General features: G+C 49.7%; 3 protein-coding genes and 1 non-coding gene across 5 annotated transcripts; 1 reads left to right on the forward strand and 3 right to left on the reverse strand.

Moving 5' to 3' along the window:
- Nucleotides 1-3,650: 3,650 nt before the first annotated feature.
- EEF2K (eukaryotic elongation factor 2 kinase) lies at nucleotides 3,651-43,789 on the reverse strand. The gene is made up of 18 exons (XM_040973219.1): nucleotides 43,498-43,789; nucleotides 36,999-37,320; nucleotides 25,531-25,631; nucleotides 22,095-22,155; nucleotides 20,985-21,022; nucleotides 20,423-20,594; nucleotides 17,206-17,355; nucleotides 16,673-16,805; nucleotides 16,282-16,409; nucleotides 15,531-15,732; nucleotides 12,955-13,022; nucleotides 11,670-11,747; nucleotides 10,902-10,964; nucleotides 9,538-9,672; nucleotides 9,204-9,392; nucleotides 8,272-8,396; nucleotides 6,316-6,494; nucleotides 3,651-5,053 (listed from the first exon to the last, which is right to left on the reverse strand). Exons 2-18 carry the CDS (start codon nucleotides 37,242-37,244, stop codon nucleotides 4,944-4,946), a joined length of 2,178 nt encoding a protein of 725 aa, XP_040829153.1. The 5' UTR covers nucleotides 37,245-37,320; nucleotides 43,498-43,789; the 3' UTR covers nucleotides 3,651-4,943.
- Nucleotides 43,790-49,050: 5,261 nt separating this feature from the next.
- TRNAL-UAG lies at nucleotides 49,051-49,132 on the forward strand. Its single transcript has one exon. It is a non-coding gene; the product is annotated as a tRNA-Leu (tRNA).
- A 3,937-nt stretch (nucleotides 49,133-53,069) lies between these two features.
- Nucleotides 53,070-69,156, reverse strand: SDR42E2 (short chain dehydrogenase/reductase family 42E, member 2). The gene is made up of 12 exons (XM_040973719.1): nucleotides 69,006-69,156; nucleotides 68,486-68,726; nucleotides 67,978-68,073; nucleotides 66,492-66,549; nucleotides 65,735-65,853; nucleotides 65,173-65,248; nucleotides 60,654-60,736; nucleotides 59,296-59,433; nucleotides 58,770-58,835; nucleotides 57,202-57,265; nucleotides 55,591-55,664; nucleotides 53,070-53,324 (listed from the first exon to the last, which is right to left on the reverse strand). The coding sequence occupies exons 1-12, from the start codon at nucleotides 69,110-69,112 to the stop codon at nucleotides 53,070-53,072; spliced, it is 1,377 nt and encodes a 458-aa protein (XP_040829653.1). The 5' UTR covers nucleotides 69,113-69,156.
- A 3,513-nt stretch (nucleotides 69,157-72,669) lies between these two features.
- On the reverse strand, nucleotides 72,670-118,183 carry VWA3A (von Willebrand factor A domain containing 3A). 2 transcript variants are annotated; one of them, XM_040973221.1, is made up of 32 exons: nucleotides 118,017-118,183; nucleotides 112,384-112,507; nucleotides 109,926-110,050; nucleotides 109,749-109,826; nucleotides 107,587-107,641; nucleotides 103,253-103,351; nucleotides 101,916-102,022; nucleotides 100,937-101,062; nucleotides 100,565-100,673; nucleotides 100,284-100,349; nucleotides 98,886-99,011; nucleotides 98,236-98,371; nucleotides 98,000-98,103; nucleotides 96,565-96,645; nucleotides 96,068-96,162; nucleotides 94,633-94,752; nucleotides 92,357-92,431; nucleotides 92,033-92,177; nucleotides 91,449-91,644; nucleotides 89,331-89,401; nucleotides 86,761-86,913; nucleotides 84,960-85,050; nucleotides 83,465-83,569; nucleotides 82,850-82,950; nucleotides 82,073-82,216; nucleotides 80,492-80,600; nucleotides 78,841-78,985; nucleotides 76,847-76,991; nucleotides 76,370-76,521; nucleotides 75,426-75,549; nucleotides 72,845-72,942; nucleotides 72,670-72,721 (listed from the first exon to the last, which is right to left on the reverse strand). In XM_040973221.1, the coding sequence occupies exons 1-32, from the start codon at nucleotides 118,034-118,036 to the stop codon at nucleotides 72,670-72,672; spliced, it is 3,477 nt and encodes a 1,158-aa protein (XP_040829155.1). In that variant the 5' UTR covers nucleotides 118,037-118,183. The 2 variants fall into 2 exon arrangements, with proteins under 2 accessions (XP_040829155.1, XP_040829154.1); XM_040973220.1 differs by lacking the exon at nucleotides 118,017-118,183 and adding an exon at nucleotides 112,807-113,616 and having other exon boundaries at nucleotides 83,465-83,590.
- Between the last annotated feature and the right edge of the window lie 10,355 nt (nucleotides 118,184-128,538).

Here is a 128,538-nt window from a genome sequence, read left to right on the forward strand (position 1 = left end):
GAGAGAGAGAGAGAAAGATCTTCCGTCCGATGATTCACTCCCCAAGTGGCCACAACATTTGGAAGCTGAGCCAATCTGAAGCCAGGAGCCTGGAGCTTCCTCCAGGTTTCCAACACGAATGCAGGGTCCCAAGGCTTTGGGCCATTGGACTGCTTTCCCAGGCCACAAGCAGGGAGCTGGATGGAATGCAGGGCCGCCGGGATTAGAACTGGCACCCATATGGAATCCTGGCACATGCAAGGCAAGGAACTTTAGCCACTAGGCTATTGTGCCGGGCCTTTCAACATGTTTAAATTCATATCATGAGCAAAGGCTTCATGGCTCCACTAAATTAAAAAAAAAAAAAAAAGAGTTCAATAAAAAGTGAAACTATCATAGTTCAGGAGCATTATGACAACTCACGTAATGGTTCAGTCAGTTACAGCGTTGCCTGTAATTCTAGCATCCCACAGAAGCACAGTTCCAGTCCCTGCAGCTCTACTTCAATCCACTTCCCTAATAACATATCTGAGAAACACAAGGAAATAGGGCCAAAGTGCTCTGCCACACATCTGGGAGACCCTGGATGGAGTTGCAGTCTCCTGGGCTCCAGATGGCCTTTGCTGACTACTGTGGCCATTTGGGGAGTGACCCAGCAGAAGACAGATTTGTCTCACCTCCCTCTCTTGACAGGACTGTCTTTCAAACTAAACAAAATACACACCTTAAAAGAGAAAAAAAAATCATAGTCCAGAAAAACAAGCAAAGTCTATCGACAATAATAATGATCAACCTCGCTTGTAAGTTTTAAAAGTCACAAAACCATTAAAACTATCATAACATATAATTCCCATCAGTTAGACAAGATCGAAAACAAAGAGTGACAAAACACTGTACAGGTGGTCAGTTTCATTTGGTGACAGCACCCCCAAAGCCTCCCATCTAGAACTAGCCAGATGCCCTAGAATTTTCTCCAGTCTGGCTTCTGCTAATGCTGTTTGAGCCAGGCTGCTGGGAACACTGAAGGAAAGGGCTGGGGGACCCTCGGCATTCAATCCAGAAACTTCCATTTAGCCGTGCAGCCCCCATTCTTCTGCGCCTAATGTTCCCAGCTTGGGCAGCAGGCCGGAGGAGCAGCTGGCCAGCTAACGAAGGAGGTGAGAGGCTCCAACAGTCTCCCACTGATCCTCCAGTCTCAGCCCAGGCTGCTCTGCGTTCCAGAAGGTCTTCGGTCTTGTGGGATTTCCTCCACCACAAAAACTGGGTTGTTTCCCAGCCTTCTCTATTATTGGCCTAGGATCCAGGCCCCTGGGGTCCTCCAATTCATCTGCTTTCCAGCATCTGACACGTTTTTACTGACTCCACTTCCTCTTCATCCTTGTTGGTTTATGCTATTAAAAACCTACCAACCAACCCACCCCTTCCTGTTACTGTGTTGGGGACTGACTTAGAAGCAATCAGACCTAAACATGTGTGCTGAACCTACCATGCATGATGAACGCCAATGTTCAAACTTCTCACAACTATGAGACGATTTGCTGAGAATGAGATGATCACAGTGGTAGCCAAGATGCTGAGTCTGGACCAAAAGGCAGATCACGGGGGCCTATCTCATGAGAAGTTGGTGACAACCCTGCAGTGGTAAAGATGACTGTCTCTTACAGATGCAGAAACCAAGAAACACGGAAGGCTTTATTAGAATGTATTACAAATGTTAATAATCAAGGCATGGAACATTAAAAAAATTTTTTTAAATCCTGATTTTCAGCAGATCTTGAAACATCAGACAACAGGGTACCCCTGGGTCTGCACCTGCCATGGTGACAATCCTCTGGAGATGAGTTGCAGCTCTCGCTGTCAGAGGGGGCAGGAGTCCTCCAGTGAGCCTCTGCCTCCAGCCAGCAACTTCTTAAAAAAAAAAAAAATGGAACTTGAGACAGGAAAGCAAGAAGTCTCTTTATTTGGAAAGACCAAATGAACTGCAGAACATGGGCAAAAACCCATCAGTTCAGAGAGCTGGATGTGCTCAGGGTTTGTCTTAAGTGGGCTGAGCAGTTCCTCCAGGACCAGGAGGGGACACAGAGCCACACGAGAATGGACACAGCTCGAGGCCTCCTCCCCAGACCCCGTCATGCTGCGTACCTGCGCCGGCCAGCACTGGTAGGACGCGTTCAACAGTGGACGGGTGGGCTCGGATGACAGGCAAGCCAGTCACTAAAACACCAACAAGGGCACGGTACGTGGTTTGGTTTGTCAAAGTCGAATCTGATCATCGACTCTCATGTCCCAGGTGAAGGCAGTAGGGACAGGATGTTCAGAGATTTACAAGTTTTTTTTTTTCTTCTTTCTAACATCCAAAGAGCCTTCCTTCATTCATTTTCCCTTTCCTCAAGTCAAACTGAGGGTTTCACTTCAAGTGGTAGTCCCAGGATCTTGTAACAAGCAGCAGTTCTTTAATCCCAGGAGCGCCGTAGCTTTCATCCGCTGGGTCACTGCGAGAGAAGCTACTTCTAGCCTTGGTTTTGCCAGCTACAAACACAAAGGCATCCGATGGGACAATATGGCTCTCTGTTCATCTCCTTGCTCCTTGCGTCTCTGAGGTCTTCCACGTAAGCTGCAATATCCCAACTGCTTTTCTCTGGTGCATGCACATTATGCTCTCTTGACATGCCCAGGATTTATAGCGAAAGATAACAGTAGAAGGCACGGAACTGGGTTCCCAAGGTGGAGTAAATTCTTCTGCTGGCTCAACAGGATTTCAACATCTTTCAAGTTACTTTTATTTTCCAGGGTTCTCCAAAAAGCATCTGCTTAGCTGCACAGCTGTGTCGCTCCAGCCATCTCGCGATATGAAGGCCATGGATTACAGGGTGGTGGCCTAAGCCCACCCAGGCAACAAGGCAGGTACTGGCTGGAGGCACCAGAACCTCAAAGAGTAAGTGCTATGACTAGGGCTGGTGCTGCTTTGGTGCCCAGGTCAGTGCATGCTCTGTGCCCAGGCACTGTGCCTGTGGGCTCTGGAGCACCCCCAGTGGAATCACTTTGCACCCTAAGGACATAATAAAGTAGCACTCAGGCAAGGGATGGTGGAGGGGGCTGACAAACTATGGCCCAAGGGGGCTGTCCCTTGTTTTTCTTTTGTAAATAAAGTTTTATTGGAACACCAGCCATACTCATTCATCTACATCTTGTCCACATCTGCTTTTTGTGCTCAGCAACAGGGTGGAGTGGACACAGCAGGGTGGAGTGGACGCAGGAGTCCACCACTCTGCACATGGTTGGCAAAGCCTGAAACCTTGACTACCTGGCCCTGGGCACCACGGGCTACCAATTCCTGCTAGAGACAAGATCGCAGAGAATGAGGAAATTCAGATGAATGGTCAGGGAACACAGATATATTACATGCATATACAATCTGTGTGTGAGAAAGAAGAATGCTTAAAGTAACTGCAACAAAAAAAACACAAACAACATGAGCTGGGGCGCTCTGAAGATACATACACAACTTAAGTATAGGCTTTGGTTTAACACACACACACACACACACACACACACACACACGGCAAGCCAGTTATTGATCTGGTATAAAAGAGGGTGATACATTCCAACTTCTAAGGGAATTTTTGGGTGGTTGAAGAAGTTTTTCAAGGGGAATTTTGACTTGTCTTTTTCTTTTCTCTCTCTCTCTCTCTTTTTTTTTTTCTCTCTTTACGGTCCACTGCAGACTTTGGAACCCAATGCTTGCACAAGTTCATGACACCATAGCACTCAAAACAGAAGTGCTGAAAGACCTCTTTCAATGAACAGGTAAGAACGGCTTTGTGTGTTATACTCTGCTTTTTTGGGGTGTTGAATTCAAACAAAAGAAAGAGGCTGCTCTAGCTTTGGGGCTTGATTAAAGCCGTCTGTTTTGTTCGTTGAAACCCAAGTAGTACCGACATTCCGTCTGAACTCCCTTTGAACGGGGAAAGCACATTCAATGAAGACAACTGTAGCCTGCACCCTGGGGAAATGGACTGGAATTAATGAGTGTTTATAGTTCTTGCCCTTTCACTCTCAAACATCTCCGTGAAACCTCAGGGGGCTGTTGCTGAAAGCGTCCAGCTGCAAATTACAAGAAAAATCAACAGGGCCTCAAGCAGAAAATCAGAAGACAGGAGTTGGGGAGCAGGGTCCATGCAAAACCCAGGCTGCTACGAGAGCTCCGAGGGATGCCTGGCCGAACTGTGAGTGGCATGGCACCTGAGTGACACTGCACATCTGCCGCCAAGATGCACCACACAGGTCCACGTGGCGTCAAGGCGTCCATGTTGCAAACCCCCTGTTCTTGCATGGCAAAAAATGTGGAGCCATGCCAGCTGCTGTGGGAGTCAGAGGTAGTCATTGTGTGCCTACAAACAGCACGTGTGTTTTGTGAAGCCCAAAGGACAAAGCAGGCTTAGAAACAGTCCATGGTGTCTGAAAAGCAGATGTGTCAACGGGAGGAACTTAAAAGGTCAGAAGGCTCTCAAAGGAAGCCTGGGTATTAAAAGACAAACAAAACTTCACTCAAAAACGCCAGGCATGCCCCCAAATGCTTTGAGAAAGAAGGCTTTACTGGAGGGGGGTGGAGGGGCCTGGAGATTTTAATCCAGCCTGAAATGGCTGGGGAGCAAAGCCCTCATATTGTCTATCCAAGGGAGGAAAAATACTTAAAAAAAAAAAAAAGAAAAAGGAAATAAAAACCACAGAATCTCAAAAACAACAGGTAAGTTCATTAGGTTGCCCTTTCAAAGCCCACTTCCCCAAAACACTGCCTAGGGGACAGCTGCGGTGTCTCTGCCAGAAGCAAAGACAATTTTAAAAGGAAACAAAACAACACTGAAATATAAAAGCTGATTGACCGCATGGTAAAAGAACCACCCTTCCTGCAGTAAGCCTTTTGTTTTCCCTCCTGGGCCTCCTGCTCAGGGACACGGTGCGAGTCATTCCTCCATCTGCGCCCAGGCCTCCTCCGCCTTCTGGTAGTACTGGTTGGCTAGGCGGCCCTTCATGGCTTCCATCGCTGCTTCGGCGGCCTGGGTGTACAGGTCCCCTGAAAGAGAGCCAAGTGAGATGCCAAGAGGTGAGCCAGCGACGGTCTCGGCCAGCCCAGAGGCCCCAACTCCTCCGGGAAGAACAGCCTGAGGTTCCGTTAGCAACTCAAACTACAGCTTTGGTTTTCTTCCTCCACCTGACGCCTGCGACACCAGCAGGTGGGTATGTGCTCCCAGCTGGCCAGTCCGAGCTCTCCACCGCACTGTTAGGCCCAGCTAATCGGGGCAGCCATCTTGATGACCATGATGACTGATTTCAACATGGGCACGTGCTGCAAGCAGTTCTGCGGAACAGACCCGCACCTTACGAAAGTAGAAGACATAAAAGTGCAGTTTCATCCAGAGAATAGGTTTTGTCCCCAAATGAAGGTGCGCCAAAGTCATTCTGGTTTTCAGAACATTTTGGATTTGGAAATTTCAAATAATTAGAGATTCTAGATTTAAAGGATTATTTGGTAGTTCCCAATATACAACCTGAAAACTTTTTAAACTTTGCTTCATCATGTACCTGTGAAATCAGGACTTGAGTATGTTTGTCACACAGCATGGACTAGACATCTGCTTCCCCCGGTCTGCACCCACAAGGTGCTTCTCCTTGAGGACAGGTCCGTGAGGAGGGAGGACAGCGAGATCCTAAGATCTAGAGTGGGGCCCTCAGTGCCCAGGGCCACCGGCTGTACCCTTCTTTTGTTTCTTGTAGGGTGGGGCTCATTGGATGATTTTTATTTATTTTGATGGAGGAGATTTCTTTCCCTGTTTTTTTATATCAGCACATACTACTTTATATTTCCCATTAAAAAAACAAAAACAAAAACAAGACAGAGGGGAGACACAGAGAGAGGAAGACACACAGAGAGATCTCCTGGCTCCTGGTTTCAGATTGGCTCAGCTTTGACTGTTGCAGCCTGGGGAGTGAACCAGCAGAGGGAAGACCTCTCTTGGTGACACCAGAGCCAGCCCTGCCTCCCTCCAGGATGAGCAGAAGCTGGATCGGGAGCCAGACGGCACCAGTTCTAGGTACTCTGATGTGGAGTGTGGCCTCGTAACAGCAGTTAGCAGTGGGAACTGCAGTTAGGAGCTGCAGGCAGGGGGTCAGGAGCCAATCCTGTGACGGTTAAAATCAGAATGTTCATCTGCAGACCAGGTTGTCCACAGAGGTCTCTCCTGGGCAAAGAGACACACCCTGAGGTCCTGACCTAATTACTTCTTGTGGAGTAGGGGCTGCATCCTGCCCCGCCCAGCCCCATCCCACCAGCCCCACCTGATTTCTGAGGGTCCTTGGCCAGGCCGCAGCCTCCGGCAAACAGCATCTCAGCCTCCCTGGCCAGCAGCGCATGGCGGGGCTCATCCTGCACGCCATCATACTCCCCGCCTTCGTCGCAGTCTGTCATCTCCAGCGCGGAGTTGTACCAGTGCAGGGCCTCCTGCCAGTCTCGGCACCTAGCCGGGAGAGGCAGAGGGAAGGAGAGATGTTAGGGTGAGTGGGGTGGAAAGGTGGAGCGCCATCTAGTGGAGAGGGCAAGTACAGGATCCCAGTAGGGCCACGGCCTCTGGTTCGTGATCCAGAGCACCCAAGGCCACCTCGTTGAAGGGTCACCTGTGTTCTGTGAGTTTACATACTTAAGACAACAGGCATATCGCTTCCTGGTCTAACCCAATTTTCCAAAAGGTAGATGCAGAGCATCTCGAGGAAGGGCCATTTTTCTAGACTGCATGAAAGCACCCCATGGGTGGGCATCAAGGTGACCAGGTGAAGTTGCCCTGTCACTTGGGTTTGAGATGGGTCTTGTCCCTTGGGCCCCTGCAGGAGTCTCCCACCTGTACCCATCTGGCCCCATCGCACACTTGGCTTGCACTGTCCACTGTGCCTGTTCCTCAGCCCAGCGCAGGGCTCACCCTTCCTCTGGCTCAGCCCTTCTATCTCCAGCTTTTCCTCCTGACACAGCTGATGTCTGGCCAAACCATCCTGAGTGCAGGTAGGTGCCAGGCAAAGCCACACAACCCAGAATAGAGGGCCAGCAGGGCAGAGGGCTCACTCCCTCTGGGCGAACGTGGAATGAACAATGATGAAGAGAACGGGCGGGGGGAGTGACACACATCACAGCTCACAGGCCTCCCAAGCCCTGGCAGGACTCACTGACCCTTCCCTGCGGTCACGCCTCCCCTGACTTCCGTCTGACCAACAAACCCTTACAGCCCCAGCTTTTAGGAGTTTTCATTCCAGTCCCTGGCCTCCAGTCCCAGCCCCCGCCAGTCTCCTCAGAGCTGGGTCTGCTGTGCCGCCCAGATACGCTGGCTCCTGCCTGCCCTTGGCTTTGCACCTGCCATCTCCAAGCTTTGGAATACTCTTCAGTCATTCCACACAGGCTCCTCACCACTCCAGTCTCTACCCAGATGTCACCTCATCAGAGACACCGTCCTCAAACAGCCTCTTTCTCACTATCACCACAATCTTCAATTCTCCCTGTCTACTGGGATCTCCCTCAGTTAGACCTGATGCCCCAAGACGATGGGCTTGGTCTATTTTATTTATTGCTGCAAACAAAGCAAGTTTCAGAAGTGTCTGTTGAATGAATCAACATAAACAAGCAAGGGTCCAGTGTTGCAGCACAGCCTGATAAACTGATGCCTGGGATGCCAGCATCTTATATGAGCACTGGTGTAAGTTCCAGCTGCTCCCCTTCTGATCCAGCTCCCTGCAAATGCACTGGGAAAGCAGCAGAAGATGGCCAAAATGCTTGGCCCCTGCACCTGCATGGGAAATCCAGATGGAGTTTAAGGGTCCTGGCTTCTGCCTGGCTCAGTTCTGGCTACTACAACAATTTGGGAAGTAAACCAGTGGATGGGGGATCTTTCTCTCACCTTACCCCACTGTCCACCTCCATCCTCCATCACTCTGCCTTTCAAATAAATAAAATCAATTTTCAACAAAAAGTGTGTGGTGTGTGGAAAATTGAACTAAAATATAAGTTCATTCTGGCTCAAACAAATTTTGAAGCCCATGCACAGAGTTTCCTCAATACCCACTTCCCATGAGCTTTTTGTAGATGCTGTACACTCCCATTTTACATCAGGAGCCAATGCAAATGAGGGCCCGTGGCTACTGGACTGGTACTGGGAGTCGGGTGGTTGCAGGCCGGAGCCCAAGGTCTGTCGTGACACCCCACCCCCAGAACCCAGGTTCCCACTGGCTCCACCTGAGTGACAGCCACAGTACCTTTCTGGGCTGAGGTTCTGGCCAGTGTCAAAAGCCCGAGCCACCAGGATCATGGACTGTCTGTCGCCAGCTTCTGCAGCCTTCAGTAAGTAGTCAAAGCCTTTTGTTTTATTCTCTTCCGTCTCCTGGCAATTCAAACCATGGGATGGGGTAGAAAAGGATGAAACTCCAGCGAGAGCACTCCGCTAACCTTATACCTATTAATGGGGGAACCAATGAAGCCCCTGGCTCCTGGCTTTGTCCTGGCCCAACCCTGACTCTTCTGGGAATCCAGGAAGAGCTAGTAAAGGGAAGAACTCTCTTCTCTCTCTGCCTTTCAAATACATAAAAACAAATTGACTTTAATAACTAAAAAACACTCTCTGGGGCGAGCATTGTGACACTGTTGGTAAAGCCACCACCTGCAAGGCCATCACCTCACACATGTGCCAGTTTGAGTCCTGGGCACTCCACTTCAGACCCAGCTGCCTGCGGACAGCTGGGAAAAAGAGGAGGAGGGCTCAAGTCTTTTGGCCCCTGCATCCATCCGTGTGGAAGAACTAGCAGAAGCTCCTAGCTTCAGCTTCAGACCAGCCCAGTTCTGGCCGTTGTGACCATTCAGAGAGTGAACCAGAGGATGGAAGATGTTCTTTTCTTCTGTCTCTATAACTCTTCAATAAATAAATAAATAAATAAATTTAAAAACGAGATTTCTAAATGTCACCAGGGGAAGGTGGGGTGGAGCCCCAGGTTGGGAACAGCCTGGCTTGTGCTGGCTTCGGTAGCACACACACTAAACCTGGAGGTACACAGATGAGCATGGCCCCTGTGCAAATGTGCAATGTGGGTGGGGGGAAGGGAGGCAGGTGAATGACCTTCAGGGAAGGCAGACGAAGGATCGTGGAGCCCTCAACTATGGCCTGGTTCCTGCGGGGTGCACACTGCTCCCTCACCTCCAGGGACACCTCGGCCAGAATGTGGTGGGGCAGCTGCGAGTACATGAGGCCCAGGCCCACAATGGCCTCCAGTTCGCCCAGGTCGGCTGCGTGCTCCAGATGGAAAACAGCTGACTCACGGTCCCACTCCTCGTCCCTGTCGCAGAATCGCCCACCTTCGTGGTAGCGCACCATGGCTAGATGGACCTGCCACACAGACAATGCTGTTGGTCTTGGCTGTCGGGGAGGCCAAAGCCATCTGCCTCCCCAGCCCGAGCTGCAGGAGGAAGCGAGGGCATCAGGGAGGGCAGCGGGCTAGTGCACAGGCCTCAGAAATGGGCAGCACCGATACCTTTCCCAGAACAGACTTCCCAATCTTCTTCTCCAGGTCCAGGGCGTTGAGCCTTTGCACTTCCAGGGCCACGGCTGAAGGCCTCGGCAAGTGGAGGCGGGAAGGGTTGAGTAGATTCCACTTCTCCACGCAGACCTGCCGGGAGAGGATGGGGCCAGGGATAGATGCGTCCACACGCTGTCAGTAGTCCCTGTACTCCACAGGAGCCTGGCCAGCAAGAGGGAGGGCAGCAAACCCTTACAGTGTCAGCTTTTATGAATTCTCACCATTCCAATTCTGCTGGCTCGCACCTGCTAAGAGATTGCTGCAAGAGGATGTGTGGAAGCAGTTAGGGGCTAGCTCAACTCAAACGAGCACCCATTTATCCACCGGCTCCAGTTATGTGGTTTCACCCTCCACCACTTCCTTTGCCTACTTCCCCATGCCAAACACATGCAGAGGGTGACTTGAGACTGCCCAGTAAGTCCACTTTGTCACCCTCTAGGAATGCCCACAGCGGCACGGGCGGCATTGACAGGTGTCTGCGGGAAATGGGCTGAGAATACACACACCGTCCGCAGAGTCCAGCGGCTGTGTGCACCCACGTGTACACCAACTACTCAACCATGCACACCGCGGCCCACACAGCACAGCAAGCAGCCCCCAATGCCCATGCTGCTGCCACTCAGCATGCCCACTCCACCCTGAGCTGAAAAGACCCTGACCCAGCTGGGCGATCATCCATGTTCCGAGACACTAAAGCCAGAGGTGGCCATGGAAGGCTCCTGTAGAGAGGGAGTGTGGAGGTCCAGGCTTGGACAGCAGGTAGAATTTTGGGAGGAATGCCTGGCTGGGAGACCTTGCTGGTACACATAGTGGTCAGTCAGAGGGCGTGCAGGGTACAGGGCTAGCCCTGTCTGGACTTGCCCAGTAAGAACCATCACCTAACATGTTGGTTGGGCACAGCTTTTGCAACTCCCCTGGAGCTTTCTGAAGTCCCTTGATATAAGATACATGTGAAACAGAAGTCAATTTCCTGTTTAAAGCTGAGTTCCCACTCCAAGACCTCACACAAGTAGAATGGGGATGAAGATGGCTGGTCTTCATCGGCAGCTGGGAGATGTGAGTTACGCAGTGACAGCACCCGGGGCCAGCACCTCAGCAGGTGAACTGCAGTAGGGTTCACCTCGCTCCAGGACATGGAGCCCCATCCACCAACCACGATCCCAACTCCTGCCTAGGACAGGCCTCTAGAATTGGCCCAGGGGATTCCACCTTGCAAAACCTTCCTTGTGTATGTGTACGGAGCAGAGCTGTATGGAGGGGCACAGGAGCAGAGTGTGGGAAAGGGAAGCGGCCGGGGTGCCGGGCAGGGGGGGCATTACCCGTCCGGTGCTGCCCAGGCTGTCTTCATCAGACTCATACCTCCGGTTCCCGTTGGAGTGGCCCTGCAGGGAGGCAGAGATGGAGTGATCTCAACAGGGCCCTTCCCAGGATCTGGCTCGGCCCACCCACATGACCCTTGGGCCTTCCTGGGGAGCTGCCCCAGCTCTCCTCCTGGTTCGTCACTTATCTGCCAAGCAGCAGGGAGGCTGGCTGACAGGCAGGAGGAAAGGGCTCGGGTGCGGGTCCTCTGGCCTTCCTTCCCTCGCCCTGGGTCAATAGCAGGAACTGACTCATGGGCACGGGCTCTGGGCACATAGTCACCGGGGCAGTGGGCCAGGCCCTTTCTCTGGCACGTACTCCCCCAAGTGTGTTTACTCCCAGTCACCAGACTGAGAGCAGAGGCCGCCCAGTGACACTGGTCTGTGCACGGGCTTGACTTTGGCACATGGTGACACATGCATACAGGTCGAGGCCATTGTCAGAGAGAGGCTGTGGGAGGGCTGGGCCAGTCGGTAACCCCGCGTGCTCTGCTCAGCAACCCAAGACCCAGGCTCAATACAGCGTCTCTCTGCCACTTTGTAACTTATACCCCAGCCCCCTTGCTGGTCCCATCACGCCATCTGCTGCCCTGCACTGATTAGTGTTGGGGTAATCTGGTCTATTAACTGACCCGTTGTGTTCTCGGGCCCCCCTCTAGTTTTTGATCCTTCTGGATTCACAAGGGATTCTACTTTTACATCTCAGTGTTTGGAGAGGCGAGTCCTTACGTGGTCTCGGGGCTCAGGGTCGTCCAGTTCGCTCCGCTTCTCACTGGGGTAGCCACTGTCGCCACTGTTCTCTGAGTCCTGTAGGGGAGAAGACGGTCAGAGCATCAGTGATCTTCTGAGTAGCTCATGGCAGTGCTGCATTTGGACACCCTGACCATTTTGTGTCCCTTCTGTCCCATCATGTCACTGCACACCTGTTTCCTCCTGCCCCTAGATGGTCAGAGGCTCAAAGAGCAGCACAAATACCAGCAAGGAGCCTGGGCTGTGAAGCCAGCCTCCCTGGGCCTGATGCTGGCCCTGCAACGTGCCAGTTAGGACATACCATGGATAGCTGTGGGCCTCTCCAGGCCTCCGCCCCTTGCTATGGGGACTCAAGACAGCACTGACTCAAAGCAGCCTGAAGATAAAGTGAGGTTACACCCTGAGTCTGTGGTGTATAGTTTATAATGAGCTTGTCCTGGGGTTGATGAGCTGCTGCAATAAGTAAAACCTGCCACCTGTGATGTCGGCATCCCATATGAATGCTGGTTCAAGTCCTGGCTGCTCCACTTCCAATCTAGGTTCCTGCTATGCACCTGGGAAGGCAGAAGACGGCCCAAGTGCTTGGGCCCCTGCTATCTATGAGGAAGACCTGGGTGCAGTTCCAGGCTCCTGACTTTGGCCTGGACCCACCCTGGCCATTGTGGCCATTTGGGGAACCAGAAGATTGGAGATCTCTCTGTCTCTCCTTCTCTCAGTGTAACTGCTTTTCAGATAAACATATAGCTTAGGCTCTGAGCAAATGAGACATTTCTGTGAAGTCTGTTTCACCAGAGTCTTCTGAAGTTTTCATTTGCCCCCACAGCAGACGCTGTGTGACTGCAACTCTGATGTCTTCCATTTCTTAGCAATTAATCAATATGGGGCCGCAGAAAATGAACAGTTAATGCAACCCCGGCGTGCCATGGCTGCTCCACATCTGTGACCCAGCCAGGGGTTCCACACACAAGTGTCCCCAGCCAAGCCAGGACTGAGCCTGGCATTCGCCAGAAAGTTGTACTTGAAGCTGGTGATTGAAGTTCCTCTCATCACTTCTGGGGCTGTGGGGACCCAGCTCCACCTGAAGAAAGCTCTGCCTTGGACCAGAAGTTGGGGTTCACCTGCACCCTCCTGACCAGTGCCACCCAGCAACCTCCTGGCGGTGCCCAGGGCAGACCTGGCTGGATCAAAGACTCAGCCTGGGTTCCCACTCGTCTCACCCCACCCCTTTGGGTTACAGCCACCCCTGCTCCCCCTCCCCACTCACCCGGTGGTTGTCCAGATGGTCCTGGTCTCTGGGTGCCATGTTATCTAGGTCACCGAACACCGGCCAATCTGCACAGATGGAAACAGAGAGAATGTCCTGGCTCTACTTCTGGAACAGTCGCAAGACCAACCTGTGGTCTGCATGAATTACACCTGCCAATAAGCCTCTATTGTTTATCATTATCATTATTACCACTATTATTTTTGAGAGGCCTGTGGAGAAGGGAACAAACAGCTCTCACCTTTTGGCTCATTCCCTAAACACCCGTGATGGATTAGGCTACGGCTGAGGCAGAGGCCCAGAAATTCCAGCCAGCCTCCTCACGCAGCTGATGGGAATCCAGTTACTGGGATCATCACCCACACTCTCCTGAAGTCTGCATTAAGATGAAGCTGAAGCTGAGAGACAGAACCAGCACCTGAACCCGGGTACCCCAGTATGGGATGTGGGAATCCCAAGCAGTGGTTTAATCTCTGCTCTTAAATCTAATTGTTAAATGGACAAAATGAAAGAGCAAAGCTTTTGGTGCTGGGACCACGGTTTCTCATGGAAAACTTATTGCAAATCTGCCAGCCAAGTGAGCTGTGAGGTGCAACTAGGCTTTAAAGACATTATTTTTATTTATTTGAATACCAAAGTGACAGAGGGGAAGGGAGAGACAGATCCTCAGAGAGGGAGAGACAGAAAGAAATTTTCTAACTGCTGATTCACTTCCCAAATGGCTGCAATGGCCAGGACTGGGCCAGGCCAGTCAGGAGCCTAGAGCTCCAGCTGGGTCTTCCATGTGGGTGGTAGGGGCCCATGGACTTGGTCCATTTCTGCTGCTTTCCCACCTAAATGCATTAGCATGGTGCTGGATTAGAAATAAAATAGCCAGGGGCCAGCCAGCATGGTGGCATAGCAAGCTAATCCTCTGCCTGGATGTCAGCTTCCCATATGGGCACCAGTACTTGTCCCACCTACTATACTTCCCATCCAGCTCCTGCTTGTGGCGTGGAAAAGCAGAGGAACATGGCCCAAAGCCCTAGGACCCAACATCTGGGAGACCTGGAAGAAGCTCTGGGTTCTTGGCTTCTGATCAGCTTAGCTCTGTATATCTGCCTTTCAAATAGATATAAATAAATTAAAAAAAAAAAAAAGGTGGAACATCCAGAACTCAAACCTGCATTCATACAGGATGCTGGCATTCACAGGCAGCATCTTAACCCACTGCACCACAATGGCGGCCCCGTACTGCACTTCTTCTTATGGTGCGCTAGCTAGCCCGTGTGTCAGCCCAAGTGGACAAGGCGCATTCATGAATGGAGGAGAACACCGCACATCTGGCCCAAGCAGCAGGTCAAGGCCGGGAGTCGCCCCGGCCACCCCTCTTTTCTGTGACCTAGCGTTCACATCATGCCAGGGTCAGAAACAACAACTCCATTTCCATCCTCGGATCTGTCCAGTGACGAGAGCAGGTTTCCCGGTGATGATCACCCTTCAGATTCCTGCGAACACCCTGCGACTTTCAAAAAAGCTGTTGAAAAATCAAAAATGCTCCAAAAAGAAATCTAAAATTTTGGCTTTAAGTTTCAGGTTTCAGGTGTTCATATTAGGGATGCTTAACCAGGAACTTCAATCCAAATATGCTGAAATCTAGAAAAATCTGAAATCTGAGATGCTTCTGGTCCAAACACTTTGCAGAAAAGGACACTCACTCGACCTATACCAGTTCTTTGTTAGTAATTTATTTGAGATTTATACACTATTGGAGCCAGTGCAGTGGCATAACGGGTAATACCGCCACTTGTGATGTCTGCTTCCCGTACGAGCACTGGTTCGTGTCCCGGCTGCTCTACTTCTGATCCACTCCCTGCTCACAGCCTGGGAAAAGCAAGGGAGGACGGCCCAAGCATCTAGATCCCTGTCACCCATGTGGGAGACCCAGAGCAAGCTCCTGTCTGATCTGACCCAGCACTGGTCATTGCAGCCATTGTGAGAATGAACCAGCAAGCAGAATATATTTCTCCTGCCTCTTCCATCGAGTTGGTACACCCCTGGCATTAGGGTTTTGTTAGTTTCAACAACAACAACAAAAACTGAAAGGGGTCTGGCACAATAGCCTAGTAGCTAAATCCTCACCTTACACATGCAAGCATCCTACATGGGTACCAGTTCGTGTCCTAGCTGCTCCACCTCCCATCCACCTCCCTGCTTGTGCTCCTGGAAAGTAGTCAAGGATGGCTCAAAACCTTGGGACCCTGCACCTGCGTGGGAGACCCTGAAGAAGCTCCTGGCTCTTGCCTTTAGATTGGCTAAGCTCTAGCTATTGGGGCCACTTGGAGAGTGACCCAGCAGATACGAGATCTTCCTCTCTGTCTCTCCTTCTTTCTGTATATCTGCCTTTCCAATAAAAATAAATAAATCTTAAAAAAAATTAAAAAGTTAATTCAGAGAAGTTCTCTATAAAACCATCTAGGCCACGAGCCTTTGTGGTTAGCATGACTGATTTTCTAACATAAAAGAAAGCCAGTTTATCTCTGCTCTGCCTGGTGCCTGCGCCCTCCCTGGCCAGCACCCAGGGCCCTCACACTCACGGAGGTGCTCCAGCTTCTGGCTGTGCGGCGTGGCGGAGGACGGGGAGGAAGGGAGCGAGTCGGAGGTCACATCACTCATGTTCTCATCCCCAGAGTTCTCGGAGAGGCGAAGGAGCAGAGGAGGCCGGCTCCCAGACAGGGTCCTGACCCGGGGGCTCCCACACTTTTCCTCTGTGCCCCTTAAGATGGTCTTGGCTGATTGCTGTGGACCGTAATAGGAACACTTGTGTCACACTGGTACCCCCTGAGTGGAACCTCCCTCCAGTCCTGAGGCCCCTTCATCATGGCTCCTGATTCAGGGCAGACCCAAACCTAGGAAGACGTTGGCAGGGAGTATACCCAAGGCTTCCAAGGAGAGGCAGATGGGATGAAGCTCAAAGGGTCCGACAGTCAGCGTTGCCAAACACACTGACCACTCTATAGCTCTGAGCTGGCATCTCATAAAGTTCAGATCCCAAGCTGGTCCCTGCCAACACTGTTTTGTCCAGGGAGTGGACGCAGGCTGGGCATGGCAGGAGGCTGGGAGAGCCAGGTCTGAGCCCAGTCACTCATCACTTCACACACAGACACAGCATGCACCTCCTCTCATTGTCTCTTCCTGCCCGTTGTCCTCACTAATGGTCTATCACAGGGACCCTCAGTGTGTTGGGGCACAGTGGGAACGGATGCCACTGCAGGGCTTGGCTCCCATCACACAGCACAGAAGGGCTTGCTGGCTACTCGGGTGACAGAAGGGGCTGCCAGCACCCACCAGCAGCTTGGTGTTCTGGTTCACCGCATCCTGCTCCCGTGGCGAGAGGTCAAAGGGCGCGAGGCCCATGCTCTTACAAATCCGGTTGCAGGCGTGAGAGTGGAAGAAGAGGGCCATGCCCCGCACACCTGTGGGCAGAAAGGGGTGTCTGGAGTGTTTGCAGAGAAGGTGGCGCTACTGGGCTTCAGGGAGCTGCCCAGAGCAGGCACAATGCATGCTAGGCTAGAAGGGTCAGAAAACCCCAGCTCCAACCTCAGTCACCTTGGTGTCACCTCAGCTGTTGCCTTGGTGTCCAAAGAGCCCTGAGACTTTGGGGGCAGGAAATGGGGGAAGGGGTACAGGGCAGGGAGCACCTCGGTCTTCATACAAACAGGGTGGTTTCCCCACCCACCTAGGTTGCCATCTCCAAAGTCAGTGCCCGTTTCCGTGTGGATCTGTGGGTCAGTGTAGAGGTCGCCAACACCCTGGATGTCCACTACAATCAGCTGATGGCCGGAGCGCTCGAACGTGAAGTGGCTGAAGGCCTGTGAAGTGCACGGGGGGGGGAGGGGAGAGCAGGGAAGAACAAGGTGCTTGTGAGACTGTGGACTGTGGGCGGATGTTGGCCAGCCACCGGGTTGGGGACCAGCCCCCCAACTATGCCCACACCAGGGTTGGGGCGCTGGCTTTCTCCCAAGGAGCAGCTGTGAGGAGATGATAAAGGAGACCTACTGACAGGATGGGACCTTGGCTCTGCTAACAGAAGCTGGCCCAGGGGGACAGAGGTTCTGATGCAGGCATCCCCTTGGATGGCCCTCAAAGGGTCTGAGGGTCCTCTAATGGATATGAGACCCCATACTCACAGGGACCCTCCTCCTTAGCTGAACTCCCACCAAGGAAAGCCCAGGTGGGTGGAGGGTGCAGTGTGGACACCCAGGGCCTCACCTGCGGGGTCAGGCGGATGTTGTCATCGCGGACGAAGCCAGAGTTGGAGTTGTACTTGATGTACTTCCCCTCGATGTAGTGCTCCAGGTGGAAGAGGGGCTGGCCTGGCCGCTCCTTCAACTCAATGATGCACATCTGCATGATGTCCACCTGGGGAGAAGGGGAGTGGGGTCATGTAGGAGGACATCGTGACCCTAGAAGGTCAGCGAGCTCAGGGTTACAGTTGATTGGATAATATTTGTATGAGAACAACTGAATGAATGCCTTTTGTATGACTGGATATCCTTTGCATGAGAACTGAATGGATACCTTTTGTGTACCTGATTGGATATTTTTGTATAAGAACAGTTGAGTGGATAGCATGGTATGAGAACACTTGGTTGAATATACAAGACAAAAGGAGTTCTAAACCAAAGTACAGATGGTGTTGTTTTTTTTTTAAGATTTATTTATTTTTATTGGAAAGGTGGATATACAGAGAGGAGGAGAGACAAAGAGGAAGATCTTCCATCGGATGGTTCACTCCCTAAGTGTACGCAACAGCTGGAGCTGAGCCAATCTGAAGCCAGGAGCCAGGAACTTCTTCCAGGTCTCCCATGTGGGTGCAGAGTCCCAAAGCTTTGGGCCGTCCTTGACTGCTTTCCCAGGCCACAAGCAGGGAGGTGGATGGGAAGCAGGGCTGCCAGGATTAGAACAAGCATTCATATGGGATCCCGGCCGGGATGGGTTTTATTGATAAGCTTAATACCTCCACCCTTATCCTATATGACCCTCAGTACATAAAGTCTGATGCCCCTAATAAATTTTGACTTTTGACCATCCGTCAGAGTCTACGCATGTTATTATTGGCTCCGTGCACCAACTCCATCGCTGCAGGACAGTGACAGAGTCAAATGGAAGGGCAGAGCCTAGGAGATTCCTATCTTTGCCTGGGCTCAGAGCCTAGCTCCCACACTTACTAGCTCCCTCAGCCAGGCGCTGCCGATGGCCCCCAGAATCCATGCTCTCCTCTTTCCTTTTAGAATAAAAACCCCATCCCTGAATTTGAACAAAATCTACAGCCTGCTAGCATGGCCTATAAGGTGGACTACCTGTAAGCCACACCTGGTCCCAGGATCCATGGCAAATATGGAAGGCCGCAGAGCAACAAGAAGGAACCACGCCTCTGGCTAACTTCAAGGGGACGTGGCTCCAGCCCATTTCATAATGTGGGTCTGGACTTGAGCCAGAAAAAAAACCACCTCACACCAGCGTGTGTGTGTGTGTGTGTGTGTGTGTGTGTGTGTGTGTGTGTGTTTGCCTGCTAGGCAGGCCAGTCTCTGCCTTATACTAACAAACACTGGGAAACTGGACAATTTACTGCAGTTCTGTGTCTCAGTTTCCCTAACTATGAAAAATGGATTCCAGAATTAAGTACTGGAAATAAAAACTAAAAAAAAAAAAAAAAGAAAAAAAGAAAAATGGAGTCAAAGTGCAAAGGATAAATCTGCTGATCGCAGAAGTTGGCCAGCGCTTGGTGATGTTACAATCAGTAGTTCCAGGCTTCTGGCTTTGATCTGACCCCGCCCTAGCCATTTCAGCCATTTGGGGAGTAACAGGGATGCAAGATTCCTCTCTCTCTTCCTCTCTCTCTTCCTCTCTATCATTTTGTCTTTCAAATCTTTTTTTTTTTTTAAAGGTCTTGAGACAGGAACAAGGTCAGGGAGGAAAAGAAAGAAGAGGCCAGAGTGTAGCCAATTACTAAGACGGACACAGCTCCTCGTGTCCACCCCAAGGGGGTTTAATCAAGGGTCCTAAACAGCAGGACCTCAATACATCCTGCTGGCTCCCGGGAAATACGGTTTTCCTGAGGCGCCCAGGAACCAGCACCTGGCAGCAGCTGGTGGGCACTCCAACAGCAGGAAGCTAAGCTGTGAAGTCAGGTAGGACAGAAGTGTGGGGCACTGGAGAAATTCTACCCAACAGTCTTGGGCTCGCAGGCAGCCTGGAAAGCCTGGAGCCCTGGCTCCAGCCCTGCTGGGTTACATAGGTCACTGAACCTCTCTGAGCCCTAGGTCCCCCAGGGAGTGGACACAGCAGCCATTCCCCACTTCTTAGAAAGCCATCTAAGCCATGCACATGCGTGAGATGTGCATGGAATGCCTACATTCCTGGCTTTAAAAGGTAGGCTGCGGGCCCGGCGCGGTGGCGCAAGTGGTTAAGTCCTCGCCTTGCACGCCCGGGATCCCATATGGGCGCCGGTTCTAATCCCGGCAGCCCCGCTTCCCTTCCAGCTCCCTGCCTGTGGCCTGGGAAAGCAGTTGAGGACGGCCCAAAGCTTTGGGACCCTGCACCCGCGTGGGAGACCCGGAAGAGGCTCCTGGCTTCGGATCGGCATAGTATCGGCCCGTTGCGGCTCACTAAAGCTTTGGGACCCTGCACCCGCGTGGGAGACCCGGAAGAGGCTCCTGGCTTCGGATCGGCATAGTATCGGCCCGTTGCGGCTCACTTGGGGAGTGAATCATCGGATGGAAGATCTTCCTCTCTGTCTCTCCTCTCTGTATATCCGCCTTTCCAATAAAAAATAATAAAAAATAAATCTTTAAAAAGGTAGGCTGCGACCTATGCCTGGCAAATTTGCATATTCTTACTCCCCTGGCCGTTGTGATTAGCTCCGGCAATAGGCATCTGGCCCAGTCCAAGCCCATGAAACCTAGTTCTAACACTCTTAAGGGAACTTCGGGGAAAACAGGTGTTGTCCTTGCAACCAACCAAGTTGCTGAGAAGACGAGCAGGGAGCCTGTCCAGGGACTGACATGTCTCCACAAGAGTGGAGAGTGACGCCAACACAGAACATCCGAGCTAGGGCTGGAGGAAGATTTCCGGCAACCTCAGGTGGGTTCTGGATTCAGCCATGCCTGCAAGCAGCACGGTTTTCTGGTTGCATGAAACAATGATTTCTCTTTCTAGGTTAAGTCAGTGTGACTGGATTTCTGTCATCTGCCCCACCACCCCCCCCAAAAAAAACCCGAATGGATTCCATCTACAAATAGGGATTAAAAAAACACCATGAGCTCAGAGCTCTGCTTTAGAGAATGAATGACTCTCCCTAGAGAGATCATGTGGCCTGCCACACTCAATAAGTCAGGGAATGGCACCAGCTGGAGGAAGTTGGTGACTGGCACGGCTGTGCCCTGCTGTCCTGGCGTGGCAGGTTCTGGGTAGGGGAGCCACGCACCTGCTTGGGGGGCTTGTGCCGGTTATATTCCTCCCCCCACAGCTTGGCCTCCATCTGCAGACGCACATCTTCAAAGTACACGTCCCTGTCCACAGGCTCGATGTAGCGTTTGGCCACGTAGTTGGAAGCCCCCTTCCACTGCTGGGTGTGCAGGAAGTTGGAGAGCTTCTTCCTGGGGAGAGAACGGGCAGCGGTTTCTGCCTGGGAACCCAATCCCAGCCCGACTAGGCAGAGTCAGGGAAAAGATGGCAGGAGGTAGGAGGGCCTTTCTTGCTCCATTGATTCTTTAAACAGCTGGGAGGGGCCAGCAGAGGGTCACTGCTAAACGTGTCCTTGCCCCATTTCTCTTGACCTCCAAACATCAAGAGTAGAGGCTACTGGCATATCTTCTTCTTCCTGAGCCCCAGGATACAGTCCAAGGGAATCCGGGTGGAGAATGAACTTGAACTACAAGAAGACCCCCATCTCCAAACCTTGACCCCAAATGTTCCAAAGCCCCTGCTCCTCAGTGACTGGGGGAGTCTGGGCAGGGCTCCCCCAAGTGCGAGGCAGAGTCACTTACGTCCTGAAGCACTCCCTCATCGCTCCACGGCCGAAGGGCTGAAAGACAAGGCACAGACACCGGTGGGCCCCACTGGGTGGAGCGGTTCCCCTCCAACCACCAAATCGTTGTCCCAGACCTCATGTCAGTCTTAAAACTTCCGGGGCATCCTTCCCCCTCTGCAGCCCAGCACCAAAGCTGGATGGGTACTACAACCTAAAGCTCCGGGACACTGGGGTGTGGAGGGCAGGGACTGTGCATGTTGGGAGGTGTTTCTGTAGCCTTGTCTGCAACAGACAAAAAGTGGAAACTACCCCAAGAGTCCATGGACAACAAACTCACTCAATCAACCTAGTCTATACACTCTGTGAAATACTACATAGCAATGAGAGGGAATGCAAACCACAGAGCAAAGAGGATGGATCCAAAAAACAACGAACTGGGGCAAACGTTCAGCCAAGGATGAAGACGTCCACCTCCCACTCTGGGGGACCTGGGTGTGAGCAGCGGCCCCAGCTCCTGACGCCAGCTTCCTGCTAATGCACACCATGGGAGGTGGTGCTGACAGCTCAAGAAATTGGCTCCTTGACACCTACATGGGACACCTGGATTGAGTCCCCAGCTCCTGGCTTTGGTCTCAGTCCTGGCTACTGCAGGCATTTGGCAGCTACTACCCTGTGTGGTCTGTCTCTGTAGCTTTCAAATAAAATTAAAATAAATATATAAAAGTTTAAAAAATAAAGAACAGTGTCCCAGGCCTGGGGAGCTGAGGGAATGGTAGAGTGATTATAACAGACAAAGGATTCATCTGGGGAGGAGCAAAATGTTCTTAAATAGGGTTCGGACTGGCCTGACCCCTCAGTTATGGGCACCAGCTGCCCTGGTGCAACATGGCAAGGGCCCCACTGCTCTGTGAATATACTGAAAACCACTGAATTGAACATTTCAAGTAGGTGAGCTGTATGGTATGTGAATTAGAACTCAATACACTGGTCATAAAAATGCAATAAGGAAGTAAAATGGATCCCCAAAGTTCAAATAATAAACGGGAAGGGAGGGTACGCACACTAGAATCAGCCTGAGGTCTGCCTCCTACCTTCAGAGCCCCCGGAGCCCCAGGGCCCTGCTCACCTGACACGCCATCTTGATGAAAACTTCATCTTGGAGCCACTCCCCAGTGACAGCGTTGTACCTGCAAGGACGACAGCCCACCCCGGGGAACAGCCTTGTGATGCGGTGCTGTCCCCGACCTAGGCTCCCAGGGGAAAGTGGGATATGGCCCGTCTCTGCCCCACCCCCATTTACTGGGCTGTGAACACACCCGCCAGCCCCGTTCAGCTCCTCTCCACCCTCCCTTCCCGATTTGTAGCACAGCCCTGGTGCTTGGTGCACTGCCCTCTGCAGGCTCTTCTGCATCCAGCTCCCCCCAGGCCTGTGACATGGTGAATGCAGACCCAGATCTGTCTTGCCAATGACCAGGCCTGGCAATGGGCAGAGGTTTAATACACAAATCTGGGTGAACAAATGAATGCCCAACATCCTCATGCTAACTGGTCTACGTCACAAATGGTGCACCCCAGAGAGGCAATGGGGCCCTCAAAACCTCACTAAATATCCAGGAAGTAACAGCTGCCCTGGTGCAAGCCAGGGTGGGGAAGGCCTGCCTGTGTGTCAACCAGGATGGTGCTGCTGGGTGCACACCCAAGGCAGACAGGGGTGGGAAAGTTCTGGAACATTTCCATCTCTCCTCTCCCTCAGAAAAAAAAAAAAACCTGTCCCCGGTCCTGCTGGGGCCTCTAACAAGTTTTCCCAGTGGGAAAGTTCTTTAGCCTGGTGAACCCTCAAAGCCTAGAACTCTCCCCAGGGCTGAGGTGTTCTTAGCTCTCTTCCCTGGCCCACTCTCAGCTGGGAAAAATTCCAGAACATTTCCAGCCCCGGGTGTCAATGGAGATGAGGTTCCTGGGCGCAGAGGGAGAAGGTTCTTTGGGGTGCACACCTGCCTGCAGCCAGTCCACGGCAAGCTCTGTGCCCAGGAAATAACAGCAAGGACTGCTACTATTATCACATAGAGACCAAGGTAAAGCAAATCATGCTGCCTCCCCTCCAAACCGAGAGGGTCCTAAAAGTTGAGGCAGGCAGCAGGGGACAGATACACAACACCACAAGCACCCTGCTTGGCATGCACAGCCACCAAACAGTAAGAGCAGGAGGTACTCAGAGCCCACCCAGCTCACTTCACTCCACCTTCCCCTGAGCAGCTGCTGTGGTTACTGTCCTCATGTTCCAGACAGGCAACGTGAGGCTTAGTGAGGTAAGGCAGCCTGCCCAAGGGGCACCAACACAGGTTGCTTCAAACAAGTGCCATAGTCATCAGCCTGGGTCCGACCCGCGGGCACATAAAACCTGTCCCCAGCAAGGGCCAGCTTGTACCAGAAATCTCTAAAAGCCGATCATGGAAATGAAAATAGGTAGGCACCTGTTAGGGAATCTCAGGAGATCTTAAGCTAGAGATGCCCGGTCTCCACCACTGGCAGCCAGGGCAAGAGGAGTCGGCCACCTTGGGCAACAGAGGGGCCAGCCGTCCTGGTTTGAGTTCCCAGCTGAGCCTGGGGACACATAGAGCCAGTCTGCCATATGGATCCTATTTTCCCAGCCTGACGGTCCCTAGGGGCTGGCTGTTGGCCGGGTGACCTCAGCCTGGTAGCCGTGTGTCAACAGCTAGCTGTCACCCAACTCTGGCAGTGGAGAGAACAGAGCTCCGAACGCCCCCTGGGGGACTCCCACAGGCTGACCCTGGCTGTGGGGAACAGACCAAAGATCTAGGAGTGGGGCAGGAGCAGTAATGTAGGGGGCAGTTGTATGGCACAGCAGTTTAAATGTTGCTTAGGGGGCTGGTGTTGCAGCGCAGTAGGTGAGTCTGCACCTGCAGCACCAGCCTCCCGTAAAGGTTCAAGTGCTGGCTTATCCACTTCCGATCCAGGTCCCTCCTAATGCACCTGGGAAAGCAGCCAAAGATGCCGTCCCCCACACCCACATGGGCCATTGCCACCCACATGGAAGGCTTGGATGAAGCTCTAGGCTCCCGGCTTTGGCCTGGCCGAGCTGGGGCTTGGCAGCGGCTTTAGGAGTGAACTTGAGGATAGAGGATCTCTCTTGTTTCTTCCTCTCTTCCTGTGTCACTAACTTTTTTATCCCCCAAGATTTGTTTGTTTTTTCACTTAGATGGCAGATTCACAAGAGAGAGAAGGTCTTCGATTCATGGGTTCACTCCCCAAAAGGCTGCAATAGCTGGAACTTTGCTGATCTGAATCCAGGAGCCAGGAGATTCTTCCAGGTCTCCCACATGGGTGCAAGGCTTTGGGCGATGGTTTTGCTGATTTCCCAGGCCATAAACAGAGAGCTGGATGGGAAATGGAGCAGTTGGGACATAAACCAGTGCCTATATGGGATGCCAACATCACAGGGTGGAGGACTAGCCTGCTGTGCCCTTTGCTGGCCCCAAACAAATCTTAAAACAAAAAACAAAACCCAAGATGCTGCTCAGAGCATATGAGGGCGCACAGGTTCAAGTCCCGACTCAGCTTTGGATCCCAGCTTCCTTCTAATGTGTACCCTGGAGGAGGCAGCCATCATAGTTAGGTCCCTATTGCCCTCAAAGGAGACCCAACTGAGGTCCAGGCTTCCCGCCCCTCCCAATTACAGACATTTGGGGAGTGAAGTAGCAGATGGAAGAGATCTCTCTGTCTTTCAAACAAACAACAACAACAAAAAGTCCTCCACAGAGGGAGGGGTAAGTAACTAGGTCTCACTAGTGAAATACATACAAAAGTGATGCTGTTTCCTGGGCCACAAGCTCCTGGGAGCGGAGCAGGGATCGTGTGCTGAGGCCCTGCAGCCCCAGGACAGGAGCAGAGCAGGGATCGTGTGCTGAGACCCTGCAGCCCCAGGACAGCAGTGGAGCAGGGGCCATGTGCTGAGGCCCTGCAGCCCCAGGACAGGAGCAGAGCAGGGGCCGTGTGCTGAGGACCTGCAGCCCCAGGACAGGAGCGGAGCAGGGGCCATGTGCTGAGGCCCTGCAGCCCCAGGACAGAAGCGGCCTGGATTCCCAAGCTGCCCCTGCACGGAGCCCCAGAGGAGGCTGCTCCTGTGGCACCGCTCAGCCCTGCCTGGCTGCTGTGCACCCTGGAGGGACCCTGAGATGAGACTTAATGCCTTCCACATTCACGGACACGCAGGCAGCAGCTGCTGTGCCACCAAACTGAGTATCCATATCCCAAATGCTGGAAACTGGATTTTAGAATATCTGCATAGAATCCACTGTTTCAGCATCCCTAATGCAAGAATCTGAAATCTGAAATGTCTCCATATCTGAACTGTGCCGAGTGTCATGTGTGTAATCTGAAAGTTCCAGATTTGGGAGCATTTCTGACAAGGGGCTTAGGGATGCTCAAACTGTAGCTCTCCTTCCTCCTTGTCCCCCAGAGGACACTTGAGCCTTGCTGACTGTAGGCGGGAGCAGCACCCATGCGGCCAGGGGCTCCTCGAGGCCCCCAGCTAGGCTGCTGACCTGTGGCGAGTGGCACGCTCGGTGGCGATGTCTTCCAGGTGGAACTCGGCCCAGGGGTCCGGCATGTGCTTGGCCTTCTCGATCGCATGCTTCCAGGCTTCCTGCAGAAGCAAAAGGGAGTGTGAGGTCCAGCCCAGACGCAGCCCGGCCTGTTCCCACAGTGGCTCTTTCCGCTGGAGAAGTAGACGGCAGCGTTGAACAAGAGACACTTTCAGGAATGCAGCTCCCCAAAGACCCTCCTTGCCCTTGGGGACACTGACTTCATTTGGGCAGAAGTGACGCAGCTTTACTACACCCCACTTCGCCTGTGATCCCAGTAAGCATGAGCACCAAGGACCACTCTCCCTGCCCCTGCACCCTGCGCTCGGATTGCAGACACCTTCCCAAGTTTGGACCTCTCCCAGCAAGTGCGGTTGGGATGAGGGGTAGCAGGCAACCACGCGTACCATCAGTTGCACACCACCCTCTCCCATGAGGCAATCCGGCAAGGCACTAGAATGACCAAAGAAGTGAGTGTTGGGATGCCACACGCTATGGAATACTCACCCATACTCCCTACCAGATTGCCAGGGTTCCAGTCCTGCCTCCACTTCCAGCGGCACGGAAGGGGATGGAGGGTGGACTGGACATTGACTGGATGCAGCAGGCCCACGGCAGTAGCTTTAAGACAGCAGGGAGCTCAAGGGACAACGATGTCGTATCTCCTTGCACCCCCACAGGCACCCCTCAGGCAGCCCAACTGCACAGCTCATCCCAGGCCCAGCCAGCATCTACCCACCAGGGGTCCTGCTCAAGGCAGAGAAGGCCCAGGCAGAGGAGCTGGGTCTTACAGGATACTTGCAAGGTCTGAGGCTCCCTGCTGAGGCACTTTGCTTTCTGCAAAACTCAGGGAGATGAAGCCCATTTTGTCTTCTTCTAATGTGGCAGCTGGTTTAGGCTCAATGAAACAAACTCAAAGATATCAAAGACAAAGCAGAGTCAGATCCACCACGTGCCATCTACCCAGACTGCATTTTTACTGTAGGATCAGAACCATATTAGAAGAGCAAGGGGAGTTAAAAACTTTCCTAGAGGGTGACTACTGGCATGGTGGTTAAGCCTCCATTTGGAAAGCTCACAATTAAATACATTTTAAAATGTAATCTTTGAAGCTGTGGCTTGATGCCTGCAGTGCTGGCAGGAAGCTGGGGTCCCAGGCTGCAGCAGGCAGACAAACCCAGACACTCCGGCGTGGGACACAGGAAGCTTAGCCACAAGGCTAAACACTGCCAGCCCCACAGACACGCACTCAAGTGCAGCGAGACTGTGTCACAAATTCTGCCCTGCAGCTTCTTCCACTCAACTTACTATGGGTTTGGGGTGCCTTCCCACGCCACTGTACAGACTGCCTGCTAGCCTCACTTCCTTTCTGGGGTTGCACATACATAACGCCTAAGTGTTCCTGCATGTACAGGTGCCCGACCTGCGGCCGATGTGAACCGGGTAGTCACCAACATTTCTGAGCACAAGCTGTGTCCCAGACACATCCTCATGTCAGTAGCTTTGCACATTTCTTCAAGATCAGACTTATTCTGCAGAAATGTGATTGACTCTGAACTCTGGTGCTCCTGAGTCACAAGCAGCAGCAAGTCACAGACGTTTTGTAACTCAGCCATTACATCAAGTCATTGTAAAACCTGCAAGTTAGTTCCAACCTGCCTTAACGCTTGCCTAATACTCCAGCGCCACAAGCTTGTCATCGCTGGTGTAAGCCTCTGAACTTGTCACTGATTAATCCCACGGCAGACAGACTGACAGCCCAGACACTCCCTGTATTTCCAGCCTGGCACTTCAGTGCCAGCCTCCTCTTGTATATGAGCTGCTGGGAATGATAAGGATGGTGCTAGAACCTGCAGAGGAGGGAGGGGTAACAGCGGCTCCTCTGAGCTTGTCCACACAGGTATTCAGACCCCCCATCTGGGAGGCCTGTCTCCACACTGCCTGAGCCACCCAGCCCCGGAGGCCGTGTGCACACAGAGGATTATCAGCAGAAGTCAGTTCTTGGCTGCATGCCCTGGCACTGGACCAGGAAACAGCCAAGAAAGAAAGTACTCGAATTTCAGAATTAGGTGGTGTGTGCTTCACAGAGCTAAGATTACACTGGTTCCAAAGTCAGAAAAGACTCGTGTCAGACTAGCAATAAGTCGGTTTAATGCTTTTTAATTAGTTAATTATTTAATTTATTTGAGAGAGAGAGAGAGACAAAAGGAGAGAGAGAGCATAACCATCCCCTGGTTGAACCGTTATTGCCATCACCTACCCAACTGGGGTTTGGATAACACTTGCTGCTCTTCCCCAGAGGGTCAAAGCTTGGTCCTCAGTGTTGGCTGAGACAGGGGCACACTTTTAGGGGTACAGTCAAGTAGAAAGGGATCAGCTCATGGGGGCACCACTCTTATAGATGGAACAAGGCTGTCTGGACAAACTCAGATCTGAGCTTGGAGCAGGCCTGTGCCAATGAGCTGGGGCTCCTGAGACGGGATAAGTCATGAGAGAGCTAGTTAGGAAGCAGGTTAGTTTCCTTCCCATCTGTCAGATACTTGTCTTCCTGCCTTCCTTTCCTCTTTCCCTCCATAAGATTCATTTATTTGAATGGTAAAGTTATAGAGAGAAAGAGCCACACAGATCATCCACCTGCTGATTCACTCCCCAAGTGACTATAATGGCTGGGGCTGGGCCACGATGAAGCCAGGAACCCTGGATGGAGATATGGGTGACAGGAACCCAAGCATTTAGGCCATCTTGTACTGCCTTTCAAAGGAGTTGGGTTGGAAGAAGAAGAGCAGCCAAAGTCTTAAACTGGCACCCATATGGGTTGCTAGTGACGCAGGTGGCAGCAGAACCTGCTGAGGCCCAACGCTGCCCTGGACACACACTCTTCTGCACACGATGGCTTCCCTTCGGCTTTTCCAGCATGAGCTGACACAGAGTAAGTTCCACACCAGAAGCCACACCATTCCATTACACCTCCTGAACTGTAAGGGAAATAAACTTCTTTTCTTCATAAACCACTCCGTCTCTCATATGTCATTATAGCAGCAAAAAAACAGCCGAATGGCGGCAAAGCACTGCATACAGCAGCTTAGGCCACCTCTTGGGATGTCTACATCCTGTATTGGAGTGCTGGGTCGAGACCCAGCTGCTCTGCTTCCAATCCAGCTCTGTTAGTGCACCTGGGAAAGCAGTGGAAGTTGGCCCAAGTGTTTGGGCCCTTCTCACCCACACGGGGGACCTAAGAGTCCAGCTTGGCCCAGCCTTGGCTGTTGCAGTTATTTAGGGAACTAGCAGATGAACGCTCTCTTGCTGCCTGCCTTTCAAATAAATCAATCCTGAAAGAAGAAAAGGCAAACAGATTAATATACCAGGGGCACCTGGGCAAGGTGAACCAGACATTTAGTACATAAATGCTCCCATGGTCAAGCAGCACAAACCACCTGCCACACGCAGGGGATGGTTAGAGACACATGGTCTACTTGGATGCAGGCACTAGAGAGGATGAAGTCCCGAGCAGATCATTTCTAGATCTACGGTCTAGGATGAAAAAAGCAAGCTATACAAGAAAACAGCTTCTGGGTACTGCTTACTGGAGGAGTAAAAGAGCAATGCCATGTATTTTCTAAGGATGCGTGTGTGGGGGAAGACACAGCATGGCATACTTACATGCAAATGCATCAGGGAGAGAAAGAGAATGAGAGAGGGCACTGGAAAGTGGTTTACACCAACCTGACATTGTGGTTACTCAGGGGAGAGATGGGGTTAGGAGCCAGACCTGGAACACTTCGGCTTTATGTAAACCAGGGGCAGGGAATGTTTGGCCCGCAGGCGATTTAAAGCCAGTGAAAATCATGTGGGCTGGTCCTGCCAAGTCAGCTGCAGGTGGCACTCGAAACTAAATAAATTCATAGCAGGCTGATTTGTTCAAGTTGATAATTCTGCATGGCCTGCGAATGACCCCTGGCAGAATAAAGGTTCCCCACCCCTGAAACACCTGCTTATATAGATTTTTAAACAGTGAGCATGCATTCAGTTATTGCAAGTGTAAATCAGAGTTAAGAAACCAAACGATCAGTGGGTTAGATGATGCTGAAGGCCCCGCCAGCTCTAATACTCTCTGGTTCTAAAACTCAGCTGTGAAGTGGGAGAAGTTATCTTGCACACCACAGGAGCCAAGGAAAACACAACCCATCTAGTGAACATAAAGGTATTGGTTCTTCAAAACTCCAGAGTGCAAAACAAAAGTAAATAAAAACAAATGTGATAGCAATCATCATCCTCAGCATCGCAGGCTTCCAGAAACACTCCAGTTGGGCAGGTGGTAGCTGTGCAACTCCTGTAGCCTAGGGGCTGTGGCTGGGATTTTTAGCTAACCGTCAGCACTGGCAATTGCCACTCTGGCAGCAGCCCAGGCCCCAGGAAGACCCAGTTTCTCACTCAGGCCTCCCTTTTGAAACACGAGCTGTTAGGCTCACAGGGTGGAGACTATAAATATGCTGTTCCCCTCATATTGTTCTCACTCCTACAGACTTTGAGAAACTTCAACTCTGGGTCAGCCTAACTCTCCCCGCCTGGGGGGCAGAAAAGGGCTGATATTAAATGTGGCAGCAAGTAAAGGCAGCGCCTGTGAGCCAAACAGGGCTGGGTGGCTGTCTTACTGTACCCATGAACTTAGAGGTTTTGTACAACTGTTGGCAGAATCCAATAAGGGAGACAGTAGCAAAAGACCTAGAAATTTCTCAAGCATTCCCCAAGAGGAAATGCCTACAGCAACGGTTATAGAGCCAAACAAACAAACAAACAAACCATGGACCAGATAGATCCTTAAGAACTCCAATGACCTGTTGAATCTCTAGCATGACCCAAGAACAATAGGATGACACCTATAGTTCTTTCTTTGTTTCTGTACATACACTAAAAAAGTGAGGGAGGGGTCCTGGGCTTCTTTTGGGGATGAGAAAAATGGTCTGACACTGGATATAGACTGTCAAAATGATACTCAAAACTACTGAATAGGACCTTGTAAATGGGTAAATGGTACACTCCAGTGTATGATATACATTCCAGTAAGGCTGAAAACACTCTTGTAAATTAAATGAGATTCTTTTTGTTTATTTATGTACATATTTCACATGAAAGGCAGAGGGACAGAAACAGAGATCACCCATCCGCTGGTTCACGCTCCATACGCCTGCAGCAGTTAGGGTTGAGTGCCCAGAATTCCACCCAGGTCTCCTGGGTGGGTGGAGGGACCCAGTACTTGAACCATCAGCTGCTGCCTCCAGGTATGTAATAGCAGGAAGCCAGAACTGCAAGCAGAGCTAGGGCCAGAGTCCAGGGACTCCAAATCGGGACCTGGGAGACCAAGCAGCACCCTCAGTGCCACACCCAACACCCCATCCTCACATACAGATTCCTTTAGTAAGGGGATGCCCTGCAGCCTGGCTCAGCCCCCTTAGCTGTCACCTGTTCTCCAGATGGCAGGTCACAGGGCGTCCCCATGCCAGTGTTACTCCGATTTCTCCATCGTCTGGGCTTTTGTCTTGTTGGAGTGCAGGAGGACCAAGCCCTCCCATCCCCCGCCCATGCTGCATTCCAGAGCACAGGCAAACGTGAACTCCAAGTTACTTCCTCTGGTCCCTAGGCCTCAGTAGGCTGAGCCTGCCAGAGTGGGGCCTCTGGCCTTGAGTGGGCAGGGAACACCAACCCTCTGATGAGTCATCCCAAGCCAGCTTCCTGGCCTCTGTCTGGGATGTCTACTGTCTTGGATCAAGCTGTCAGAGTTGCCCTCAGAGAGCTAATAGTACAAGTACAATCAAGGTTGGCCATCAAGGGCGTGGGATGCAGGTGTGCCCACGCACAGTGGGGGCACCCACACGGTTGTAACCTCTCTGAAGGGCAAGTTGAAGCATGCAAATGTCTTGTCCCAGCCAGCTCACCGCTGGGGAGCTCTTCAGCAGAGCACCCATACCTGGCACAGACACACATGCACAAGGAAGCCGGCAGCAGGAAAAGGCAGAAGACCCTGCATAGGCCTCCTGGCAGCGCCGCTTCCCATCTAGCTTCCTGCTTGTGGCTTGGGGAAGTAGCCGAGGATGGCCCAAACCCTTGGGACCCTGCACCTGCAGGGAAGACTTGGAGGAGGCTCTGAGCTCCTGGCTTCGGATTGGCTCAGTTCCAGCTGTTGCAGCTACTTGGGGAGTGAACTAGCTAATGGAAGATCTACCTCTCTGTCTCCCCCTCAGTATATCTGACTTTTCAATAATGATAAAATAAATCTTTAAAAAAGTTCTGACTTCATTTTAAAAATGAAAAATGTCTACCTGTCACATATGTTTGTTCTAGAAATTAAAGAAAAAATTGTGTGTGTGTGTGTGTGTGTGTTTGGCACAGCCATGGCACACCCTATTTCTACTTTCATATTTAACTCAGCAGCAGGAGCATGCTCCCACGTTATAATTAACATCCTTCGCCCGAGAGTCTGTTGAGAGGGCAAAGCTCCCCAATGATCCTGACACGTCCCCAGGGCTGCACCTTGACAGTGATAGGATCTTCACAACACACACCCAACAGCTGCACGGTCGGTATTCCCTGGAGAACACCAGTGGCCATCCCAGTTCGACAACCCTGCCAGTGGTAAAAAGACAGTCAAGGCTGCGGGGCACCGAGAACGCGATTTGGAAAAATTAGACTGTTCCCCCAACCCCAACCCCAGAAAGTGGTCACGAGCAACAGTGGCCCTGCAGAGCCTGCCCTTGATGACCTTGGATGGTGGGCCATTAAAGCCCCATCTCGTCCACACATGGGCAGGCATCTCACCCAGAGTCCACCATGCACAAGTCAGGGAGCAACTCACAAATAAGGGACAGGCCCTGGAGGGTGATAGGTACACTCAGAGCTGCCCAAAGCCTGGGCGATGAGTTAGAGAGAGCTGGGGGTTTGGAAATCAGGCGGGGAAGGAGCCAGGACCACCATGTTAACAGGCTGAGCCATCTGCTAAAAGAAGTTTCAGACTGAGGTGGGAAAAGGAGAGAATGAAGTCTTTCACAGGAGCTATGAGATGGCGGAGGGGAGGAGACGGGGGACAGAGCCAGCTCCAAAGACCATGGCCATGTCCTCAAGAGGAGTGTGAACTCTGCCTTGCAGAAGCGAGGGGTTTGAACAAGGGTTATTTATTGATTAGTGTGTTGGGCGGTGGAAAGGGATCGGCTTTGGATAGGTGCAGCTCCAGCTGTTGTGGCCGCTTGGGGAGTGAACCATTGGAAGGAAGATCTTCCTCTCTGTCTCTCCTCCTCTCTGTATATCTGCCTTTCCAATAAAAATAAATAAATCTTTTTTAAAAATAGTAAAAGTCCTTCTGAGGGACAAGTTCTTGGCCTGATAGTGAGGATGCCACTTGGGGTGCTTGGACCCCAAACTGAAGTGCCTGCGGAGTCCTGGCTCTACTTCCAATCTGGCTTCTTGGCAAGCAGCAGCTGGCAGCTCAAGCAGTGGGGCGTCCCTGCCCCCCACCTGAGACCCAAGTTGCCAGTCCCTGGCTTTAGCCTGGTCAGGCCCTGGCTGTGGTAGACATTTGTAGAGTGAAGCAGCTGATGTTTCTCAAGCAAAAAACAATGTGTCTGCATTACACCTCAACTTGCTTTTTCAATTAAGAGCAGCACATAAGAAAAACAACTGATTTTTTTTTTTTATTTGTTAAAATAGACCAGCCCTGAGCCAAGGGCTTAGCACGGAATTTTTTCCCACATATACAAAATATATATTAAGCAGTGGTTTTCTGTATAATCACTTGGAAAGGTCATCTTTGCTTGCATGAAAACCCAGCGTTCCATTAGTGTCCTGTCCGTGACGCAGAAGGTTCCCCTAGAGAGACATGAGAACTGAGGTGGGACCTGGGACCCCCATTCCCCAGCCCTTCCCACGCCTTGGAATGGAAAATAGATGAGCTGCAGCCACCCGTCCTGGTGGGGGCTCCCTACCCCAGAGGAGACCCCAGGGCTATTTCTGGAACCCCTGGCCCCCAGTGTGACTGAAGCTAAAACCGGTGGCCCTGAGAACAAAGATAAAAATCACCCAAATGTCACCAAGAACTGAAATTACTAATTTCCTAACGAGAGAAAAGTTACAGCAGTTTTTATCTCAAGTCCCAAGTGAGCACTTCCTGTATGTTACTATGATAATTTTTCAGATAGTTTCCAATTTTCATTCCTCTATGCTTGGGCTCCTGTTACATTTTTAAAGTTTTATTAATTATTTGAAAGGCAGAATTACACAGAGAGTGAAGGGGGGGGGAGAGAGAGAGAGAGAGACAGAGTAGCCGCTGGTTACTCCACCCAAAAGGCTGCAATGATCAGGACTGAGCCAGGCTGGCAGGGAGCTGGATCGTAAGCAGAGAAGCTGGGACTCAAACTAGCATTCGTATGGGAAGCTAGCTCCACAAGCCACGGCTTAACTGGCTAAGCCACAATACCTAGCTGTTTTGTTTTGTTTTGTTTTTTATTGTATCAGCAGGGAGTAGCCTGGACTGTGCAGCAGCCCAGATCCCCCAGTGGTGTGTTATAGCAGTCCAAGCAGTGGTTTAATCGGCTGGGCCACAATTCTGGCACCCACATGGAGACCCAGAAGAAGCTCCTGGCTCCTGGCTTTGAATCGGCGCAGCTCCAGCCATTGTGGCCACTTGGGGAGTGAACCAGTGGATGGAAGATCTTCCTCTCTGTCCCTCTGTCTCTCTGTATATCTTTCCAACAAAAATAAATAAATCTTAAAAATAAAAAAGAAATCTCTGCTGCTTGTAAAGACAAACAGGACAATGCTATTTATTGCATTTTCATTCTCCCCACAGGCTATTATATTGAGTTGTCACATTCTCTTGTCCTGGGCTCCTATATGCCAGCTTTGCCATGCTTTGAACACGATCCTTAACAAAACAAGTGCCCTCTTCCAAACCTACCCAGAAGGAGGAGGACCGGCTTTCAGCAGCGGCTCTCTGGCCACACTAACGGGCAGGACTGCATCTGCCATCATGTCCCTGTACTCATGTACACACAGAGATGTAGGGCAGGACATCAGAATCTTTACTGCAACCCTGGACAATCCAAAAGGTGCTCACGTTGGAGACTTTCCACAGTGAGGTCTGACCGGTGACAGACACGCATATGGGGACAGAAAGGGAAGGAAGGTTTACCAAGTAGTTACAGGACGCACTATACAACTCAAGGTTGTTCAAGAAAATACCACGCAGGAGAAGGATCGTTTAGCCTAGAGGTGAGGACACCCTTGTCCCATCTCAGGGCATGGCTGGAATCAACACTGAGCCCGTTTCTAACTCCAGCTCCTTGCTAACCTCAGCACGCCCAGGGAGGCAGCAGGTGATAGCTGCTTCCTGCCACCCATGTGGGTGACCCAGACGGAGCTTCCGGCTCCTGGCTCCTGTCCTCCAGCTGCTGCAGCAGACAGCAGTGCACACTCTTGCTCTCCCTCCTTCCCTCCCTCCCCCTCTGTCTATCAGCATTTTTTTTTAATGCCTGAGGTTGTACCCACGCAGAATGGCTACAAATGCCAGCTGAGCTCATTCTGTCAGTGCTCCTGAGACACATTTCTACTAACTAATGGCCCATTATCCTTCCTTTATTTCCCCGTCTCACCAGATAAGACGGGAAGAAACTTGTCTGCAGCTGTCAGCCTTCATACCCAAGGCCCAGTAGTCTGATTTCAGATCCCCCCGTTGCAGTAAGGAAACGCAGTTGGCATTACTTCATATCTGTAAGTACCGAGGTTGCTTCCTGCCAGAGGGCTTTCAGTAACAACACATTGTTAAATGCTTTTTTTTTTTAAAAAAATAATTAACAACAGGTACATCACAAGATGACCACCGACAGCCAACAGTCACATCTCTGGGTGTCAGTGGGTGGGCACAGTGGTAACCCCTTCTCTGTGGTTTTGAGGTCCCTCATCTCAGTTACCCACAGTCAATAGAAGACAGTACCAAAATCGAGACACAAACCCAGAACAGTAAGCCACTTCGAGAACGAGACCCTGTAAAGAGAGACTGGAGCAGCGACCCTGAGGGTGAACCCACTGTCCTGGACGCAGCACCACATGGAATGCCTTGAATACCTGTTGACTCAGCACCACAGTAAGTCCCCTACATCTGGCCCCCTGAGGCCCACTTGCCTGAGGAAGCTTAGGGATCTTCAGGGTCAAACCTGTGCACGCCACCAATCTCCTGGGGCATGTATCCCTGGTGTCCACCTACAGGCGCATCTGCCAACTTGACCCCGCACTCCCGGTACCCACCTCGAGGCTGTGGAGGTGCCTCTGCCCTTTGGACTCTCTTGTCTTCACGCTCTCTTCTCTCTGCCCTCCCCTGTCTCTCTCCCTCTGCTCCTGCTTCCTCCCTGCCCCATGGCTCCCTCCTCTGTTGAAATAAAGACTCTTAGGAACTCACAGACCCTGTTCACATAACATCTACTAGTGCACACTGTTGTAGCTGTTCCATTGTATTGTTTGCTATTGTCATTACTTTCTTACTGGTTCTAGCTTACAAAGTAAACTTCAGCCTGTGTAATGTACAAAGCGTTCATGGAAAATGGGCTGATAAGACAAGTTTGTTTAGGCGCAAAGAAATCTTAAAACCCATGCATATCAGGAGCCCTTAAAAAGTTCATGGAGAATACCTATTACCTAAGAACTATGAATTCTTTAGGCATTTTGCAACAAAATAAACTCATCTTTTATTTTACCTTCCAGAAGCTTTTCAAAGTGCCTCTTAAGCACAGGAAAGAATGTTCTCTTTTTCTTTTTAAAATTTATTTATTTATTTGAAAGACAGAGTTGCAGACAGAGGGAGAGACAAAGAGAAACATCTTTCATCCACTGGTTCACTCCCCAAATGGCCGGTAAGCCAGGGTTGAGTTACGCCAAAACCATGAGCCAAGAGTTTCATCCACGTCTTCCATGTGGGTGCAAGAATCCCAGCACTTGAGCCCTATCTTCCACTGCTTTCCCAGGACATTAGCAGTAAGCTACAATGGAAGTGGAGCAACTGCAACACAAACCAATGCCCAAATGGGATGCTGCTGTTGCAAGCAATAGCTTAACCCACTGTACCACAATGACAACCTGAGAAAGAACATTTTTTATACTGGGTTGCGTGGGTACTCTGTGGCCTCCAGCGTCAACTGGGAGTCATGGAATACAGCCCTGCAGGTAAGGTGCAACTGCCATGTATACTTTTCAAGAGTAAGATCTTCACACTTTGCAGTGCTTACCAACATCTTCTGTCCTATTCTCTCCTGCTCCAGTTCTTTAAAAATACATACACTGGGGTATGCCTGATAGCTTGACCAGGTTTATATGACTCTGTGTTACCTATGTTCAAGAAATAAGACTAAGGCTGTGGCCTTTTAGGTAAAGTCCCTGAGCTATTCACTCACCTTGAAGTGAAAGGAGCTGGCTGGGGACCCGATGGAGCCAGAGTGTTCGCTCTTGGTTAGGTTGCTGTAGTAGTTATTGACCTTGGAATTGACATTCTGGTTGGACCTGGGGTCATCCGTGATGGGGCAGATGAAGTAGCCTTCCTCATCATCACTGTCTGAATCGGAATCAGCACTGTGGCCAGCCCGGGAGGACTGGTTGCTACCAAGGCCTTCCAGGCGGAAGATGAGGTCCTCGTCGGCCATGTTCCAGGGGTGTCTGTGTTAGCCAAGGTGGGCGCGGCACAGCCAGAGTTCCGGGGCAGGTGCAGCAGCGAGGATCCTGTAAGGGAAGCACATGTCAGAGAGTGGCAGCAGGTGCATTATTGCACGCCTCACCGTACACACATACACTGCTCAAATGAGGACCAGCACCCCTGGGACAGAGGAACACCAAGTTGTCTTTGAGGAGGCCGTTGGCAACCTCCAGGGACATTTCAATATTCCAGACCTGTGCATCCAGTCATTCCACTTCTAGGAACTCTGCTTGAAAAGAAATGACTCGGAAGCAGTCAGAGGCATCCTTTGGGAACTGACACTATATCCAGTTACCACTTTGCCTAACACCCTCTGGCAACCTCCCTCCACATCCGTAGTAAAACCGGACGCCTTTAGGGATGGTGTGTGCAGCAGGTCAAGCTGCCGCAAACCACCGTGGTTCACATCCGAGCAGCTCCACAACTAACCCAGATCCCTGCTAACAGCCTGGGAAGGCAACAGAGGATGGCCCAAATGCTGGGTCCTGCCACCCATGCAGGAAACCAGGACACATCTCTTGGCTTTGGCCTGACCCTACTTTGGCTGTTGTGGCCATCTGGGGAGTGAACCAGAAGTTAGAAGATTGTTTTCTCTTTTATTTTTTCTTTTTAATTATTTATTTGTATTGGAAAGTCAGATATATAGAGAGGAAGATCTTCCATCCGATGATTCACTCCCCAAGGAGCCTCTTCCAGGTCCCTCACATGGGCGCAGGATCCCAAGGCTTTGGGCCATTGGATTGCCCTCCCAGGCCACAAGCAGGGAGCTGGATGGGAAGTGGCGCTGCCGGGATTAGAACCAGTGTCCATATGGATCCTGGTACATTCAGGGTGAGGACTTTAGCCACTAGGTCACGCCGCCGGGCCCAGAAGATTGTTTTCTGTGGGCCCAGCATGATGGCTCTGTAGCTAAATCCTCACCTTGCTCATCCCAGGGTGTTGGTTCTAATCCCGGCAACCTTGTTTCCCATCCAGCTCCCTGCCTGTGGCCTGGAAAAGCAGTCGAGGACGGCCCAAAGCCTTGGGACCCTGCACCCGCATGGGAGACCCAGAAGAAGCTCCTGGTTCCTGGCTTCATATTGGCACAGCTCTGGCTGTTGCAGTCACTTGGGGAGTGAACCAATGGATGGAAGATCTTTCTGTCTCTCCTCTCTGCATATCTGCCTTTCTGATAAAAATAAATAGATCTTTTAGAAAAATAAAAGAAGAAAAAAGAGGAGGAGGAGGAGATTGTTCTCTGGTTCACTCTGCCTTCCAAGTACATAAATCTTAAGAAAATAAAAAAAGCCCTGGCTGCAAGGGTGACGGTTTTGACGGTTTTCTGGCTCCCGACCCCGCAGCTCCCCCAGCTTTGGCCTCTGTCCAGCACCCAGCTTCCACACCTCTGCTCTGTGAACGCCAACAGCTCATTTGGACTTACTGAGCCAGTGTCTGACACGTCCTCCAGTGGGTTCCTTCTCAAATTTTAGAACTAGCCTCACGTCACTCTTCAAAGAAATCTTCCCAAAGCTGTGAAACACCTCTCCCCAACCCCCTCAACTGCCTGCACGCAGCACCCATCGCCCCCTAGCACCTCACCCTATTTGCCTCCCAGTGATTTTCCCAAGCCGGAATCCTCCTTTTTATTTTCTCATTGCCCGTGTGCCTAGGGCTCCAAACAGTCCCTGGCACAGAGAAGGTCCCAGAATGAGAGTGTTCTCAGAGGTGTGATCAAACAGGGGGAAAAAACTGCTGCCAGCCCGGCAGGTCCATCGGTGGAGGGTCAGACAAGAACGGCAGTACTTTAGAGCAAGCGTTTATGCCTAGTGGTTCGGATGTCGGATCTACGCTCAGTTCTTGGCTCCAGCACCTGATCTCAGCTTCCTGCTAATGTACATCCCTGGGGGCCACAAGAATGACTTAAGCCGCTGGGTTCCTGCCATCCATGGGAGAGACCTGGATCGAGCACCTGGCTCCCAGATTCGGTCCTGGCCCAGCCCTGACCATTAGAGAGCTCTCTCGCTTGATCTTTGCCTCTCAAATTAAAAAAAAAAAAAATTTAGTTTTTCAATTAAAACTTTTTTAGGTATATTATTATTTATTTGAAAGGTAGAATTTCTTCCTCTCTGTCTCTCCTCTCTGTATATCCGCCTTTCCCATAAAAAAAAATAATAATAAAAATAAATCTTTAAAAAAAAAAAAAAGGCCCGGTGCGGTGGCGCAGTGGTTAAAGGTCCTCGCCTTGCACACCCGGGATCCATATGGGCGCCGGTTCTAATCCTGGCAGCCCCGCTTCCCTTCCAGCTCCCTGCCTGTGGCCCGGGAAAGCAGTCAAGGACGGCCCAAAGCTTTGGGACCCTGCACCCGTGTGGGAGACCCGGAAGAGGTTCCTGGCTTCGGATCGGCATAGCATCGGCCCGTTGCGCTCACTTGGGGAGTGAATCATCGGACGGAAGATCTTCCTCTCTGTCTCTCCTCTCTGTATATCCGCCTTTCCCATAAAAAAAAAAATAATAATAAAAACAAATCTTTAAAAAAAAAAAAAAGGAAAGGTAGAATTACAGATAGAGAGAAAGACCAACAGACAGAAACATCTTCCACCTGCTGGTTCACTCCCCAAATGGCCAAAGCCAAAAACTTCTTCCAAGTCTCTGGTGGGGGCTATCCTCCTCTGCCTTGCCAGGAACATGAGCAGAGGGGACGGATCGGATATGGAACAGCCAGGACACAAAACCGTTCCGATGCCAGCATCGCAGGTGGAGGCAATCTTTCTGCCCTGTGAAATACTTTGTGACCATCAGAAACAAAGGGGAACCTCTGATACCCAGGAGACAAAGTTAGATAAGAGAGTTTCACAACATTTCAGACCTCCCCAACTCAGTCAAAGGATTCTCAACAGGAAGCCAAGATAAGGCAATGAGAAATAATCTTCCCAACAAATGCTGCTGGTACAACTGAATATGCTTAAAAGAATGAAACACAGGGCCCAGTGTGATAGCGCAGTGATTAAAGTCCTCGCCTTGAACACTAGGATCCCATGGGGTGCTGGTTCTAATCCACTTCCCATCCAGCTCCCTGCTTGTGGCCTGGGAAAGCAGTCCGATGGCCCAAAGCCTTGAGACCCTGCACCCGTGTGGGAGACCAGGAAGTGCTCCTGACTCCTGGTTTCAGATTGGCTCTGCTCCAGCTGTTGTGGCCGCTTGGGGAGGGAACCATCGGATGGAAAATCTTCCTCTCTGTCTTTCCTCTTCTCTGTATATCTGCCTTTCCAATAAAAATAAATAAATCTTAAAAAAAAAAAGAGAATAAAATACAAAAGTTAAAATTGGGGTCCTGCATGGTAGCCTAGCAGCTAAAGTCCTCGCCTTGAAAACACCAGGATCCTGGCAGCTCCCTGTTTGTGGCCTGGGAAAGCAGTCAAGGACAGCCCAGAGCCTTGGGACACATTCTTTTACATCTTTTTACTTCTCTTCCTTTCTGTTCTTTTCCCTTACTATATCACCATGACACTGATCCTCCACTCACAGTTTGCAAATTAGTCTCAACTGCCAAGTTTGTTTCTTATAGTCTGGTTGAGACAGTCACAGGCCTGGAGCCAGCGTCACAGCCATTGGACTCTGCTCACTCCCCAAATCTGTTCTGGGCTCTGGGCCTGCCACTCTCTGGCACCCAATCCACACTGGTCAACTCCGGGTCATTTTCCCTGCTACCAGCTAGCTCAGCAGCTTCTAGGAACCTGACTGCTGGCAGGGAGGGGCCTGTCCCACAGCCTCTGCCTGCACACTTCCAGGCAGTTAAGAGATTAGACTCTGGGTGGGCACAATGGCTTAACTGCAAGCGCCAGTAGCCCGTATGGGTGTCAGTTCATGTCCTGGCTGCTCCACTTCCCATTGAGCTCCTTGCTTGTGGCCTGGGAAAGCAGTGGAGAACAGATCAAAGCCTTGGGACCCTATGCCTACATGGGAAACACAGAAGCTCCTGGCCGCAGATTAGCTTAGCTCCAACCGCTGTGGCCATTTGGGGAGTGAACCAATAGATGGAAGACTTCTCCCTTTGTCTCTCCTCCTCCAAATAGAAATAAAAATAAATCTCCAAATAATAATAATAATAAAAATAAAGAGCTCAGGCTCTGGAGCCAGGCTATCAAAGACACAGATCCTGGCCTGGCTACGGATGATCCTGCTAACCTGATAAGTCCACTGGCATTGCCAACTCGTGCACTGACAAGGGAAGCAGCCTGACTGGAGCTCCACACTGGCTTATAGGGGATTCTGGACCAGATCCCAGCCCTTGACCACCACCAACCAGAGACCTGCTCCTGATCCCTTCGACCCTGGGAGGCATAAGTGACTGCAAACAAGCACTGAGTCTGCCCTGGTATGGCAGTCAAGAAAGAACATCACACAGTGGCCACCAACTGGATCGTTTCTGTGTCCCTTTAAAAACCTTTTTGTAGGAGCCGGCCGCCTCAGATTGCCACGCCGGCATCCCATAAAGGCACCGGCCGGAGTGCCGGCTGCTCCGTGCACTTGCAGGCCCAAAGAGCTCTCAGTGCAGGTGTGAGTCACCTGCAGGGCACCTGCTGCCCAGCTCCCCTCTCCCGATCCACACTTCTCAGTCAGCAGGGCAGACCCCACCCTCACCACAAAACCCTCCGCGTTTCAGGCGAGCCGTCACTCCCACTACTCCTGCTGCAGGATCATGAACCAACGGGGGTTTCTCCTGCTCTCACTCCAGCCTTTTCCCAGAGGCTCCCCGGGTGATGCAAACCCATAGCCCAGCCCAAAGACCACCAGAGGAGGAGAGAGTGGAAGGGACGGGGTTCTGATCTGCAGCCTGCACGGTCCACAGCGGGACCCTCCTTCTGGTCCCCAGAATCCTCTGGCCACCAACTTGGGAAAGTGCCACCAGGGCCGGAGTGGGGCACACACCACGCCCCCTCACGTCCTAACCTCCGATTGGCCGAAACTCAGCCACGTGGTGGTCCACAAATTCAATCAAGGATGGGTTCAACAAGCACCGCAGTCAGAAAAACACAAAAAAGTTACAAATTTTGCAACGTAAACGAGTGGTCAAGACGAGCCGAGGCGCTGTCTTCTGGCCCGCCCCCCTCCAGTTAGAGCAGACCCCGCGCGCCCTGCACACCCGGAGGAGCGCGGCCAGGGGCACCGGAAGTCACCGGTGTGCTGGGCTGAGCTAGTAACTGAACTCAGGAGATCCGTGGAGGTCCCACGGAAGAGGGTCCTTGCACACCTCCGGCTCTAAGCTCTACATCTTGCCTCAACCTGCTCAGATACCCCCCCTCCTCCAGGAAGCCTTCCAGATAATCTCCCCACCCCCAACTCGGCTCCAACCGACTCAGTCCATCTTGCTAACAATCAGGCGGGTTGCTTCCTCCTCTCACATCGGGGAGAGGCGACTCCACAGCCTGTCTGGGGCTCTCTGCCACTGGGGACTCCCTAAAGCTGCAAGCCTTCACACCTGCTGGGCGCTGGGCGAGGGACTGGACCTGCCAACGCCACGGAGGGGCGGGTGCTAATGCTGCACCCATTTTCCCGACGAGGAAACTGACAACCAGGGAGAAACCTGCAACACGTCCACGGTGGGTGAGTCACACGGTGGGTGTTTCCTACTGCTTGCACGGCAGAGTGGCCCCCAAGGGAAGGGAACGCCTGGTGACACGGAACCCAGAAGTCAGGTTTCCGGAGGACGAGCCCACAGGGTGGCTCTTAACCTGCTCCCCCGGGGTCCCAACAACACCACACGCGGACGCGGGCTGAACCAGGCCGGGGCTTCACTTGTGAGGCAATGCCCGGCCTCTTGGCTCACGAGGCAGCGTCGCCTGCCAGCGTCCGAGCTCCCACAGCCAAAGCAGCCAGGGCGCGTCTTCACAGCCCTCTCCGTGGTCGGAATTCAGGCCAGGCGCGCCACCAGTTCAGGGTGGCGGGGGCGGGGTGCAGTTCCGGGTCCCTCTTTGGAGACCTAGAAAGGCGGCGCTGCACCCATCCTCGGTGGACTGCATGCCGCCCATCGCTTGCCAACCGCCTCCCGCACGCACAGCGCCGCTCACCCACAAACGCAAACACGGAGCTGCGGAGTTGAAGGAGCAGAAGCCAAGCCCCCGCACTCGCCCTGCGCGCCACGTGCACGGCAGTGGCTCCCACCCGTGCGAGAGGAGGAAGGGAGGGAGGCAGACAGGCCTGCGGGGCCCTGCCCGCACCTACCTCGCCCGGGCAGACGAGCGCGGCAGCCCCTACCGACGGGAGGATCCAGAGGAGTGGCCAGAGGCTCGCGGCCCGGCGCTCCAGGGTGCAGGACGCGCGGGCTCCGGGAGAGCTCCGGGGAGCGGACCGGCGGGGCGCGGGGCTGGCGCCCCGAGGAGGCAGCGGGGGCTCCACGCGGGGAGGACGGGGCGTTCCTGGGGGCGCAGGGGGCCGCGAGCGCCGGCGGCAGCGAGCAGAAGCTGGAGCGGCACGGGACGCGCGGGCGTGGAGTCCGGCGAGGAGCGGAGCCGCGACGGGGGCCGGCGCTCGGGGCTGGGCCGGGACTGGAGCTGGGCCGGGACTGGAGCTGGGCCGGGACTGAAGCTGGGGAGGGACTGGAGCTGGGCAGGGACTGGAGCTGGGCCGGGGCGGGGCTGCGGCCCCAGGGCGCGCAGCGCGACACCCACGTGACCGTCCCCTCCACCCCCAGTGGCCGCCGCTGCTCCGGGGCTGGACACCAGAGCCCCCAGCACGACGGGGTGGACACCAGAGCCCCCAGCACGATGGGGGCCGGCCCCTAGGCTTCAATGCAGACTCAAGGCCGGGTCTGAAGAGCAGGGCGTGGAGCGAACAATGTGAGAAAGTGTGTGACAAAGTGCAATTATGGGATTAGTGTATCCTGTAGGCATTCAGAGGTGTCTCTGGCTGCATCCCTTCCGTTAACCCAGGCCTGACCCAGTAGATGCTTAATTAGTACCCAAGGCATTAATGCAGAATATGGAAAAGCATAAAGAAGAAAGCTACTGATAACTCCTGTTGATGTGTGTGTGTGTGTGTTGGCGCATTCTAGATATTTTTCTGGTGAAAGCTTAGAAACGTCGGGAATTTTATTTGAGAAATAAAAATAAGGGGTTGTATGATTTGGCTAAGCTTTGCACGAGGCTAAAATATGCATTTCCCCCTTTGTAACCTGCAGAAGACTTCTCCGTTGGCACCTCTCCGCCAGGCAGGTGCGTGTCTAGACATCTGAATGTGCTCCTGACCCGCACCAGGAGGGACAAGGCAGACGGCAACATGAGGAGCAGGGAGTAGAGCTGCCACCTGCCATGCCAGCACCCAATACGGGCACCACTTCCAGTTCCCGCTGCTCCACTTCCCATTCAGCTCCCTGCCAATACACCTGGGCAGGCAGTGGAGGAGGGCCCAAATGCTTGAACCCCTGCACCCATTCGGAAGACCTGGAAGAAGCTCCTGGCTTCTGGCTTTGGACTGGCACAGCTCATCACTGTGGCCATTTCAAGAGTGAACCAACGGATGGAAGGTTGGTCTCTCTTTTTTTAAAAAAAGTGTTTCAGGTGTTGAGGCTAAAAACAAACAAACAAAAAACAAACTGAGCAAAGTGAAGGCCTCCCTCTGATCTTCAGCCCGCCCAGTTCACCCAGGCAGGCCCCTAGAATTATCTCTGCCAGGAAAGGACCCTGGGGGTTGGGCAGGGCTGTGGTGGCCCCTTGGGGCTGAGTCCCAGCTCCCCAGTCCCAATCCAGCTCCATGCAGGGGACAGTGGTTCCTGCCACCCTCGCTGGGGGCACAGGTTGACTTCCTGGCTCCTGGCTTCTGCCTGGCTCAGCCCTGGATGGAACTGCGGGTCGCACACCCCTCCCTCCCTGTCTGCCTGTCTGCCCTGCCTCTCTGCTTCTGTTAGGGGCTTTCATCCTGTTCATGCATTATGGTCCAGTTCAGCTGGAACAGGTAGAACTTCCCTGTTCACCACTGTGGGAGGGGGCGGAAGGGAAGGGCTTCTGGCTGGGGAGGCATTCTTGAGTGCACCGGAACCCACGTACACTCCTTGCTACAGACTCTTCTGCGCCTCGCTCCGACTTGCTGGCTCCTCACAGCTGGCGTCAAGAGCCAACTGTCACTGGGAATGCCTGCTCAGAGGTGCCTCAGGGGGCCCTGAGAGATGAGGGATGGCTGGCCTGGGATGCTGTATCCCCATATTGAAGTAGCCTGGATTTGAGTCTTCCTCCCCAGCAGCTCTGTCCCTGACCCCAGCTTCCTGCGAATGCACAGGCTCAGAGGCGAGCAGGTGGCAGCTGGAGTCCTTGGCTCGCTGCCACCCATATGGGCGTCCTGGATTAAGGCCTGCTCTTCAAGTTCATGTTAGCTTTGCCCCAGGCTGTTTGCAGGTGGGGGGCGGGGAGGGGGAGAGGAAGGAGAAACCAGCAGATGGAAAATCTCTCTCTTTCCACCTTTTAAATAAAGTGAAAAGAAATAAATTTTAAAAACCCAGTGCCACTGAATTACATACTTAAAATGGGTGAAGTGTATGTACAGCATATGAATTCTATCACAAATACGGGGGTGCCAAATAAATAAATAAAAAACTGGGTTCCTAATGTGGCTGCCAGAAAAAGGTAAAAGAACAGGTTCCTGAGCACAGCCTTGGGGTGCAGCCACAGAAGACAGCACTGGAATACAGTTCCCAGCCTGGGGCAGGTGACTGTTGCCAACATCAGGGACAGGGTGTGGTTCTCTCACAGCCGCACTAGCCACCCATCCTGCAGGAGGGACACAGCCCTGGGGTTAGCTGGTCAGATCCAGGGACCCCGGGCTGTGGCTGTGTAAGCAGCAGAGCCAGCAGCCTTTGTGCTCATAGGATCCGGGCTTCTGCAGACAGGCGGAGAGCTTTCACCTCAGGGGCACCTGCCACAGGAGACCTGTACATGCTATGACATGACTGCCTCCCTGTCTTCTATGATTTATCAAAATGTGCTTATTTTTTCACGTATTTGAGCGGCAGAGAGAGAGAAGCCCACAACAGCCAGAACTGGGCCAGGATAAAGCCAATGTGGGTCTCCCCTGTGGACGGAAGGGAACCAAGGCATGGTGTGAATTTACCAGGAACCTGGAATGAGGAGTGGAGCTGGACTCGAACCCTGGTACTGCCACAGGGGACCTTCTCTCCACCAGAGAGGGTGGGGTGAGGAGCAAACCCTGGGATGAAGGTGGAGGGTGGCTGAGCCACTGGGCCCCTAGCCTCCCTGTTTGCATAGCAAAGCACCTGGAAGGGGAGGTCCCAGACTCTGTGGCAGCAGCTGGAGCAAGCCAGTCCTGGACCAAGGATATCTTTGGCTTCACGTTTAAAAAGCACACTGTGAGCAAGCATGCTTGTTTGTTTCAACAGACAAGAAAGCCCGGCTCTCTCTACCGAAGCCAAAAACATTTACAACAGGCTTGGAGAAATGAAAGGCCATTTTTTCCCCCCTGGGCTTTCCTTCTTTCTTTGGGTTTCCACAAGGAATACAGGGGTCCATTTTTGCAGAAGTTGTTTTGCCTTCCCAACGTAACACAAGCGAAATAGAGCCGGGTGGCTTGGGTTTCTGCAGCCTCACCCTGGCAGCTGTCGGCCCCAAAAGCATAAATCAGTGAGGACACCGAGTGGCAAGCCCGGGAGGCGGGAGGCGTGCCGGAGGACAGCTGGGCGGAGCAGCCAGGCGGCCTGGCCTCTCCTGGTTGGGGAAGTGCTTGGGACTCTGAACAGCTCGGCATCTGGCTCTCCCTCCCCTGGGGATGATCTGTTGCTGCCTGATTCAGCCTAGTGGGTGCCTGGTAACGTGCATGGAGCTCTCTGGGAGTTAGCTGGAGGACTCAAAGGTGCTAGCAGACGCTGCCAGGGCCGGGGGGGCTCTCCTGAGTGACTGCAGAGGGGGCAGTGAGTGACAGAGAGCCCTGCTCCCTTCCTTGGTTGCAGGCTGTGGCCTTCTAACAGTCTGTGGCAAGGACCCAGGACACGAGTTCTGGGAGTGCTTAGGGCAGCTGGCTCCAGCCTGGGGCAGGTACACCTGACTCCAGGCTGTAGGTGCTGAGTGCTGGAGCTGCTTGAGAGGCCCTACTGTCCCTGCTGGGGCTGCCATTCTGGCAGGACTCAGCAGCCAGGGCCAGTCAGGGCCCATCTGGGTGCTGTTGTGGTTGGTGGGCACCACAGAGCTCCTGGGAGAGGGTGGAGGACTCAGGTCCCCGAGGGTCATGTCACCACTGCCCTCATCATGTGCTAGAACCCCCCAGTCAGGCCTGGGCAAGAGGTGGCATCTGAGCCTCTGCTTAGGACACCTGCATCCCCATACCGGAGCGCCACGTCAGTTCCGATCCGACTCCCAGCTGATGTGCCTGGGAAGGCAGCAGGTGAAGGTTTGAGTCCCTGGGCCTCCGTGGCTATGTGAGAGATGCATTGGCAGCCAGTGGTTCCTGGCTTCAGCCTGCTTCATTCTGGGGCATGGGCAGTGCCTGACTCACTGGAAAGGCAAGTAAACTTAACCCTTGCGCTCTCCTCCTGTGCTGTCCCTCTGAGCCCACCGCAGGGACTCCAACACTGGAAGCATTCCCAAGATTGCAAGCCTTCCCCCCACCCCAAGCTCAGACCCTGACAGTCCTGCCTCCTCAGGAAGCCCTGCAGGGGCTTCTTCTTGCTGCCAAACTAGTGTGGGTGGCAGCTGCAAAAGGGATGCAAAAGGGCCAGTCTTGGGGCTGTGGAGGTCAGAGCCCTAAAATCAAGGTCCCAGCCTGGAGGATGGGGGTGGGGGGCAACCGAGTTCCTTGCCTCTTCTGGCTTCTGGAGACCGTGGGGTACGCCTCAGGGACCTCTGCTCCCATCTTCCCATCTTTTCCTCCAGTTCCTGGGTCTCTCTTCAAAGGAGCACTGTTGGCTAACCCTGGCTCCCATGAGCACCTGAAGACCCCCTCGTCACATCTGTGAGGCCTGTCTGGCCACCTCAGCTGACATGTTTCACGTTATGTAAGTTAGGATGTGGACATCTCAGATGGGGTGCAGCTGAGTACTGGCTGGCCTGGTTAACCCCAGATGAATGTAAACTAGGAGAACTTCAAATTCCTGAGGGGGGAGCAAGGAGAGGACAACTCTCAAAGGAGTTTTATCCATGATGGTCATTATTGCTTCAAAAAGATGTGGAGCAAAATTTGGGATGGTGGAACTCCGTATTTACTACATTTTTCTTTTAAAACAAAAAACCCTGAAATAATCTGCATAGAGGGACAAGAATCCGGGAAGGGGGACTGTCCACGAAACCTGAACAGGGATAACAGGATCGAGGGAGGCCACACTTGCAAAGACTGTTAGCAACGTTCATTGGTTTTCCTCTCTGGATCCACGGCTCTCACGTCGCCAGGGCAGGGACCAGACGAGGAAGCCACTCTGGGCAGCAGAGGCGACGAAAATGAGAGGCCAGCAGGAAGCCCAGCCCGGCCAGGAACAAGAGGTGGCGTGGCACTGCCCCCATGTGGCCGCATGCAGCATTACATCCACGACAGCAGCGAAAACTCAAATCCCAGCACACCTGCGAAGGCAGTTTAAGCCGTCGGCAATTCCTTTTCACACTTTTAACCGTGCGTGTTATTGGTTTGTTGTCGCCGATCGAAAAAGAGCAGTGTTTCTTTAGTGTGCAACGACGGACACCAGACATGGGTCCTACACCGAGCATGCGCACACCTAAGTGGGCGGGGCTTGTGCCACGCGTCATCAGAGTCATATACTCTGATTCGCAAGCCCTGTGCCTGGGAGGTAGCGTGGCCGAGTGGTCTAAGGCGCTGGATTTAGGCTCCAGTCATTTCGATGGCGTGGGTTCGAATCCCACCGCTGCCACATCCCTGCGGGCAATATCTTTTGGCTCCTTTCTGACACATTTACTGTGAATTGAACAAGAAAGGAGAAGAACCAGAAACCAGAAACGGCCCAGGCCACAAACCCTACTTCCTTAAAACAGTAACTATGCCCGTTTCCTTGGAAAAATACCTGGGATACCCTGAAAAGTTCCCACCAGTTTGCCTGAAGGCCTGAATTTCTTTACCTCCCAAGGACTCAAGCTTTAGATGGGGGGATTTATAATCCCAGCCTCACTGGGGAGGGTCCCTCTGCAGCTGCTCTGTTTCCTTGGGAGGGCTCAGGCTGACTCACGGACCTCTGTGGGTAGAACAGGTGTGGAGAGACCCTCAGTGGAGAGTCAGCCTGGAGACCCCCCTTCACAGCTTCCCCTCCTACACAGTCCTCAGGCTTGGCTTAGGGCTCCGCACTGACTCACTCTGCAACTATTTCCAGAAAAGCCTACTGGGTGCCACAAACCCCGCTCCTCCTGTGACAGGAAAGGCAGACGTGTCATCATGTCATGAGTTCTGCCATGAGGTGGGTCCCGCCACGTCCAGCTAACCAGGCGGGGCATAGCCAGAACTGATCAGAGGAGCCAAGGGAAGGCGGCAGGAGGCATTTCCAAGAGACGGGAGCTCCCAGGGTTCGAGGACAGCTGAGTGAGGTCAAGGAGAATTCAGACACGCCAGACACGGTGCAGGACAACGAGCTGACGGAGATAAGGGCACGTTGCTGAGGTTCTGGACTGGGACCTGAGGGCTCCGGGGAACTACTGAAGGCTTTTAAGCCACACAGATTCCAGTGTGGGATACGGGAACTTCCCTCTGGAGACAGACGACACCACTCAAAGCCCATGGCAGTAGTCTGGGCAGCGCAAAGCTCTGCCTAGGTGCCCACCGCAGACCAGCCACCCAGCATCCCCTTCGATTCAGCTGCTGGTTCCTCCCAGAGCCCTGCAGCACACAGCCCAGCTGGCCACCTGGCCTGTACCTTGCCTTCCACCCAGGACTCCAGCCGAGCCTCGTCTGCTTTATCCATGGCTCTCCCTTCAAGATTCCGATCCTCAGGACGCTCCGTCTCATCTCCTGCTCTCTGAGCCTCTCCTGGGCTGTGTGCTGCTCAGGGGCAAGATTTCTGGAAGGCCTTGATGTAAGGCCATTATGGGAAGGGTTGAAGAGAAGAAATGGAAAATGTAGGGACAGGCACTTAGTGTTCCTGCTAAGGTGAACTTGGTACATCCCACACACACCACTGTGCTGGGTTCCAATCCTGGTTTTGTTTCTGATGCCAGCTTCCTGCTAATGCGTCCCCTAGGAGGCAGCAGGTCATGGCTCAAGGTCTGGGATCCATGTCGCCACCCACGGGACAAACCTGTGGGTGAGAGGAAAACCTGGGGTGGGGCTCCTGGCTTTGGCCTGATGCAGCCTGGACACTGCAGGGCTCTGGGAGGAACCAGCAGCTGAATCGAAGGGGGTGCTGGGTGGCTGGCCTGCGGTGGGCACCTAGGCAGAGCTTCGCTGCCCAAAGGAAAGCTTAGCGGGAGGCAGTCCTGGCCGTCCATTCTGATTGCTGCCTCGGGCTGGCTGGTGTCCTGCCGGCACTCCGCTTGCTCTCCTCCCCCATCAGCAAGAACCTCCCTTACCTGGGGGATACCGAGGCAGCTTCCAGAAGCCCCACGGGTTGCACCTGTCCGCTGGGTGAAGACCCTGAGAGGAAACAGGACTTCTGGCCTGGCTGCCCATGGCGCCCTCCTCCCCAGAGCTGGGTGTTCTATTTCAGAGTTTGGGGGATGACGTGGCCTGGTCTCAGTGCAGAAAATCAAGACCTGACTCTGGGCTGGAGGGCTCAGAAGCTGAGGATGGGCCAAAGACAGAAGATCTGGCCCCTCACAGTGGGTCTTTGTTCTCCCCTTAGGATTTCTCAGCACTGGGGAGAGGAGATCCACAGAGGGCAAAGAGGTGAACTGGGATGTGAGTCTGTGACTGGGAAAAAAGGGAGACTGTCCATCCCCTGACGGCCCTTGCTTTGCATATCTGAGATTCCAGAAGATTCCAGAGTCCAATCCTAAGTCTGGATGCACACAACAGAACCCTCTGTCAGGTTTCTGCCACAGAAGGCCGCGGGCAGCTTCTCCACATCGCCTCCCTTACAAGGCAAGACCCCAGGTCTCCCTGCCCCCCTGAAGTCAGACACAAGGATACACCCTACTGTAGGGGTGCCTCTCAAACTATGGAAGAGTCTAGAAGGAAGTGAAGCACTAAGCCAACACAAAGGGTCGTTACTCATTAAAAAAAAAAAAAATCAGACAATTCTGCCTGGCAAAGGCCCCTTGCCCAGCTCGCTTGTCCAGCACAGGGGGACGCACCGTGCCCTGGCCACCGTGGAGGGGGGGTTTGTCCTGGTGTCCCACCTTGCCCGGGTCCAGGGTTTAAGGGGACATGGCTTCCTGTGTCCATCGTGAAGGAGACACATTTAGGGGTCTTGGAACCCCCAGCCACCAGCGGGGTGACACCGAGGCAGAGCACCTCGGGAGAGTGCGGCGGGGGCTGGACCTTCCCTGATGACCACTTTAACCAACAAACATTGAACACTGAACCCGAAAATACGACCGCCAAAGCTCTGCGTTTTTTGTTTTTCCACATTGTCAGTATACTTTGAAAAACACATCCAATTCGTTCCAAGGTGAGCTAGCTTTCTGGGGCTGCACCCCGTGCTTCCTCTGCAGTCACCCACACACCTGCCCGCCAGCCGAAAACCCCCCAAAGGCCCACACGGCCGGGGCTCAAGCCGGGTTCCCGAACGTTCCTCCAAGGGCCCGCCCAGCCTGGCCAACACCAGGAAATGTCCGGGTCAAGAGTGACGCCCCGAATTCCGGGGTCAGGGCAGCTCCGACGCGACCGCGCCAGGCTGCCCGACCTCGACACCCGCCACGAGCAGCCCCAAGACCGAGAGAGGGTCCCCCCCGCCCCAGCGCGCCCCGGTTAGCGCCCGGCACCGTCCTGAGGAGAACGCGCCCCGGGGCGGAGTCGGAGGGCGCCGGCGGCCACGCGGCTGCACGCGACGGGGAAGGCCCGGACTGCGCAGGGCGGAGCAAGACCGGAGCCGCGCCCCGAGGGACGGGTCAGGCCTGAGGGCGGCCGAAGCCGAGCAGACAGGGCCGAGCGCAGGGTCCGGAAGGCGGGAAAGGGCCGAGCACTCACCAGGCCAGAGGGAAGAGCAAAGGGGCAGAGAGGACCCGGTCCGGGGAGCGGGCCAGGGGCGAGTGTAGTTCTACAACGGGCAAGGCAGGGGCGGGGTCAGAAGGGCTGGGGGCGGGGCCAGAGCACGCGGGGCGGGACGCGAGGCGGGGCTAGGACAAGGGCAGGGCGTGCCCAAGCCCGAAGGCGGAACAGGGCAGGGGCCAGAGCACGAGGGGCGGGGCGTGGCAGGGGGAGGGACTAGAGTGTGCCCAGCCCGGAGGGCGGGACACGGGGAGGGGCCAGGACAAGGGTAGGGCATGTCCAAGCCCGAAGGCGGGACAGGGGGAGGGGCCAGAGCGTGCTCACGCCGGGAGGGCGGGGTATGGGAGGGACTAGAGGGCACGAGGCGGGGGCAAGGGCGGGGCTTGTGCGTTCGGGGCGGGACAGGGGGAGGGGCCAGAGCGTGCTCACGCCGGGAGGGGCTAGAGCGCACGAGGCGGGGCCAGGCTGTGGGGGCGTGGTATGGGGAGGGGCCTGAGCGCCCAAGCTCGAGGGCGGGACAGGAGGCGGGCTAGTGTGCTCGGGGCGGGACAGGGGGAGGGGCCAGAGCGTGCTCACGCCGGGGAGGCGGGGCATGGGAGGGGCTAGAAGCGGTGGGCGGGGCTTGACCGCTCGAGGGCGGGGCCAGGACGTGTCCTCGCCTGGGGGCGGGGCGTGGGCGACAATGCCCTCTGGCCGGTAGCTGCTGCCCACGGCCGTCACAGACGCTCCTCGGTCGCCTGCAAGGGTTGCAGATCTAGGAAGCGCAGGAGCAGGGCGAGCAAGCCCAGGAACAGCAGCAGCCCGAGCAGCCACCGCAGGAGTGTCCGTGCGGGGGAGCCGCGAGGCCGCCGGCTCGTGGACTGCACGTACAGCTCCACGGCGTCGGCGAAGCTGAACTTGTCCGGCGCGTAGCCAAGCTGAGCGCGGGCCTTGGCGATCCGGAAGGTGTGCGTGACTGCCACGCTGTGCACCTGCAGGGAGAGGCGGGCAGCTGAGGACGGGCTCGCGGGAAGAGAGGACAGGGATGCCCCCCTCGGTCACAAGGCTCGCCCTGTGCCATCCTCGCCCAGGAGGACTTCCATTCCCTCTTCCAGCTCCTTTTTCTTGCAGGATGCCTCCTCCCTGTGCCCTCTCTTCCCCTGCAGCCCCGTGGTCCCGTCTGGGGCCTGGGAGCAGCTGTTTGGAAGACACGACCTTATTGGCTCCCCGCACCGGCCCCTGGCGCAGCCTCCCTGCCCTTCTTTCTGAATTAGCTTCCCTCCTGGAGGCATTCAACGAGTCCCAAGCGAGCTGCATTTTCCCTGCTGCCAGATGGCCCTGTGTTAAGACAGCTATCAATTAGGGAATGTGCGTGCTCTGTGCTGGGCCCCGGCCAGGTCCTTTCTCTCTTGCTGACATTTAATCCTCTCCTCTCCTGTTTGCAAGTCGAACATCTGACAGGTTAGGTGAGGTGCCTTGCCGGGGGTCACGCAAGGGCAAGAGGCTGCTTGGTTGGCTGTTCAGCTAGGTTGGGGTGTGTGTAAGGGGGAGTCCACTAGCTGCCTGGTTCTCCATCCTCTGGTCTGGGATCCCAGACAGGCAGGAGGAAAAGGGGAGATGGAAGTGGGCCGGCAGGGCACCGTGCAGTTTGTAAATTCAGGCCTTTTGAGGAATGATCTAATCAAAAATTTCCAAAGCCTGCTTATTGTCTGCTGTTCTGTGGTGACAGAGCTGTGGGCTGGAGAAGCAGGGTCCTGGCACACAGAGCGGAGACCACCTCCTCTGGGAGTGCTCCCCAACACCCTCAGAGCTGGTCTGAGCGCCCCTGCCTCCTGACCTGGACTTCCTCACCATTCATCATCACCGCGTGTATGCAGTGTCTGGTGTCCGGGCTCCCTTCCCCTGTCTTCTCGCCTCCACCGTGGTCTTTCCGCAGTGGAAGAAAAAGACCTTGTACAAAATCCAACTTGCGGGCTGCTGTGCTGCAAGAAGGCCAGCAGAGGGCGCGCGGGACGCAGCCAGACCTCCCAACCCTGTTGCTGAACCCAACGGAGGTCCAACCCCTGCCCCACGTCAGTCCAGCTGTGGGACGCCGATATATCATTTCCCACAGCCTGTTGCCAGCTTGGGATCACTGGGGTCTGGGTTTGGATGAGTGATGGTTGGCGGGTTGAGTCAGTTCCTCCTCTGTAAATGGCTGTGATTGTTGTCTATAGCTCAGACAGAGCAAAGCCCAAAGGAGGCAGCACCGCTCAGCACAGGGTCACTGTTGTCACCACTGTGTACCAGGCCGGGTGGCTCAAGGGGGACTTCTCTCAGGTAATTGTCCTCCCTGTGCCTGGTTCTCCCCTTCCCACACCCAGGCTTAGAGGGCCCTGGACTTGAACTTGGAGCCAGTCTCGGCAAGGTGCATCGGGCAAGTCACTGTACAATTTCCCATGATAGAATGTACATCATCATCTTCCTGCCCCTCCTGCCTTAGCCTCAGACAGAATGAGTCGACTGGAAGGGTTTCTGCAAGTGACTTCAAGCACAACCCGTTGCTTTACTGTTTACGATCTCCATGAAATCTGTTCTCCAATGCTGTTACGCTAAGCAAATAAAAGTGCACCATCCTTATGGCTTAAGAGTCTTCTGTATAGTGTGTGTACTTAATATATGCTTATTACCCGGTACTTGTGTGTGTGGCTGGTGCACAGCAGTGGCATTCACAAAACAGAATGTTGGGATGGGTGTTGGGCACAATGAGTAGATAAGGTGCCTGCCTCCCTATCGGAGTGCCCAGGTTCAAGTGTAGCCTCCACCTCCAATTCCACCTGCCCGCTAATCTGCACCCTGGCACACAGCAGGAGATGCATCAAGTGTTGGGTCCCTGCCACCCTAGTGGGTGGTCCAGACGGCATCCCCCAGCTCCTCGCTTCAGGCTGCTTGAGCCCTCATTGTTGTGGGCATTTGGAGGACTGGACCCGTGGATGGAAGATCTCTCTGTGTCTCTTGGACGTTCAAATAAACAATTTGAAAAGTGACTCTGGATGCCTCCTGTAGGCTGGAAAGTCGAAGTGCTTATGAACAAAGACACTGGTAAGTGATGGGCTGGGGTCTTGGGTTTCAGGCCAAGAGAGCACACCTTGAGTGGAGGCCACCGGGTAGGGTGAGCATTGAGAGCTGTGTGGGAGATCTGGACGCCTCTGACGCATCCCCGGTCATGGTGTCAGATGGGTGAGGTGGGGCGTGGGGTGCAGGGGGGCAGCCGCTTACCTCACTGCGGGTGAGCAGGGGTGGGATGCTGCAGATGGGCCTCAGAGCCAGGTGCAGGAACTCCATGACGGTGGCTGCAGGAGACAGGGACCAGTGTGACACCAGTGACTGGGGACCAGGGGACAGCTGCAGGGGAGGGAGGTTGCCTTGCTAAGGGTCATTTGGCCAAGGTCATTGCTAAGGACATTGGGTTCTTTTTCATCATACAGGATGGGGTGTCTTGCTGAGCTGTGGAACAGGTCACCAACAACCTGTTGTTAGCTTCCGAGGACAAATAAATTTAGATAGATTCTCAGATTTCCCTGTAACAATGTATTTCTCCCTTCCATCCCAATACACGCTCCTCAGTGGGAGACAGACATCAGAGCACTGATGGCTCTCAAACTGAAACCCGTGAGGCTGGCATTATGGCACAGTGGGTTAAGCTGCCACCTGTGTAAGAGCTGCTCCATTTCCTGGTTGCTCCACTTCCAGTTCTGCTCCCTACAAATGTACGTGGGAAAGCAGTGGAAAAAGGCCCACGTGTCTGGGCCTCTGCCGCCCACCTAGGATCCCTGGATAGAGTTCTCGGCTCCTGGCTTCCCTCCCAGCCAGCCTAGGCCATTGCCACCATTTGGGGAGTGACTCGGTAAATGGAAGATCTCTCTCTGTCTCTCTCTCCTTAACTCTGCCTTTCAAATTAAATAATTGTAGAGCAAAACAAAAACAAAAAACCCCACCCAGCAGTTCTGGCCCAGATTTGCAGAAACAGTCTGTGCGTTTGAGGGTCTCTTGCCCTGCCTATGCCCACCACTCAGCACCATGTGCCTGCTCTGCAGTTCCTTAACTGGTCCTCAGAGTGAGGAGTCACTGAGGTTAAAATGGCACCTCCACCAGTCCCCAAAGAGCCCCAGCTTCAGGGCTGGGAAAGCAGCCCTCGCAGGACACCTCCAGCCCAGGCCAGAGGAAGTCAGTCAAGCCCAGGTGGGAATTCTTCTCTTCCCACCTCCACCAACGGCCTCAGTGCCTCATCTCTACAATGGGTCCAATCACATTCTCCTTGCACATAGAACAAAATTTAAACAGGGCTAGGATCAGTGTGAAGGGAGTGAGGACCCAGGATTTTTTTAAAAATATATTTATTTTTATTGGAACGGCAGATCATATTTACAGAGAGAAGCAGAGATGGTGAGAAAGACCCTCCATCCACTGGGTCACTACCCAGGAGGTCAGCACAGCCAACCAGAGCTGAGCTCTGAAGCCAGGAGCCAGAAGCCTTCTCTGTGTCTCCCTTATGGGTGCTGGACCCCAGGGATCTGGGACATCCTTCACTGCTTTCCTAGGCCACAAGTAGGGAGTTGGATAGGAAGTGGAGTAGCCAGGACATAAACTGGTGCCCATATGGTATCCCAGTACTTGCAAGGTAAGGATTTAGTTACTTAGCCATCACAGGGCCTGGGAGTTTGAAACTTAAGGGGGCACTTGCTCCCAAGGGGTCACAGAAGCACAGGACCAGGCTCAGTGGGGAGACACCTGCATGGCCACCTTAAATTTGTGTCCTAGCCCTGGCCCTAGGTTTAAAGCAAGCAATGCTGGGGCACCTGGCTTCCACACAGGTACTCCTTTCCTTACCTGTCAGGTAAACCCAGGAAGTCGGCACCTGGATCCAGGGCTGCCTGCGCCCTAGCTTCTCAAACTGCAAGAAGACCATGGCCAGAGGTGAGAAGAGAAGGGCGACCTGCTCCCTCCTCCCACTGACAGTCCCGGGGACAGCGGAAGTTCCTCATGCCCCTCAGGCACCCTCCCAAGGGGGCTGCCCCTGGGTCCAGGCCTGAGTCTGCACCCAATGAAATCCACAGCTCCAACTGAAATGCAGGAAGAGGATTTTAACCTGGGATCCCTTATGTCACTTCCTCCTGACACCTCCCCTCCACTCCAGGCACTCATCAGCAGGCCCTGATCTTTCTAGAATAACTTCCCTAAGAAAGGAAAGAACCTGCAGCCTGTGTGTGGCAGGCGGCAGGGGACAGCCGAGAAGATGGCTGTTGCAGAAACACTCTCCCCATCAAAAGACAAAGACAAGGGCTTGGTGGGGAGGGGCAGTGCACACAGGCGCATTGACACACTTAGAACCCTGGGTGTCAGCTCCTGGGGGCAGGGTGGGGAGTCCAGAGGTACCAAGCAAGTGGGTAACTCCGCACCCAGGTATCATAGCACACCACAACAGATGGAATTGTGTATCCACAAACAGGCAGGCACATGCTTACAGCAGGACTCTGCCCAACAGCCTTCAAGGGAAAAAACTCAACTTGCCCTCAGCCAATGGATGCATGAAACAACATGGGCACAAGGCTTTCAGCAGCTTTCAAAAGCCAGGAGCCAGAAGCCATCTGGGTCTCCCGCTTGGGTACAGGAGCCCCAGTCCTCTGCTCCCCCAGGTTTCTGGTCTCCTCCTTCCTTGCAGGCTAGCCCTGAGAAGCAATCCCTGAGCTTGGAGAGCAGAGGTCGGAGTTTCCTGAAGGGGCTGTGGCCCCAAAGCTGGTTGGTTCCCTGTGCCTCAGCTGTCCCCCTGCATCGCTTCCTTCAGAACCTTCCAAAGGGGTGGTGGAACACAGGTGATTTTCCCAGGGCCAGAAGCCCCCATCATTTAGGCAACAGCAGTCCAGTGTTTGGTTAAGAAGTCCCTTGGGACTTGGGCATGCCTCATTGGGATTGCGTCTCTGCTCCGCTTCTGATTCCAGCTGCCTGCTAACGTGCACCCTGACAGGCAGCAGGTGGCGGCCCGAGGACATGGGTCCCTGCCAGCCACACGAGAGACCTGAATGCAGTTCCAGGCCCCCAGCTTCTTTTGTTTGGCCCAGTCCCTGCTGTGTATGGGCATTCAGGGCGGTGAACCAGATGGACCATGGGAGTTCTCGCTCAATCTCTCCACACTTTCAAGTTAAAAAAAAAAAGAAAAGTAATAAACATATAAACTAAAAAATAAAATTGGAAACAACCAGGAAGCAGGTTGGAAGGTTACTGGGTTAAACTGGGGAGTAAGTGGACTCCCCAAAAGGGCACGCAGGATGGGCTCCAGCCAGTTCCATGGTCACCCAGGGCATAGCTCCGACCTCAGCAGCAACTTGGTAGTATGGAATCTGTTTCAGGGAAGGTGGATGGGTTGGGGTATGGGGGCAAAGAAGGCCAGGGGCACCTACCAGCGGGGCCATCCACTCGAAGACGTTGACACTCTCGCCGTCATTGATGTAGTATGCCTGACCGCTCTGAGGGGACAGAGTGGGACAGGGAGTGGGACCCTACCCTTCTCAGAGTGGGGTCCCTACAGATGCCCCAATGCCTCTTGTTCTCTTGAGCAAGGCAGACCTTGTCTCTTGTGGGAACAGACCTGGGTCACCCCCTGTGAATTTTGGGGGAGACCACCACCAAGATGTGCGAGGGCAATAAAATGCCCCCTCCAATCCCCACACCAGGCTGTGGTGAACAGGGCAATGCAACAGTACATGGCACCTACTTCTCTGGTACAAACTCCACTGATCTCACTGGTCACCATGAGATCATAGCAATGCTCCATAAAGAAACTCCTGTCCCCACCCCCCCAAAAAGCTTCTGCAAGGACATGCATTGGCAGCCCTCAGGGCCTCAGTTGGAGGTCAGGGATTAGGTCCCCAGGGGCCGGAGTCAGAGTCCCCTGCCTGTAGCCCATGGGAGAAGGGGAGGACTCACAGCCACGAAGCCCTTGGCCGCAGTGAGCGCCTCGGCCGCCAGCACATGTGCCTGTACCAGGTTGCACACATGGACCCAGTTCATGCGTGTCTTGCGGTCTCCAAATCGGAACACGAACAGCCTTCTCTTGATGTGGCTCTGAGGAGGTGGAGGGGACGAGACATAAGGGCTGCAGTCTGGAGGGACTCCACATCATGCCATTCGCAGGTCTGCCCACCGAGGATGCCTCTCTCCCACTCCACACCCACACCCAGGAGTTCTGGCTCCCCAAGGAAGCCATCCAGCACACGCTCCCTCCCAGCGTTACCACTCATTGTCTGTCACCAGGACATATTGTCCCTTTCTCACTGCCCCCCTCACTTGTTTGCTGCCTAGCCAAGGAGATCCTTCTCAGCCCTGAGGCAAGCCAGGTCTCCACCCCCACACCCCCAGCTCTCATCCTCCCGGGTGCCATCTTGCCTACTGAAAGTGAAGTCCTGACAGTGGCCTAGCAGCCTTTCCTCACCTGTCCCCAACCACTCTGGGACTCTGTCCCCTTTTAATCCCCGTAGTGGCTCTGCCAGTGCCACATGTGGCCCCCTCACTCTTCTTGGACCATCTCCGGGTTTAGGATTCCATCACTGCCACCCTGCACCCAGTAGGTCCTTCCTCCAGATTGTTGCACACTGCATTCCGCCAGCTCCCCACAGTGCAAGTTTCTTGCCACTTTCCGTGGGAGGCTCCCTGAGGATACTGGAGCTCAGGGGGACAGCAAGTGTCCCTGTGTCTTACTGAGCTGTCCCCAAACCTGAACGGTGCTGAGCACAGAGCAGGAACTCAACTATACCTATTCAAGGACTAAGAGCCTGAATGGGGTGAGCATCCCTGGGAGTGACCCCATATCCTGTAAGAACCCAGTGAAGAGAAAGAGGCAGAAAAACCTAGCACAGGAAGGTGTTCAAACCGCACTCCAGGTCTTTCCAAACTGGAAGTCCTCCTGGGCCTCCCCTGCAAGGCCCATTGTTTTGTCCCTCTCTCACATTAGCTGTGCCCCTTGAACCCTGTGGGGGTACTCCTGTGTATGGGAGGGATGACCCACCCAGCCCAGGAAGCCCCCGGGGTGAGGACAGGCTGTAGGCTCCCTTCTCTGCTTTCTCCTCCAGGGTGACCTGCACCTTGTTGCACATACTGATATCGCAGCAGGCCTGAGGATGGGGGCAAAGGGCCTGTCCCAAACTTGAGGGTCCCAGGCTCGGGACATGGCTTCAAACACTGTCAGTGGGTAGGGGGCCTGAACAGTGTGCATGCCATCCGGCCTCCTGTTTGCCTTGGTTATGGGGGAAAAAACCGGGACAACCACCACGACAACAATGACGTACTGCTACTCGTGGCAGGTGCCTCTGCTCTTCAGGGCCGTAGATGCCCGGGGGCCGCAGCACACAGGTCCGGAGGGTCCCTCCTCCTAGGATGTGGGAAATAGGGCAGTCAGGGGCCTGGAGGAGGGTAGGAGGGCAGCCCAGTAGGGAGAGGGAGAGGAGGGCTGTCTATATCTCCCAATCCTGCAGGTTACACGGAACTCTTGCGGTTTCCTCTTCCAAACCACCACTCAGTGCACCTATCAGTCAACAAACAGGCCCCTTCCACCCTACACCCACCACGGATGGATGATGGGAAGAATGTCAGGCCTGCTTCCATGGTGTTCACAGACACACCTGGCCCACACTCCCTTGCCCCAGGAATGCTAGTTCTTTCCCTTTTCTGATCCTGTTAGATGAGGATCCACGGTTGCCCTCAGAAAGGCATGGATAGGTTCCTGTAGCCCTAGGAAGCCAAGATTTTTTTTCCTCGAGGTGACCCTGTGAGTGGGGACTGTAATTTTCCCCACTTCAGGGATGGAAGAGACTCTGAGAAGGGCTGGGACTTGTTGTAGGTCACATGAGGCACTGAGATGGGGATGCTTCCCTAAGACCCAAGGCCAAGCAAGCAGGAAATCCATCATTCAACTCTCTCAGCCTTAAGTTTCTCCTCTGGAAAACGGGTGCTTTGTATGTGGTGGCAGTGGTCCTGCTTTCCAATCCATGGGGAAAGGAAAGGTCTCAGTCTACCAGCTGAAAGCATGGGGAATTTGCTCCCCGTATGCTGCACTGTCTTAACAGAGTCCTCCAGACCCCAATGGAGTCGAGAGAGAGAGAGAGAGAGAGAGAGAGAAAGACTCTCCCTCCTGAGACTCAAGCTCCCCCAAGTGGCTACACCCCCAGGGGCGTGGGGGTCCAGGGGATATGATTCTCTGGGTACCCTACCCTTCTGCACAAGGTCACAGATGGCTCACATGGGAGCCAAGAGATGTTCTCACCTAGGAGTCTTACTCCACTATGCTAGGACCACAGGAAGGGACCAACCCTGAGAACTCTGATGATCATCCCCTCCCCGCCAGGTCTCCAAGGCTGCCCTGACTCCAGTGGGCCATTTTCCTGGAAATCCATTTTCCCACAGTTATCCCACATCCTATCCAAGTTCCCTGTGGTTAGCACATTGACATATAGGTTAATCCTCCCACTGAAGTGCTGGCATCCCATATATGAGTGTTGGTTTGAATCCCAGCTGCTCTACTTCTCATCCTCACTATTATAGTGAAGGAAAGCGGTGGAAGATGGCTCCTGCACTCACATGGGAGACCTGAAGAAGCTCTTGGCTCCTGGCTTCGGATCTGCTCAGTTTTGGTTGTTATGGCCAATTGGGGAGTGAACCAGTAGGTGCAAAGTCTCTCTGTCTCTCCTTCTCTCTATAAATCTACACTTCCAATAAAAACAATTTAAAAAAAAATATGAGCTCCCTTTTCCCTACACATGACCATGGCCATTGTCTCTGGGTCACCATGAAACACCCTGATGGCTGCAACTCCAGTGGTTCCTAGATGGTAACTGTGTCCCGGAACTTGAGAATGTGACCTTAGATGGAAAAGAGTCTGCAGAAGTCACGAAGGCTCAGGATGAGCGCATCCCAGATTACCCCAGCATCCTTGGGTCAGAGATCATGCAGACGGGGGCTGGCATTGTGGTGCAGCAAGTTAGTCTCTGCTTGGGATGCTGGCATCCCATTTAGGTGCTGGTTCAAGTCCCAGCTGCTTTGCTTCCAATCCAGCTTCCTGTTAACGCACCTGGAAAAGTAGCAGGGGACAGTCGGAGTGCTAGGGCTCCTGCCACTCATGTGGGAGATCCTGATGGAGCTCCTGGCTCCAGCATGGCTCAGTCCTGGCCATTGCAGTCATTTTGGGGAGTGAGCCAGCTGATGGAAGATCTCTCTCTCTTTCTCTCTGACTCTCCCCCTCTCTGTGACTCTGCCTTCAAATATAATAATAATAATAATAATAATAACAACAACAACAATAATAAAGATGCAGACCAAGAGAAGCCATGTGAAGGGGCTAGAGAGGGGTACCCACAAGCCCAGGAGTGCACAGAGCCACCACAATTGGGAAACGACCCACAGGGCTCCTACCCTAGAACCTTGGGATGGGGCAGCATAGCCTGGCACACAGCTACCACGTGGTCTACAGGTGTAGTGAAAAGGAATGTCTGTTGTTCTATGTGTTCCATCTAGGATATTCACAGCTCCCGAGATAGGTCACAGCTCCTATGACCCCAAGCTGGCATCTGTGCGTCTTAGAGTCTGCTAAGGACACCAGGGCCCTCTGTGCCCCACTCTGTGGAGTCAGAGCCGGGCAACAGGGGAGTGGAAATCACCCCGGGTGACCGAGGCTGCATTCCTGGGAGGTAGGTATCAGGTGAGCTGCACTATAAACAGCCAATGGCTAATTTTAAGCTCTGGGTCACCTGGGCAAGGTGTGGAGGGGTGGAGATGAGGAGGCTGAGTTGCAGCTGCCATTGGCTGGGGTGGGGGGCACTGGGCAGCCACGTCACGGGGGGCTGGGTCTGGTATCCATGACTCTGCTGACCATGGAAAGCCAGAGATGCTCATATAAATAATTCTTGGCTGGCGGATTAGGTGTCTGGCTCGCAGGCTGCTGGCCCGGCTGAGAGAGGCCCCAAGCAAAGAAAAGAATTCAACTACACAGGGTAAAATTCCCCCCAAATATAGGGGGTATCCCCAACCCCCTCTACTTCCACTGACTGGGGTCAGGGGTGGTCTGATTGGCTTCACGTGATGGGGGCTGTGGTGGGAGAGGTTTTTTTTTTTTTATGAAAATAGTCCATCCTCATGGGTCCACTCAGCTGTGGGCAGCCTGGCCCAGTAAGTCCAAAGGGCCTTGCTGGGAGACTCCCTAGCAATTCAATCCCATTTTGATCCTCCAACTTTTTTTTTAAAGATTTTTTTTTTTTTTAATTTGAGAGGCAGATTTTACATAGAGAAAAGAACAGAGAGATCTTCATTCCCCAAGTGGCCAGGGAAGCCTGGGCTGGGCCAGTCCAAAGCCAGGAGTCAAGAGCTTCTTCTGGGTTTCCCACACGGGTGCAGGGTCCAAAGGACTTGGGTCATCCTCCACTACTTTTCCAGGCACATTAGTAGGAAGCTGGATTAGAAGCAGTAAGAACTTAAACCAGTGCCCATATGGAATACCAGCGTTGTAGACAGAGGTTTAACCTACTATACCACAGTGCCAGCTTCCCCCTCCCCTCCCCCCGCCGCTAACCCTTTAAAGGCCATACAACATTGAGTTTAGTCAGTTGACCTCTCTCAGTCTCAATTCTCTCATTTGTAAAATGGGCATCCCTCTCTCTACAAATGCATTTGGCTTCTGAGTTGAGAAGGTTTGGGTAGGCAGGAGCTAAACTACCTGTGTCCTTTTAGTTTTGAATCCCAGAAAGCAAGGAATTGAAGATACTGACAGCACCTAAGATGCTCAGGTCTGGGACCAGCACTGTGGCACATTGGGTAAAGCCACCAACTGCAGACTCCTGCAGACCCAGCATCCCATATGGATGTCAGTTTGAGTGCTGACTGCTCCACTTCTAACCCAGCTCTCTCTGCTTGTGTACCTGGGAAAGCGGCGGAGGATAGTGCAACTACTTGGGCCCTAGCACCCACGTGAGATACCTGGAAGAAACTCCCAGCTTCAGATGACCTCAATTCTGGCCATTGCAGTCATTTTGAGAAGTGAACCTGCAGATGGAAGTTCTCTTTCTGTCCCCTAACCTCCCTAAGACTGCCGTTCAAATAGACAAACACATCTTACAACAAAACAAACAAAAGAGACTCATCCCATCTTGGAGTGCCTGGGTTCAAGACCCAGCTCTGCTTCCAATGCCAGCTTCCTGCTGATATGCACCCTGAGAGGTGCCAGGTCATGGCCTAGCCCCTTGCTGCTGCAGGCAGCTGTGGACTGAATAAGTGAATAGAAAATCTCTGTGATTCTCTGACTTATAAATCAATCAATGAATCAATCATTCAGACAGAATAAATAGAACTGGCATGCCAAATAGCACCTGGCATGTAGGAAGCATTTAATAAATGTAGGCCACTGATATATCTATTATTCCACCTCTATAACCCAAAGAGGCAACACAGTGAGGCAACTGAGGCAGATTTGCCTGGAAACGTACTCAAGGTCAAGCTTTAGGCCCCTTCCAACATGTTGCCCCTCCTCCCAGATCATCATGGTGTATTCTTCTAAGAAGACCCCCTCCTTGTCCACCACCCCACTCAGCTACATCCACTTTTGGGCAGCAGAAACAGGATCATTGGGTCAGCCCAAGCTTCTCCCCATCAGACAACAACCAAGGTGCGGGCAGAGACTGGCCTGGATCCCCCTGCAGAGTGCTGGAGCACAGTTACATGCTTGAAATTTGTTAGCTGATGGACAGCCAAGGCAGACCTCAGACCCACATTGCTAAAGGCTGCAATCACACACACACACAAACACACACACACAGCACTCACCTGGAAGAGGGGTCCCGTTGGCCATGAGCATCAACTGGTCAGCGATGGCTTTGGTCCGGGAGTAGTGGTCCATGTGCTGTAAGAGGCCAGGGAGGACAGGTCCACCAGACTGGGATGAGCCTTTGTTGTTAGCAGCTCCTGCCCAGCCCACACCTCCACCTTCCCACGGGCCACGGGCCGTGGGGGTTGTGTTCTAGGGACTCCCACTGGGGTGTGGCCCTTCCTCTCCCTGAGGGAGGTAATACCAGTCAATGATGAGCACAGAGAGGCCCTCATGTGCTCCCAAACAGCGGCCTGCCTTTAGCATTCACCTGAGGTTTGCCATCCCCACTATGGGTGATCCTATTTTCCTGTCTCCCTAGCCCATCCCTGGGTGGTCTCAGCCCTGGATAAAGAGATGGAAGCTTAGAGACTTGCTCAGGGTCACAGAGCTGGCAAGTGGCCAGGTCTCAGGACTTGCTGACATAGAAACGCTGGCCTCACCCTGGGACTTCACTTCCCCTCCCAGGTGATAGTGGGTGGGTCCCAGGCCTGCTGGCCTTGTCCGCCTCTCCCGTGGTACCTTGTCCAGTGGAAAATATGGCACGGAGTCCTCATCACCTTGCTCTATGGGCTTCCCGCCAAAGGCCACGTTGACGGTGCTGGTGTACACAAGCCGTGGGACACGCCGGCGGACACAGACTGCAACAGGTGCATGGTGCAACACACATATGGACACACACACACACACATCAGGCAAAGGGTGAGCAGGAGGCCGGCTAGAGAGGTGCCTGTGAGAACCCCTCACAGGCACATCCACTGATAGCTACCCAGGCTTCTGCATACACCCTGGCTCCCAGGCCTTGTCACTTAGGGTGAGGGTCAACTTCAGGCTTCTGTCCCTGGTGGGGGACAGGTCTGACTCATTCTTTCTTCTCAGTGTGTCCGTAGTCCCTAAGCTGTCTCACCAGGGACAGGTCAGAACAAAGTCTTCCGTCGATAGGGACACAGCAAAAACCACTCTAGGATCAGAGAGGAAAACAGAGTGCAGGACAAGGCAGAGGCCCAGACATGGGATTCCTGTTTTGGACCTTCCTTATGCCCATCTCTAAGCCATGAGTGTCCAACCCTACTCCCCCCCAGTCCCAGACAGGCCAAGGCTGTGAGGGTACTTCCTGGGCAGGCCCCAGGCAGGTGCCTAGCTGTGCTGGGAGGCCCTCCATGGAGGTAGCCAGAGGGTCCCATGTCTGTTCCTCATGCTTGTCTCCAAGCTGGGATAATGACCAGAGAGTGGAGAGGAGGAAGCACACAACAGGTTACACTCAGTCCTAAACGCCTACCATCAATCACCAGCTTGGTGCCTCCAACATTTATAGACTCAATCTGTTCTTTTTGCAGCTAGAAGATAAGATGCAGGTGGGAAGGACAATCATGATGGGGATGAGGTTGGGAGTTGGGGTGTGGTAGAGGGTTAAGGAAAGCAGGGACAGCTGACTGTTGAGCCTAGAGTGGAATTCCATCTGATGATCCACTCCCCAAGTGACCGCAACAGTCAGTGCTGCACCTATCCAAAGCCAGGAGCCCAGATCCTTTTCCGGGTCTCCCACACAGATGCAGGGTCCCAAGGCATTGGGCCACCCTTGACTGCTTTCCCAGGCCACAAGCAGGGAGCTGGATGGGAAGCGGGGCTGCCAGGATACGAAACTGGCGACCATACGGGATCCCGGGCCTGTTCAAGGGGAGGACTTTAGCTGTTAGGCCACAGTGCAGGGCCATATCTATCTGTCTATCTATCTATCTATCTATCTATCTATCTATCTATCTATCTATCTATCTAGCTATTTTTTTAAAGGGCAGCAGTATTTGGCACAATGTTATGGCACCATGGTTAAGGCACCGCCTGGAGTGGCACATTCTCATTCTTTATTGGAGTGCCTGGGTTTGAGTCCTGGCTCTTCTTCTGACTCCATCTTCCTGCTGATGCCCACTGTGGGAGACAAGAGCTTGGGTCCCTATCACCCACAAGAGAGACCCAGACTGAGTTCCAGGTGTCTTGTTCTGGCCCAACCCGGGATCATTGTTGGCATTTAGGCCTTGAACGGATGGTCGAAAGAACTGTCTCTCTCTGCCTCTCTACCTTTAAAATAAATAATGTTTTGATAAAGAGTGGAGAATAAAAAGGAAAATTCTCTCTCATTTCTGATTCATGCCTTTTCCCTCCCTGGATAATCACTATTGGTTTCATATGTTTCCAGAGATAAGCTGTGCTTGTTAATAACAGTACACATGGCTTAAGGAAAAGCTAAACAAGCATTAATCCCTTTCTTTTAAACAAATGCAAGGGAACCACGTACTATTTTACACCTTGGAGATCATCCTGACATTGGTGCACATGGAGGTACCTCTGGAAGAGCTACGTAGAAGTTCACTGCATGGCTACAACACAATTGATTTAACTGGGCCTTGACTGATGGGTCTTTCAGCTATGTCCAGCTTTGTCACTGAAGATGCTGCTAAGGTGTCCACTCCTACTTTGATGACTACTCTCACACTGCTGTCTGGAGAGGTGATGACCTAAGTAGTAGCAACGTCCTCCTTTTCTAGATAAGGAAACTAAGGCTCGGTAAGGTTACATCATCTTACATTCTAGCCACACAGCTGGAAAGAGGCCGAGCCAGCATCTGGTCTCCCAGCTGCAGAGTATGGGTTGGGATAACAGCTCAAACCCTTCCCATAGTGGGCAAAGAGCAGGAAGGAAGACATGGGCCCAGCCAGGACTCAAACCCTTTCTTTGTTTCTTCCAGGTGGTCTACACCAGGAGTTCACCTTCTCAGCGCCGGACATCCCATAGGAGGCCATGTGAAAGACACAGTCCACCCCTTCGAAGGCACAGTATAGGGCTTCTTCATCTCGGATGTCAGCCTGGAATAGAACAGAGAAGGGGGCGGGAGGTCCAAGTTCAAGGCAAACAGAGACCGCAGTTTTGCACCATCCCAGGACCCAGAGCTGGCCTCTGACCAAGCCTCTAGAGGGATAAGAAAGGCTGGGGGTAGCCTTGACATCAATTCTCCATTTATTAAGCTCTGCAGATTGCGGACTGCACCAGGAGTGTTTCACACATTTGTCTGTTCAGCTCCCAGCAAGCAGAGATTACCACTGTTCCCTCTCTGACAATGAGGGCTGCAAAGCTCCCAGATGTGAAACCTTGGGGCCACACTGTCCACTTGGGAAGCACAGAAGTATTCTTAACCCTCACAGGTTTCATACCAGACACCGCCCTTCCCTACCCCTAACCAACCACTACCCTTGATCCTCAAGCCCCTTGTGCCTGCACCTGGATGAACTCGGTTCCTGGTGGCAGTTCCCACTGAGGTCTGCGGAGGTCCAGCAGGATGACAGAAGTGCCGCCCTTGGCCAGAGTGGATCCCAGGCTGAAGCCCAGGTAGCCTCCTCCTCCTGTCACCAGAACTTTCTGCTTAGGAGCCAGGACAGTTCTGACTTGAGTCTTCTGCTGTGACGGTGGTGTTGGGGCTGTCGGCAACTCACTGGGTTGGAGCCCAGTCCCAGAGCCCCGTCTGGGCCCTGGGCTAGGTAGTGACCCAGCTCCTAGCCCAGATGCTGACCAAGCCCTTGGCTCTGGCCTCAGACCTGGTCCAGGTCCTGGTCCCCCCCTGGGGGCTGATGCAGGCTCTGAAATGGCACCATGCTGTGATCCAGGCACTGCCACAGCACCAGATCCTGCCACAGGGCCTGGAATAGGGTGAGGGCTCAGTGCAGGTTCTGGAACCACACCAGATCCCAGCCTGGGCTCTAAGACAGCGACACCAGGGCCTGTCCCTGAGGCAAAACCAGACCCTGGACTTGGGATGCCTCCCCAGGCCTGGCACACAGGGCAGCTCTTCTCGCCCTGGCCTGTGGCTTTGCAGGCCTCTGGGAAGGCAGGTGCGGTGTTGGTCTTCATCTTCTATCAGGCCATGCAGACCCGGAAGCTGTGCAGCTGTGGGAGAAAATAGAACATCCTAGAATTCTCTCAAGTTATAAGGGTTATCAGACTCTGAATACTAAGGGGGAAAAGCTCAGGTAGAAATTAGAGACCTTGTGAGTTTTGGGTGAACCTGTCCCTTTCAGAATTTCAGGAACTTTCAGGGACAGATGGGGTTCAGCCCAATGGTTAAGTCACTGCTGGAGACCTCTGCATCCCACATGACAGTGCATGGGTTTGAGTCCTGCTCCTACTCTTGATTCCAGTTTCCTGTCATGTACACCCTGGGAGGCAGCAAGTAATGCTCAAGGTGTTAGGTCCCTACCACCCACATGAGAGACCCAGAATAGCCCCCTGGTTGCTGGCTTTGGCCTAACTCTATTCCAGTGATTGTGGCCATTTGGGGAATGAACCAGTGAATGGAAATCCCATCGGTCTCTCCCTCTTGAATGAATGGATGAATAAATAAAGAAAGGAAGAGCTTTCAGGGTGGGTGCTCCTCCCATAGAAAGAGAGACTGGGAAGCTGAGCTTTGGGAAACTGAGACCCAAAGTCCTGCTGTGTGACAGACTTGGGCCACATGCTCCCGACTCCCCTTAAAATCCCAGTTGTGTTTTTGTCCCAGAGGAGGATGCATCAAATCATGCCCAGCGTGTGTCTGACAAGGTGGAGGGGATCAGAGGGCTCTCTAGGAATGAGAGCGAGGATGATGAAGGGTGAGGGAGAGGGATCTGTTTGGGATGCCGATCCACTGGAAGCCTGTCCACAATCCAACCACTGTCCTCCCCCTGTTACTGTCTGACTCAGCAGGTGCTTGCTGAGTGATTCACTCCTAGTGGTGGGTTTCTGACCTCTTTTAGTCTCCTTGGCCATAGTCCTGCTTGCCAAGGTTCTGCGTGATGGAGACGGTTATGCCTGGTACAAACTCTAGCCCTCGGGGACTCAACTAGGGGAGTGGGATACCTCAAATCAGAGCCTTTACAGAGAATGGAGTGAGGGTACAGCCCGTGAGGAGTGCCCTTTGACCCTGGCTCTGATGACCCTGTCGTGGGGAAGGGTCTGTGGTCCAGAGCTATCCCAGGAGATGTTTTTTGTAGCATGGGCTTGGGACTGGCCTTGGGTGTGTCTCTGGAAGACCTTTAAAGCCTCCTGTCCCTGCATGGGCACAGCTGTAATAAGAACCCAGATAAACCCTGGCCCTGTCATGCACTCCTTCCCCCCCACCCCATCCCCCCAGATGCCACAGCATTTGACTAATCAGCTACGGGAAGATTAAAACCAAGGGGACAGAGAGACAGCCAGAACCCTGGAGTGCCACCGCCCCATTAATCCTCCAGGGCGGGCTGGGGAAGCAGAGGCTACTGAGGCCCAAACGGAGGCCCAGAGACCGGGACTCACAGGAAACACCTCGGCTCGAGTTCAGGTCAGCGGGGGGCTCCTCCGCAGTGGCGTTTGGTGTCAAGGACAAGCGGTGTCACGGACCGACCCCCGAGGAGCGTCAGCCTAAGACGGAAGGAGCATGTGCCCTTCACCCAGCAGTCCCGGGCCGGAGCCTTCTCCCCTCTTGTCCCACCCCACCCCCGTTTCGGCTCTCCTACCCTGTCTCACCTTCACCTGCATCCCCAGCCCGGCTCACCTGGCCCTGGCTCCCGCGGCGCTGAGTGCTCGTCCGTCTTGGGAGTGAGCCTGGCGCCTCCAGGACCACCGCCTCCTGGGGGCGGGACTGGGGGCGGGACTAGGGGCGGGGCTGGACACCGAAACTGCCCCACGCCCGCTCCAAGCACCTGCTCGTCTTGCCTGCTTTACTCCTAGTTGCAATATTGAAAGGCAAAGGACCCGTAGGACCTTGCTGGCGTGAAACGGGCCGCGTTTTCCATGGGGAACGAATGCTGAGGCCATGCGTGCCGGGCCCCTTCCTAAAACGTCAAGAAACTGCTCCCTCGCTGCACATTCACCGTCAGCCTACCTCCTCCCATCCTCCGCTTTTTTTTCCCTCCTTCCTCTCGTCTGTCCATCCTTCTGTGGGTTCTTCCATTCACCCTTTTCCCAGAGCAACCATTCTTCCATTTATTATTTTACTAAATCTTTTGGCCATTCATCCACCAGTCCATTCATCTGTCCTTCCACCCATCTTTGCATATATCTGTTCAAATGTCCACTCATTTATCGACTGTATTTTCAAAAAAGATTTCTATTTATTTCTATTGGAAAGTCATATATACAGAGAGAAAGGTCTTTCATCCATTGCTTCACTCCCCAAATGGCCACAATGGACGGAGCTGCGCTGATTCGAAGCCAGGAGTTTCCTCTGGGTCTCCCACGTGGGTGCAGGGTCCCGAGGCTTTGGGCCATCCTCTACTGCTTTCCCAGGCCACAAGCAGGGAGCTGGATGGGAAGTGGAGCAGCCGGGACATGAACCGGTACCCTTATGGGATCCCAGCACATGCATGGTAAGAATTTAGCCATTCAGCCATGGTGCCAGGCCCTCTACAGTGCTTATTTTGCTCACTTTAAAAAATTTGAGGTTATCCATTGATTTGAAGGTCTTTATATACATGATACAGTCATTTCTTGTATACACAGTGGACTGGGCCCTGACAAACCTGTTTGACTTTAACGTGCTCTCTCAAGTGTTTGCCCTGGATTGGGTTTGGCTTAGCTGAGCAGGGGTTGGGTGGAGGAGAGGCTCATTTGCTTGTGCTCTGCGATGAGGCTGAAGTTGAGCCTGCCTCTGCCAGGGGGTCGGGGGCAGAGACAAGCACAGAGGGCATGAGGGCAGGACTATCCCCCCATCTGGCTTGTTTGCTGGCCTCCCACAACTCAGCCTGAGGCTCGGGGTTTCTTGGCATCTGCCATGCTGATGGTGAGGCTGGGAACTTACACATGGCGAGGGCACCAGTATCACTGCTGGACAGCACATGGTCAAGGAAAAGATCCACAGACTGAGCAAGAAATGGAGAGGTGGCATGCCAGATACAGTGAGAATGTCAGGAGGCTGGGAGAGGAGGCTCTCGGCTCTGTCCAGAAACCCCCAGCTCCAGAAGGGCCCTGTACCATCTCCATTCTGCAGCTGATGTCATTTGAGTTGTGCCTTGATGGGTGAGCAACAGTTACCAGGCAGCAGGTGCAAGAAGGATGTTCCAGATGCAGGGCTTCCCAGTGAGTGGCAAACTCGAGGGGTCAGAGTGTAGGGCCTGCTCAGCTGGGGACAGGGAAGGTGAGTTAGGGTCCACCTGAGCATGGCTTCATGATAACAACAACCAAAGCTTTTCCTTCTTCTGTCCTGGGGCAGGAATCGGGCTTCCCGGGGACAATCCTGTTGGAGTCACAGATTGCCATGTCATCTCGCCTTCAGGGCTAAGATGTGCTCAGGGAGAGGTTCTCCATAGCTCGGCCTTTTCTGTTTATAGGAATCCTCATTTCCAACCCTTCCCTTAAGGTAGGACTTCCCCCAGAATGCAGCATGCTGCCCAGCCCTCACCAGGAACTCAGCACAGGGGGAGTCAGCCCCTTTCCCCCTACCTGAGAACACTTCTCTAACAAGCAGTGACCTTGGCTTCTGGGTTGTTTTTCTTCTGGAGTTGTGACCTGTTGGGTAGATGAGGAATATTTCTGGGATTGTTGGGTAGGAGTGGGACAGGTGCTCTCAGCCTCTGGTCTGGCTGTGCCAGAGTCACAGGGCAGGGTGGGCAGGCGGCTAGGAGGGCGAACCTGAAGGACTGGGCCTGCCGGAGGAAGCTTCTGGCCTTGGTGATCTCCTGGGCCAACCTTCTCAAATCATCTCCTTCAAAGAGTGGCAATGGGGGATCCTTGAAAACAGGAAATCAGCATGAAGTTCTATCCCTTTGAACATCATTGGAGGGGACTTGAAAAAGAATCCCCAAAATATTACAGGTGGAGAATATCAAAGCTAATTCAATGTGGCCTCTCACCCAGGCCAAGAAATTCCGGGGGAAGCCCACTACCGATTTGGGCAGTTGTTCTGTAAATGGAACACTTTGAAATATTTGGCAGCGTATGAAGGAGACTGGCAAAACCAAGATGGTCTTTGAACTTTAATGAACCTGGCACCTGTCTAGGCCCAGTAAGCAGGTGCTGGGCAGGTGTTTGGCACAGGTGTTAATCCGCACCTTGGGGTGCCTGCATCCCATACCATAGTGCCTGGTTATCATCCTGGCTCCACTTCCCATCCAGCTTCCTGGGAAGGCAGCAGATGATGGCTCAAATACTTGGGTAATCTGAGTCCAGGGGCCACTCATATGGGAGACCTGGATGGAATTCCTGGCTGCTGACTTTGGCCTGGCCCAATCCTGTCTGTTGTAGGCTTTTGGGAAGTGAGTCAACCGATGAAATATTGCTCTTTGTCTCTCTCAAATAAAATTATAGGGAAAAAACCTACAGAAGTATATATATATGTTCTCTGTGTGTGTGTGTGTGTGTGTGTGTGTGTGTGTGTGTGTGTGTACTACTATTCAGTAAAAGCTCTAGATTTGGGGCTAAGCATTGTGGCACAGTAGGCTAAGCTTCTATCTATGGTGCTGACATCCCATATGGATGTTGGTTTGAGTCCCAGCTGTTCCACTTCCAATCCAGCTCCCTACTTGTGGCCTGGAAAAGCAGCAGAGGGTGGCTCAAGTCCTTGGGCTCCCACAGCCATGTGGGAAACCTGGAAGAGTCTCTAGGCTCCTGGTTTCAGCTCAGTTCACCTCTGGTCACTGCTGCCATTTGGGGAGTGAACCAGTGAATGGAAGATATCTCTGTCTGTCTCTCATTTTCTTTATAATTCTACCTCTCAAATGAAAATTAAATAAGTCTTATAAAAGAAAACCTCTTAATTTCTTTCTTCATTTGTTCCAGTAGAATTGAGACTCATGGATACACTTATGTCTTAGGTAAACAAGCAACATTCCAGAGCCTAGCTTGAACGCATGAATTCACATTAAAGGGATGAGGCTGGAGGCTGCTCTGCGCCTTGAAAGTAGGGGGAGCCCATTCTAAGTGCAGAAACCCATCCAAAAATCTGAGAGGATAAGATGTCAAACGAGCCCTTTCCTGATGCCAAGGTTTGCTGCATCACAAAGGCACTTGGGTGAATTATTTAGTACCTTTACTAACACGTTTGGTTGTCTTTGTTATATGTGCAATATTGTCCCTGAGGGTCACTTGAACAACACAGGGATGTAGGGCCACGCAGGCGTCCACATTGATGCCATACACTTGGAAATGAACCTTTATCCTCTGAAAAGACAAGCGGGCTTCTGCTTCGTTGTCTGACTTGATAAATCAATGCTATCATTGGCAGTGCTGCCTACACAGGTAACAACCTGTGCATAATTTTTCTATCATGTTGGGGAAGGACCACCAGAACCTATGACTTGACTAGATTAATTATGTGACAGACAGCTTATGGCTACTGGGTGCCCTGCTTAGCAGACAGCTTGAATGTCTGTCTCAGTGAATGGAAGGCAGGAAGGCGACAATATACAGGAAGTAAACCACTACAGCGAAGGCTGTTGTGGGCCCTGGCTTTACCACATTCCCATGTTCTCTGAGCAGGTATATTCCAGAACCTCATTGAGCCTATTTGTATATAACATCTCTCCCATTCTGTTGCTCCCCCTCTCTCTGTTACTCTACCTTTCAAATATTTAAAATAAGTACATGTTTCAAAAAATAATTATCAGAGAGGGCCCAGTGCAGTAGCCTAGCAGCTAAAGTCCTCGCCTTGAATGTGCCGGGATCTCATATGGGCGCTGGTTCTAATCCCAGTGGCTCCGCTTCCCATCCAGCCCCCTGCTTGTGACCTGGGAAAGCAGTGGAGGATGGCCCAAAGCCTTGTAACCCTGAATCCGCATGGGAGACCTGGAAGAGGCTCCTGCCTCCTGGCTTCGGATCAGTGCAGCTCCAGCCATTGTGGCCGCTCAGGGAGTGAATCAACAGATGGGAGATCTTCCTCTCTGTTTCACCTCTTCTCTATATATCTGACTTTCCAATAAAAAAAAAAAGTAAATCTTTAAAAAAAGGAATTGTCAGAGGATTCAGACACTGTACATAAAACAACACGTTTTCACATGGATGTAAACTGGTCCATTATTGTTAACTGACATCTCAGATCCTTCTTCTGTCCCAGCTTAGCAGAGTCACAGGCAAATGTTGCTCCTTGTCGTGGGCACTTGGTCTCTCAGGAGATGCAGAGAGCCTCTCAGTTGGAAGGAGAACCCTTCCCCCTCGCCCCCCAAGCACCTCCCAGAGCTGTTCCGCAGGGCCCACACACAGCAGCCTTGTGGCCTACCTGATCCTCGATGAAGCCTTTGATGAGCGGGCCTTGCATTGCCTTCAGCGTGTCTTCTCCGACCGGGCAGTGGTAGCGCCCGCCAGTGAAGGCCGCCATTTTTCTGAGGAACTCCACGGCCGCTCTAGGGTGAAGGGACAGAGAGCCTGGGGGAGGTCTCCTAGGCCCCCTTAGCCCCTGAGGAATGCTAGTCTATGGGCGTAAGAGAAATCGCCATGGCCATTGGCTGTGGCTTGCGCCACTGAGACTGTTGTCACTACCACCAAGTCCACTTTTGTGATGACTTCACAGGCCATGGCTGCTTACCTTGAGGTAAGAGTCACGGATTTATCCTAGATGCCCACTCAAGACCCACATCTGCCCACCACTTTTCTAGACCTCTGTCCAATGCCAACCGTGTGTTAGAGCTGTAAGAGACAACAGGATGACCTTACCCAGTTCATGGCTGAGATGAGGAAATAAAATGTGTGCCTAGGGCATCAGGCTTTCCCTGAGTAGGCAGTGGAGTCTCGCTCGTCTGACGTTCGCCCTTGGATCAGGATAGTTTACAGAAGTAGCCATGATGATACTTTCAGCCCTGAGCGTGCTCTCCATTTACTGGTCACAAATGTGTTCCCAAGAGTCACCAGAAGCAAGATTAGAAGGTGACTGTGAGAGTCAGCACCAACACTGCTCCAGGCCGCAAAGTCAGAGGAGCATCCCATCTGGGATTAAGTTCAAGGTGCAAAGAAGGACTTTTTACTTGGTGGGGTCACACCTGCCTGGGCCTTGCAGGCAGTCTATCTCTTAATTCTCAACCCACAAGACTAGGGCCCAGGGCAGGGCAGTGGGTAGGGGTTCACTGTCTATGTGAGTCCCTCGGTGGGGCAAGCAGCCTAGGCCTGCCCTCAGCCCTGTGGTCACAGGGAAAGAACTGCATTCAGTCCTGACTCCTTCTTGCTCACCGGTCCGTGCAGTTCAAGGACACGGTGTGCACTCTCACGTCCCTTTCTTCTCTGAGCCTTTGGACCGCACTGAGGACGAGGCTGCGGCTGGTGTCCGGCTTCCCATCGGTCAGGAGGTACAGTCCTTGCACACCATGGAAACTGAAGGCTTTCTGAAAGAGTATGGGAAGCTTGTCACGAGGGGTCTCACAGAGATGAGCAGATGCCAACTCCCTGAGCAGGTGGTCCCTGCTGTCCCCCAAGCAACATGCATCTGATGGGATGCCCCTAAACTGTGGTCTACTTCCTAGCTGGTTAGCCCCAAGCAAGTGGCTTAATCTCTGTGTGTCTTCATCTATAAAAGGAGAGCATTCAAAATTTCTTTCTCATTGGGTCATTGGGAAGAACAAATGAAGTATCAATCTGTAGGTCCTATACTCTGTGCAATTCGGGTACAGGGCATGCCGGCTATAGGATCAGTTCAGTGGGGGCACTTGCCAGTAATGCTTGCAAGACTGAGGTACTCCCCTGAGCTTGTAGTTGGGTCACCCACTGCATGGCCTTGTGACACATGGCATCTGTGGTATCCACCAGGCTGTCCTGCCATGACTGAAGACCCTCTGCAAAGCTGAGCAGGTTAAAACTGGGGAGAAAGGGACAGGGGAGATGGGACTGGTTAGAACAGATCAGTTCAGCAGAGCTGCGGATGAAGCGCAAGTTAAAATGCTGCTTGCGATGATGCCAGCATCCAAGACTGGAGTGCTGTTTTGAGTCCTGGCTGCTCTGCTTCTAATCTATCTCCCTGCTAATGTGCCCGGGAAATGGCCCAACTATTGGGATGGAGTTCCTGGCTTCTGGCTTTGCCCTGGCCCAGCCCTGGCTGTTAGCATTTGGGGAGTGAATTAGAGAACAAAAAATCTCTCCTTTTTCTCTGTCACTACACCTTTCAAATGTATACATACACTTAAAAAAAAAAAAAAGGCTACACATTGGTGATTGTAGGTGAAGATGAAAACAATTTAAATCCCAGCTCAGACATGGCTTAGGTTATGTGACCTTAAGCAAATTACTTACACTAAATTCTAGTTGCTTTTTAAAAATAAATTCTCCCTCCTCATTTAAAAAAAGTAATTTATTTATTTATTTGAAATGCACAGCGAGAGAGAGGGAGAGAGAGAGGGAGAGAGAGAGAGAAAGAATTTCCCATCTACTGGTTCACTCCCAAATGGCTCCCATTGCTGGAGCTGGGCAAGTCTCATGCCAGGAGCCAGGATGAAAATAAAATAAAATAAATCCTTGCTTTCTTTTTCTTTCTTTCTTTCTTTCTTTCTTTCTTTCTTTCTTTCTTTCTTTCTTTCTTTCTTTCTTTCTTTCTTTCTTTCTCTTTCTTTCTTTCTTTCTTCCTTCCTTCCTTTCTTTCTTTCTTTCTTTCTTTCTTTCTTTCTTTCTTTCTTTCTTTCTTTTCTTTCTTTCCTTTCTTTTCTATTTTTCTCTCTTTCCTTTTCTTTCTTTCTTTCTTTCTTTTAAGGATTTATTTTATTTTCATTGGAAAGTCAGATATATAGAGAGGAGGAGACACAGAGAGGAAAATCTTCGTGCTGGAACTGAGCTGATCTGAATCCAGCAGCCAGGAACTTCCTCTAGGTCTCCCATGCGGGTGCAGGTTCCCAAAGCTTTGGGCCATCCCTGACTGCTTTCCCAGGCCACAAGGAGGGAGCTGGATGGGAAGCGGGGCTGCTGGAATTAGAACCAGTGCCTATATGGTATCCTGGTGCATGCAAGGCGAGGGCTTTAGCTGCTAGGCTACTGCACCAGGTCCAGGAGTTTCTTTTGGATCTCCTATGTGGGAGCAGGGGTCCAAGGACTTCAGTCACCTTCCACTGCTTTCCCAGGCCATTAGCAGGGAGCTGGATTAGAAGTGGAGCAGCTGGGACTTGAACCTTTACCTGTATGGAATGTCATTGCTGCAGGTGGCAGCTTGACTCACTCTGCCACAGCAGTAGTCTTGCTAGTTTCCTTTTCTGTAAAATGATAATAATAAATGCAATTCCTCACGGGGTCATTGTGAGGACTGAAAAAAATCATGCATGTAGAAGTCTTGGCACTTAGGGAGTGCTCTGTAAATGCTTACACATTAAGGCAAGAATGAATCCTAGTCTAGGACTGGGGTCTCTTGCAGTCCTAGTAGGCAGACAGAACAAACAACCCAGCCACCCACCCAGCTTTAAAAAATCAAATTCAACTGCAGGCCGCAGTTCAGGGCCACACGGTGATTCCTTCATCTTGTTTACAATTGTCTCTGGGCCTGAGGCGCATGGTTAGGAACCACCACCTGTTTGTAGCCGAGCAGAATGTGGTGTGCTTTCTTGCTTGCACAGGATGTTCAGAAAAGCAACCCAGGCAGCTCCAGCTCTGGCAAACACGAGGAGGGAGGGAAGGCTTGGGAAGCCCCCCAGGAATGGCCCCTTTCCTCCCACAGCCCTGCTGCCCACCTGTCACACTGCTTCCGCAGCTGCTCCCAAATCAGCAGAATCAGCTCTGTCTTCACCTGCTGCAGGTGTGGGCCCATGGACCCCGAGGTGTCCAGCAGAATGCACACTTTGCTCTCCAGGATGGCACCGAACAGTCGGCGGCTCCCTGCTCCGGACGGGCGGGGACAGGAGAGGAGTGAGCAGGATGTCTCCTCCTGGGTGACTTCTTTCACTGTATCTCTCAAATGCAAAGTCTTGCAATGCCTGCGGCCAACCTGCCCACTGTTACACGGTAGGTCAGTACCTCAAAGTCGAGCCACTCAGTGGTCTGGGCTTTGGGAGATTAAGGTTTATCTCTGGTTTCCTGTGCTGACTTGCACATGTTCTACAACCTTTCAGGGCTTGAGTTTCCTCAGCTTTGCAGGTAAATGATTGGGTTTAATAGTGTACCAGAATTTGGGGTGGCTGGGAAGATGTCAGACAGCACTCTGGTGAACAGAAATCAGCTGAGCATGCGCTGAGTGAATAAGTGAGGGTCCCTGTCCTGGTGTAGCTCAATGTCAGGCAAGGAAGATGGGTGCTAGTGAATGGTGACAACTCTGTTGAAGCTTGTGACAGCAGAATGCTACAGAAGCACATAATGGGGAGAACTGAAACTCTTTGGGGGTTCTGTGGTTCATTTTCCGTCTCCCTGCCATGCACTAGGCCCTCTTCCCTCTTGCCACAGTGACCGTATCAGCTGTATCTGTGAGTCTCTTTAGTAAACATCCACTTCCTCCTAGATGCTGTGTCACGAGTTCAGAGGCCACCTCAGGTTTGGTCTTCTGCCCTCTCCTGCAGCACCTCATATCCTTTCTATTGAATCACAAATGAGTGAGTGACTGAAGTCTCCTGGGTACACTGGAGATGACTGATGGCTTTTGGGGATGATAGACAGGAGACTCATCCTACAAAAGTAGGTGACTGAGAAGGGTGAACTGGGAATGGGGACAGCTTGACATCTCTTTGCCCCACCTCAGCCTCTGGCTGGACTGCACCTGCAGCCTGCTGCCTGTCCAGAGGCTTTGGGAAGCAACGGTTGCTGCTGCACTGTAACGCCCAAGGGCTGTTTGTCACAGACTCTGCTGCAGAAGCTGGAACATGGTGAATTTGCACAGGGCCCCTAGGGGTACATATGAGGCCATTCCTTCCTCCAATCTTCCTCCTATATCAGGAGACTGCCATGCCCTAAGCCTAAATCCCCTCCCATTAGTTTCTGAGTTTCCGCTGGCCTCCTGGACTTGATGCTGCAGACCATCTCTCAGTCCCCAGCCCATCTTCCTCTGGGACACGGGCCTGGCTCTCCCCAGCCAGCTCTACCCACTCACTGAGGAGAGGACTTCTTCATCACCATGGCCCAGTGTGAGGGGGACTTTGTCAGTGTTGAAGAGCGCCTCCTGGGAGTGACTCCTCTGTTGCTCATGGGATAGCTTTGCAGAGCTGTCTGTGACTCTGGGGCAGCTAGGCGCAGGCTCCACCTCTCTGTCATCCAGCACCTCACTTGACCTCAGAAGTCACTCGGGACCTGGGTGCCACCTGACCTGACACTTTGTGAGGGTCTGGCCTTGAAAGGACTAGCCCTGGAGTTCCTTTGTGCCCCCTCTCCACCCTCCAGGGCAGCAGGCAGGCTCACCAGACAGCAGCCACTGCAGCCTCTGCACGTAGCGCCTCATCAGCTTTTCCAGGCATGAGATGTATTCCTCCATTTCCCTGAGCGTCCACTGGATGTGTCTCACCACCCCCTGGAAGGATGCAAACGGAGGCACCCCTTCAGTTAGTGATTTCTCTGAATCCCATCACCCCAAGGCAGTTGATCCACTGGGGCTAACAATTCCTCAAGCATCTGTAAAGCTTTGCTCATTTAAGAGCTTGTTTTAATCAAACTACTAGACTTATGGTTCTATGAAGGAGCAGGAGAATAAGGATGATGGTTTTGTGACAAGTGCAGTTACTGCAGTAACAGCAATAGCAGCAAAAGCCCTACATAATATCTTAAAAAATGTTTTAAGAGTTTTTTAAAAAATTTTAAAAGCAGAGTTAGAGAGAGAAAATAGATCTTCCATTGCCAGTTCATTCCCCAAATGGTTACAATAGCCAGGGTTGGGCCAGGCTAAAGCCAGGAGTATGTTCTGGGTCTACACATGAGTCCAGGGGTCCAAGCACTTGGGCCATTCTCCGCTGCTTTCCCAGGTACACTAACAGGAACTGCATCGTAAGTGGAGTAACTGGGAATTGAATCAGTGCCCATACTGGGACTGCAGTTGAAGCCTTAATCCCATGCCACAATGCTGGTCCCAATACCTCTAAAATTTAAGAACAGAACACCATTACTGGTTAGATGAGAAATCTATAAATTCCAAACTGAAAGATGACCTTGGACGGAAGTGGTACAGCAGGGTAAATGACCCTACATTCTTTCTCAGAAATAATTTTGTATTTTGAGGCTATTTTTAAGTTTTCTCTGACATAGATGACGTAGTTGCAAAAAGGGCAAGGAGGGCTCAAAATGATTCGATTTTCATTTTGTGCTAAATTTGCATGTTCCAGTGCTGAAAATGAAAGATCATGAACTCAAGAGTCAGCCAACAGAGAACCTCTCTCCTGCCTCTTCTGCTGTGATTCCCATTTGCTGCCCTCCTGACAGAACCACCACTGGGGCTGTGGCTTGGAGCTCCCAGCACAGACAGCCGCTGCTGCCCTGGGTTCTCAGGAGTGGTCCTGACCTTGCAGAAGAAGGATCTCAAGCCCTCTGAGGACTTGACTTTCTCTCCAACAGGACACCAAAGGTTGCCCCATTGTGGGGGTGGGGTTCTCAAAAGCAGGAAGAAAAGTCGTGGGGCCACCCACTGCTCTCCGCTGGTTGCAGCTGAGAAGGGAGTTGGAGACAAAAGCAATAAAAATTGTGCATGTGTGGTGGGGAGGGGGAGGTAGGTGTTTGACCCAGTGTTTAAAATGCTATTGGGGTCACCTGCATCCCTATCAGAGAGCGTGACTAAGCACTGAGTGACAGTCCTCCACTGCTGACCCAGCTTCCTGCTGGTGCACACAGCAGGCAACAGTTCAAGTACTTGGGTCCCTGTCATCCTGGTGAGAGATCTGACCCAGCTCTTGTTGTGGACACTGGGAGAACGCATTGCAGACAGGAGAGCAGCGTCTCTCTACCTTTCAAGTTACATGGAAAGAAAAGTTTAAAAAGTTTGAAATCCTGACTTACTTTGATTTCCACGCTGGGGAAGATGTGGCAGCTGCAGTATTTGGTTGAGGCCGACCCCCGTGCTGACTTTTGATGAGCACAGTTGGGACCGATGTGTCTGGAGATTTCCATCTTCAGTTTTTTCAGTCCATAGTTTGCTACCCACTTTAGAACAAAGGAAAGAACTTTTATCTTAGGTAACTTGGGTTTAATTGAATGATTCTCTGACTCATCTAGTAAAGTCTCCTATTGGATATGTGGGTTTTCTAGGCCCTCATGGAGCATGCGTTCCTTCCCCTAGAGTAGAAGAGGAATGCATAATGGATACAGGGACCAACATTTGGAGAGGCCCTCCTAGTCCTTTTTCTAGTAGACACTGTTGCTTCTTCAATATCCACTTCAAACTGTCCCAGGGAATTCCCGTGGAAATTCCTCACTGGTCTAAAGGTCAAACATTAGGAAGAAAGATGCATCTTTCAGATGTAAACAATAGGGAGGGGTACTTGTTGCAACCAAAAAGCTCGAACACCCTCTAAATATTGTATGCAAAATATGTTCCAATTAATCTTCATATCTTCATTTTACAAATAAGAATATTGAGATTGAATACAAATAAGTGATTTGGCTGGGATTTGGCAGCTACAAATTCTGAATTTTGGTTTTCTTAACTCTCATCCCACTGGCCATATACGCATTCTTATCAGTTTTGTGCTCATTTTTCCAAGTATACCCACTCAGTGGGAAGTAATGATTGCCAGAAGAAATCATTTCCTAGGGCACATGTGGACAATTTAGTACCTCTTGGCTTGAACACACCACATCCTTTCTGGGCAACTCCACTGAAGCAGTGTTAATCCTTCTCAGATTCTTAGCTAGAGGGTACTTTCTGTACACTGAGCCTAGGAGAAACACATCAAAGTCAATGCAAGCTCCCTTCTTCCCTGCCACCATGCCACGTTTCAGGTCATTTTCTCCGCCAATCAAAATATCAATTGTGAAGTCCCTTAAGTGCAGATTGCTGAGAGAAAAGGAGACTGCCAGGTGGATGAGGAGAAGGCCTGGTCTGGGCTGCCCTCTTCCACGGGGCAACACACTGTTGCTGGGATTTGTCCCAGTTCACAGCCATCAATCAACCTGGCCTAGAGGACCCCTACCTGCATTCTGAAGAGCCTCAGGATGAAGGAAATGGCCCCTTGCAGACAGAACCCCAGGGCCCACAGACCTAATGGGTTTCTTGAACATCAAGACTTGGCATGCACAGTTCCCTGGCTGCTAAGGCAGGTTTATTTCTAAAGCACTGCTGGAACCGCATGTCTTGAGCCAGTTAGTAGGGGATGCCTGATGTGGGCCTGATGCCCTTTCAGTTCCTACTGGGCGAGACGGCCGTCCTAACACTGTGTAGCCCCAACTTACCGACATTATTCCCTGTTTCTGTATAGAAGAGTGAAACAGCGGTCTCTGCACCCATTGCTTTGGTTTTCCTTCGCCATTTGGTTGTCCTTTCTTTCACTGGCTGGGCTGCAGTAAGAAAACATGTGGCTGACTTATTAAATGGAGTAGCCTTTTGGATTCCTGAGATACATCTGTCCAGCCTGCCTTACCAATGTCTCAATTTCAGCTATGATTCACCCTGTGGAAATAGATGGCGTGGAGGTACCTCTTGCCCACACCTCTGGTCCCCAGGCCTCACTTGGGTCCTGATGGGGCATGTGTGAAAGCTCCTGCCCTCAGGTTACAGAGGTAGAGAAATGCAGAGCAATGATTCCACTCTGGTCTGGATGACCTTAGAACTCTACTCTGAGCCCACTTTACTGTCTTTGATGTGAGAAACAAAACCTGCAGTTTTAGGGTTAGCTGAGGAATGCTCTGACATAACTGTTTGGCATGCTACCCATAGCTCCCCTAGGGTTCCTTTGCCAGTAAAATGGGAAGCTAAAAAAAGTGCCTACTACGTGAGGTTGACTGTTACAGACCTCATGAGAAAACGGATTTAAAGTGAAGCTCAGTCAGGGTGAGCACTCGGTGCAGCAGTTAAGACAGCTGCACTCCATGTTGGAGTACTTGGGTTTGAGGCCTGGCTCTGCTCCTCATGCCAGCTTCTTGCTAACGTGTGCAAGGCAGTTACAGTGATGGCTTAAGTAGTTGGATTCCTGTTGCCAGTGTAGGAGGTTTGGACTGAGTTCCTGGCTCCTGGGTTTAGCCTGGCCCACCCTTGACCATGAAAGTGAGCCAGCAGATGGGTGATGGTTCTCTGTGTGTTTCTGCCTCTTAAATAAAGAGAAAGGTAATCTGGGTCTGGTGCAGTAGCCTAGTGGCTAAAGTCCTCTCCTTGCATGCACACGGATCCCATAAAGGTGCCGGTTCATATACCGGCTGTTCCACTTGCAGGCATCCTATCCAGTGTCTTACCCTTGAAGCCAAATGTCCACGTCAAGATTACCTTTCTCTTTATTTATTGGACCCTGCTTCTTATGCTTGCATCAGTGAACAGCTTGAGCCAGTGGCATCTTTTTCTATATATACTTATTTTTATTGGAAAGACAGATATACAAAGAGAAGGAGTCTCCCCCGCGGGTGCAGGGTCCCAAGGTTTTGGGCCATCCTTGACTGCTTTCCCAGGCCACAGGCAGGGAGCTGGATGGTAAGCGGGGTCTCTGGTGTTCGAAGCAGTGCCCTTATGAGATCCTATACAAGGTAAGGACTTTAGCAGGCAGGCTACTGTGCCTGGCCCAGGGTATGCATTTTCTATGAACTTTTTATGAACTCTTGTAAATGGGATGATCTGAGAAAACAGGCTGCCAGACAATGGACCATTTTAGTCACCATCATCCACTTAGGTCTCAGCTGCGCCCGTGCCATCCTTGCACCGCCACCACCCCTTCCTGCCAACCACAGCTATACTTCTTACCTGGGGAAATGCTCACACTGTTACTGTGTGGATGCCATTTCAGAGCTCTCACCGAGGGACTCTTCTCTTTGTCAGGACCATCCTGCATGTTCTAGAAAATAGCCCATCTTTCTCATCAGAGGTCTGTTCTCTCAGCAGGGGCAGTACCTCAGTCAGCCCAATCTAAATGTGCCCATCAGGAACACTCTCGGTGGGGAAGAGAATCCTACTCCACTTACCCCCCACCCTTCCCTTCCCCACCGGATATGCTTGGCCCATCTTTGGCAGCAGACTTAGAAGGGATTCTGGATTTTGAGGAGAAAAAGCATGGATAAATACCTGTGCATGCTTGTGTGGTACATGTGCGTGTAGTGTGCAAGAATGCATGCAAAAGAAAGTGCTACAATGGTTGCAGGGATTTGCTCAAACTTTCTCCATCCCTTAGCCTGCCCCTCGTTCTATTAGACTGGGATTTCTGGGCCTCCAGGGTGACAAGTAATCACTCAAGGTAATTTCTGTGCCCCACTGGGTGCCTAAGTTTTAAGGCAGGAGCATGGTAAGAGATAAAATCAACATGGTCCCTGTGCCAGCTGGGGACACCCCTAGGTGAGCTGTTGTGAAACAGGCCTGGAGTCTGCTGCCCCAGGGTGCCTGCAGCTGTCCCAGGACATTCTGTTTAGAGGCCACTGTGCAGCAGAGGAAGCTTCACACCAAATCAGCAGAGGAACCCCTGAGGCCCAAGAGGCAGATCCTGGGATTCCACAGTTTGTCTCTCAGAACATGGGAGGGTGACAGAAACTGACATGCCTGGGTCAGCTTCCATCACCTGGCAGAATCTCTAAACAAAAGCAGTGCTGGGGCACTGGCATTGTAGCATGGTGGGTAAAGCTACTGCCTGCAGTGCTGTCATCACATTATGGGCACCAGTTTGACTTCTGGCTACTCCACTTTAAACCCAACTTTGTGTTAATGTGCCTGGGAGGGAAAAGAAGGGTGGCCTCAGTACTGGGTTTCCTGTATCGATGCAGAAGACCCGAAAGAGGCCCCTAGCTCCAGCTTTCTGGCTCAACTGAGGCTGTTGTGGCCATTTGAAGAATAGACTGATGGATGGAAGATCTCTCTCTCTTTCTGATTCTGCCTTTCAACTAACTAACTCAATCTGAGAGCGAGCGAGAAAGCAGTTCCCATGTGCACAGAATCCCTTAAATGTGGTCCTGAGTGCAAATGGTGAGCACTCTGTGATGAGCTACTTATTCTGAATGGGGACTGGGTTCTCGGCTCTCTTGGTGAGTTTATTGCTGACGAACTCACAGGGTCCCTCGCCTCGCTGCTCATGAGCACTGCTGGGACATGGCAGAGTGATTCCCTCTAGGGACCTCTTTTGAGTGCCCCTGTAGGGCTATTCCTTCAAGTGAGGTAGATTTGCCAGCTCGTGAATAGGCATCAGTTCCCAGCAGGCACAGGCCCACCCTCAATTCCTGAGACCCCTGCTAGGTCTTGGGCCGCAGCAACAGCAAGATGAGCCATCAGACGTAACAGTGGGTGCTAGATCCACGCAGTTCTTAGTGCAGGGCAAGAAACAGAGCAGGACAAGCCAGGACAGCCACAGGCAGGATAGTAGGGAGCTAGGAAGTAGGTTGCCTAGACAAGTACCCCTCCCTCTGACTATGGCAGGAGACATTCATGAGACACTGGCCCCTGCCCTATCCCTGTAGATGCTAGGGCCTGAGGACCTAGGTCAAACCATTTAAACATCTAGGAAAGACCAAGAGACAAACTGGAGAGAGAAGCCTTTGCATGTTGTTGGGGCTGGGAGTCAAACCATTCTGGGTGCTGCAGGGGCCGTGGCCTTGGGCTGACAGCATTTCTTGGGCTGGCTTCCTTGCTTGGGTGTCTTGGGCTTCTCCTTTGGGAGGGCTGCACTTTCCAGCTCCTTTCTTGAGTGGTTCTTCAAGGAGGCCACTAAGAGGGCACACTGCAAAGGGGATTGGAAGGTTAGCTGTGCTCCTGGCCACTGAGGATAGACAGATACTACACCACAGCAGAGGGAGCCCTGGTCTCCCCTGGAACTCCCTTCTATGCCTTGCATGCAGCCTGGTGGGCTGAAGTGCTGTGGACCAATCCTATTAACATTAGTAAGTAACCTGTATGGAGGCCCTGAGGGAACTGGGCAGTAGGCCGGTTAATGGCCAGGTAAGGTGCCATTTTGTAGAAGAAGAAATCAAAGCTCTGTGCATTTGAGGTTCTTGCCCAAGGCCAGAATATGCTGTTGCGCTCGGCTCATTTTGCTACATATTTGTCAAATGCTTTAAAGATTTTACATTAAATTAAAACCCTAGAAGATACCAGTCAAGTGGAAATCAGCATCACAGAAAAAAGGGTGGATTAAGCCAGTGTTGACTGTAAACCCTTTGTGACCAAGTCCATCAGATGAGGGCATGGTGTGACCTGAGGAGATGGGATTTTCAAACGCACTGAATGGAGACCTGTCTGGGAGGAAGGGGTCCAGGGGAGCTGGAGACCCTCCATGGAGATGCAGCCCTGTCCTCCCCAAAGTGCACAATCTTGTTGGAGAGATGAGTCCTGCAGAGTATGCTAATTAACATGTGAGTCAGGCTCCATCACAGACTCCTCTCCTGCCTTAACCATGGTCCCCAATACGCTTTCTGTCCATCGCATTGTTGGACTATCCTACATGTCTGTCTCCAGTTCATACTGGTTTTTACCTGCCCACAGAACACCTTCCCTTGTTACCTCACAGTCCCTACACACTTCATCTTTGTCCTAGACCCCCTTTTGTATAGCACAGTCCCTTCACCCCCAGGATGGGCTCCTCCTATTTCCAGCAGTACCATTGTCCTCCAGAGACACTTGCAAGGACCTTGGGAATTACTGTGGATGTCTCCTCCTTCAGTCTGCACGTTTAGTCACAAGTCAGTGCATCCTTAAATAGTCTCAGGTCTATTCCCTGGTTTTGTTGCTCCTGACATGACCTGGCCTCTGTCTACCTCTCTAATCATATCTTGTGTTTCGTGGGCCATGAGTAATAGGGAGCAAGCCTTGGGAGATCTGAAAGGGCAATGGCAGACAGAGTTTGGAAGCGAGCTTAATGAGTTCCAAGTACTTGAAGGAGGCCAGAGAGTGCAGTGTGGGGACTGAAAACCAAGATCTTACAGGGAACACTCATGCTTCATCAGAAACCTTGGGATTAGGACAGCAGGCTCAAAGCTGATGTGGGATGAGCTGTGTCTCTAAAAACATAAGCTGAAGTCTGAACTTCTGTCATCTGTGACTGTGACCTAACTTAAAACAGGGTCTTTGTAGATGTAATTAACATGTAAATTGAGGTCATACTGAAGTAGAGTGCAGCCTTTATTATATATTTATTTAATCCAAGATGCAGAAAGAGATATAGACCAGCGACTTCCTCCCCAAATGCCCACAAGCATTTGAGGTTGGGCCAAGCTGCAGCCAGCTGCTGGCGATTCATGTTAGGTCTCCCACATGGGTGGCAGGGACCCAAGTATTTGAGCTGTCTCCTGCTGCCTCCCTGGATGCATATTACCAGGAATCTGGAATTGGGAGCAGAATTGGGACGGGAACCCACACACTCTGATATGGGATATGGACACCTCAACTGGCATCATAACCACTGAACCAAACTCCAGCCTCTAGTCTAATCTGACTGATGTCCTTGTGAGACAAGAGACACAGTCACATAAAGACAGAAGCAGAGATGGGAGTCCCATGGCCACAAGCTAAAGAACAAAGAACACCTGGGGTTGGTCAGTGACCAGCACTCCCTCCTGGACCAAACTTCAGTCAGGTTCCTCTGAGCCATCTTCTTGGCTTTCTGAGCCTAACTTTAGCCAAGAATCCTTCTAAGACATTGTAGTGAGACCCTCCCATCATTGGAATCCTACCAAGTTCTTCATTCCCTATCCTCGATATTTAGGTTCTTCGCTAGTTGGTAATAGGAATCTCTCTAACCTTGAAAATCATATCAGGTTCATCTTGGTGATTTTTCATCCTCAGATTATGCACACTGACTATAAATTCCAAACTATCTCTGCTGTTATTTGGAGTTTAATCCCTCTTGTCCTTTACAATAATTTTAAATAAAAATCCTCTTCACCAATTTTGACAAGCATCTAAGCAACTGAAAACAACAACACGAGCCGTCATTGAGCAAGCATGGATTTTGCTAAAGCCGTCAGAGGGAGTGTGATTTGGGCTCTGCTGGCACCTTGAATCCAGACTTCTAGCCTCGGGAAGTGTGAGAGGAGGAATGTTTCCGTGTTCAGCCATCTGGTTTGTGGTACTTCGTTATGGCAGCCCTGGGAAGGGAATACAGAAGCCAGCACAGTAACCTAGCTCACACCAAAGGCATACCTTTTGGGAATAGTTGAGAGCCTTTTCCACTTCAGATACGATGGAGTTGATGTCATCACTCTCATAAATGCCTGGGAACAAAGCACACTGTGAGCATGAGAAAGGCGTTGTGGATCCCGAGTTGTGGCCTCACCTGGATGTATTAGTGCCATGCAGGGGAGACTTGAACCCAAGGAGGTGGGGTAGGGCCTTGATGGGTTGAGCCGAACAGGTACAATGGGGCTGACCTTGGGACCCAGTATCCTGACACTCACCCACAAGAAGAGCAGATTAGGCATAAAGATGTGTGTGGTGAACACTGCAATCACATTTAGCAGGGCAGGGAGTATAACAGTTACTTTGGGATGCCTGGGTTCGACTCCTAGTTCCTCTACTTAACTACCTGTGTGCTTTGGGGCTGTTTCTCAGCTTCCTTATCTATAAAAGGGGGAGAATGGTCACCTCCCTCCTGGGTGATTGTGAAGGACAAAAATTGTAACGGATGAAGAATGCGTACAACTGTGTCTGGCACAAAATAGCTGCTTTGTGCCTATTTGCTCTTATTAGTAATGATCAACAATGTCTATGCCCAGTACTTCACATGGAAAGAAAGATCTGGGAAGCAAACATCCAGAACTGCAGCCCCAGTTGGGTCCCAGTGTGCCCACTGGCACATCATGTCTCCAGGAGTGACCTCCTCTGGGAGTCAGGCAGGCTGGAGAGCAACGTGTTCCAGCCTGTACCAGTGTGCTGTAACCATGGTTTGCTTTACATGTTTCTAAAACTCATTTACTTTTTATTTAAAAAAGAAAATCTGTGTCATTCTTGACAAGAAAAAGCCAGTATTTTCTAAGCTTTGTTAACACAATCTATCACAATCTAAAACCAAGCAGCTTTGTGCTCCATCTACATCTAGCTCGTGGGCCACCTCCCAGACACTACCCTCTGGGAGACACTAGAGAATCTTTAAGATGCCTTCAGAGTTAACATTCTAAGACACCTTTAAGGGTTTATGCTTTAAAACTTTTTATTTCTTTAAAGATTTATTTATTTTTATTGAAAAGGCAGATATACAGAGAGAAGGGGAGTCAAAGACCTTTTGTCCACTAGTTCACTCCCCAAGTGGCCCCAAGGGCCAGAGCTGAACTGATCCAAAGCCAGAAGCTTCCTCTGGGTCTCCCATGTGGGTGCAGGGTCCCAAGATTTTTATTTTTAATAAAATAAAAAAAATTGTGGTAAAATATACATAACATGAAATTTGCCATTTTGGTTAGTTTTAAATATATTAGTTCAGGGACATAAAGCATAGACACAGTATTAAGTAATTATTGCCATTGTTCATTTATACAACATGATTTTTACATTAAAAAACTTATCTTGGGGCCACCTTTGTAGCATAGGGAGTTAATCTTTCTCCTGTTGGATGCCAGCATCCCATGTGGATGCAGGTTAGAGACCTTGGTATTCCATTTCCAATCTAGCTCCCTTCTAATGTACCTGGGACAGCAGTGGAAGATGGCCTAAGTACTGCGGCCTTTGCACTCACATGGGAGACTTGTATGAAACTCCTGACTCCTGGCTTTGGTCTGGCAGAGCCCAAGCTATTGAGGCCATTTGGAGGGTGAACCAGCGATGGAAGTTCTCTGTGTTTCTGTCTCTCCTTTGTAACTCTGCCTTTCAAATATATTAAACAACAACAACAACAACAAAAACCCCACCCTTTCAATTCCATTTTGTGGTTTTTTGTTTGTTTATCTTTTGAGAGGCAGAGGGATGCCTACAATGGTCAGGACTGAGTCAGGGCTAAGCTGGGAGCCGGAAACTCAATCTAAGTCCCCACTCTAGGCAGCAGGAACTGAGCTATTTGAACTATCACTGCTGCCTCTCAGAGTCTACTATCAGCATGCTGGAGTCAGGAGACAGAGTTGGGTATCAAGCCCCATGCATTCATATGGGACACATTTGTCTCAATCAGTATCTTAACCTCTGGGTTGAATGTTCCTTCCACCCCAATTTTAGATTTTTTAAAATGTAGTTTTTAGATGCTGTCCTTCAGGAATAGATGTATTACCTAAGGGCACTATATTGGTGTTGAGACAACTGTTTATAAAGAAAATGTGGCAGGACCAGCTAACATACCTGTCTCTCCAAACCAGTGGAAGCGGCCACCAGTAGTCCGGGTAACCTCCTTATAGGCAATGGCTGTGTCGGTGCGGCTGGCATAGCAGGCCGGAGCTATGGTGTCCATGCGAGGCTCACTCACATAGAAGAGACACACGTTCAACTGGAGGTCACAGCCACTACATGCCTCTGCCATGTAGGCGCACAGTATGCACTGGGGGGGCGGGGGGGAGGAAAGGCAACAGGGACCATGGCTGTTGACATCAGCCCAGTGTAGCCTGATCATCTTTCTTGAGATGTCTGGGTCTGACTAGGGAGGGTCAGGAAGTTGGACCCAACAGCCTGGTTACACCAGGAGTGGTCAGCAGAGTGACAGCATTGGCCTCCCTTGGGGAGCTTGTTAGGGATGCAGACTCTCCGGCCCCACCTGCTGAGCTGGAGACTGAATTTTAACAACATCCCCAGCTGCCTGCCTGCCCCTTAAAGTCCGGGCTTAGAAAATCATCCCCTTCCCCCCAGAGACCCCTGAAAGGCATCCTCCTGGTGGGAGAACATGACTGGGTGGTAGTGTGCTACGGGCACCTAGGACTCAACCTACGCACCATGTCCTGGTCGGGGATGCCCCCTGTGAAGAGGTAGATGCCCTGTGATTGGTGTTTGTCCTTGTCCTTGAAGTCCACTTCAACAGCCTTCCGCAGTGCACTGAGGATATTTCTGCTGCCCCCACACTGCAGGGTCAGGGCCCACCTGGGAAGACAAGGATGTGATGCCAAGGGCAGCTACCCAGGAGTCCCAGAAAGGGGAGTGGTTTTCTCATTTCTGCTCATGGCTGTCCCAGGACAGGGACCTTCTGGGAGAAAGAGAAAACGACCCCACTGAAGGCTGTTTTCAGACCCAGCAGCACGGAAATGCGGTCCACTACCTACCGCCAGGCGCTCTGTAAATTGTCGTGGCTCACGGGAACCAGCTCAGGCCTCCAGCTTTCGATTGTGCTTCCAAACCTTAGAGGAAGCAAAGATGACCTTGTTGTTCTTAGGTAGGAGCTCTGTCCGTGCTGAGGCGCAGCCATTGCCTCTTGCTCCAGGATTTATTATCTGTAGGATGCTGGAGTCAAGAGCTGGAGCCGGGTGTTGAACCCAGGTGCTCCGATATGAGACACATCTTTATGGTGTGTCTTTATGGTGTGTTAACCACTAGGCTAAAAGCCCACCACCATCATTGGCTCATCATTGGTCATGTACAATCTCTCCCTTTCATGGCTATATCCATAATCAGGTAGCTGACTACCTGATGGTCGCCCTAAGTTCCATCACTCCTGCTCTGTGCCTCTGCTCATGTTGTTTCTCCCTGCTCCCCAGGTCCTCCTCATCCCCATGTGCTTGGCAAACGCATCCTCAGTTGTCAAGGCCTCACTAAAGGGGCACCTCCTCCATTAAGGATTCCTGAGCTTACTATATCCATACAGGAAAACTGATCCTGCCTCTGATACCTCACAGTCACATATGCTGCCTTTGATTATTTTTTAATATCTTCTTTTTGAAGATTTATTTTATTTATTTGAATGGCAGAGAAAGAGGGAGAGACAGACACAGAAAGAGATAGATAGACAGATCAATTTTCCATCTGTTGCTTCACTCCCTGGATGGCTGCAATGGCCAGAACTGAGTCAGGTAACAATCCAGAGCCTGGAACTCTATCCAAGTCTCCGTCGTGGGTGGCAGGGGCCCAGGCACTTGCACTGTCTGTTGCTCTTTTCCTAGGTACATCAGCAAGGGTCTGGATCAGGAGTGGATGGGATACTGATGCTGCAGATGATTGGGCCACAACACCGGTTTAATTTTTTACCTATTTCTAAAGAGTACATTTTGTGGTGTTTTAATAAGCCTGTCTCCTGCCACTAGAAGATAAGTTCCTACACTTGAACTTAGCCAAAAGGCCGAGAAGCAATAGGAGGTAAGTTTCTTAGGGACAGGGATTGCATGCATTCACTTCCATATGCCCAGTGCCAGCGGGCACTAACATGGCAGCTAAGTGAATAGATACATAAATGAATGAGATCTTGTCTAACGTGTTTCTCTAAGTATTTTTTTCTGCACAATTTATTAGGGAAAGATTAGGCCATCATACTCAATAACACCTAATGGTAATTGTAAGCTCACTAGTATTAGAACATGCCGTATTTGGTTTAAGGCTGTATAAAGTGTACACTGCAAGGTTGAATAGTTAAGATGGCTGATGTCCAGTTTTGGTTCCTAATTCCAGTTTCCTGCTAATATGGGCTCTGGTCAAAAAAAGGGTTATAGCTGAGTACTTGGGTCCCTGCCACCCACAATGGAATCCCTGGCTCCTGACTTTGCACTTAGCCCAATTCTGACTGTTTCAAGAATTTGGGGGATGAGCCAGCAGAAGGGAACTTTTTCTATCTTTATCTCTCCATTTTTCAAGTTAGTTTTAGGAAAACTCATACTTCAAGTGGGCTCTTTTCTTTCTGTCTTCCCCAATTATTAAAAATGGTATGCAATCTTAAAGCTACATATGTATAATTTTTAATTGTTCATTTTAATATGTTATATGTCAAAATTACCCATAGGTAACAAAGAGAAAGAAGTGGAAAAAATAGAAAAGCAAAATGGGCTCTATCATAATAACTACACTACATAAAATTTACAGATAACAGATACATATAGTAATTTAGGGAATTACATATAGTATACAAAATTTTGAATTATACAGAAAAGCTATGTATACAATTTGTGTATCACATATATACACAATTTTATACTTTCATACTTATAACTTAATTAGATTTAGAATTAGGATCTCACATCTTGGAAATATTGTAGCATGCTACAACCAAGCTGAGGACTAAGACCAGGTCCATGGCTGGGGCCCTTCATTTCGTGTTTGTCGGTTTGGGAGCCAAATGGGGCAATGAGCTGAATTACTTTCTCCTAGCTGATCAAGCTGGTATGTTCCGGGGTCACTTATCACCTTCGCCCCAATGGGACAGTCCTGTAGCCATTGAATTATTCAGTGCCCCAAACAAGATCACCCAAGCCAGATAAACTGCGGCCATCCCAGGATGCTGAATGCTCAGAACCTCTGCCATCTAGCTGCTTGCCCTCAGCCCTAAGATGGTGCCCAAACCCCACATATGACCCACCCTTCTCTCCCTCCCCACCCTGGGCCATGCCAAACATACGCAATGAGGTTGAAGAGGTCTTTGTTGGACAGCTGCTCCTCCAGCAACAGTCTCAGGGAGTGCTGGATATGAATAATGTACATGGAATTGGTCGCAGAGATATCCAGCAGTATAACCACCCTAACAAGAAACACAAGCTTGAAGAGAACCGAACCTCTCAGATACTGTTTGTTTTGTTCCATTTTACTATTTAAAGTTTTTTCCAGTGGGGTGCGGGTTGTGTGGAGTGCGTTGGATGCCAAATTCTTAGCCTGCCAAAATTTCCTCTGTGGGTGGAGGCCAACAGAGCTGAGTTGACAATAGCAGATGAGGGGATCCTGGAACCGTCTTGCGCAGCGAGTTGCGTAATGGAAGTCTCTGAATGGAGACACTTTTGAGGGGTAAAAACTGCCCGTCATGGTTTTCAGTAGCTTCTTTTAAATAACTAGCAGTTGATGTTTTTATAGGCTTTGTAGGGAACACAGGAACAAGGTGAGCAAATAAGAGAAGGAATGGGGTGTACCTGGGCCTCTCGGGAATTGCTTGCCTCTTTGTGCCTGCTCTATGCTTTGAGATTTCCAGCTTCCTTTGGCTTCCTTCTGCTTTTACTATTTCTAATCTTTTATTCCAACCTCCTCCTTCCATTCTCATTTTGAAGCAACTTATATAAACAAAATTTTAAAAATTTCATTGGACCTTTGAACTCTGCTTCTTATCAGCTGCGTAACCTTAAGCATGTTTTTTTTTTAAACCTCTCTGATTTTCAGGGTATTTAATTATAAATCACTTTAATTGGATTCTCCATTGGGTTGCTCAGATAAGTTATATGGCAGAATTTCCAAAAAGTTCACAGAAAAATAAGATTAAAAGATATGTCTATTGTGTTGGTATATATAGCCTCTTCTGGTAAGAACAATCATAATTTTCCTTTGGGAAACAAATCTCTCTGTCATTAGAGCTGGGTGGAGCTGGGCCTGCTCCGAGCAGCAGCGAAGACTCTTAACCCTGGATCACGAGAAATCACAACTGGGCACAGTGAACTCGCCCATTCCATGAGCCCTGAAAATGCTAGAAAGTAAGGCTGGAACCTTGACCCAGCGTTGTGCCATGTGCATAAAGAAGTCTGTCTGAAAATAAAACCACTAGAGAAGGAAGAACAGAACATGAGAGAGATGAAGATTGATTCTCGTTGTAAATGAACTTCTAGACCCAACCATGCCTGAAGGCAGCTATTAAACTTAGTCTAGAATTTTTAGTTATCTTAATCAGACTTTCCTGTTCTGTTTAAGCCAATTTTGCATTTAGTTTCTGTTGCTTTTTAACAAGAAGAATCCTGAGGGGCACATGATGGCATCATCGCCACGCCAACTGCCGCTGATCCCTACTCTAAGTAGTGTCCTCCAATGCTACCAGCAGGGAATCCCTGAGGACAAAGGCACTGCCTGGGTGAAGGTACCTTTTTTCACAGACGGTGCCCCAGATTCGTCTGCTGGCCAGAGACAGCCATTCAATCCGCCTCTCAAATATCCGCACGGCTCTGCTGAGCTGTTTCTGCAAAAGTAGGGGCCCGGTGAGTGACCACTCTAGGTGCGGGCCACAAGGAGGCCCGGGGAATGTGGGAGCTGATTTCTGGGAGTTATGTGCCAAGTCCCCAGGTATGAACAGCACAAACAACCCACCGCCACCCTTGAGTCACGGAGAAGTCGGCTGTAAGACTAGGCAGGGAAGAGTCAATGTATTGCAGTGTGTCCGACGGGAGAGAAGTCAGACTTATTTTTTTTTTGAAGCATTCAGACCTCTGTCTGGGTTGGCATATGGGGAAAGCTCTAGAGACACATGTAGGCAGAACATATAGTCTCTCTGAAAGCCATTCAGGGCATAGCATGATATCTCCCTGTCCTTCCACGCCCCTCCCCACACCCTGCATTCTGACTGATGGGACCCATCGCTGACCTGGTACTCATAGAGGAAGGGCGGATCCACATGAACATTCTTCACTGTCCCATCATGCCATTCGAATTGTACCATTGCCTTCTGTGCTCAGCCATGGGCCAGAGGGGGAGCCAGTGATGAGACACATATGAAGGGAAGGATTGTATGTTTGAGTACTGGGTTCTCCAGATCAGATGCTGATCACAACTGGGGTCAGGTTACTGCCCTCCCACCCCATACATGCTCACTACCAGCAGCAGTAGGAGTAGTACGAGCAGCAGCATCCAGGACTGCCTGGTTTGCAGCTGAGGTTCTTCAGAGTGTGATCCTTGGAATTACCTGTGCCTGACAGTAAGCTAGGCTGTCTTCTTTGAAGGCTCTTTTGAACATCAGACACACTGAGATATGGTTGCAGGGCTTTGGTAACAAGGAGTAGTCTGAGACATTAACACATACCAGCCACAGTTTGGGAATACAGCTAGGCCTTCACAGATGCCTTGAAAATTCAATTAATTCAATCCTGTCCTTTGAACCTCCGTCAGATCCTCACGTCCACCTCCCTGTCAGTCCATTCATTCAGTCATTTATCTACCATCTTCAGTACTGTACATCTGTCACCACCTTCTTCTTTTCATCATTCCATCTTTCCATTTGCTTTCTACTCCCCTGCTATGCCTTCCTTCCAGTTCTTTATCATTCTCATCTACTCAAGGAAGCTGAGTAGCTGGAACTCAGACTTGGTACTCTGATCAGTAATGCTCACCCAAATGTCCATCCCCATCTTTACTTGCACTTATACATTCATCTCTCCTTCATTCCATCCTGTCATCCATCCTTTAATTTTCCCTTCATCCTTCCATTTGTTCACATCTCCATCTGCCCATCTTCCTTCCTCCTGTCCACCTACTTATATTTCCACTCACTCATCCACATTTTAACACATGCAGCCACCCATCACTTTCCCTTGTTCTTTTTATCCATTTATCTACCCATCTACTTAGCCATCAGGTAAACTCTGTACTAGACACAGAGGATATAGAGTTGAAGAGAGTTTTTTCTCTTGAAGGACTTATACATGATGGGGTTTACTCCCAGTAATACCTTATAGCAGCAATGAAAGCCTGTACTTTGTACAGTGAGGGCACAAGGAAAGCACACTCAGCCTGGGATAGAGGTATGTCTCCATGGAGGAGGTATCTGTGGCCCTTCATTTACTCCCTCTTATGCCCACCTCCCAAGTTTCTTGTTCAAATATTCACAAAACAGCAATTACAGCAGAGTTGGCAAATGCCCCAGAGTGCTCAGGCCTGCAATCCCTAGCTGGGCCCTTGGACTTCTGTTCCCCTAGGTTCTGCCTTAGGATTCTGATGCCAGAACATTTAAAAGGATGGGAAATGTCCCAGTGGAGTGACATCCATGGAGGACTGGAGGGAATCCTAATCTGAACTTGAATTACCTCATGGATAGTTGATGATACCGTTTTCTGGAGGATAGGCACGAATTCCTCCACAGGAGAAAACGCATTGGGTGCCAGAACCTGATAAAGGCTTAACTTTTTGGCTGAAAAAAGAAAGAAAGAAAGAAAGAAAAAAAAAAAAGCAGTGGGGCCTGAGACATCCCCCAGGAAGCTCCCAGGGTTCAGGCTCCCTGTCAGTCACTGGCATGCTTGGTGCTACCCTCTCTGGTAATCACCTTTCAGACTATTGACCTTGAGCCATTCTGCAGACGTCTTGTCCAAGTTGGGGAACTCAATTGTGAGAGGAGCTTGATGCTTTGGAGGCTTAGGTAGCAGGCTTGCAAGTGATCCTTTTGCAATCTCTGCAGAAATCTAAATTCAGTTAAAAAAAAAAAAAACCTCATTGTATGGTTGTACCTTAGAGTTGGAAAGTCCTTCATCTTCCACTTTCCACCATTACCTCTGTCCCATCCCCCTAACCTTGTCCCCCAGAGAGAACACCTTAAAGCATTACCTGCAAGATCAAAGGTGTCACCTGGGCCTCCTTCTCTGGACATTTCTGGAATTTTCAGGGAAGAGAGAGATGTACTTGGCAGCTCACTTCCTCTTGTTGGCCATCCTCCTCACCCCATTCTCCATCCTTACCATTAAGATCAACTCTGCAGGCTCCCAAGATCATGGCTGCCTCTCCTTGGGCTCAAAATACAAAGGAGTAATTTCCACACAAAATTGTTCAGGGAGTTCTGATCCAGCCCAGGGCTCTCTACCCGCACCCCATTTACAAAGTGAGAAGCTGCAGGTCTGAGAGGTTAGCTCACAGGGCTAGTGCAGGAGTGAAACCCACAGTGGTGACACCCACGCTTCAGGGAACCTGTGCATCACCTACCTCCTTCCACAGGCAGCTTGGCTCCTCCCATGGGCTGCTCTGGCGTAGGGCTTGGACTTGGCTGAGGAGGCTCTGGGCCTTCTGCATTTCTGCCAGGAGCTCATCGACATCCCGGCTGGCACAGAGCTGAGGGTGATGGGAGCAATCAGCCACCAGGAGTGACCCGGCTACCAGTGGTCAAGCCACAAAGGGCCAGCGGCCAAGTCGAGATTGCCAGAGCTAAGTGGCAGACTGCTTATACCAGATGCCTGAAGATATGTTTTGTTCCATTTATGTAGTAGTGACCTTCAGGGTTTTTAAACAGTTGAAAGTTTTATAGCTTTATAAATGCAAAGAAATACTTTACATTAGGATGGCTGTGATGGTGATGGTTTAGAGGTGGGCATTTGGCCCAGAAGCTTTGTGGGGTGCTTGCATCCCACATCAGAGCATGTGGGTTCAAATTCTGGCTCCACTCGATTCCAGCTTCATGCTAATGTGCACCCTGGGAGGCAGCAGGTAGTGGTTAAAGTAACCGAGTTCCTGCTTCCCACATGGGAGACCCAGATGGGGATCCTGGCTCCTGATCCCTCAAGTCCTGCCTGTTGGAGACATTTAAGAAGTGAACTAGCGGGCCCAGCACCAGTGGCCTAGCGGCTAGGGTTCTTGCCTTGAAAGCGCCCGGGATCCCATACGGGCGTTGATTCTGGTCCCTGCGGCTCCACCTCCCATCCAGCTCCCTGCTTGTGGCCTGGGAAAGCAGTAGAGGATGGCCAAAAGCCTTGGGACCCTGCACCTGCTTGGGAGACCTGGTGGAAGTTCCTGGCTCCTGGCTTCGGATCGGCACAGCACCAACCTTTGTGCTCACTTGGGGAGTGAATCATTGGACGGAGGATCTTCCTCTCTGTCTCTCCTTCTCTCTGTATATCTGACTTTGTCATAAAAATAAATAAAAGTGAACTAGCAGATGGAAGTGTCTGTATCTTTCCCTCTGTTTCCCTTGCTCTCTCTCTCTGCTTCTCAAATAAATAAATGAATCTTAAAAAGATTAATCACAGAATTATTACCTGATACAGAAATTCTATTTTAGTTATATATCCCAAATAAATGAAAATAAGGACTCTGAAACTGATATGCTATTTACATATCAGAAGGTAGAATAGCCAGAAGGCGGAAAAAAATCCAACTTTTACTAACAGTTTAGTGAATAAACAAAACATGGCACTTCTAGACAATGGAACATTATACAACCATAAAAAAAGGTTGTCCTGCGTCTTCTCACACACTCATTTTAACCTAATATTTACACATTGGGTGTGAATAGAACAAGGAGCCACAGGGAAACAAGTACACAGCATGGTCTGCTGGCCACAGCTGGAGAGGCAGGCAAGGGGCAAGTGTGTCAGTAGAAGGACCTACCTCTGCAGCCGGGCTGTAGCAGTGGTAGTAGCCCCCAAGGGCTTCTGCAAGGTTCTTCAGGACGGCCTGGAGGGGTGGGGACAGTGTCACGGCCACACCAATACTTGGCAGAACTTTGCAGCTATACAATGCTTCTGATTTTCCTGATGGGAGAACTAGGCTCAAGAAAGGGATATTGTGGTCCACAGCTTAGAAGGCCTGACCGGACATGGAGCCTTCAAGGCTGTCTCAACTTGTATCACCAAACCCAAGAGGAACCTTGGAGAAGCTCAGGTACTTACAAGAGGGAGCTGACCATCACATTTGTAGGTGACCACGTGGATGATTAGGCCCCTTCCTATGGTGGCCTGCTGCATGTAATCAGACAGGATATCAGAAGACTGATCAGGGCTATGGAGGAGACAGGAGAGAAGTGAGCACCTTGGGTCAAACCAGAGAACATTCCAGAGAAAAATGATGATTCCAGGGAAAAATCTGTGCAGGGCTTTGTGGACTGCAGGCCTGGCTGGCCCTGGCTACCCTGTCCCCTTGACCTACGAACATGACCCTCCACTCCAGTGTGTGTAAGAGCCCTGCTTGGTGATCTCTGCCCTATGATTTGGTTCTTCAAACTCTTCATGGAGTCCAATACCCACCCAGGAAAGGAGACCTACCAGCTGCCCATGATGATCACCAGAGAATTCAGCTCCTTCAGAGTAAAGATTTTCTTCAGGGCTCGAAGCAAATTGCTGCCTCCCTCAGGCTGCAGTTTCTTTACCCAGAGTCTGAGTTCCTGGAGGCTGGTGGGGAGAGAGCAGCAGGGACCTCACTGTAGTTTACTTACCAGGTGGCAGGCCAAGGAGACACGAACTCATGAAGGTTTAACAATTCTTTGAGATGGGGATTCTTATTCCTGCTTTAAGGATGAGGAGACTGAAGCTTTGAGTGAGGATTTATGTAAGGGGATACTGTAAGCAACTAGTAAAATAGGTTCTATACCAGGTTAACTTCAGACCCTAAGAGTACACTGTCTTCTGTTTGAGGGGTTGGGGCTGGGTGCTTTCTTTCCTGCTATACCCCACCCAGCTCTCCTGGGAGCCAGACTGCCATGTCCGCTATAGAGTGAACCCTCTGACACTGATAGAAGGTTCTAAGAGAAGGCAGTGTGGCTCTGAGGTACTGTCTCATGCCAATAGGGATATACGCCATTGGTAAGAAGGGAAAATTTTTTTTAAGATTTATCTATTTATTTGAAAGGTTATTTCAGAGAGAAAGTGAGTGGCAGAGATACGAGTGGGCGATGACAAGGGAAGTCCAGAATCAAATGAGTTGAACTTTTGGCCAATGTCAAGGTGACATCCTGGAAATTGCACAACCACAGTGGACATCATGGTAAACAATGCTTGCATTCACTGAGTTTTTGATATGTGTCAGGCACTTAATTTTCATTTCATCTTCACAGCAGCTCTGTTAGGTGTAAGCATCACTGGCCTTGTTCTGTGAATGAAGAGTTAAAGGATTTGTTGAGGTTACCCAGTGACTATCAGAGATGTGACTCCAGGCCAGAGCTGCCTTAATCATCCAATAAAGACACTGGCACTTGGGAAAGAAATGAACAAGCTGACTTGCTGAAGGAAGGTGGCAGTCACTCACGTGGAGACACCGAGTTCCATGGAGTCTGGCCAGAGGAAGCTGGTGGTGGAACCAAAGGACAGGACATACAGCTTCTCCTTGTGGCTCAGCTGCTCTTCAATGAGCCTCTGCTGGGCAAAAGGACATCATGTCTCCCAAAGCCAGGACTAAGGGGGGCCTGGGTTCCCCTCTCTCATCCTGGCTGGCCCCTGAACCTAGAAGATGTGCTGTGCCCAGATCAGAAGACTTGAGGCTCAGCTGACCAACTGGTTCTAGGTTGACATTTGCTTCCCCTTGTTGAGTCTCATGGGCATGTGGGATGAGCATCCTGGCTGCCCCATATGTCGAAGCTGGATCTCCAGCACTTAACTGGCATCAGGGAGGGAGGACACACAGGTCAGGACTGTGGTTTCTCTCCAACGCGTGTGAGTAAGGGATGGATCAATGGGCACAGCATCAAGCTAGTCTAAGGATCTTAAGCTGCAGCTGGTGCGTATTCTATGAGAACTACACCTCTCCTTCTTCTTCTGGACCAGCTAGAAATTTCACCTATGTGCCATCCACTCTACCCCATCTGGGGGAATCTTTGTGAACTTAGCCCTCAGGACTTGTCATTTAGGGACATACTTGCACTGATACCTGTCCCCTGACCCCACAGAGACCAGAACAGGTACAAGTCTGGTTGAATAGCCCATATTAAGCCTTTCAAAGGCTCTGGCAGACCTTTATAGGAACAGCTATCAGCTCTGTGGTCCCCATCCCAATCCTATAAGAAAGCATCCACTCCCTAGGACATCACAGCTGCATGGAGGCTTCTCTCGGTGCCAGACTTTGCACTGAGCACTCCACTCATGCAGATGCCTTTCGTCCTTATGTCAAACTTATTGGTATCACACTCATTTTACATAGGGCAGTAACCAAGGCATAGAGAGATTAAGTAACACAGTCCCACGGCCTAGGTATGGTGGAGGTGGCTAGGAGGACCTGACTCTTGAGTTCTTAGTTTTTGTTACAAATATGCCGAGGAAGCCAGAATAGGCCAGAAGTCCTGTGTTCTGTTTATGCTGGAGTCAGCTTCCAACCAAGTCCCATCTTCACCTTCTCTTTCCAGGGCTCCACAGGCTCTAGAAGCCAAGTCTAGTAGTTAGATACTGTCGTGTTGAGAATAGCAGAAAGTCACATGGCAGTTAAACATGACTCTGGGGTTGGTAGTTTACATAGGTGCAAATTTCGGGGATGGTGTTCTATATTAAACACCCTGTTTTGCATTTGTAATTGACAAAGCCAGTTAGCAAGCTTGAGGGGAAGAAGGGGGTGACAGGGTGGTCCCAGCTACTTCTCTGTGCAGGGAAACTCACCCCCAGGTCATTCTGGAATTCCTCCCTCTGAGGGCCATTGCCCACCGCCGACCTGTCAATGAGGATGCCTACTCTGGTCCCTTTAATGAGGCCAAATGCCTAAAACCAAATAGAGAAATTTAGAGACAATCAGAACAGCCCTGTGCCTCCCCAGGACCATATAGCTTGGAGTGGGGCAGCAGGGCAAGTGCTCCCCTCCCATTTACAGGAAACAGCTAGAAAATACCCTTTATAGCAAAACCCAACATCCTGACTTCAGCTCTGGGCACTGTCTGCTTCTAGGTTATGGGAACCTAATCATTAAACGCTTCTCTCCCCCTTTGATATTTGCTGTCCGCATTTATGAAGTAATACACATACATGTTCATTATCTAGAACCTGGAGGTTATAGAAAAGCCCACTTTGTTTGCAAGATACCTAATGATATTTGCTTTTCTTATTTCTCCATATCCCTATTTATTTCTTCCTTGCTCTACCAATCAAATGCAGACATGGTGAGCCCACCAGCTGTGGTGACATTTCTGTGAGATTCCACTTATATGTTCCCAATACCTATCACTATCAGTGCTGTTGGATTCTGTCCCTAAGTGCTCATCTTGTCACAGCTCCACTGGGAACTGGAACTTTCATTTGCATGAAATTGACATTCATCTGGGGAAGGAGACTCCACAGGATTCTTCTGGCCTTAAATTCTACTTTACGGGACACTTAATTTTCCTGTTCAATTCACTCTTCTGCTTTCAGGGAAGAGTATTTTACATCTCTACCACTTCCATTCTGGACTCTCCCAGCAAGTGATCGTTGCCTCCAATTTCACTGAGAAAACAGAAATTAAAAATAAAACAAAACAAAAAGCTTTCCCATACAGAATCTACCAATTTACCAGGTTATGATGCACCTAAAACTATCCATCAAAGCTCTGAGCCTATCAGTTTGAAGTGTAGCTGGATCTTCCTTATCAAATAGGACTTTAACACTGCTATCGCTCCTATAGGCTCATCACTTACTCCTGATCTATTTTTTGCACAGCATCCTTCACCACACACAGGGACCATAATATTGCTCATCTTGAAAAAGAAACAACCTTTTCAGGATCCCATTTCTTCCTGCAGCAGCATCAATGTTCTGCTTCCCAGGTTGGCAACACAGCGTTACTTATGTCTGACTCTCACACTGGACTCTTCCCCACTGCTCTGAAGTCACACTTGTCAGTCAGAGGGATCAGTGCGTCCCCTCTTGTCAGTGATCAAATCCAAGTTCTCAATTTTCTCAGACTCTTGAATAGCATGTGACAGACTGTGTTGAGAATTGGACAAGTTGAAGAAGTTAGCTTTCATGTCTCCCAGGCCACCACATGCTCCTGTTTTTTTCGACTCCTCAACAACCAGTCCTTATTAAATTTCTTTGCTAGATTCACCCTTTCTTCCTTGTTCCAATGTCCACATCTTGGTGTGTCCTAGGGACTTGCTCCTGGAGGTGTGGGGCATTAACGTCACCCAGCAGCTTGTTAGGAACATAGAACCTCATGTCCCATTCCAGAGGCACTCAGTTAATCTATATTTTAACAAGACTTTCTGGGTGATTTGGCCGCATACTAAAATAATTTTTTAATTAATTTATTTTTATTGGAAAAGTAGATCTACACAGAGAGAAGGAGAAACAGAAAGATTTTCCATCTACTAGCTCAGTCCCCAAGTTGCTGCAACAGCCAGAGCCGATCCAAAGCTAGGAGCTTCTTTTAGATCTCCCATGCAGATGCAGGGTCCCAAGGCTTTGGGACATCCTTGACTGCTTTCCCAGGCCACAAGCAGGGAGGTGGATGGGAAGTGAAGCAGCCAGAACATGAACTGTGCCCAAATGAAATCCTGGGCATGCAAGGTGAAGATTTGGCCTCTAGGCTATCATGCCAGGCCCTGCACACTAAAATTTGAGAAGCTCTGGGCTGTGTTTCCATTTTACCCTCTCTCACACGTGCACTCTCTATACCAGAGTTTGGCAATGCTGGCACTCCTGACATTGGGGAATGGGTGATTCTCTGTTATGAGGAGCTGCCCTGGGCATTGCTGGGTGTTGAACAACATCCCGGCTGCTGGTAAACTGGGTGCCAGTAACCTCCCTCCTCCCCCAAGCTGTGATCATTAAACATGTTTTCAGATACTGCCAAATGTCTCCTAACGGCAAATTGACCGCCCTCCCATCCCCACTCCTGTTGAAAACCACTGCTTTGTATTTGCTTCCTAAGTGGTCTCACGAGTCTCATGTCTTTAAATGCCACCTGCACGGTGAGATTATCTGACATCCATCTCCAGGCCAGTCTGTCTTGGAACCCCAGACATGTGCACACTGCAGTGTGTTCTACATCTCCATCTGGATACCTTGGAGGGCCTGCAGATTCTGTCTATCTAAAACATGGCTTTCCACCTCAAATGCATTCTTCCCTCGGTTCTCCCCCACCTCCCTAAATTGCATTCAACATCAGCACAAGCACTGTGGCCCCAAACCTATCCATTCCATCAGCAAGTGCTGTGAGCTCTTTCTTCACACTGTGGTTTGAGCTCACTGTTTCTCATCCCGCCCAAGCAAGCACCCATCCTACTAGCTCACAGTCTGTTTCTGGTCTCTGCTGCCCTGGGTCCATCTGTGCAGTAGCTAGAGTGATCCTTTTCAAACTTGTGAGATCATATTACTCCCATGTTTAATCCTCTCCCTCAAACCCAGTCTCTATAAGAACCTCCTACTCGGAACCTGCCCTCACCTCACTGCCTTCACTGCCCACATTGCTCTCGCTATGCTTGATGTGTTGACATGCCTGCTGCTTCCGGGGGGTGCCAACCTTGTTTCCACCTCAGGACCTTTGTGTTTACTGTTCTCCTTTTTCCAGAACATTCTCCTCTAGATCCCAGCCTGACTCATTCCCCTGTTTCATTTACCTGTGTCTTCAAATGTTCCTTCCTCAGAAGGAGTTTCCTTGGCTACTGTACTTCCATAGCCCTCCTTCTGTTTCATGCTTTATTCTCTTGCCCTGCTTTAATCTTTCTTTATAGCACGACCTAGTGCAAAGTAAGTGCTATATAAATAATTGCTGTATTGTACTTTACAGGGAATAGTGACAAGGGAAAAAAAAAAGGCCTGTATGGGTTCAGTAAGAGGATTTTTTTCCAAACATTTTTGACCCATGGTTGGTTGGATCTCTTCACATGATTTGTGAATTTCTTCACTGTCTGCCCCTCCTCACTGGATTGTCAGTTTCATGTAGACAGAACCTTTTTATTGCTCACGTGTGTACCTTCAGTCCTGAACAGTGCTAGATAAGGAGTCATCACCTGATAAGTATTTGTTGAAATTCATGACCCAAATGAAATGTGAGGCATCCTAAGACATTGCTGATCCCCAGGGGCCAGAAGTCAAAATTTAGAACCAGTTCTATTGCTCTTAGAATTTAAAAAAAAAAAAAAAAGCTGCTCTGAGAGCTGTACAGCATTTGAAATTGAAAACATGCATTCCCTTAAACCTAGCCATTGAAATTCTAGAAATTTATCCTTTGGAAGTAATTGGACAAACACAGAGATGTAATTGGAATCCAGTGATACCAGATAGTCTCAGCTGTCAAGAGAAGTCTGGAAATAGACATAAAAGTGAAATATCAGGATTTTAAAATCTTGGCAACTATTAGAAAAAATATTTTAAATGACAGGGCCAAGAAAAACACAGCTGCAGGCCAGATCTAGCCTGCATGCTGCTGCCCTGCCAGCCTTGCTTTGCCCTGCACAGATTAAAAGCTTTGGCTTTCCATGCACAACCTCCTGTCTCCCTTTTACAGTCCATGAAGTTTGGGGGTGCTCTCCTAGGCTCCTCCTGCCGACTGTTCTCCTCTATTTTCCTAGGAATGAGTACTAATTCCAGATATACCTACTTAATATATTTCACCTCCTCGGCTATGGTGATTGGCTTAAATTAGTCCAATGAAATCCAATCCCAGACTTGGGAGAATGTATAGGGAACAGGAAGTGAGGTCCCTTTTGATTAGAGTTGTCTAGGTGGTGATACAAGCTTAGAATTTACATCACTGATGACCACTTCCCCCAAGCCTGGGGACAGTCATTCCAAAAATTAAACCAACTCAGAGGAAGACAAAGCCCATAGACATAGGGATGACACTATTTGAGCACCAGGATACAAATATGTCTGAGTTTTTCAGGCATGTCGGTTAAGAAATTTCTGTTTTAGCTCAAGATAATTTAAAATGGAAAACTAGCACCTGCATCAGAAAGAGTTCTAACACGTACGGATGGAATGAGTGAAAGGGGGGCAAAGAACGAATCCATATCCATTACCTTATTGCTGTTTTCTGTGAGCCACCGAATTCTCTGCTGATAGAGTCCAATAGCTCTGCCAAAACACCAGAAAAACTCATCTTATAAAAGGTCAACTTCATCACGGAGCAATAGTTACTTATGTGGAAGTAAGGTGTGCATTGGACTCTTTTTTTAAGTGGGTCTAAGACTTTGGCAGAATATGAACACAATGTATACCAGAGAGAAAACTAAAGACGTTAGCTTTGCCAGGACACTTGGTAAAATACAAAGAGCTTATGAAAAGGATGGGGTGGGCAGACATAGGTCCGTTAAGTGATGTGATGCACAAAGACTACAGTTTGGTGGAACAAGGGGTGAGCTGTGGAGGATGGGGCAGCATGTTCTCATGAGAAAGGCCAAAGAACATTCTTGTACTTGTTCAAGTCTGACTTCTCAGATGAAACTATTTCTAGTCCTCTGGGGGGAGTAACTTAAAGGCATAACACAAGCAGTTCAGCAGCAGCTTCTCACAGGTCTGATTAACGAAAGCTTAGCTTCTGAAAAGTAGCCCGGGAAAGGTCTCAAAGTCCCCTTGTTGCAAAGTGTTCTAGTGACTAGTGGGAGGCCAACATGTGACAGGTTCTTAAAGTAAGGACTCAGTCACTGAGCACACGTCCTCACATGGGATCTGAGCGTCTACAGAGAAGTAAGGAAAGTCTTCAGGATGAAATCACAGGGCAGTGGGTGGTGGTTAAAGCTAGAAGGGGCTCATGAGTATGAATAGATCTGAAAGGATGAACTCTGTAGAGACTCTTGCATTGGGGATCCAGTTCTGTCCTCCCTGGCTGTGTGTCTTTGCTCAGGTGGGTGACCTCTCTGAATCCCAGTTTCATCATCTCCAACACAAAGATAAGAACAAGGCCTGATCCAAGTTTGTTCAATACCAATTAGCTAAATAGATCTGAACATTCCTTAAATGCTGAATTCACAATTAAAGGTAAACAAGCAAGACACTGCAGAATTCCTCAACATCTGTTTAATCTTCCAACCCAATAAAATTACCATAATATTTATATTTAAAAATGATTTTATAAACAGCAAATTGGTTACTCTGTAAATAGTCATTAGCAATTGATTTTTGGATAACTGGCTTCAGAGTAATACACAGTTTTGGTCTCAGCGAGTAAGATCATCTGTGCATCCTTTACTGGAATTTCTGACACATTGGTAAATGTTAGCTATTAATTATTATCACCTTCTAAGAAACCTCAGGCAAACAATAATGATGGATTAGAGGTGGCTAGATCAGGGATGCAATCTTAAAAACTATCATATCTAGTGACTGTTAAGAGATACGTTTGTATGTACATGTTTATATATATATATGCTTCTGTACATATTGAGTCAATATACAGTTTTATAACTTGCTTTATTCATATGAAGTGAATAAATTTCACATATTTCACAATAAAGACATAGGAGTATAGTGATACATCCCATCCTATCCTGTATATTTTGATACATATATAAACTATATGAACCAAACCAATTTGACATGGAAAGTAGTCACTCTTACCCAGGAAGCTGGAGTCAGGAGACTAAATGAAGAGACACAATCAAGCACCAAATTCTGCCATATCAGTGTGAAATAATGGGAGATGTGGATATCTTAAACATCCTATGCCAGGGGCCTGGTGCAATGGCTCAGCTTAATTCTCCCCCTTTCAAGTGATGGGATCCCATATGGGTGCTGGTTTATGTCCTGGCTGCTTTGCAACCCATCCAGCTCCCTGCTTGTGGCCTGGGAAAGCAGTTGAGGACAGCCCAAAGCCTTGGGACCCTGCACCTGTGTGGGAGACCTGAAAGAAGCTCCTGGCTTCAGATCAGTTGGCTTAGCTCTGATTGTTGTATCCAGTGGGGGAATAAATCAGTGGATGAAGGGTCTTTCTCCTCTCTGTAAATCTGCCTTTCCAATAGAAATTAATAAATCTTTAAAAACATACACACACAAAACAAAATGATCTGTCAAACACTAGCCCTTAACATTTTTTATTTTCTGTTTGAGAAAAGACGAGCCTGGGGTTGGAAGAGCTAAGGGCCTTGCTGAAGGGTCCGGTATGATCACTGTTTGAACAGTCACTTTTGGACTGCTGAAATGAGATCATTCTTGAGCTCCGGGTGTTACCGATAAACATACTTACTCAGAAAGCTTGGATTCAAAATGGCAGATGGTCTGAGTGGAGAAGCGGATTTTCTGCATGACATTGCTGCCTTCCTCCCTGAAGAAGCAAAAGGCTTATGCAGGAGCCACACGGCCCTGGAGCCTGAGTACATCACTCAGCTGTGGACGTTAGAGGGAAACAGAGCCTCAGACTTACAGCACCGCTGTGCCCTGTTTGATCAGGTCAGCCAAGGTGAGTTTCTGAAACTCTAGACTGTGATTCGAAAGCCAATCTTCGGGGTCCTCAGAAGCTGAAGACCAGGTCTCACTCCCCTGCAGCCTCTGCAAGACAGAAGCCAGAGTCAAACAGAAATCGGAGGGAAGAGGGCGGGATGCTTTGGTTCTCTTCACACAGGAATTGCCAACACTCACTAATCCCATCTAAAGGTATCTACCAGTTTTTGCTGAGATCATAAACAAATGTGGAAGCCATAGGGCCGACTGCACTGGAAAGACCCTTCATTCTCATTCTCCACCTCTCACCTCATCCCCAATATGTGGCCAGGCTACTCAAAGACTACTCATCATATCTACATTCTTAGCCTGAAGACACAAGCAAATGGCCAGGCTATATGACAAAAGATCCACAACTCCGGGGCGATAATCAGGATTGGTCAATAATTGCCAGCCAGTTTTCCTGTTCTTGTTTTTTGTTTGTCTTTGTCTCCTGGAGAGAGAGAGAAAGGAGTGTGCCACACGTGGGGTGCCTGTTTACTAGCTTAGTCACAGGGTGGCATCTCCTTTTCTCTGTGGTCATGGGAGAGAACATAACGTCTTGAGTGTTTCTGCATAGACAATTCCCAACAATCATCTTTACTTCCCCCTCAAGTTTGGTCATAAATAGGTCACTATAAAATAAATATAATGAAAATAAAATGCTGTTACAATGCTCCACGAAGCATATATTTCTGCAAGCCTTAAGTGCTGTGCCTGGGGCTTGCTCCTGTTTCAGTTTAAAAAGGAAATTAGCAAGTGTTAAGGAAATGCAGAAAAACACTCTCTTAATTACGGCCAACAGGGAGATAGCACTTATAATATGTCAAGCAGTTTCTGGATAGAAACTCAGTTAATTCTACTAAGTAGGTTCCGTCCTAACCCCACTTGGCTGACAACGAAACTGAAGCGCAGGGATTTTCAGTAATGTGCTCAAAGCCACACAGCTAATGGTGAAACTGGGATTCCAACCCAACTGTTTCAAGGCAGGTTAGAAACCACAACACTCTACTGCTTCTCCAAACGAGCACTCGGCTGTGGCTGTTTCATGAACTGATGGGCAGCCAGCTGACTGACAGGTAACTTTCTCTCTATGTGAGTCTGTGCTGAAGGGTCTTCCTTTGAACAGCTCTAAAACCATGGTCCCAGTCCTACATCTGGAGAGACATTGCTCTGCATCATATGAACATTAGATGTCACTGTTCTCACCCTTCAGGGCTCAGCCATCACTCTGCTTGCTAACACTGAAAACGGAGGCTTAGAGTTGACCGTTAGAGTTGACCGTCTCTCCATCTTTCCTACGTTTGCAATGATCTGTCATATTTTAGGATGTGGGCGTTGTATTATGAACAGCTGAGTATACACTCTTAAACATATTGCAGCTTTGACTTCAGGGTCAGCTGATTAGAGAAGGGTAAGATCTTCGTTTACACAGAAAATGGTAAGCTTGTTCCACTGATTGCCATTTGCAAAGCAAAAGAGGCCTCAGCTGTGGCTGATACATTTAAGTCTGGTCCTTTACACATCTGGAAGCCACTGGTTTTGATATGAAATTAGATCAAATGAAGATCCAGGTCATTACTACCTGAAGTCACTGAAAAAATTTCCTCAGAATCCGAAGACGCTCTCAGCCTTCTCTCACTTTCTTTTAATTAAACTGTTTTCCTATAAATGCCCAGACTTGAGAAAAGTAAAACATGACTATCTGTCCAACTGTTTAATTGGACCACCACTAATTTAATTTAATCCACCACTCCGAGTGTATACTTTCTGATGATTGTTTCAAATGTGTCATATTTAGGCTCTAGTGTAGATGACAAGATGGCTATGCACCAACCGTGCACATGGCAACCAGAAATGACTGTTGCATTCATGGTTGAGTGAATTCTGAGTTGTAGACAGTCTATGCACTCTCGTGTGTAGACAGCTCATGCACACACTGAACGTCACCTTGCAATCACAGTCTGGCTATTCTAAAGGTTAATTCCCCCATCCTAACGATCTTGCTCAAATAATACTTTCTGAAATAGATTTCTGAATCTAGCTTTTTCTAGGGAATCCTAAAAGAAAAACCTCAATAAGAGGAATTTTGGAATTAAGTGTCATACATTCCAGGCTTTGATAACATGCTTAAAGTCTTCATGTACCCCAGAATATTTATTATTGTGGCCGAGGAGCCACTATGGATTTTATAAACAGCATAGAGCTTTTTAGGTCATTTCTAGAGGCAACGGGAGGTGAATGTTTAATTAATCCTTTTCAGTTCTGAGATCTCAAAGTAGAACACCCAGAGTTTGGAACATTCTGCAGTGCCTGATGGATCTGTCAGTGCTGCTACTCAGTTAAAGTGCTGTGGTTTGTTTTTTTGTTTGTTTGTTTGTTTTTGGTTTTTTTTTTTTTACCAGTAATTCCTGCGTCTGATTAACAGGTGTAACCAGTAATCCATCATCTGGATTTTGCCCAGGTCCATTCATAGTCTCTTGGTTCAATTGCTTCTTGGGGTCTTCGTCAGCATTTCTCCTCATGCTACAAGAAAAAGTGACTTGATCAGTGCCCCAGCTCTCGGCCTAGCCTCCATACTGCCCACTTTTCTCCCCTCTAGTTCTGAAAAGGATTCCAGAAATATTTTTATTTTTGTGCAGTAACTGGGAAGGATTCCCATAGAATCCTGATAAAATATGGACCCAAGATTCCTGAGATATTATATTGTTGTGTCCTGGTGCTTGGGTAAAAGTCCTCTAGGGCGATGCATTTATCATTGACGTAGTCTCACTTCCTGGCAGGAGCTTCCCATCCCTCTCAACTCTCCTGAGCAAAAACGTTGCCATTTTCTTTTACAGTCATTTTCCAGAAGGTTATTTTCTTGACCATGGAAGACATGACTAGGTTGTGTAGCCATTATGAAAGCACTTAATGCTTATCTTCCTATGAAGGAAAAGTAAACACCGGCAAAGGGAATAAGTCCAGCATGTGGACGATAACAGTTTTGCAGGTTTTCTCCGTCCAGCTCAACTCCTCTGTAATTAGTTAAACACCTACTGGGTTAGCAGGATTAGTGCTCAGTGCTAAGAATACATTGATGAACAAGGTGATGTGGGTTTCACAACTTTGCCTCTTTTGGCATTTTGGACCCAAGAATTCTCGGCGCTGAGGGCTGTCTTGTTCATTGTATGTTTAGCAGTATCCCTGACCTCTACTTATTACATACCAGGAGCACCCCCTCTACCATGTATCCAAAATGTCTCCAGTCCTTGTCAGATGTCTTCTGGAGACAAAACCATCCCCATGAAGGTAGATATTATTATCCTTGTCCTCAGGGAGTGCTCATTTAAGAGGGACAGAATAATGTTAAAATGTTAAAGGAAGCAGTCATCTCTCAGTCGCTGAGGGGGATTACCTTGAGGACTCTGCCCTGCTCAGCAAAAAATCAGAACCTGCAGGTGCTCGAGGCTCCCATATAAAATGACATAGCATTTGCATATGTAAATAGTTGTGATGCTACATTATTTAGATAATGACAAGGGGAGGTAGAAATTTGCACGTGTTCAAAACAGATGTGATCTTTGTTTCTTTTCCATCCATAGTTTGTTGAATCCACAGATGTGAAACCCGTGGATACTGAGTGAGGGCGGACTGTAATTACCGATAGGGGAAAAAGCTATGAAGCAAGGAAACAGGATAATGTTATAATCAGGAAAGGGAATTACTCTAGATAGGGAAGGGGGTGAAGGAAAGTGTCTTTTGAGCTTAGTCCTTGAAGGATGAAAGGAGATAGCCATGTTAAGGGTGTGTTGAAGGCACTAGTAGTAGGTATAATCTCATATTGGAACATAGGATCAAGTCCTGGCTCCTCCACTTCCCATCCAGTTTCTTGCTCATGTGTTTGGAAAAGCAGCGCATGATGGCTCAAGTACTTGAGTTCCTGCTACCCACATGGGAGACACAGATGGTGTACCTGCCTCCTGCTTACAGCCTGTCCCAGCCTCACTGTTGCAAACGTTGGGAAGAGAACAAGCAGATAGAAGATTCTCATTTTCTTTCTCTCTCTCAAATAATATTTTAAATTTTATTTTTATTGGAAAGTCAGATATATAGGAAGAAGGAGAAACAAAGAGAAAGATCTTCCATCTGCTGAGTCACTCCCCAAGTGGCCTCAACGGCCAGAGCTGATCAGATCTGAAGCCAGGAGCCAAAAGCCTCCTCCAGGTCTCCCACACTGACACAACGTCCCAAGGCTTTGGGCCATCCTCGACTACTTTCCTCAGGACACAAGCAGGGAGCTGGACGGGAAGTAGAGCAGCTGGGACACAAACCTGTGCCCATATGGGATCTTGCCAATACAAGGCAAGGATGTTAGCCTTTAGGCTATCATGCCAAACCCAAATAATAAATATGTATGAATTATAATTGGCATCCATACAGGATCGTGGCACATGCAAGTCGAGGACTTCAGCCAGTAGGCTACTGCACCAGGCCCAGGTTTCTCCACTTTAAATCCAGTTTCCTGCTGATGGCTTGGGAAAAGCAGTGGAGGATGACCCAAGCATTTGAATCCGTGAAACGCACATGGGAATCCTGGATGAAGCTCCTGACGCCTGGCTTCAGGCTAGCTTAGCCCGGGCTGTGGCTGTCATCTGGGGAGTGAGCCAGTGGATGGAAGGTCTCCTTCTGACTCTCAAGATAAATAAATAAACAGGCTTTTTTTTTAAGACCCTAAGGTAGGAAAGGATTTGGCTTCTTCAAGTCAAAACAAGATTGGCTAGGCCACAGTGATTTGAAAAAGCAGGATGGGAAGAATAAGAAATATTGAGATGAAGTTAAGTTCTTTTCTGTGAGAACTGTGCCTGTACTTACTAGTCACACCTTATTGACTCAGTGTTAGACAAGTATCTAAGCTGGATCAGAGTCTCTCCCTAGGAATTTTGGATTAAGAGCTGTGTGGTCACCATGTACATCCAGAAGCAGAAAAACACCATCTTCATAAGAAAATGGAACAAATGGTCATTCCCTGTCTTCATTTCCATGGGGCCACCTCTCCTGGCTTCTTCCTTCTCTGCTGGTTCCTTAGTGGTTTCCTCTGAGGGTGCATCTTCCTGCAAGCAATGATGTTGACTGTTCCTTTCTCATGTCCTCCTGTCTTCCCACAGGAGGCAACCTGTCCATCAATGACTTGCACTTATATGACAAGTATCCAGACCTCTCTGACTCCAAACCCGGGTATTGATTGATACTGGGTAGTTTCGCTTGCAGCACATCAGCAAGTCCAAGATTGAATTCATGCTGTTCCCTACAGACTTATCCTTGCTCCCTAGCTTAGGGAGAAAAACCACTTGAGACAAAACCCAAGAATTACTCTTGACACCCCTTCCCCATAGCCAATCCATCACCCACCCTTGTTAATTTTATCAGTCTCAAGTCTCTCCACTTATTTATTTTCACTGTCATTTCTCTAGTCCAGGCCGCTGTCATGTCTGCCACAGACAATTGCAATAGGTTCAAACTGGCATGCCTGCATCACCGTGGACACCCCTTTCCAATCTGTCCTCTTTACTGAAGTCAATCTTTTTAAAACATAAACCCAAGGTGGTACCACCTCCCCTTTTTCTTCCCACTTACAAATTGTTCAAAGGCTCCACTTTATAGGATGAAGGCCAAGATCCTTACGATGGCCTTTGAGGCCCCAGCCTATCTGGTTACTGCCCCTCTACCCTTCTGGATTGTTTCAGCAACACCCTCTCCTGTGTCCCACAAGGACCCTTCATTTTCAGTTCTTCAAATGCCACAGGGCCTTTTTGTATGCTGCTCTTTGTTCTTTGCTTTCCCCAAACTACCCATCCTGAATATTTCAGTTTCCTCTGGGATATCTCCAACATTCTACTCTATTTCAGGTTCCTTTGCTTTAGGTAGACATTTATAGAACCATGTTCCTTTCTTTTAAAGAGTCTGATCTGGACATTTCATTAGTGTGATTTAAAAAAAATTGGTATATCTTCCCCTTTACTGTAAGTTAGATGAAAGCAAAGATTCACAACATTTAATACTTTGAGGAGGGGAGGAGAAGGGAAAGAGGGAAGGGGGGAAGAGGGGAAACTGCCTTGGTTCTTGAATTCCTAATTATGTGACCCAGGCACTTGTGAGAACTGATTTCACTTTTTGCTCTTAGGTTTCATGAGATGTTGTATTTCTGATAATTCTCTGTTTTTGATTAAGTTAGCTCATTTTGATTTTTGTTGTGTGCAACCAAAACAAAGATCTTGGCTAAAACACAGCAAAAGAATAAAAAATAAAAAATAAAAAAATTCTGAATGAAGCTGCATCTTAAACACTAAATTACTGTGTTATTATGCAATCCGTAAATTAAATAGCCTAATGATGGTTCAGCAAGTTGCTTTTCACTTTTGGGTCTTTCATCCTTTATTCAGAGGGTGCTCTGTTTTGTGGCAATGTCCTAAAAAACAAAAAAATGCATAACTGGCTTCACTTCAGTTGGCTTTCCTGAAAGACTGCAATGACAAGGATTATTAAAACAGAACTGCCTCATAAACATTGACCACCTTGTAGTGTTTCAGTTCCCTCTTTTCAGGGCGTAATTAACAGCTCTTAATAAACTCAGAGGTCTGCTTGTCTGAATTCAGGGGCAACTTGAGTGGGCTGATGGAGGGGGTAGGGGCTGAACTGCATAAAAACCTACAAATCAATGCAGGGCCCTGGCAAGGGCTCTCAGTCTTTGGTTTCTACATCTGCAGAGTGGCACGGGCATCACAGTAACTACCCTACCCACTTCAACTCCATTGTCAAGAGAATCAAATGCAATTGAGAATGGAAAAGTGCTTTGTAAAGTACAAAGTACTATAGGACTGTAGTCTATCACACACACACAAGAGTGCTGCTTCTTCAAGCACGTCAGCACAGAACAGGAAAGCAATCAGTCATACCATAAACGTTTATAGAGTGCCCATCAGGTGCCAACAAAAGCTAGTCTGGAGAGAAAGAGGAACAGCACACGGCCCTTACCCTCAGGCCTTTCCTCATATGAATTCTTCTTTGAATACTTCAAATAGGAAGTACTTGTTTTATTCTCCACAGCAGCTTTCACCACCTGATATTCTATATATTTACTGTCTGTCCCTCTATCACACACACACACACGAAATAAGATCCATGAGGGCAGGAACATAGTAATGTTCCCTGCTAGTAGCTTTCTGCATACAGCAGTGCCTAGAACACAGCAGTTGCTCTAGAAACATTGACTAATGCATACACACATACATACAACATTACCAAGGGACAGTGGTTTTAAGCAGGGAATAGAACATGCAAGCTGGCCCACAAGACATAGCATTTCAGTCAGAGGGAGCTTTGATTTATTGGGTTCAAGAAATCTTTGGCTAATTTACTGGATGGTTAACAGCTGATCTAGGATGCTCTTAGGTATTCATTCAGGAGATAACCATTCCCAGGGTATGTATTTTTAACTATAAACTTGCCTCTAGTTTTGCCCAAATTTTTCCAATCTGCAGAGCTGTTTCTATCTCTACCTGTTCTAAATGATTTTAACATTTCCTGCCATGCTCATCAATGCTCCAGGATACTCAAGTTGGCACCTTCTTCACAAAGCTTATCACCCCTTCAGGATCCATTCCTTGCCTACCTCTCTACCTCACCCATTATGCCTTTGGGCTCCTCTAAGGCAATCCCTATTTAGACACACCTTCCTTATTTCATACTCTTCCTTCGGCCAAGTTGGTCTTCTAGAATGCCCTTTGCTCCTTTTGTCTGACAAGCAAATTTAAAAAGTGGTCCCTAAACTCAACTTACGATCCTCTAAATCCCCTTGGTCACCTTTCCTTCTAGTGGAAGTCCCTCCTGTTGCTGTCCTCACTGTCCCATAAGTCCATCTATCCAAACAGCTCCACTGCTTTTTCATTAGCTGTCATATGCCCAGCAAAATGCTTGGCAAGTTTAATGTTCCTAAATCTTTGTCCAGAGCTTAGAACCTGTGCTGCCCCCACACATCAACCCTTTGGATACTCACCTTCCCCTGGATTTCTTCATTTATTTCTTCATCTCAGGGAGAAGGGCTTCAGCCACCCAAGGGCCTTGCTTTCTTGCTTCCCACTTTTAGTTGCTCCAAGCTCCTCCAAGCAAGTCAACAGGGAAGCTTGCCCTGTGAGGAAGTGTTAGCTGGTCTCCAAGGTAACAGGCCACACCAACTGCAGCTTGGGGAAGGGAAAGGGAAAACCTCCCTCACCCGAGGGAGGAAGTTACCACCTGGGAAATTAATCAACTCTTCCAGGTCATTCTGTTTTTCTGCATCCTCACAAAAGCCTGGGATCAGGATCTGGACCTCATTTCTATTACGAGAACCTCCAAGTGAACAGAGAACTATGGTTCGGACCAATAGAGCCCTGGCACCTGCTGCCTTCTTGTGGTAGGAACTGAAGAAAGACCTCTGACAATCTGTGACATGTATGTATGAAAGATGGTAACCTTTCCTCCTCAGATTCCCAGGAGTCTCCCAAACACGCCAGGGGAGATGTCTGACAGTCATCACCCCCTCCAGGTTTGGTCCCATCCCAACCTGGCTAATACAGCAGCAAGCTCAGTGACTGACCTCTTAGCATCAGAAAAGATGATCAGGTATAGGAAATGCTAAGTGCCCATTACCATCACCTGGGTTGTTGCTAACAGACTATAGAGACAGTCCCATCCAGGAGATTGATTCAGAATTGCAGTCAAGAGGGGGAACATGAAATCTTTAACAACAACCCTAGGTGATTGTGATGTAACTAGTCCTCCAGCCCATAGCTGTGTTCCCCTCCAATTCCTTTGATAGAAGCCAAGAGAGGTTTGTGGACTGCTCTAGGGTCTGAATTTACTTTATCTTACCCAGGTCATTTCTCAAACTCCTACATTCATATTCTGAACTTTTCAGTTTTATAAAGTAGAACAGCTACTGCTTTTGGTCATCATCATATGGTGAAGAACCCCTTCAGATGCAGAGCTCAGCAGTGGTTCCCCACAGGCCAGAAACAACCCGGGTAATCAACGTACAAATCACTTACTGACCACTGGAAAAGTCAGACTGAAAGCACCGTGTTCAAGTCCAGGTGGGAGGTCAGAAAGAGGTAGGTCTCAGTAGCCCTTAAGCGATCAGTGGCTACCGTGTGAACAAAAGGGAAGGGCTGCCCTGATAGAGCTCCTGAGCGGAAGGGGCTGGCTAGCTTTTAGGCACTATCTTTCTTCTTCTTCTTCTTCTTTTTTTTTTTTTAAGATTTATCCATTTATTGGAAAGCCAGATATACAGAGGAAGATCTTCCATCCGATGATTCACTCCTGCAAGTGGGCGCAACAGCCAATGCTATGCCAGTCTGAAGCCAGGATCCAGGAACTTCTTTTGGGTATCCCACATGGGTGCAGGGTCCCAAAGCTTTGGGCCATCCTCGACTGCTTTCCCAGGCCACAAGCAGGGAGCTGGATGTGAAGTGGAGCTGCCAGGATTAGAACTGGCACCCATATGGGATCCAGGCATGTTCAAAGCGAGGACTTTAGCCGCTAGGCCACGCCGCCGGCCCTAGGCACTATTTTTCAATGTTTCTTTTAAAAAAACAAAAACAACAAAATGGGGCCCGGCACAGTAATCTAGCAGCTAAAGTCCTCTCCTTGCACATGCCGGGATCCCATATGGGCGCCAGTTCTAATCCTAGCTGTCTCATTTCCCATCAGGCTCCATGCCTGTGGCCTGGGAAAGCAGTCAATCATGGCCCTTGTAACCCTGTATCCACATGGGAGACCTGGAAGAGGCTCTGGGCTCTTGGTTTCGGGTCAGCTCAACTCTGGCTGTTGCGACCATTTGGGGAGTGAATCAACAGACAGATCTTCGTCTCTGTCTCTCCTCTTCTCTGTATATCTGACTTTCCAATAAATAAACAAAATATTTAAAAAACTATTTCAGGGCCCGGTGGGACAGCATAGTGGTTAGGGTCCTCGCCTTGCATGCCCAGAATCCCATATGGGTGCTGGTTTTAACCCCAGCAGCCCCGCTTCCCATCCAGCTCCCTGCTTGTGGCCTGGGAAAGCAGTTGAGGACAGCCCAAAGCCTTGGGACCCTGCACCCGTGTGGGAGACTTGGAAGAAGCTCCTGGTTCCTGGCTTCAGATTGGCTCAGCTCTGGCAGTTGCGGCCACTTGGGAGAGTGAATCATCAGATGGAAGTTCTCCTCTCTGTCTCGCCTCTTCTCTGTAAATCTGACTTTCCAATAAAAATAAATAAATCTTAAAAAAAATTATTTCAAAGACAGAAAGGAAGAGAACTCTTTCATTCACTGATTCTCCTAACACCTGCAATAGCTTGGGTTGGTCTAGGTCTACGCCAGAAAGTCTGAAACTCAGTCCAGGTCTCCACATGGGTGGCAGGGACCCAAGTACTTGAGCCATTGTCCGTGTGTGCATCAGCTTGAAGCTGGGCTTGGAAGCAAGCTGGGCACTCAAACACGGGCTCTCCCATGAAGGACTGAAGCAAACCTAAGCAATATCTGAAGTGCTACACCCAGTACTCATCCTAAGACACTCAAGACATTGGGGCTCCAACAGGTATTCTAACCCTCCCCTCTCACGTCCCCATGTAACATATGATCTTTTTTAGCTCACCTCTGAATACAGGCCATGACTGACCCCAAAGGTATCAGAGCACACAGGAGGACAATGGGACATACTTTTTAGCTATCAATTTGTGCTGCTTTCTTTCCTTCATTTCAAAGTAGGAGCAGGTGCTTTTTGTTGAGAGGAAGCAATCTCAAGTTAACAGTTTTTGTCTTTTGTAAAGGCCCTATGCTAAGTAAAAGATTAAAGTGACATGACAAGGCAGAAGAGGTGTTTGATGTCGAGAGGAAAGTGCAAGCGTATCAAGTCTTTCAGTTAATAACAGACAGAAATCCAACTCAAATAGGAAAAACAGAAATTTATTTGATCAAATAACAGAAAAATCCAGGAATAGCTCTGGTCCCACGCATGGTTTGACACAATGGCTAAAATGTTATTAATAAAACTGTCTCCATTTCTCAGCTTCTTTTCTTCTGTTGATGGCTTGAATCTTAGGTAGGCTCTTCATCTGACAGACTTGGACATCAACAGCACCAAACTCTCCCAACCCCCACCCAACTATCAATTAGAACTTCAAGAAAGAACACCCATTTCCCACAAAGTCCACCAAATTATAGGTTTGGCTTGGTCATGCCAGTCTCATTCTTTAATCAATCACAATGATTCCATTTGGCCAAGTGGCTTATGTCTAGTTCTGGAGTTAGTGGGTAAAATGAATCCCATCAAACCATATGGCTGGCAGGCAGAAAAAGAACAGTTTTCCAAAAGGAAAAAAAATTTTTTTTTAATCCACGAAAGGGGGTGTGAGTGGTAGGCAAACACGCCTCCAAAGGAAAAGTGAAGGGGGCATTTGCCCAACAAGAGATCATGAAATTAGAGAGCTAAAAACCCAAGGGAGTAGAAGCCTGCTCAGTGCTTGATAGCAAAACCATGGTGAGATGGCAAGACCTCAGACAAAGGTCCACAGCCATAGGTGTCCCCAGCCCAGCAAAGTCTATCATGCTCCAAGGAAGGAAAGGCACAGGGATACTTCTGCACCCCCTGGGACAACTAATGTCTCAAGAGTCATGTGCAGAGAGGTGACAACTGAAGGGTCCTTCCTTACTTTTGAGCTATGGACCACTGTACAGTCTATTGGTACCCTAATAACCAATTCTTACCAACATGGCAGGAGGGATCTGGTTGACTTTAAAGTGCCAAGGGAGGGGAGAGCAGAGTAGTTTCTTTAGGGAACTCCCTGCAATCTCAAATCATACAAGAAGCCTCAGTAAAATCAACACAGAAGCTCTGACAGTAAAAGGTGAATAATGGAAGGCCAAACATGAATGCAAATAGGTTTTTCTTATTTTCTTTCAACAAAGTAGGTATTATTCACAAGTAGTTTCTAAGTAAGGACTACCTTTTATGGCTATTTGCATTCCACATCCAAAAGGAGTCAGCCATAGATTTAGCTGCCCATGTTTGAGCCAAAGAATCTCGCAACTGGGACAAGCTATTTTTATTTCCTTTTGACTAGCCAAACGGACAATGTGGGACAGCAGGAGTCCTAGATCTTCAGTCAGGGAACCTAAGTTTAAAATCTAGAATCCACCAGTTATTAGCTAGATAGCTCTTTTGAGTAAGTTGTTGACCCTTTTGATCCTTAGCTTTATAGTCTATAAACATCTTTCAATTCACAGGAGGAGGATGCATTAAAACAAATGGAAAATCGTGTAACAACAGATTTCATGTGAGTTCCTCTAAAGATATTGAATGCCACTATTCAGTTAATCACAATACTTTTGAAAACACGAATTGCCTTAATAGAGCAGTTTATATGCTTAAGTAAGAATGTCAGTTGTCATGATACTTGTGAAGCTTTTTTAAAGTTCATAATAGCAAAAATCTGGAGACAATCTAAATGTATGTTAAAACAGGAAAATGTACACCCACACACACACAGATACTTCCAAATGTGGAAGTGAAACTAAGGGGGCTGATGTTGTGATGCCAGAGGTTAAGCCACTGCCTGTAGCATTGGCATCCTACAGGGGCACCAAGTCCTAGCTGCTCTACTTCTGATCCAGCTCCCTGCCAATGTGCCTGGGAAAGCAGTGGAGGATGGTCTAAGTCCTTGGACCCTTGTCACCCCATGTGGGAGATTCAAAACAAACTCCTGGCTTCAGCATGGCCCATCTGTGGCCATTGCAGCCACTTGGGCAATGAACTAACAGATGGAAAATCTCTATAACTCTGCGTTTTTAAATAAATACAGAAAATGAAATTGTTTTGGCACAAAACTTTTTGAAATCCATTCATATAAGAGGTCTTCAAAAAGTTCACAAAACAGAGTATTATTGGTATTCACGGACTTTACATTTTTTGTATCAGAAATAAGCTTTTTGGTTAATTCCATTTCCATGTTTTTTAAATTGCCCTTGTGTATGTGTATATGTATACATGCATGTATGTACAGATAAAAGCACATATGTATCTTTTAAAGTGAGGAAGCACTGTATTCACTAGCAGAAAAATTGCTGTCAAAAACTGTTACAAGACAGTGTGTGTGTATGCATATAATCATGATCTTGTTTTTATTAAACTGAAAAACAGTGAAATGTCTGTTAGAACAGCCAATAAACTGCTAATGATTATCTCTGAGGTTATGTGAGAGAGAACTTAATTTCCCATATTTTTGTTCTGGCTTCTTTTTTAAACTTATAGATGTGTTACTTTAAAAAGGAAATCTTTTTATCTAGTTTATAATCATGATTGTTTTCTTCTCTTCAACAGACTTAGGACAAAAGTCACTTATGACTCTGAAAGCTAAAATGGGGTAACATAGTGGCACATGTAAGGATGAGATTACATTTTGTAGCTCACAAGACAAAGGTAGTTAAGATTTCTTGCATCTGTGAATTTTGCTTTTCACCCTATAGCAATTTATCATGGACCACAGAAAGGATTATCTTTGGTTCCTTACCTGTGTTTGCATTAGTCACGGAGTGTAAAGCACTATAATGACAGCTAGCATTGCTGTAAGATCAAGTTTGTATCTGTTATTCTCAGTTTAAAATAGACAGCTTTTTTTGGGGGGGGGGAGGGGCGGGTCATCATTGCCCTGACAGATAAATCAGAAATCACTTTAATAGTAGCCAAATAGATTGGCAATATTTACTCAAGTGCCATAAAATGGCCAACTAGGGGATAACCATATGTTTAAATGAGTTCAAATGCTTGAGTCCATTCCTTTCAGCAGAAATAACTAAAACCATCTTGGCAGAACCAAGTCTTTGCAAACATACCAAATGTATAGCTTCAAGACAGCAGAGAACCCACAAGTTTCATGAAGCCTCCGGAGAGTTCTCTCGGGGTCAACACAGTGCTTGCATCATCCTGGTCCTCCTTGTGTAAGTAACAATGTTAAAGCGCTAGGAATTCAGTGGTATAAGCGTTCTTGAGTCCACAGGGAAATCCTAAGGAGGTCAATGAAACTGACATATTAAACAAATACCAATAAATTAATGACTATCTCTTAAGTTATTTGAGAGGGAACTTAATTTCCTATATATATATATATTTAACTTATAGATGTATTATTTTAAAAAGGAAAAATCTGTTTATTCAGTTTTTTTTTTTTACACTGAGTATTTTCACAGAACTTGACTATCTCTCCTAGGTCCAAGGCCTTTTTGTCAAAGATATTCTTTCCTATGCTGAGAACTCAGCTGAGACCTCACTATGTGACTTTGGCAAAGTCACTATAACCTTTCAGAAGCCTTGACTTCTTCATTTGGAAAATGGAAACGTACATAGATTTTCAAAATTTATTCACTTCTAAAAGTTTTTGAGTGTCATAAAAAAACATTTTCTTGAAATTTCTTCTTTTTCTTTCCCTTCAATGTGGGAGGATTGGTCTTGAGGACGCAGGGAGCAAGCTGGCTCCAGAACTTCCTCAAGTCCACATTTTTTTTACCCCCAATTCGTCTGTGTCCAAAGACAGGGAGGAGACTTTGTGGGAACGTCATCTTTCCTTGAAATTTCATCTGAGGTGGTCTCAGTCTATGACTGCAATTGGGGCTGATCTAGAAAAATAAACGTAATTGAAAATATCACCTAACGGTGTTTTATTCTCCCGAGAAAAGCATTAAAACGCTTAAAAAAACCCCATGTAATATTATGCCTCTATCTTTAATATCATTATAAATAACTACCTTTATTGCTGGTAACTGTGAACCAGAAGAGTTGACTTGGCATAAAAGAAACTCATACTCCTATATAGTCTTGGTGTTTTTCAGTTTCCTGTAACTGTTTCATATAGTGGCTAGAACAAAGTAGATGGAAAGCCATTAAGATATTTTTGAACCTGTATTACTGTTTTTAAAGTCATTGGTTACCTTTTCTGAAGGTGTCACTCAGAGAAATAGCATTCAAACAAACAGATGTCTACCATTGCAGTTTACAACTGACCTACTCATCAAGCTTTACAAGACAAGAATCCTTTAGATACCTCTAGTCTGTGTAATAAATCAAGACAAGATTTGGATGGTGTGGTCAAATTCATTCCAGTTTTCCCAGAACTTTCCAAGTTACAGCACTCAAAGTCCTATGTCTTGGGAGATCCCAGTTTCAGGTGAAATAGGATCAGAAAGCACATTCTGAAGACGCCTTACTTCCCAGCACCCAATATTTAAATCTTAAAATTTCTTCATCCTTCAACTCCCTGTCAGGCTCCTGAATAAACCAATAAAGAGATTAAAAGGGAAATATTTTATCATTTAGCCAATCCCAATACCTCCAGAGAACTATGGCAAAGCTGTGATAGGGCACACAGATAAATATAAAATGCAAGAGCCTCTATAATGCTCCTCTAATCCATATTTTAAGCTCTTAGAAGCTATATCCTAAAAATAACTAATAAACAAAAAACAAACAAAAAAAGAAGCTGCAACCTTTTGACCTGGAAGCAAAGATGGACTTAGGTCTATGTGCCAAGAAGAAACAAGAAAAAAATGTCTGGCCTGAACAGCTCCAGAGTGGTTTCCTGAAGCCATTAAAAAAAAAAAAAAAAAAAAAAAAAAGATGTAGAACAAAGAGCCCCTTGTATGTGGGTGGTCTTTCACTGCTTAGCAACTCTTAATGGTAAACATGGCCTAATCCACATCCTAGAACATTAATGGCATCTCTTTCATAGAGGTGAGCTGGAAGCAGGAGGGGGACTGGAAGATGGGATGGCGAGAATCACCCCACCCCTTACCGCCCCAATGCAATGCCAACAACAAAACCAATCCAAGAGACATTCAAAGTGTCAGTGTGTGAATGTGTGAAACATCCGTAAGAAATTTCTGATAAAAGCTTAAAGTAATAAAAGCCTTTTTAGTTTCTTTAGTAGACAATTTATTTTTGATAAACTTGCTCAATAACAAAAATACAAGTGAAGAAAATTATGTTCATTTTGTACAGTTGTATTAACAATTTGCTTTGAAACTATTAATTGAAAAATGTTATAACCAATTAGAAAACAATTCTTAATAAAGTTTGGGAAAATACACAGACCTTGATCACAAACTTTAAAATCTCTTGAGGTGATACAACTAAAAGTCCCGTGTAAGAAATGCTACCTACACAGGCCACTTTTTTCTTTCATGTTATTTTTATCCTTCAAAAATTTTCTGAAAGACAACTTACTATTTTGAATTGGAAATGTAATTTTTAATTTTTCAAAATCAAAGTGGGCTGATAAAATAATTACCAAACCGATAGTCACTTGTGGCTAGTAGTCTTTTAATAAAGACAAAATAAATGCAACATGGTCTTCCCATGAAGCCCACGATGCAGAAATAATAGCTTAGAGTAGATGCTAAGTTAGTTTCCAATACTTTTTCATGGCCTCTCCTCTAAGTCAATAGACTGTCACCAGGACCATTTATTATTTAAGAGGTTAGTAAATTCATAGAACATCAAGTGGGGATATCAAAGCTTTAGGCAAACATGTAAAAACCAATAAAGCGTTTTGGTCATCTAGAACATTAAAAAGAAAAAAGAGCCTTCCTTCAAAAATAAAACAAATGAAACAGAAACTAGATTTGTAAGAGGTGGAAGAGTCAGAAGAATTACATACTCACAGTAACAACATAGAACATGGATCACCTTTGGAAAGAATCATACTGAAACATTTGCTTTTAATGAACTGAAGACTTTTTCATGTTTACAGATGTTTAGACATGTTCAATAGGAGCTTTCAAGAATTCAAACTAATTCAGTCTTGTGCAAATAAAACCTAAAAAGTTTTCAGCAGATTTTACAGTGATATTCTTAGGTATGAGAGTAATGCACACACTCTAGAAACAATGTAACAGACAAAAGTTTTGACAAATGATTGCACCATAAAACAGTGTTTTTATATACAGTTTACAAGATATGAATTCCTGCTATAAATTAATACTGTACTATGCGGTACTTATTATAGTGACCTGTTTAAAAGCAACTGCTAGCAGTTGTCTAGCTTTTCACTTACAGGATTTATAGAAATTTATATGAATGAGTCCATTTCATTGTTTGGTCTGGAAGAGTACAAAGACTTGACTTCACATACTACTTGATGGGATGGTTCTAATTCTGGGTTAGAGTGCTAGCTGGCCGTGGGGGAATTTCCCCTCAGCCTCTCAGGCACCGGACCTCAGGACAGCGACGAAAATAAAGACATTTTAATGGTTTGGGTAATGAGATACAAATAAAATCTTAAATTCCGTAATCTTATATGCAATACCACTGTAAGTGAAAGACGTAAACAGTGGGGAAATTCTTAGCAGCTGAGAAACTTTCTCTCCCCATGCTTATGATCCAGTTAAAAATACTTTGAGAAACTATTTACAATAAAATTCATCTTTTGGAAGAGAAAAGCTCTTGGTCATATCACGAATTACTTTAGACCATTCTTTGCTAACACTTTACCTCAGTGGTATAATAGTGACAACCAAAGTTTTCCTTCAAAGTGAACCATTTGACTGAAGACTAATCCAATCAAACTGGAAGACGAAAACCCAAATGTCGGTAGAATATATCCAGTGGTTTCCTTGGAACTGACTAGGTATCATAACACTTGGGGAAAACAATCTCCTTTAGGATTTCTCTAAGGCTTCTTTTACAAATGGGAAGGGAAAAGATGGCATTCTCCCAAAAACAATCAAGGAATGCACCACAGGGTGGATTCATCTCTCCCCCAGCTCTTGAATGAGCCAAAAAACATTGAGATTTTCTCTCTTGAAATACTGCAGAATTAACCCTAAGATATACAAGCATCGAAAAAGCCAGTGTGAAACACATCAAACTCCTCCATTTTGTACTTTGATTATCTGAGGAGGAGGGCCGTCTCCAAAGTGACCCTCATACACATGACAGTGTAGTTTTTTTAGAAACAATGTGTTCATTTCTAGCTGTGAGAAGATTGGCTACACAGAACTCTCATTAAACTGGAAGGGACATTTGGGTTGCCATTTCACTATGAAGAAGAAAAGCTTAGCTAACAGACAATCTTCTGCCCCACATTCCCAACAGAAGATTCTCTATTAAGATTCACCAGTAAAACAAAACAAAACAAACAAAACAAACAAAAACAAACCTAAGCCTTGATGCAAAGGCATAGAAATGTGGAGAAGAGAAACACTGTATTTTCAACTATCTGTGAGTCTAAGGATTAGCTGTAATGCTTCTTTTGGGAACAAACTTAAAAGCTGTGGGTTGAATACAGCCCTTTAAAGCAAATTTTAAAATGTTAGTTTTTAGCAAAGTCATATGTAGAGCATATAAAGGAAATACTGTATTGCTCAGGTAGTGCTTACAGAAAAGAACATAAATTTAACTTTTTCACGCTGGAGTGAAATTAGTGTTGCAAATGTCAAAACAGGCTGATTTTACTAGTGAGCTTTGTACTTATGTAAAGTTGTGTGCTTGAACATATAAAAACGCATCATTAAT

This window comes from Ochotona curzoniae, unplaced genomic scaffold (assembly GCF_017591425.1).
Source record: "Ochotona curzoniae isolate NIBS_2020 unplaced genomic scaffold, NIBS_Ocur_1.0 contig_2321, whole genome shotgun sequence".
Lineage (NCBI taxonomy): Eukaryota > Metazoa > Chordata > Mammalia > Lagomorpha > Ochotonidae > Ochotona > Ochotona curzoniae.

What these genes read in the sequence shown, in the direction of transcription:
- EEF2K (XM_040973219.1), bottom strand. Translation starts at nt 37,244, where the DNA reads ATGGCCGACGAGGACCTCATCTTCCGCCTGGAAGGCCTTGGTAGCAAC. An exon ending in ACCATCTGGACAACCACCGG is followed by an intron (nt 11,748 to 12,954) that starts GTGAGTGGGGAG and finishes TCTCCCCTACAG; the next exon opens with GACTCAGAGAACAGTGGCGA. An exon ending in CAAGGACCCTCAGAAATCAG is followed by an intron (nt 5,054 to 6,315) that starts GTGGGGCTGGTG and finishes GCTCTCTTTCAG; the next exon opens with GGGACCTGTACACCCAGGCC.
- SDR42E2 (XM_040973719.1), bottom strand. Translation starts at nt 69,112, where the DNA reads ATGAAGACCAACACCGCACCTGCCTTCCCAGAGGCCTGCAAAGCCACA. An exon ending in GGAGGCATCCCAAGTCCAGG is followed by an intron (nt 68,727 to 69,005) that starts GTCTGGTTTTGC and finishes CCCAGGGCCCAG; the next exon opens with ACGGGGCTCTGGGACTGGGC. An exon ending in CACCAAGCTGGTGATTGATG is followed by an intron (nt 65,854 to 66,491) that starts GTAGGCGTTTAG and finishes CACCTGTTGCAG; the next exon opens with TCTGTGTCCGCCGGCGTGTC.
- VWA3A (XM_040973220.1), bottom strand. Translation starts at nt 112,880, where the DNA reads ATGGCTACACAACCTAGTCATGTCTTCCATGGTCAAGAAAATAACCTT. An exon ending in AAACAGGGCACAGCGGTGCT is followed by an intron (nt 109,827 to 109,925) that starts GTAAGTCTGAGG and finishes TTGCTTCTTCAG; the next exon opens with GGAGGAAGGCAGCAATGTCA. An exon ending in GTGATGGTCAGCTCCCTCTT is followed by an intron (nt 100,350 to 100,564) that starts GTAAGTACCTGA and finishes CCACCCCTCCAG; the next exon opens with GCCGTCCTGAAGAACCTTGC.